Source organism: Capra hircus, chromosome 8 (genome assembly GCF_001704415.2).
Source record: "Capra hircus breed San Clemente chromosome 8, ASM170441v1, whole genome shotgun sequence".
Taxonomy (NCBI): Eukaryota; Metazoa; Chordata; class Mammalia; order Artiodactyla; family Bovidae; genus Capra; species Capra hircus.
This window is the reverse complement of record NC_030815.1, coordinates 8287532-8425906: the sequence shown is the minus strand read 5'-3', so window position 1 is coordinate 8425906 and position 138375 is coordinate 8287532. Positions and strand designations below refer to the sequence as shown.

Sequence of the window (138375 nt, the reverse complement as noted above, 5' to 3'; positions counted from 1 at the left end):
TGTTTGCGTCTGTGACCTTGTCCACGTCCTTTCTGTCTCTGAGCCCAGTGCTCCCTTCTGTCAAGTGGGAGACCTGCTGGCCTGTAGGCGCACTCCCACACTAACACCCACAGAGAGAGATGAATCACCCCCGAGAGCCCAAGAATAAAGTGCTCCAAAGGTGAGGTGACCATCCGCTCTGGTTGGTCTGGGACAGTCTTGGTTGACTTTAATTGCCCTGGAGTCCTGCCTGGTGGGTCATTGTTCAGTGGGGTGTTATTCAGAATCTCTATAAGAAGCCAGGACAAGACTGACACCCCTCCTCTTGGACTTCCAGCTCCTGCCAGCTTCCTGGTTTGTGAGTCACATGGGCAGTGAGTGAGTTTTCAGTAAACTTGAGGCTAAAACCGGAAGATGACAAGGCTTGACCTCTGTCTCCTTCCCAAGCTTTTCCTGCCTTGGTGTAACCCTCTCAAAGACAGTGTGTGCGGCTCTCCCTGGGATGCTGGAATTCTGGTGGGTACAAGCAACTCAGGAGAGCTGACTCCTGCTCTGGGGTGGGCAAAGGGATGGAATGTTGCTCTAGCTGGTGGTGTCTGGCCTGTAAGAGTCACGAGGCCACCTGGCCACCAGAAGGCCAGTGGGGAAGCGGGAGTGGCAGGCGAAGGGTATATTCGTGACGTGCAGGACCTCGAAGGCAGGAATCGTGTTGAAGGGCTCAGAGGCAGCCGTTGGAGCAGACTTGCTGCAGCAACTTTGCCACTTACTGGAGGGTGTAAACCTGCAACTGTTTATCTTGGTGTTTGCAACTGCATTTTCATTTTCCAACACAGCTATAGCAGCAATGAGTTCAACAAGAAAGTGCGTGAGTTAGGAAAATGTAAGGATCTAGACTTCCTCTTTTTCAAAAAGGTTAATGCAAATGATTCTCTGCATTTAGCAACCACCCTGAGAACCATACTGATGTTACTGAAAACAAGACAAAAATCTGCTCTAGCATCATCAGCATGTAACCCAAAAGACTGTCTAAAGTCCTGGCCAAACATTATCCTGCATGTTTCTGACAGGGTGTGTTTTGGATAAGATTAACATTTGAAGCTGCAGGTGGGGTAAAGCAGATTGCCTTCCCCAATGTGGGTGGGCCTTGTCCAATCAGTTGAAGGCTTAATAAACCAAAACCCTGACCTCTTGAGCAAGAGCAAAATGATTGGAGGGATATAGAGGCTGGAAGAGGGGAGACCAGGAAGGAAGCTATTAAAATAATCCAAGCCAAGTATAACATTAACTATCAGGTATGTAGTACACAAATATTTAGTAAGTACCTACTGTGTGCTAGCAACTATTCTGAGCCTGGAGAACACTGCACCAAACAGTAAAAAAAAAAGAGCCCCTGCTCATCACGTTTATAATCTGGTGGGACGAGAGAAAGTCAATGATTTAACAAGCAAATATTTGATGTGACGTGATGGCAAGTTACATGAGTTGAACATATAGTGTGTGCTAGGTTCTCTTGTAAGCACTTGATGTGTAACATTTTATTTTCATGACAGTCCTATGAAGTGGGTACTATTATTACCATCACCATTTTACAGATGAGAAGGCTGATGGGCAGGGGCTAAGAAACACCAGGGAGTCTAGACATAGATCGTATTCTTCGCCTCCTCATTTTACTGCCTTTCAAGTGTCGGTGGCCTGGCAGCGGCAGGGGGTGGGGGAAGTCCACAAGCAGGGGCCTTCCTCTCCCCAGCCCAGACATCCTGGGTCCCTCAGCCTCCCTGCTCTCCTCCACTCCAACAGCTCCTGAGCACCCATCGTTTTGCATCTTTTTGCACTCCTGGTCCTCATTTGCAACTCCTGCCAGCCTGCAGCTCCTTTGAGAGCCAGGAGCCATTGTACGTCTGTGATGCCTTCTTAGACTGTCACATGGTGTCGGGCACATTGTATGTCTGTAGACCTGAGAGCGTTGCCAAAAACCACCAGTTCAGCAAAACACGGATGTGTGGGTAGAGTAGAAAAAGAAACCATGATGGGAGAGGTCCTTTAAAGGCACTCACACAGTGTTCTCTGTTTTAAAAGGAGAGAACTGTTTTATCAATAAGACATGGAATTTTATCATGGAGGTGATAAATCAAGTCCTCAACCTTCTTGGCCAGGATACTCAGACTGGAGCAAGGTCTCAGGCCCTGGTCATCCTCACAGAAACTTAGGTACAGGGCTAACAGCAGAAATATTGGCATTACTTCACAGGGACTCGGCGCCTATTGGCTTCAAGGCAGCCCCACGCCTCAGTGCACACACACAGTTTTGACTGCCCAGATCAACAACTTCTTTGAAAAACTGGTCTCCACTGCCTGCACCAACCATAGGGTTCTGATGGAGGCTCTTAGCCTTAGTGCCTCCCTCCCCGGCCAAAGCAAGAGCACATTCCACACGTGGACCAGTACTAGTACACCATTGTGCTGGGCCATGGTGATTGGGCCAGGCAGGGGCACATGACCCAGGCTAGACCAATCAAAATGTGCTATAATCACCCCACCTACCACACCTCCAGCCCTGGTGTCGGTTCAGGTGTTTTTCCACTTAGAGCTGTCAGGGTTCCCTCCCTTTTGGTGGGAGGCTATAAGAATTCTAGGAGGCTGATATTCTAGCAGCTAAGATTTCAGGCTGTGAGAAGGAAGACACCACGCAAAGGGAAGCAGAAGAGACGGAAGAGAGGTTGCTCCTTAATCCAATTGCCTGGGAGGCAGCTCCACCCTGTCACTGAGCCAAGGAGCACACACCCATTACTTGATTGACGTCAGGAAGCTGGCAAGGCAGAGAATGCTTCTCCCATGACAGATGAAGAAACTGAGGCTCATACAGGTGAAATGATTACTTAAGGTCACTTGACTAATGAGGTGGGGGGGAGCTTGAAGTTCATGACAGACGCATCCAGAGCTCCAACCTCTAGAAGAGAGCTTTTGTCTTCTCTACTATCTCAAAAGGCAGGGTCCCTGTAGCCAAGACCACCACCCTGCCTGCATGTGTGATGGATCCTGGGTTTAAGCCGCACTTTTTGTTCTGGACTCTGAGCCAGACCACAGTATCCACTCTTGGATGGAAGACTATTCAGGGGCCAGGGGACAGAACCCGAATAGTCTCTTCTATGGGAACCTGGACTTTTAAAGTCACTCTGCTTATTTAACTTATATGCAGAGTACATCATGAGAAACGCTGGGCTGGAAGAAGCACAAGCTGGAATCAAGATTGCTGGGAGAAGTATCAGTATCCTCAGATATGCAGATGACACCACCCTTATGGCAGAAAGTGAAGAGGAACTAAAAAGCCTCTTGATGAAAGTGAAAGAGGAGAGTGAAAAAGTTGGCTTAAAGCTCAACATTCAGAAAACGAAGATCATGGCATCTGGTCCCATCACTTCATGGCAAATGGACAGGGAAACAGTGGAAACAGCATCAGACTTTATTTTTTGGGGCTCCAAAATCACTGCAGATGGTGATTGCAGCCATGAAATTAAAAGACGCTTACTCCTTGGAAGGAAAGTTATGACCAACCTAGATAGTATATTGAAAAGCAGAGACATTACTTTGCCAACAAAGGTCCATCTAGTCAAGGCTATGGTTTTTCCAGGAGTCATATATGGATGTGAGAGTTGGACTGTGAAGAAAGCTGAGTGCCGAAGAATTGATGCTTTTGAACTGTGGTGTTGGAGAAGACTCTTGAGAGTCCCTTGGACTGCAAGGAGATCCAACCAGTCCATCCTAAAGGAGATCAGTCCTGGGTGTTCATTGGAAGGACTGATGCTGAGGCCTAAACTCCAATATTTTGGCTACTTGATGTGAAGAGCTGACTCATTTGAAAGGACCCTGATGTTGGGAAAGGTTGAAGGCAGGAGGAGAAGGGGACAACAGAGGATGAGATGGCTGGATGGCATCACTGACTCGATGGACATGAGTTTGGGTAAACTCCGGGAGTTGGTGATGGACAGGGAGGCCTGGTGTGCTGCGATTCATGGGGTTGCAGAGAGTCAGACATGACTGAGCGACTGAACTGAACTGACCTGAGTTTATCCATCATTATCATCCCCTCTTCAGAAAACATTCACCCCAAGAGCAGTGCCATCATACCCTAGTCATTCAGTAATCTCCGCTATAAAATTCATTAAGTCCAAACTTCTGTCAACGATTCATGCTTTATTATTATAACTCCCTGTGATGGTACTTTTAAAATGTCCTCCAAAGGACCCCAGGACTTTCCGACACTCTCTGTAAAGTTCTTTCATACCAGCTCCAAAGGCTGAGGAAACAGAGACCATCCCCAGTACCCACATTTTTGAAACGAGGAGCAAGATAACCCTGGTAACCTTTCTGAAAGTGAAACTGTTAGTCCCTCAGTCGTGTCTGACTCTTTGTGACCCCATGCACTGTAGCCCGCCAGGCTCCTCTGTCCATGGGATTCTCCAGGCCAGAATACTGGAGAGGGTTGCCTGCCCTCCTCCAGGGGATCTTCCCTACCCAGGGATCAAACCCACGTCTCCTATATGTCCTGCATTGGCAGGCGGGTTCTTTATCATCTGAGGATCCCACCACTCCAATCTTCTGGGAACTTGGCCGTGTAGTTCCCAGCCTAGATTCCAAGGCAGAATGAGAGCAGAGACATAGTTTTCTGAACTTGCTACAATATTGACATGTGTACACTACCGTGTGTAACATAGATGGCTAGTGGGAAGCTGCTGTATGGTGCAGGAAGCTCAGCTGGGTGCTCTGTGATGACCTAGAGGGATGGGATGAGGGTGGGAGGGAGATCCAAGAGGGAGGGGACCTGCGTACACTTATGGCTAATTCACATTGTTGTACAGCAGAAACTAACACAACAGTGTAAAGCGATTATATTCCAATTGGGAAAGAAAAAAGATGATATTCTCCAGGCACCATCATCCCAGAAGGGTTTCTTGGGAGGCTGTTCTTCCTGTGGATTTCAGATTTCCAGCACAATCTGGAAATGCCACCTCCATGATCCCCGTGCAAGGGAAGTGGTACAGCCAGAAAGAGTCTCTTCTGTAAACCGGCCTTAGGCATTTTCTTCTGGAAGACTCCAAGTGCCTCTAACATTTTTGTGAATAATTTAGGCCAGATAGGTGAACAAAAGCTTTGGAACGCCCCTAGCAAAAAGATAGAGCTGTTGCTGAAAGGTGGGCAGCGCTGCTCAAGATTCTTTGCAAGAAGCACTAACGTGGGCCAGCAGCTGCTGCCTCTAGGACAAAGCCAGTGGGACGTCTTAGGATCCTGAGGAGACTCACTTTCAAACTCTGAACCAGGAGGTTGCTGGTGATCGGGACTCAAAGCCCAGAATTATCACCACCCTGCAGGTGCAACTGAGAGAAACTCACAGCTTCACGGAGTAGCCACAGCGCATGCGCTAAGAAGGTCCCCAGCTGTTCAGCTTCTTCAACAGCCGTGTCATCCCAGACGTTTCTTGTGGGGCCACCTCTCATTCTCAGGGCCTCACCTCAGATTCCAGCCAAGCCTAAGTAACTGCTCCATGCCAACCCTGTCCATTCCATACTGCCTGTCCTTATTCCAGTGTTTGCCGAATGTCCCCTGCTTCCTGCCCAGGACTTTGCTCCTGTCGCAGCCTGAGGCACTGTCGGGAACCATGCACATCCTGGAAGGGCGGGGGGCCTATCATAGAACACTCCAGCCAATGTGGGGAGGGGGCCTGTGGCTAAATGCTTCTTCCTGTCATCTCTCAGGCAGACCATTCTGAGACACCATCTATGGGGCTCCTCAGAAGGTCCCATGGGATCAAGCACTAGTTGCCCAGAGTAGCGGACAACTCAGAGACACAGCTAGATATTGGCTTTCCCTCCTCTGTCTTCCCTCTTTGGGCTTCATTTCTTCCTTCTGAGGTCACTTCTCAAAGAAACTCTACGCTACAATCAAGCCTTTGTCTTAGGTTCTGGTTTTAAAAGGAACATAGGCTAAGACATGAATTTATCTATCTTTGGGTTGCCACATACCAGCACTCCTGGAGAACGAAATGGCTACCGGCTCCTTTATTCTTGCCTGGAGAATTCCATGGACAGAGGAGCCTGGCAGGCTATAGTCCATGGGGTCACAAGAGTTGGACACGACTGAGAAACTGAACCACCACCTCCACCACCACCGTACCAGCACCACCACCGTACCAGCACTAGCTCTGAAGTTCCAGTGACTATTGCTGGGTAACAAACTATCTCCAGAATCAATAAAATAACAGCAATCAGGATCGTTCTACTTGGGCAGGGTTCACGTGGACTGCTTGTCTTTGCTCCACCTGGAATCAGCTCAAATAGCTCAACTTGAGCTGAAGGAGTCACTTCAAAGATGCTTTACTTGCGTGGCTGGCAGATCTGTTCATGCTGGTGGCTGGTTGGGAGCTCAGCTGAGACTGTTGACCCGGAGCCCTGACCTTCCACGTGAGTTCTCTGTAGGGTTGCTTGGGCTTCCTCACAACATGGCAACCAGGTTCCGAGCGGTAGGAAATAGAAGGTGGCAACCCTCTTAAAGCAGAGCATCACTTCAACCGCGCTCTATTGCTCTACTGGTCAAAGCGGTGCTAGACCCAGCTCAGAATCAAGGGGGTGGGAAAACAGACATGCCTTTCAGGGCAAGGAGTGACAAAGCATCCTTGACCGACTTTGATCTGCCACACCGACACAGAGCGTAGGGTAAATGCAGAGTTAAGTAAATTGCTAATTACAGAAGCAAATTCACTAATTAACACTACCCACCAGTACTCAACAACTACTATCCCTTGCAACCCGTATGGCTACTGTCATTCTATCTGAAATTTGAGAATAAACCACTACTTTTATTTGAGATAAGGAGGATTTTTTTTTTCCTCAGAGATGTAGAACAGCAGAGATGAAGGGATCCTAGGGGTACCCACTTTAGCCACCTTGCAGTACAGCTGAGGAGAATGAGTAACAGGGAGAGAAAGGGACTTGCCCAAGGTCAGTCACCATTGTGGTCTTTGGTGATGACCCCAACTCAGGGCTCAAATACCTGGAATGCTGGGTGGAAGGGTGCCAGAAGGGCTGCCTTCTCCCTGCCATCAAGTCTTTCTCCCCAGAAATCCCACACTCAGATCTATTGCGAACAGCTATTGAAAACTTTTCAAACGCGTAGCACAGGAGGGAGTCTGTGAAAGGGCTGAGGGTATCAACCCAGGGAAGGAGCTCAGACTGGAACCAAAAAGGCCTCCAGGAACAGCTCTGCTTGCTCCATGTTCGTGACCATCACTGGCACACAACCCAGTCAAGCATGCTGGCTGCTACTCCATTCAAGGAGCATTTGTGGAACCCCTGGAATGAATGAGACACAGAGAAGACCAAAAATTAGCACAGTGAAGGTCATCTCTAACTTAAGACCAAGTAACTACCGGGCGCCAGACACCTTATTTCAATACCCTCATTTTACACATGAGAACACTGAAGTTTAGAGGAGCCAGAAAACTCAGCTACTGCTTCCAAGCTAATAACTGACCTGCTGGGTTTTGAACCTAGGCCCCTCACACCTAACCCTAAGCGTCTACTCTTCTCCCTAAACCAGCCATCACAGCAATGCAACCCCTCCCCTCTAGGAGGCTGGAGTTAGAGGTGAGCCCCAAGGAGTTGGTACCCTGTCCATAGGGCGCTGTGTGACCATGAGTGACAGCCCACAGGCACACAGGTCAGGAGGGCACCAAAAGGGAGGCCTCAGCGACAGGTGGCACTTGAGTAAGGGCTCCTGCTGGGAGGAGGGTAATGGTTAAGGTGGGTGGCAGCATCAGAGGAAAGGCTGGCTGGTGGAATCTGGAGCTCAGAATGTCTGTGTGTAGAGGGTTGCTGGGGGCCTCCTGGAGTCCAAGTTTAAAGGGAAATAAGGGAGCCTGTCTTGAAGCTGCATTTGCACAGTGACCCTATTGTATTTTGATTGCTGTGCACCCAGGCGCCATCCACTAGGCCAGACTGGTGCAGACCAGGGTTGGGAGGGACTGTGGAAAAGGGCCCCCAGTGTGAGTCGTGTCCCCAGATGAGCAGTAACAGGATGAAACCAAAAGAAAAGCGCGTATTTATTAAGCACCAGCTTTGAGTCATTTGATGAGAACCTGGAATCTCGATCCACCCTCCCACCCAGTGAGGGAGGGGCTTCAGGATCCCTGTTCTTCCAGCTAAGGAAACTGAGGCTGGAGGAAGTGAGTGACTCACCCCAGGCTCCACAGGCAGCAAGAGGGGGAGCCCTGCCCTCTAGGCACACTCTTCCCCGACATCGGGGAGACAGGAAGACCATGTCCTGCACAGTCACAGCCAAGCTGGACCAAGGGGACATGCACAGGAAAAGGTCACCCCAAAGTCACTGGGCCGTTTCTAGCAGAGGACGCACCTCCAAGCCCAGGCACCCCTGGGCCTTTACCCTCCTTCCCAGGAAGAGAGGTTTCCGCCCTGAGCAAGACGGTGCACGTCAGAGGCCGGGCGGCCGTGCTGGGCCCCAGGCCGGTTCCCAGCACTCAGGGCTGCCGGGCCAAGCTGCTGACTCACTGCGCAGCCACGGACAAGTCACTTCCCTCTGGGTGCCCAGCCTGGCCTTGCAAGTGGGCATCCTTGCAGCCTGCACCTGGGCCCTAGGGGCCTTCCCTTGAGAGCCAGCTGGCAGATGACTCGGGGGAGCAGGGATCACGTCATTTGAGAATAGACGTTCAGTTGCAAACAAAACCTACATTTATTTATTTAGCTCCCCAGCATGTGGGATCTTAGTTCCTGGACCAGGGATCGAAACTGCACCCCCTGCATTGGAAGTGTAGAGTTTTAACCACTGGACCACCGGGGAAGTCCCAGAACCCACATTTAGAAAGTGAACATGTGCCTCCTTATCTCTGTGGCAAGAAAGCCCCCCACACTCTTTGGGCAATGGGAACATGCTCAGGAGAGAGTCCTGAGGTGCGATGGCTTCTGCAGAGGGGGCCCTGCTGAAGGCTGAGGTACCCCAAAGATTGGGGTTGTACACCTTTCCTCCTCAGTGTGACCGGCAGGTCAACTCTCTGGTCGAGGAAGTGGGTCCTCATACGCGGCAATTCAGGCTTCTTCAGCAAACTGTGGGGGCATTTGTGGGGTTCCGTAACATGGGGATCGGAAACGTGACTTCTAGAAGAGCCTACAACAGAGTTCATCGCCTGTTCAGAGGCCTGCGCTGCTGCAGAAATGTATTCAGGCTACGTTTTCACTTTTTACAAAAGCGAATTTACAAAACAATGTAATCCCAATATCCGAAAATAAGGTTTAAAAATACAGGGGTAAACACATACATAAACCTAGGGGGAGAAAAGTCTAGAAGGACTACAACAAAAAATAATAAAAGGTTTTTAAATTAGGCCTGGAAAAGATAACTTACCAAGGGGCTAAATTTACTTCCAAAGAGAACTTACATCCTTATTACTATAGAATTAGCAGCCAACTCCTTACTTTGAAGGCTGACCACCACAGAATTGATGCTTTTGAAGTGTGGTGTTGGAGAAGACTCTTGAGAGTCCCTTGGACTGCAAGGAGATCCAACCAGTCCATTCTGAAGGAGATCAGCCCTGAATATTCATTGGAAGGACTGACACTGAAGCTGAAGCTCCAATACTTTGGCCACCTGATGTGAAGAGCTGACTCATTGGAAAAGATCCTGATGGTGGGAAAGATTGAGGGCAGGACAAGACAGTGACAGAGGATGAGATGGTTGGATGGCATCATCGACTCAATGGACATGAGTTTGAACAAAATCTGGGACATAGTGAGGGATAGGGATGCCTAGAGTGCTGCAGTCCATGGGGTCACAAACAGTTGGACACGACTGAGCAACTGAACAACAACAGCAACGGGAATCATTAGAGTCAGCTGCTTGGATGGGCCCCATTGGGGTGGGAGGATAAGCAGTCCCCAAATCTTTTGTATCAGGCCCTGGAAAGTCATGATATGTGTGCATATGTGTGCAATATGTATTTATGTATAACTGATTATATGCAATAGATGTGTGTGCAGGTGTATATATATGTATATAATACATATGTGTGTGTAGTATACGTATATATATGAGTGTGTGTAACGTATATCTGTATGTATCATCTCCCCACATGCAGCACTGATTTTCTTCCTGACCTGCTCCTCTGGGGACATTACAAATAGCTTTCATTCCTGACAGATGGCCAAGGGTGGGGTACAGACAGACTAAAAGGTGGCAGACGGCCAGTGCAGAATTAAAATTTTCCAGTGATCATCAAAAGGTGATTGTGGGACTTCCCTGGTGGTACAGTGGATAGGAATCTGCCTGCCAATGCAGGGGACACAGGTTCGATCCCTGGATCAGGGTGATTCCACATCCTGAGGAGTAACAAAGCCCGTGCGCCACGATTACTGCAACCAGTGAAGCAGTAGTGAGCCTGCATGCTGCAACCAGTGAAGCCTGTGCTCCGCACCAAGAGGAGCCGCCACAGTGAGCAGCCCACTGCAGCCCAACTCCAGGAAGCCCCGCAGCCACGAAGACCCAGCGCAGAAATTCAAAAAGAAGAGAGAGAGAGATTGCATTATGAATGGAAACCTCACCATCGACCATCTCCTGAGTTTCTATTTTTAATTACTATGATCTGAAATCTCTCGACATAAGTGAGCACGGACCAATTTACAAGTAGAAAAGCCGAGTCCCAGAGAAAAATGAAGCAACTCGTCTAAGATGAAACACTGAGCAGAGGGCGGACCAGAAGTGTTTGAGCCCCGAGCAGCTTCTGTGATCCAGCAGATGCTGACGGGGCATCTACTGTGTGCCTGGCATGGATGGAGCAGGCCCCGTGGAATCAAAGATAAAGAAGATGGCTTTCCCAGATAAATCCATTCCTAGACTAGTGGGAGGACACAGGCTGGAAAACAGATTGCATTATCACATGCTCGGTGCTGCATGAGAGGCTGGTGGGAACATGCACACACTCTCTGGGGACGCGGGCTGGGGGAGGTGGGTCGGATGGGTGGAGAGTGCATGGAAGAGGCTTTCTGAGAGGAGAAACATCCGAGCTGTGTCCTGAGACATGAGTAGGAGTCCGCCAAGTGAAGATGCGGGGAAGGGCGTTTCAGCCTGAGGGAACAGCCTAAGCAAAGACATGGGGGAATGAGGAAACAAGCCCCATTTGGAAATCTGCTGTGCCCAGAACACAGAGTATGCTGTGGGCAGGAAGTCAGGGGAGAGGAGGCTGCCAGCTGGGTTGGAGCCTGAGCATCCCTCAGAGAGGTCTGGGCCTCACCTTGCTGGTAGTAGCAGGCAGGCAGAAGCTTGTCCCCAAGGGACATTTGCAGACGTTATGGGCCCCTCTGGCTGGCCTCAGGACCATACTCAAGCGACTGTGGGGAGGCCTGGGAGTGGACAGCACTTGTGGTCTTGGGAGGATGGAGTCCTGGAGTCCCCCTTGGCCATGGAGGGCCCAGCTGCAGCCTTCACTTGGTCCCGCCTGACGGGAGGGATGCTCCTGGGTATCAGGGTTACGTGAGGACCTACCAGGCTGGGCTCTGACAGCAGAGGCCTCTTGCCTCATTTTGTCAGGTCAAACACCCTCTGTGGATAGGTAGATGGATCAGGTGACTTGGGCAAGGTGAGGCAGAGTTCCAAGGAGGTGGTGCCAAGGCCTGGTGACACATAGAACTGGGGCCCAGCCAGGTGTCTGAGGGCCTTAGGCCGTGGCCTGGTGACAAGGCTTGGCGAGAGCCCAAGGCAGCTGAGGCAAGAAGGAATGATGAGGAAGGATGTGTCCAGGGCCTGAATGTGGGAGCCACATCCCCAGCACAGATGTGCGCAGCTCAGGGGGACCCCGTCCAGGGACCGCCCCCCCCATGACTGCCGCCTCCCTAGAGACCACTCTCAGGCTGAGGCCAGGAGTAGAGAGGAGGGGAACACCTCTGCTTCTTGCTCCTCTTCACAGGTTCAGAGAACCAGGGTATTCTAGCCTCTAGAAACGCTCAAGTCCAGATTCCTAATTTACAGGGGCCCAGAGAGGGAAAGTAACTTGCCCAAGGTCACACAGCAGACAAGTGGCTGAGCCAGCTCTGCAGAGCATAAAATGGAAAGGGTTAGAATACAGTTTTCCTTCCTTCACCCACCTCTCCTATCTACAGGCCTCCCATGACCAGGTAACCCCAGATCAGGGGACGGCACAACCCAGGCAGCTCACGTGGCCCTGCACCATCAGCCAGGCTGCGAGCCGACGAGCAGCCCAGAGAATTCCCCACCCTCCTCTCTGCCGCCCACCAGCTGTTCAGGGTCAGCTGCGGTGGGTGGACACTCACCACAGGCACAGCCGAGAGACAGTCCATCCTCTGAGGCAGGAACCGGGGAGGGCACGTTTGTCTCCTGCTCCATGGGCGGGATCCCCATCTCTGCTTATCAGTGACGGGACCTGACTCAGCCCTGCTTTGCCTCACCTGAGCATCAGCTCCACCTGTGAAAGGGTATAATCATATCTGCATCGGAAGGCTGCCATGGTTACGGGAGACACCAAACGCAGAAGCGCTTTGTAGACAGTGCCCCCGAGTGTGAAGGGCAGAGTGCCGCCCACGTGTCCTCGTGCACGTGCCCACTGGGGTGTCTGTCAATACCTATGTGCATGTTTTCTGCAAAGCAAGCACATCTTCACCTGCGCTGGGCATTAAATTCTCCCTTTGTGCACTTTAATGACCAAGAACTGGCTTCCTGATGAGGGTGGAGGGGGTGCCTTTATCAGGGGCCTGGGGAGCAGGTCTGGGCTTGAGTGAGGAGGTGCACCTCAGTTTGGGGGCAGAGTGCCCAGAGCAGGGGGCCTGTGAGAAAGCCAGCTGCTGGGTTGGTGGGGGGCATGCCTGGATGTCGGCAGCCTACAGTCCTGGTAGGGTCCCCATTGATGGCTGTGTGTCTGAGCAGCCCCCGACCCTCTCCATTACTGGTGTCTCTGGGAAGCCCCCTCTCGCCTGCCTTGGGGTCCTAGGCATAATCGTTGCCCCTAACCTGGAGTCCCAGGTATCCTGGCTCCCAGGGAGCAGACTGGGCCCAGGGACAGGATGGTGGGAGCGAGACCAGAGAGGACATTCTCTACAGGAGATGAAAGCAGAGCAGGGGCAAGTCAGCTCGAGGTGACATTCATGAGCAGGCGCTGCCCCTCCAGGCCCTCCTTCCCTCCCTCAGTGGGGATTGGCTGCTCTCTGAGAGCCAGCCCTTCTCAGGGGGGTGGTCACTGCCCACGTGGCTCCCCAAGTCCCTGGGAGGGAGACCCTCTGCTCCTGTGAGGCTACTGCCCCTCACCCTTCCAGTTAGAAGGGAGCAAGGCTCAGAGAGGGTCGAGATCTCCCTCCAGTCACACAGCCCATTAGGGCAGAGCAGGGCAGCAGCTGGGGCCCAGGGCAGCCCTGGCCCCTCCCTCTGCACCAGCCTGACGTCGGGCCTGCCAAGCCCACCGCTGTCCGCCCTCTGCCCTCAGATGGTGGCCAGGTAGGAGGGGGCTGGTGCATGGACTAACACTGAAGAAATGGACCAGCTTTGCAGTCTGAGAGATCTGACAAACACGTAAAAAGGTTTACACTCCCTGCCCTCCTTGGAGATGATTGACGTTGGAGCAGGAAGGCATCTGCTCTCGGGGGACGTGGCCTCTGAGGCCCCAAGACAGGCCGGAGTCCCTGGGCCTGGAGCCTGAGTGCTCTGAAGGTGGGGACCTCTGGGCGTGTTGGCCCCAGCCCCATTTCCTGTGGCTGCTTCGGGACGGGGCGGGGGAGGAAGGCTCGGCATGGGCTAGCTAATCTGGAGAAGTGATTTTCCTCCTCGGCCGGCCCCTCCCTGGGCAGGGCTCTGGGCGCGAAGGTAGCCTGGCCGTGGCTCCCAGGGAGGGGCTGGCTTATCAGGCAGGAAACACTGGGCTCAGGCCACATCCTCCTCCTCCTGGTCACAGCAGCTCCCAGGGGCAGGAAAACACTCGGCACCAGGCTGCTCCTCCGCCCTCTCCGGGCCCCTCCTGCAGCCCTTCGTCCTCCTCTCAGTCCCCCAACCACCAGGGAGGCAGACAATGCTGGGCTGTGATGGCCACTTCGGGGTTCTGTCCCGGCTTCCCAGCCCCTCTGCCAACGCTGAACCACCTACTGCCTTTTTGGGCACCTGCAGCCTGGTCACAGGGGGCAGGCGGGGGTGGCAGAAACACAACAAAGGGGCCCAGGCTCCCAGAGACGTCCGGGTCCCTCTGTGCCCCCTCCCCCATTCCCAGAAGGGACTGGGAGCCTAGGGCCTTGTGCCCACCTCCCACCAGAGCACACTGAAGCTCTCCCTTCCCAGGACACTCATCCCCAGCCCCCCTCTCCTGGGTCAGCACCCGGAGGATGCAGGAATCCAGGAATCCAGACTTCTTGGGAAGTCTCCTGGGCATGCCCACCCACAGGCTCCTGTATCCCCTACCGGCTGCATTCCGAGGAACACTTTGTCCCATCACCCGTGTCCTTGTTGTGCCACTAGCCAACCCCCCCCCAACCCCTGCTCAAGGGTGAGACCCCCCCCAGTCCAGCAGAGAGGCCACGGGAGGTGGAGTTCTCCCCTAGCCCTGTCCCAGCCAGCCTCCTGGGCCAGCACTGCTGAGGATGACCGACCAGGCTGGGTCCTGAGGGGCGGGGCCCCTCCTGGCCCCTCCCCTTCACAGCTCCGCACTCAAGGCCCTTCACCAGTTTCTGCTCCAAGCTGCTCCCTCTCAAGTGAATCCCTTGACCTCTCCTGGCCTCCAGTTCCTTTTTCATCAAATCTGGGGATTGACAACATGATAACAATTCCTGGGGTTCCCTGGTGGTCCAGTGGATAAGAATCTGCCTGCCGATGCAAGGAACACAGCTTCAATTCCTGGTCTAGGAAGATCCCACATGCCAAGGAGCCTATACGCCGCAGCTACTGAGCCTGTACTCTACAACAGGAGAAGCCACCTCGATGAGAAGCCTCTGCACCGTAAGAGAGCAGTCCCAACACGCTGCAACTAGAGAAAGCCTGTGTGCAGCAACACGACCCAGTGCAGCCAAAAGTAAAAAAATAATAAATAAAGCAAAAAAAAAAAATTCCCATTTTTTTCAAGGTCATAGAGCTAGGATGAGAATTCTTTCCAGTAAAATTGTAACTGCTTTGTTTACATGAGGACACCTAATTCGACTGATGGTCCACATTGGGACAAATCAATCTATCTTATCATACCCTGTCTTGCAGACCTTAAGGATGTTACTTACACATGCTTTCCTGGGCCTTCACAGCACCCTGAGATGTGGCAGCTGGTGCTTCTATTTTTCAGGAAAGGGGATAAAGAAAAAGGAAGTCGTAAGGCTTGTCAAAATTGGAGCGGAGGAGCTACACAGCCCTCTTGGGTTCTCTGATGTCATAAGGACAAGCCAGCATGCAGGGACACGTGTGGAGCTCGTGGACACCTTGGGGCACCCATCCTCGTGGTGGGTCCCCACCTGTGGAAGTCGACCTCATCTCTCAGGTCCCATCAACAGGACCTCTAAGACACAATGGCCCTGAGGCCCCTGCTGCAAAGATATTTCACTCATCAGAATCCACTGATTTTTCCAGAATCCAGGGGCTTATGTTCCTTGTTTAAAGGTTCCCCAATTTGTCCTAGAACTGTGCCTCCCCAAGGCCTCGTGGATGGATGGAAGGTGAGTGGCCAGTGAGAGGACAGTGAGCAGAGCTAGGGGACTCACATTCTGGCCCAGCTGTGGCCCTCTGAGAGATGGCTGCACTCCGTGCCTACACATAGAACATCCCAGAAGTGCCCATAATAGAGTCCTCTCCCAGTCTTGGGTGATCCCCCGCCTTCCTCGCTCATGGTTTGTATAACAGGGGGAACCTTCCTTGTCACCCCACCCTAATCCCATGTCCCTCCGGTTCAAGGGAAGGCAGGCCTGAGAGGATCTGGAGGGAATCCAGGCTGCACTGGGGTGTCTACATGGTCCCATGATGAAGAGGGGAAGAGCATGACCACCAGCCTCCGGGGGAGGACCACTTGGGGATAAGTCCTGTTAATTTCTGCAGATGACATCAAGCATACTTGGATTTAAACTGAGCAGGAGGGATTTAGGCGAGGTACAAAAAGGTACAAAATAGAACTTTTAAAAACCTTTCTGGCCGCACTGTGCAGCATATGGGATCTTGTTCCCTGTCCAGCGATCAAATCCGCGCCTCCTGGAGTGGAAGCTCAGAGTCTTATCAAGTCAAGGATCTTCCTGAATCGCCAAGTCCTGAGAAAGAACTTTTTGATGATGGAACTCATTAGACTCTCTTAAGAGAGAAAACTCCCTCTCCCCCTTTCTGTAGAGGACTCAAATCAATTAGAAACCCGTCTGAAGAAGAATGGCTAAGACTCAGTCCTCAGTAGAGACAAGGAAATGGACTCAATGACCCAGACTGTCTCTGTCAATCCCAGCTTGGTGCCAGACAAGGGAACGGAGGGTTCCTCTCTACAAGCCCCTCTCCCACATCGTGAGGTCTATTGTGCAATCGGTCTCAGTGTGATAAACTGACAAACACGTGGCTCCAGGCTTTTTAATCTAGTACCAGCCTCCAGCTCTAAAAGTAATAAAAACTGCTTAAAGAGATCTGAAGTAGACAACAGCTATTCTGTACATGTGTATAAAGCCTTGCAATTTCTCACGAGCCCAGAAATTCACTAACTATCTGTTCTGGATGAGAGAACAGGTCCAGAGATTAGCCCAAGTTCTAATCAAAATCCAGGGATGGGGGGAGGTCACTCCTTCCCTGGCTCCCAGCTCTTTCCAGACCCTCTCCTGCTCCCTGGAGCTCTGAACGCCCTGTGAATGCAGCCAGCTGCCCTGTGTCCTGGGAGACTCTGAGGACCAATTCGGTTCCCACACTGACAGAGGAAGACTTTCCTCCATAGAGTAAACTGATGCTTTGGGAAGGGTGTGCTGTCTACTGTGGTGACTGAGGAAAGGAATCCCTCCAATGTGTCGGTGAAGCCGGCGGTAAGCTCATCACTGGTCCTCAGGAAGATGAGCTGCCGTGACAGGGGGAGGCCACAGGGCATGGGCAGACTGGAATCCGGTAAAAACTGTCCTCAGGAGGCTGCCTTCTTCCTGGTAGGAGAGAGTTCATTCTGGGGACTGCGTGCATGGAGCTGTTTTGTGCCTCGATGAAAAGCTGTAAACTCATAGCTCAGACGTGCGATACCTGGACAGAAACAAGTCAATGTGCGCTGCCGTGCTATTTATAATGGCAAAAAATGAGAACGGAACAACTTAGTTATCTAGTACCAAGTCAATCAAGCCACATTCATACACTGAAGCACTGTGCTGTCATCAAAAGTGATAAACATGAGACAGCTGTCAGGGTGGCAAACTTTCTATAATAGGATGTTGAAAGGATAGAACCAAATACCAATGGTATCTATCTCTTGAACGCTTGAATACAGGACTGGGGAGTTGAGTATACAAAAGTGAACCAGTTGTATCAAGGTCATGGAATGTGTAATTTTTCTTTTTTTCTAATATTTTTTTCATGTTGATTTTTCAACTGCCTTTTTCAACACTCTTAGCAGAAACATAAAATTTAAGGATGTAAGAAAATGTCTATTTAATATTAATGACTAAAAATGCCTATCATAAAATACACATGTCTCTATAGAGCTAGACCAACAAAACAGGACTGGTCTGAGCAAACAAACAAAATACACTGATAGGTTTAAAAAAAATTACCAGTAATGTTGCTAAGTTGTTGACAATAGATGACTTTTTTTTTTTTTACCTATGATACTTTTTACTAAATTTTTTACAAAGACTATGTTTCTTTTGAAAATTAAAATATCAGTAGATTATGTGAAGAGTTGACTCACTGGAAAAGACTCTGATGCTGGGAGGGATTGGGGGCAGGAGGAGAAGGGGACGACCAAGGATGAGATGGCTGGATGGCATCACTGACTCGATGGACATGAGTTTGAGTGGACTCCAGGAGTTGGTGATGGACAGGGAGGCCTGGCGTGCTGCAATTCACGGGGTCACAAAGAGTTGGACACGCCTGAGTGACTGAGCTGAACTGATAGCTAGATAGGGGATAAATGGTTAAGTGGGTGGATGGATGGGTAGAAAGACGAAGTAAGTAAAGTAGGTGGATGGGTCCAATGGATGGATAGATGATACACAGATAAATATTTCGTTCCCTTCCTTCCTTCCTTCTGTCCAAATCCCTTTCACGGGGATGAAATCAACAGCAAAGCCTTTTCAAGAAGAAAGGTAGGAAGTTACAAATGCTACAAATCATCTGCCCTCAGCTCTACTTTGGTACTCTAGGATGAGAAGGGAGAGGGGATGCTTCGGTCCTCTGTGTCCACCTCCTGACTCATTTACTCCTGTAACAAGGGGGGCTATAAGGCCACGGCTGCTGCATCACATTCTGTCTCAGAGCCCTGAGAACTGCACACACTCGGGCTCCAGGGCCCGGGTTTCCAGAGAGACGAGTGAGGAGATTAGAGGCCCAGAAGATTTCAGGTCTTTAGCGCGAGGACTCACTGGAATACCTACAGGATTTCTCAGATGTTCACCTTTTTCATTTATTCATCCACTTAGTTGCTGAGCAGCTACTATTATCCGCCCTGCTAGGGAAGACTCACACAAACGGATGACATCAACGCCAGCTGTAAGAGCTAGATCCCATCAAGTCCCCGCTGGAGCTCAGAGAGGAGAGTGGCCTGCGCCCCCCGCCCCCGCCCCCGGCCAGCAAGAGTGGGAGTGTCTGAGCTGGATTTAGACAGTGGGTCGATGTCATCAGACAGGCCATGAAGGTGAGGGTCTCCCTCGTCGGGGAACAGTGCTGGGAAAAGCACAGAAGCGTGGGGAAAGAAAGCATTTTCAGAGAACAATAGGCTTTCCGGGCCGTGGGTACACTGTGGGGAAGGGGCAGGGGGTGGGGTGGACATAGTGCCAGGGCCCCTCCTCGGATCCATAAACCTCGCGGGGTCCCTGGGGACCCTGTGCGTCATGGGCAAGCACAGGCACTGAAGGGTCTTAAGGAAGTGTGACGTGGTAACATTCGTGTTTTAGGAAAACAACCCATAAAACGGTGCACGCGCATCAATTCTCATTGGCCAAAACCAAAAGTACGCTTGTCCCGGGAGGGGCAGGCAGGAGAGCTGGGGACCTGGGAGGGGCGGCTAAAACTCTACAATACCCCTGGCTTCCGGGCATGGCCGTTTTACTCATAGCTGAGCAAAAGCGAGAAAGCTCCCTGTCACAGGCCAGTGTCCTGCCCTCCCGGGGGCCGGGGCACCACCCTCGCCACACAGTATGGCCCGGAATGAAACACGCCCCTCTGGTCCCGTCCAGGGCCAGACACTGACGCATAGATACGGCCAGTGGACGTTGCAGGACAAGCTCTCCTGCCAGATGATGACGCTGCCGGCGGCCACTGTTGGCTGGCCACGGTGGCGGGCCTAGGCAGCAAGGAATTCGGGTGTCATCTAATGCTAGCCTTGTCATTTCCCCTTTGTCCATCCTTTTTCCCTGGGATGTGAGAGGTGAAAACAGGCCGGATGTAATCCTATGTCTGGTGAGTCTCTATAAAAGGCATGAGCCTTCTAACTGGGAGACTGTCAATGCCAGCGAATGTATTTGACAAAGTGCTGAAACCCCAGCCTCCACCAGTTGAGTAGGGTGACCCCAGGGTGCCACCTCCCTCCCTTGGCCTCAGTGTTCCTGACTGTGCAATGGGGTGGAGTGACGACGGGCCCCATCTGGGGCTGGGAATGAGAAACAGATCATAAAACTTGCTGTAAAACTCCCTACATCTATAAAGTGCTATTAAAGTAATGACGAGAGATTACGATCCAATTTGCAGAAAGAACATCTGCCCGATCGGACCCTCCCAAGACCCACTCCTTGGCCCAGAGGCCCTGGAAGAACACAGGGCTTCTATTGACTTGAACAAGTTACAACGGCTTTCCCACAGAGACGAGCCAGATGTAGTGAATGGCCTGGGGACTGAGGAATCATCGCTTTTTTCCGGACACTGTTTGGCTGGGATTTTCATCCTAAACCTTAACAAGATATTACATCCTTTAATTACCCACCCTTGTGTTGCCCTGCTTTCTCTGCAACATTCCAGGGAGCTTTGAGAGCACATGATTCTTGTAAGACCACATCCCTAGATGCATAGGAGAGGACAATCTAAATAGTCTTCAAAAGATGATTTCAAAAAGAAGGGGAAAATGGAGTTTCCCCTTAAGGAAGCCTTAAGGAAGCAAATACTTGGGCCCCACTTTCCATCTTGAGACAGTCTAAAAACCACTGCATTCCACCTTACAAGTGTGAAGTCATCCTTTCTGAGGAGAAAATTGTTTTGCAACTAGGCTGTGAATTTGTCTTTTCTTTCAATATCAAGAAGAATGACACTGTTTCTAAGGTGTAAAATTAGGGTTTATCTCTACCGTAATTCATAACATCAACCAATCAACCACTCCAACAAGACAAGTTTTTTAAAATGAAAAAGATGATGGAGAGAACATTTTGACCAACACGGGAAGGAGAACTGGCATAATACCTACGCCTCACTTGGAAACTTTTTTCTTCACCAAACTGTATTTCAAATGACAGAATGGTCGTGGTACAAAAATGTTTATTTAAATTAAATATTTTAGGCAAACCAATATCTACAACCATTCCAAAGCATATATAGTTCCTACAGAAAATGGAACAGTTTAGCTTAATGTCTGTGATACTGTTTTATAAGATTATTAATACACATTCTGGACTGCACCAGCCATATTGTCCATGGTTTATTATTTATTACCAAAAGTCACATACAGTAATAGCATAAAGATTAATCATATCTTATAAGTGATTTTACAAGAGAATTCCTTGGAAGGAAAAAAAAAAGGAGTTTCAACAATACAAAATATAAGGTGAAAATAATAGGAGAATATATAAAAACACTTACATATTTCATACAGGCAATAAAATGCTGAAATCATAAGACAACTGTCTTTTATGTCTGATAGGTATGTTCCTTCAGTGGAGACTTGGAGGAAGGATGGAAATGTTTTTGGGATGGGGTCAGGGCTCAGAAATATTTTCTGAATCACAGTGCATTTCTATTCTTTGGGAAGTAAGTATAATAAAGGGAAGTTTCTTTGATGTGTTGGCCGAAGATGTTACCTGAAGAACCAGAGGGCTGGTGAGGAGAACAAAATCTCATTTCTGCCATAGGAATCACGCCTGGAATTTTTAAGTCAAGGGATCTTTGAATCAGTGGCCAATTCAGGGGTGGAGAAAGAACAGAAACGAAGAGAAAAAGGAAAGTCCAGGAAAGGAAGATGGGAACAGAGCAAAGGAAGATCTTTTTGCATCTGCAGAAGGTAGAGCATGGTGAAATTTTGCTTAAGAAATCAGCACATTCAGATTGAAAGAAACTGATGCTATGGTGCTGAAACTCTTTCCAGCTCCCTGCTCTTTGGGTCATTAGGAACGGAAGGCTGACAAGAAGTTGCCAAGGTCAGCAACCGGCATCTGATTCAGGCTGAGCGTGAAGGTGTGTATGTTGCGTGTGCACACTGTAAATATTCAGGCATGTATTTTCTCTTGAAATGTATGAAAGTGAAAAGAAAGTGAAAGTCACTCAGTCCTGTCTGACTCTTTGCGACCCCATGGACTATACAGTCCATGAAATTCTCCAGGCCAGAAACTGGAGTGGGTAGCCTTTCCCTTCTCCAGGGTATCTTCCCAACCTGAGGATCAACCCAGGTCTCCCACGTTGCAGGTGGATTCTTTACCAACTGTCCAAAAACACTGGAGTGGGTAGTCTATCCCTTCTCCAGCAGATCTTCCTGACCCAGAAATCAAACCAGGGTCTCCTGCATTGCAGGCAGATTCTTTACCAACTGAGCTATCAAAGAACTTGTCTTTAAAAAAAAAAAAAAAGGTATGTTTTTAAAAAAAGCAGCTTGAATTCAGTTTCGTTGTCAGTGATGCAGTTAACCCCGGCGTTAATTCCCCAGATCACGATGAGTGTTTTTTTTCTCAAACTCTTAAAGGGTCCTTTCGGAAGACTAGGACCATTTATACTGGAAGATGGTGACCAAGTGCAGCAGCCTGGCGTCCTTGGGCCTTGGGCAGTGCGCGGAATCCTCACCAGGTTGCACATGAATGAGTTCACGGAGGCCAGCTTCAGCTTCCTTTGGAGAGAATCCTAAATCGGAAAACCCTGGAGCGGAGGGTACCTAAGATACGGACTCTGCCCCTCACTCCGCAGATGGGGGGATGGGCTGGAGGGGGAGGCGAGGGGAGTCAGGTCTCCCCAGCCCCTGGAGACAGAACGGGGATTGGCCCGCCAGTCCCCCGAATCTTAGCCCAGGGCTCTCCTCACCTGGAAGACCAAAGGTCAGGACGGCAGGAGCCCTGCGGCTGTGTCAGAAGCGGCAGGGATGCGAATGCTGCTGGGCTTTTCCCGACTTTGTTTCCGGATTGAAGACTGGGAGGAGAGGTCAGTGAAAACTCTACCGGGAAATAGCGTCCTCAGCAACGACCGCGCCTGATTCCCAGGGTGGAGCCAATGGAAACTCTTTTGAAGGAATATACTCAGAACGCCGGCGCGGCGGGGCGGGGCGGCGGGGAAGGGGCGGGGGAGGGACCCCGGAGCCGCGGAGCCGGCCGGCGCGCGGCTCGTGGACGTGCGCGCCCTCCCCGGGGCGCTGCGCTCGGCGCGGGAAGGGCCGGCGGCGCGAGGCCGGGCCGGACGGGCCGCCGGGCTCTATGACACGCTGTAGCTGTTGTAGTACGTGGCCGTGGCGTCAGCCAGCACGGAAATGAGGCTGGTTTCTGTGGGGCCCGTCGGTGTCACCTGAGAGACCGCGCCCTGCCCGCTGAGGGCCCCAGAGTCTGGGTGGCCCGGAGTGTTCAAGTACTGGTCGAACTCATTGCGATCCATGTCCCCCAGGAGTTCCACCTGGCTCAGCTGATCCAGGGCGTCGAAGCCGGGATGCTCGGGAGGCGGGGAGAGCTGGCCCAGGTGGGCGTGCAGGTTGGAGTGGAGAGGCGGGTAGGCGGCCTGGGAGTAGTAGGCCGGAGACGGGGGGCAGCCAGGCACGGTGGACATCATAGAGACGCCCGAGGACTGACCGAGGGCCAGGGAGCCCAGGGGGTGGCCGCAGTGGAGGGGGTTGGGGGCGTACTCCGGGGAGTAGGGGGGCCCGGGCAGGTGGGCGATGCGGCGGGAGTGCGCGTGGTCCTCCTGGCATGCGGAGGAGAAGAAGGTCTGCTCCGGCTCCAGCACGTCCAAGGGTGACATCTCCGGCGGGGTGGGCAGCCCGTAGGGGTACGCGTCCACGCTGCCCGGGGTGCCGCCGCCGCCGCTGCCGCCGGCCGGGCCGTCGTGGAAGCAGCCCCGCAGGCCGGGCAGCGCAGAGCCCGGAGAGTACTCACCCCGGTCCTCCTTCTCCCCCGGCGCCCCTCGGCCGCCGCCCCGCTTCTCGGGCAGGGAGTTCTGGTCGCGGGAGAGCGAGCTGAGCAGGAAGCCGGGGTCCACGCGCTTGCACAGGCGCTTGGCCTGCTTCTTCCTGCGCGGCCGGTACTTGTAGTTGGGGTAGTCCTGCATGTGCTGCAGCCGCAGCCGCTCCGCCTCGTCCACGTAGGGCCTCTTCTGGGACAGCGTCAGCGCCTTCCACGACTTTCCTGCTCGCACAAGTCAGACAAGGCCGAGTCAGCCTCTGCGCAGCTCAGCTCGGGCGCCCGGTGCGCCTGTCTCGACTGGGGCCGCCGAGCATCACACACGCCTGCTGCCTCGGGTCCCCTGTCCGCCCCCACCCCAGTGCCCCCTCTTCACACAAGGCGCCCCACCCTCCGCACCCTCTTCTCAGCCCACATCCTGCACGTGCAGTAAGGCCAAACCAACCTCTCCCACTTGCATGCTTCAAGGCACTCATGCAGAAGACACACACACGATCATGGCACCTCTCCTATCAAAGCCACCAGACAACAGGAATGTACGAACAGTGTGAGATTCTCAGTGAAGGGTCCACCTGACCCAGTGCCACCCACAGGACAAAAATATGTAGACTACAACACTGATTTGGGCTCCCTTTCACATTCTGAGGGCCAGTTCTTATCATTTGTGCATCCTAATGAAAACTCTGCCTTCCTAGATTATCGCTGCCCTTCAGGAAGTGACACTATGTTATTTATTTGTGGCACACATCTAGCACAGGCTTTCTTGTGAGGGTACTCAGGATCAGTCAACAGCTTCACAGATGGAGGTAGAATTACAAGATGCAAATTACAGGATCTCACTTATGGCAACAGAGGATTAGCCCTTACATCTGAAGGTCAAACAGAACCTTCATGCCACACGCACACACACACGTACACGCACACGCACGCACGCTGTGGCTTCTAACTGTCTGCTGTGACCATGGGAGAGGGCACCTTATCAGTCAGTGACCCTCCACACAGAAGTAACCCCCTTACCTTCCCTGGATCTTTGTTTTCCGTGCAGTAAAAAACATACTGTGATGCTCCCCAAAACGCTCTTCTGAAGAAGCATCCCACACTCGTGTGCACTGGCGCACAAATGCTGCTCTCGTGTGCATTTTCCATTCATCCTTTTCACTTGTGTGTTACTGCGTAATTAGTGTCTCTTTCTTTCTTAGGGCATATTGCCCATCCCGCTGCAGGTTTTCTAAAGGTCACTTCTGGACACCTTAGATGGTTACCTCCTAGGGTACGCTTGGGAACTTAAGTTCCCCTATGACTCTACTGTATCCTGAAGTTTGAGACAAACTAGCCCAGAGGGCAGCCCCCTGCCCCAAATCTTGGAAGGAAAGGGGCTGCATCTCCCACCCAGAGCCCTCAGCACAGGGCCAAGTCCAGAGCGATGTGTGTGGCTGCCCTTCATGGGGGTGCTGGCTGGCCCTGGGTGTCAGGTACACAGAGGGGGCTGGAGGAAGGTGATCATCCAGTACCGTTTGGATGAAAGTATATAACACTATTTCAGTGAAGCTGTCAATTAATACGGTTAGCTCTCCCTTGAAAAGACAACTTTAAAAGTGTCAGGAACTCCAGTTTTAGTATATGTGCTGCTGAAGCGAGCACTGTCAGGAACTCCAGGTTTGGAGTTGGCCATTAGTTTCCAGCCTGTGGTTAAGGCCACAAGTTGTGGCAAGAGGCCCAAGACCCAGACACACCCACACCCTGACTGTGGACTGAATATAAAATGTGACTCAAAGTTTCTGAGTGTACCGAGCGATTGTAGTATTCGTAAAATATAGGTTCATTTTAAAAACCACTAAATGTGTAACTGTCTTTACCTGCTTTCTCATTCATAACAGACATGAGTGCTGCTGTGTGAAGTTTTTAGAGTCCAAGACTGGAGAGCTAGAGCCAGAAAAGCCTGCGCTCTTGCATTCAGCCCTTTCCCTTTCCTAAGTCAGAAAGGAAAGGGCTGGGCAAGATCACGGGCTTGGGATGGAAACAGATCATCCTGCTGCCCCCTCCGCTCCAGCAGGTGTAGAAAATCCATATTTTTCAAAGCAACACTAGGTCAGTTTCCTTTGCCTAGTGACAGGGGCTGTGTGGCTAAGCAGGAAGGAATCCGTATCTTTCCTGCAAATTGCACTGTGACCTCTAGAAGCCTAAGTGCCAACTACCAATAGGAGTCAGCTCACAGGAGGCATCTGTCACCCAAGGCCCTTTGCCTGTCCTTTCCCTGGGAGCAGGCAGCCCCAATCCTGCCGAGGCTCTCCAAACTGAGCTCTCCCGCCTTTGGCTGGGCCTGCTCTATCCTCGTCACAAGAGCTGTGCTTGGGCAACAGGCATAGCACCTGGCTCACACCAAAAAATTACATTTAGGGGCGCACTGAAAAAAAGTGTTTTCATTGCTTTAGAAATCTCAAGAAAAATATAAACTTTCTGCTTGAAGAAACTGTTTTATTATTATATATCTTAATATATTTGTCTTTATGCCAACACATTATAAAGTATGATTTTAAGTATTTTTTATCTGAGACAGGGCTCGCTAAGACACACTGGCCCACTAACTCGTCAATGGGAACAGCTAGCCACGGGGCTGGGCAGAGGGTGGGAGGCTCTTTGAAACCAGCACTCTATCAACTGCTTTGAAAGGGCAATCAAACTGCAAGAGGACCCTTTCTGCCAGAGGGCCTGTGGCTTTAGCAGCACAAAGAGGGGTGTCAGGCCTCATTCTACCGATCTGGCGAAGAAGCCCCAAGCTCCAGCGGAAAAAGGAAAAAGAAAAGGCTCCAAGATGGGCCGGGTGGGGTTGCTGGGGGCAGGGCCAGCCTCGGGTGACCACACACTGTCCTTTTTTACAGGGCCTGGCGCCTGCTGGGCACACAAAGTGCTTTGAAAGGTTCCCATCTGTCAAAATGAATAAAAACTACCACGAAGGGCAAAGAGGTTAGGCGTTGGCTGGAGCTGATACAGTGCCCAGCTTCCGACAGTGGAGACGGAAGAAGCCCCCGACCTCCAGAACATCCTTTCTCTATTGGCCTGACTTGTCCCCAGCCCAGCGTCCCGGGCTGGGACCGCAGGGCAGCCCCGGAACTGGCCGGGTTCTCGGACATACCCGCACAGGCCGTCCTAAGCATCCGAATCAAATTTTCTAAACTCCTGCGACTGGGAGAGCGGCTTGAATCAAGCCCATTTTGCTGTTGGCTTGATAATTAAGTTAAAGCAGGAATGCGCCACCGCCAGGTCTCTCTTCAGGAATATTCGTTAATAAGAGGTACCAACTCCTGTGACTGTGCCCCTGGTGAAGTTCAGGTTTTCCTGCTCCCTTACACCCGACCTGTCCGTGCGCGCCAGGCCGCAGCTCAGACCCGCCCGTGCCCCAGGGCCCCTAACTTGGCTCCCGTCCCTTCCAGTGGGCCTCCCCGGCCACCCCGGCGGGCTGTGCCAGTTCACTGTGGGCCTGGTCCACGCGTCCCTGCTCGGAATCCCAGTTCCCGCGCGCACACCCACGCTCGCCCAGATGCCCAACCTCGAGGGCACGGTGCGTCCCCCACGCCGAGTCTGTCCCACCCTCGCCCCGCGCGCCCTCACTACACGCGGCCGGCCTCCAGCCGCCAGACCCCCGCCCGCCGACTTCGGGCGGCGCCCCGCCCGCTCACTCACCCAGCATCTTGCTGAGCTCGGCGTTGTGCAGGTCCGGGTTCTGCACCGCCAGACGTTTCCTCTCGTCCTTGGCCCACACCATGAAGGCGTTCATGGGCCGCCGGATACGGCTCTCCGAGCCCTTGTCCCCCGGCGGGCGGGGGGCGGCCGGCGGCGACAGCCCGTCCGACAGCTCGGCTTCCAGGGCAGGGCACTCGAGGCCCTCGGGCCACGGGTAAGTTCCTAGCAGCGAGGCCATGGCCGCACGGGGGTCGCCTCGCTTCGCGTCGTCGGGCCGGCGCTGACCTGGCCCTCGCACCGGTTGCGGCGTCCAACTTGGCCGGCAGCCGCGGCCCGGCCCCTTATTTATCAGCTTCGAGAGGCCTCGTCCTCCAATGACTCTCGAAGGCGGCGCGGCCCCTCCCTGCTTCACGGCGCGGGCCCCCCCTGCGTCCCGGGCCGCCGCGTCCCCGCTCCGACCTGCCGGGAGGAGAGGCGGGAGGCGGGCCGCTTGCCCAGCGTTCGCCCGCCCCTGGCCCGCCCCTGGCCCGCCCCTCCGCCTCCCAGGTGGCTCCCGGGGATCAGAGCCCCGGAGCCCCGAGGCCGCCCCTCGGCCCGCTAGCTCACAGCGCAGGTGCCTCCGGCCGGGAGGAGGGAGCCGCCGGGGATCGCGGGGCCCGGGAGCGGGAGCCGGACTCCAGCCCCTCGTCCCGCCTGGCCGCGGCCTCCCGGGGCCAGGTTCCGCCAGCTCCTCCCGTGCGTGGAATCCTACGAAGAATAGAGGCCAAACAGGTTTCGCTGGGAATGGCCGGGCACGGGTGACTTTTGGCCGTGACACCCGGCCTGTGCACTCTTCTTGATAGAACACACTTCGTGCTTTCGTAAATGACCTGGGCGGCGACAATCTCGCCCCCCACCCCCAGCCGTCTTGGGCAGCCAGAGAGACTGCAGGGGGGGGGGCTGGATGCCGTTTCGGGTTCTCCGTGGCCCCCACTGGCGGGTCCCCTCGACGCTCAGCAGTTCCCTGGCTCTTCAGAGAGCGCGCCTGCGGCCTCGGTTCTCTCCTTCACCCTGGCCACTGCTGTCTCTCTATACCTTTACCCCCACCCCACCCTGGTCTCTGGCGTCCCAGCCTCCAGCTCCCTCAGAGCAGAGTCCTTCTGTCCCTCCACCCCTGCTGTCTGACCATCCTAGACTTTGGCGCAACCCGGGCTCCCCGGTTCCCCTCCTCCTGATCCCCCACCCCTACCCCTTACCCCCCCCCCCCCCCAGACTGGACTGGGCCTGCCCTCCACTGGAAGGCTTGCCGGCTGGAAGCTCAGGGCTCTCTCCGCTGGGCATGGGAAGCCCTGCTCAGAGGACAGCTCCTCGTCCTGCTTTATCGTGTGAATAGGGCTGTTCCTCACTTGAGCAACGGCACACAGTAGGTGGTCAGGAAAGGCTGAATAAGTGGGTGAATAAATGGGTGAGCAGATAGGGCTCAGACACACACTACTGTATAAAACAGGGAATCACGAGGAATCCTATCCTGGAATCGGATCCACGGTGTATTTACTGAGCAGCCATCCTGCCAGGCTCCGCCGAGGTGACCCGGAAGGCACTGGCATTGGGAGAGGGGACCATGGGTTTGGGTCTGGAGGCAGGACCTGTCTTCAGTTCTGGGTTACTTAATGCATGACTCAGGGCTCTTCTCCTAGTCCCAAATGGGGAGGAGGATAAGACTGACCTCACAGGGCTGTGTGTGAAAGCTGAAACTCCATACATACATGTCGGCCGATGTTAATATAACTACTCACATGCAACCAGTAAATTCTAAGCCCGGACTTCAGGGTCCCTGCCTTCAGGGACTGAGTTCACAGGCGCCTCTGTGGGCAACATACTCTCCGGAAGGGGCGCCAGGGCTAACACTTGGTAAGTGGAAGGAAAAACGCAACTTCTCGTTTTCAAGTCCCAGTTTCAGTCTACAATGCCCCGGGTTTTACACGTAGAATAGATTGCCTAGTTTTCCTACCTCCTCCAGCCAGGACCCAGAGGCAGCACCCTAGGCTCGAGCTCTGTACGGGGCGGAGCCGGCGGAGCGGGCGGAGCGGGCTAGCACTGGGGACCGGGAGGGATGGGGGTGATTTGCATAGTGAATGTGTTGGTGGACTTCCCTATTTGGGGAAGCCTAGGCCGTTTCACTTTTCACTTTTATGCATTGGAAAAGGAAATGGCAACCCACTCCAGTGTTCTTGCCTGGAGAATCCCAGGGACAGGGAGCCTGGTGGGCTACCCTTTATGGGGTCGCACTGAGTCGGACACGACTGAAGCGACTTAGCAGCAGCAGCAGCAGGCCGTTTCCCCTGTTGAACTCCTCTGCCAGAAATCTCAATTAAAATCCCTAGACCGGAATGCTCTGGGAACTTCGGGGGGCTACGGCCGTACCTGGCCAAGGGTGGCCCTAGTTGTGGAGAGAGAGAAGGGATCCCCGCAGGGGTATTTGCGCGGCAGCCCAGGACCCCTGGAAGGACTCTGCCCTTTCTAACTGCACTGCCTCTCCCGGACAGGACGATGGTCCGCAGGATCAGAAGCCTCTAGGGGACAGCGCCCCCTTCCCGGCCGCGGGAGTCCCCTTCCCCGCCTGCAGCCTCAGGCGCTCTCAGTGCGCGGTTGCAGGAGGCAGAGTGCACGCCGTCAGGCACCAGGTGAGGAGGATGCTCGGGCGCCGGGGAGAGCAGAGCTGTCCAGAAGGATTCCAAAGTCCGACAGCAAAATGGAGAAAACGGCGAGGGCAGAGAGAACAGGTATTGCGGTTGTTGTCTACGGTAATAATTTCTGGCATTTCGTCCGCAGAGAGCGCGAGAGCCTGGATTGTGAAGGACGCGGGCGTTAAACGCCGTGTTGCCAGGAGGGCCTCCGCCCCGAGCGCGTGAGCTGTGAGCACGCAGGAACTCGGGCTCTCTCGCTCTCTCCCTTTCTTGATTTCTTCATTGACTTGCATCTACTCATTGATTCACCTGAGCAACTTTATGCAAACGCGCTCTCGTGCGGGTGGCGCTCAGGGGTGCTGAGTAGCTGTGACCCCGGCTGTCTCTCGGACCTTCAGTACCTGAGCTCCGCATGGACCTCAAGCGTCCCCAAAGCCCGGGGCTCAGAGGGCTGAGCGAGAGGGGCCAGGACTGGCGTCCTCCGAGGCATCCCCATACCTGTCTGGCCAGCGCTGGGCCCAGGACCTGTCTGGCCAGTTGTTGGCGAGGTGGATTCAGGGCAACTATGCCAAGAAGGACTGAGATGTGTAAGTCTGCGGTGCCAGGTCCTGCAGGTGCTTGGACCCGCTTTGGGATGGGATGGGGGTTCCCACAGCCATGGAGAGTAGAGCCGAGGGTTTGCCATGTGATGATTCAGGGGGGCAGTAGACCTGTCTGCTCACACACTGAGCCATACTCTTGCAGCATGTATTGTGCGAACTCTCCCCTCTCTCTCAAATGACTTTTTTCCTTCTTCCCTTTTCTATTTCCTCCTTCCCTGCTTCACTGCTCACCTCCTTCCCTTTCTAGCCTCCGCCCTCTCTCCTCCTTCCCCTCTCTCCTCCTTCCCCTCTCTCCTGCTTCCCCTCTCCTGCTCCCTCTCTCCTGCTTCCCCTCTCTCCTCCTTCCCCTCTCTCCTGCTTCCCCTCTCTCCTGCTTCCCCTCTCTCCTGCTTCCCCTCTCTCCTGCTTCCCCTCTCTCCTGCTTCCCCTCTCTCCCTCCTCTCTTTCCCATCTCCCCTCCCTCTCATCTTTCTTTAGGTTTGTAGTTCACTGAACAGCATTTACAGGAACACAGGACTTGAAGTCAGAAACGGTTGCTTCAAGTTACTAGTGGTGTGATCATAGTTCATTCACCCGATCTCAGCCCCAGTTTCTTCGCCAGTAAAATGGGGATAATACAGGATTCCTGACATGCTGTTTTTGAAAGAACCTCACGCATTCAGTCCCATCACATCATGGCAGATAGATGGGGAAACAGTGGAAACAGTGGCTGGCTTTGTTTTTCTGGGCTCCAAAATCACTGCAGATGGTGATTGCAGCCATGAAATTAAAAGACGCTTACTCCTTGGAAGGAAAGTTATGACCAACCTAGACGGCATATTAAAAAGCAGAGACATCACTTTGCCAACAAAGGTCCATCTAGTCAAGGCTATGGTTTTCCCAGTGGTCATGTGCGGGTGTGAGAGTTGGACTATAAAGAAAGCTGACCACCAAAGAATTGATGCTTTTGAACTGTGATGTTGGAGAAGACTCTTGAGAGTCCCTTGGACTGCAGGGAGATCCAACCAGTCCATCTTAAAGGAGATCAGTCCTGGGTGTTCATTGGAAGGACTGATGTTGAAGCTGACGCTCCAATACTTTGGCCACCTGATGCGAAGCGATGACTCACTGGAAAAGACCCTGATGAGGGCAGGAGGAGAAGGGGACGACAGAGGATGAGATAGCTGGATGGCATCACTGACTCAATGGACATGAGTCTGAGTGAACTCCAGGAGTTGGTGATGGACAGGGAGGCCTGGCGTGCTGCGGTTCATAGGGTCGCAAAGAGTCGGACACGACTGAGCGACTGAACTGAATTGAACGTGCACCTTAAATAACTGTGAAATGTTATACAATGATGAATGGATGGAACCTTAAATATAGAATTAATAGGGTTTAGCCCACAAAACTTTCCCCTTGAGGAGCTTTCCTGATTTTATTTGCAGCTGAAGAGTTTTGGTGATTCTAGAAGGAGAGAGAAGGGAGGGGGCACACATTCTTGCCTCGAGGCAGCAACCCTGGCTCCTGACCCTGGACTCTGCTCAGTACCACGTGCTGGTTGGCCACACTGAGCTGGGGCTGCCACAGCTCCCAACCCTACTCTCTGCGGTTTTGTGCACATGTCTTACCAGGGCTTTCTGTCCCTCACACCAGGCTGGAGGTCAAAAGCATCATCACCAGCATGATCACCTTTGCTCACACTGATTTATCTTTACTCCACTGACAGTCCTTGCAAAGGTCCTTCCCAGCTCATCCTTGCCTCCATACAACCCTCTGAATTAGGCAGCCCAGATGGTAGCATTAATTCCCAGATAAGGCAGGTGGCAGAGCAGAGACCTGAACACACATCCCATCCTCAGGTCTCTACTCCTCAGTTCTGGGGCTCCCCTGTGTCAGATTCTGACTCAGATCAGAGCCCCGCACCAGACAAGTGCTTCTCAGCAGCACTGATGGCTACTGCCAGTTCTGGTGTGTCTAATCAGAACACAAGTGCTTCTAACCTCTGCTTGTCCACCCCCTCCAGATGCATCCCTCAAGTTCCACTGGGCCTTTCCTCCTCCAAAGGGCACTTGAAATTCAAGGCAAGGTGAAAAGTAAATGGGCTACCCCTGTTGGCTACAGGGAAAGTGCATGCTGGAGAGGCTGGAGAGGGTCCAGGCCTGCTGGCTGCCTTCTCCTTCCTCCTGCCCCCCCGGCCCCAGGCCTGACTTCCCTCTAAGAAACGGAGTTCCTCTGTTTCAGCCAACAGAAATCTCTTCACAGTCAGAAGTTTAGGAGAAATTCATCATGTTCTTGGATTTAGAATAATTTGGGGGGATTAAACCAGACAGCAGAGATGTGTGATATATCTGGAGGGTTACCTGAGTGGACATAGGACACCTGGCCAGACTTCCACAGCATCCTAGATGTGACAGCTGCTCTACAGGGCATTTATGGGAGGTGCGAATAGGATTTTCAGATGACATTGCTCCTGACTGCGGGTAGCATAGACCCCTGGTAACATCAAACCCTTGATGTTTGGATTTGAGAGTAGAGAAATCCCACGGGTAGAGAAACTTGGGGTTTCCCAGATCAGACTCTCTGGTTACTACAGAATGCCCCTGTACATGTGTGTGTTCATCTCTGATGAGTCACGTCTCCCAGTGAATGGGGGACAGATCCTGACTTAGAGCCAGAAGTCCAGCCCCATCTGTGCGCATCTGAGCAAGTCTCTCAGCCAGCATACAGAGTAGAAGGCCCAGGGCAGCATACAGGTGGAGGCCCAGGGAGCCCCTGAGGGGCTGGCCTGTGCCGCGTGCGTGCCCAAGGCAGCGCCCAGGTAAGCGGTGCTCATCCTGGGATCTGTGTTTGCCCCCTCCCTAGCACTGAGGGCCAGGGGAGTTCCATGTCAAGAACAGACATTTTCTACGTTAATTTTCTCTTGCTCCACTCTGAACAATGATCAGGTTTCCTTCTGTAAGGCAGCGTGTGTGTAGAATGACTGCGCTGAAATGATCTTTATTTTTTTAACGTTTATGTATTTATGTGTGTGTGTGTGCTGGTTGTACCGAGTCTACGTTGCAGCAAGCAGGGACCTTTAGTTGCAGCAGGCGAGCTCGTAGTTGTGGCACGTGGGACCTAGTTCCCTGGCCAGGGATCGACTCCAGGCCCTCTGCATTGGGAGTGTGGAGTCTTGGCCACTGGACCACCAGGGGAGGTCCCTGAAATGATCTTTAATTGGTCAGAAGCTAAACTCTCAGACCAATTTAAATGGAGAACCAGCAAACGGCAAGGAAAACTAACAACTGGTTCGAGCAGGTATGTTTCCATCTCTGCAATCCTATTGTCTCTTCTTTCCAAATGTCTCAGAGGAAGAGAGGAACTGACTGGGGATCGCCTATAATTAATACAGAATGGGGAATATGTCTTTTCTGAGCCTATGTGTACACATGTCAGGATAATGAGTGACACGGTGAGGCAGGACTGATAGCGATCTCATTGCGGGGCACTCTGTCATCAGCCAGCAATGCTGGTGTGAGAAAACAAGGGTACTTCTTATTTGTTTGGCTCTAGGTGATTGCTTTACTGGGTGGGTTTCAAGCTACCATTATTTTATGTTTTGTTTTTTAATCAGATGCTCACTGAGGTGCAGTGTACCCACAGAGAAGTGCACAGACGTGCGTGCTGGCGGAGATTTCCCAGGGACCACACCTGCGTAAGCAGCACTCACATCCTGTAAGAGAATGCTGCTTCCACTGCCGCTAACTTTGAAACTCCTTAAGGACAGGGACTGGGTGAAAAAAAAAGTCAGTTAATCCAATTTATCCAAGACAGAGAAAGAGGAAAAAAGAAATAACAAACAAAAAACATATGGGACAAATAGAAAACACAGTAAGATGTTAGATTAAAACCCAACCATATCAATGATCACGTTAAGCATTTATGACCGAGCTACGACCGGTCGGCAATTGTCAGGTTAGATAAAAAGAAGCAAGACTCAACTGCATGGTGACTGTAAATAAATCCACTATAAAGAAATCCACAAAGATACAGATGAATTAAAAGTAAAAGAATGGGAATTCTGGTTTCTAGTTTGCCGTGCAAGGGTCTTAGAAGTTATCAGTCACATTCATGTTGTTCGCTCGCTAAGTTATGTCCGAATCTTTGCAACCTCGTGGACTGCAGTGTGCCCGGCTTACCTGTCCTTCACTATCTCCCAGAGTTTGCGCAAATCCATGTCCGCTGAGTCAGTAATGCCATCCAACCATCTGATCCTCTGCTGCCCACTTCTCCTTTTGCCTTCAGTCTTTCCCAGCATCAGGGTCTTTTTCAGTGAGTCAGCTCTCTGTATCAGGTGGCCGAAGTCCTTCCAATGAGTATTCAGGGCTGATTTCCTCTAGGATTGACTGGTTTGATCTCTTTGCAGTCCAGGGGACTCTCAAGAGTCTTCTCCAACACCACAGTTCAAAAGCATCAATTCTTTGGCACTCAGCTTTCTTTATGGTCCACGTCTTACATCCGCACATGACTACTGGAAAAACCATAGCTTTGACTATACAGATCTTTGTTGGCAAAGTGATATCACTGCTTTTTAATACACTGTCTAAATTTGTCATAGCTTTTCTTCCAAGGAGCAAGCATCTTTTAATTTCATAGCTACAGTCACCGTCTGCAGTGATTTGGGAGCCCAAGAGTGTAAAATCAGTCACTGTTGCCACTTTTTCCCCTTCTATTTGCCTGAAGTGATGGGACCAGATGCCATGATCTTAGTTTTTTGAATGTTGAGTTTTAAACCAGCCAAGTCATATTCTAACAATAAGAAAAAAAGATGAACAAACCAAAAATCAACAATCTTTTTAGATCCATCAGAGAATTAGGTCACAGGATGTGAGATAATAGAAAATATATATTGGTCTCTGCCTCTGGTTCCTGGCACAGAGTTCCCGAAGCCCTTGTAAATTCCTAAGTGATAAGAGCACTAGGAGCATCTTTTGTTCTATTGAGGTGACTCTGGGTGGGCATCTGGACAGGGGCTGGTCACCAGAAAGACCAAAGCATAATTAGCAGCTTGGAATTTTCAGCTCCACCCTCCATCCTCCTGAGAAGGGAAAGGGGCTGAAAATAGAGTTGACAATTGATCATGCCTACATGAAAAAACCTCCATAAAAATCCTAAAGTACAGTATTCAGAGAGCCTTCAAGATGGTGAACGCAGCCACATCAGGAGGGTGATGTGCCCCCAGCTTCAGGGGACAGAAGTTCCTGTGCTGGGGACCCTCCCACACCTATGTATCTCTTCATCTGGCTATTCATGTGTACCCTTTATCACATCCTTTAATAAACTGGTAAGCATAAGGAAGAGTTTCCCTGAGTTCTTGCAATTTGATCATACCCGAGGAGGGGGTTATTGGAACCTCTGATCTGTAGTTTGTTGGTCAGAAGCAGGTGATAACCTGGGCTTGCAGCTGGGGTCTGAAGTGGGGCAGGGGACCCCGGGGAGAGGGCCAGTCTTTTGAGACTGAATCCTTAACCTGTGGGGTTTGATGCTATCTCCGGGTAGACAGTCAGAAGTGAGTTAAATTGTAGAACACCCAGGTGGTATTGCAGAAAATTTCTTGGTGAAAAGCCACACATTTGGTGACCAGAAATGAAGTGTTTTCTGTGAGTTAGTAAAGCAGAGTCATCGGGAAGAAACATACAGTAGGGAAGAACTGGTCTGTTTGCGTCCCCCACCCCCTACTGCCCCGCCTCATTCAGGAGACAAAAACTGAGGTTTTATCCAAACACAGGAAAAACTGACGCCCCTGGGACTGGAGAGACATATAGATGGATATGGAAGAATGGTCCTTTGACCAGAGGACAAACCCTGAGGATAAACCGCCTCGGGAAGCAGCACCAGATTCCTTTTTACCCAGTACATCATGTCTGGCTTTCAACACAAAGTTTACAAATTATACTAAAGGGAAAACACACAGTTTGAAAAGAAGGAGCAAGTATCAGAGTAAATTCAGATATGACAGGGATGTTGTGGTTATCAGACTGGGAATTTTAACTGTGGTCAGTAATTCCCTGGTGGTCCAGCAGTTAGGGCTCCTCACTTCCACTGAAAGGGCATGGGTTCAGTCCCCTGATCGAGGAACTAAGGCCCCAGAAGCCTTGCAGTGTGGCCAAAAAACCAGAGAAAAATCTCTAGGATTAAATGTGCTGAAGGTCTAGTGGAAAAACTACACAACACGAAAGAACAGATGGGTAATATAAGTAGGGAGATGGGAATTCCAGGAAAGAGTGAAAACGAGATGCTCAAAATAAAAAACACAGTCACAGAAGTGAAGAATGCCTTATGGGTTCACAGACTGCACACAGCTGAGCAGAGTCAGTGAGCTTGAGGACGTGTCAATAAAAAGGCCCCAAACTGTAAAGCAAAGAGAAAAAAGAAAAAAAAAAAGAAACAGTATATTCAAGAACAGTGATTCAGCTACAAAAGCTGTGAAGTGTTAGTCACTCAGCCATGTCTGACTCTTTGCAACCCCGTGGACTGTAGCCCGCAGGCTCCTCTGTCCATGGGATTTCCCAGGCAAGAATACAACAGTGGGTTGCCATTTCTCTTTTCAAGGGATCTTCCCCACCAAGGCTTCCATGCCCAAATGGACTAAGTTATACCTTGAGCAAAATTAATTCAACTATTCAAAACAAAAATCAAATGTAGTACCCATCACCTTTCCAGGATCAAAAAAAGGGTTGGGCCTGGGGAGACACCATTCCAACGGCTAGTTTATGAATGAATGACCTTGGTCAAGGTACTTAGAAACTCTGAGCCTCTTTCTTCATCTTCAAGACGGGGAATGTAATGCGGTGGCTCTTATGGTGTTGAGGAGAGCAGAATCGCTGTTCTCAGGGATGGATATTTGGAAGGGTCCTCTGGTTTGGAAGCCCAAGTACACTTGTCGCCGCTCTGCTGGCACCAGCTCACACTGTGCGCTCATCTCAGGTTGGCAGCACCTCACCCCATCATGGCAGGATGTTGTAATCCCTCCAGGCTGAATTACAACAACTGGCTCGACTCAGCCCACCAAGGAGACCCAGGGAGGGCAGGATCCGGAGTCTGTCACCTGGGAAATCTGAGTCAGTGTGACCACACCCGGCCAGCCTCAGGGCCCAGCCCACAGCTCACCTCCCAGTGGGAGTGCTGAGCCTTCCTGGGACTCTTATGTCTTCAGCGTGATCTGGCCACCTTCCTCTGCTGCACCCAGAGCTGGTCGCCCACGAAGGGGTTCAGGAGCCCCGGTGACAGGGAGCTGTCTCTGCTGCCGGTACTTCCTCTTCTGAGGGGCCACCAGTGCCTTCCCATGACTGGGGTCCTTAATTCGTGTGGTGATTTAGTTGCTAAAGTGAAGTGAAAGTGATAAGTCACTCAATCGTGTCTGAATCTTTGCGACCTCACGGACTATACAGTCCATGGAATTCTCCAGGACAGGATACTGGAGTGGGTAGCCTTTGCCTTTCTCCAGGAGATCTTCCCAACCCAGGGAATGAACTCAGGTCTCTCACATTGCAGGCGGATTTTTTGCCAGCTGAGTCACCAGGGAAGCCCGATTTAGTTGCTAAATTGTGTCCAACTCTTGCGACCCCGTGGACTGTAATCCGGCAGGCTCCTCTGTCCATGGGGCTTCCTGTAGGCAGCTCTTACTCTCATTTCTCCTCTTGGGCTTGGAGGGAGAGAGGAACTGCAGTGGGGGTCTTCTCCAGGTGTTTCACTAAGTCCTTTTTCCGTTTAATCCTACAACCGCCACTGGAGAAAGGGATCCTTGAGAGTGGAGCCCTGAGCTCCCAGTGGCAAGGTGACAGGAAGGCATAGGGGTAAAGTGGAGAGAAGTCCGTGATCAAGCCCTCAGGCTGGGCGTGGAGGGCTCTCGTATCGAGAATTGGAAGGAACTACCAAGTTGTGGCTGTGGCTACGGCAGTGCTGCCCTGATCAAGCATCTTCATCTTGGGATACACTTCAGGCCTTCAGAGCGTGGTCCCTGCTGTGGTCTCTTCATTTGCTTCTTCATTTAAGGGTCCTCCTGAACCTGCTGTGCGCCAGGCACTGTCCTGGGCACTCCAGGAATACAAAGATTAACTCTGCGTCCAGAGGCCCTCGACCTGAATGGGGAAAACGATACATCCCAAAGTTGTAACACAGGGCTTCCCAGGCGGCTCTCGTGTAAAGAGTCTGCCTGCCAACGCAAGAGACACGGGTTCTGTGCCTGGGTCGGGAAGATCCCCTGGAGAAGGAAACGGCAACCCACTCCAGCACTCTCGCCTGGAGAATCCCATGGACAGAGCAGCCTGGCGGGCTACAGGCCATGGGGCTTCATGCAGCCCCTCACCAGGGAAAGCCGCAAGGATGAGGCAGAAGCGCACTCTTCTGCCAGCCAAGGTGCTGGGCATCGCCCCTGAGCTCCCACACCTTCATTTCCCCCGGTTCTGAAGGCTGGATGGAACTGGGATCTGCCTTCAGCTGTTTTCCCTTTTCTTAACAAATGTTTGCTGCTAGGATCTTTTCTTGTTTGTTTGTAATTGTCTATTTATTCTGTCTTTGACTGTGCTGGGTGTCCGTGGCTTCGTGGAGGCTTTCTCTGGGTTCCTTGAGCAGGGCTGCGCTCCCGTTGTGATGCTGACCTCTCACGTGGCGGCTTCTCTTGCTGCAGAGGACCGGCTACAGAGTGTGGGCTCAGGAGCTGCGGCTCACGGGTTTATTGCCCTGTGGCATGTGGCTCATGCAGTCTTCCCGAATCAGGGATCGAATCCATGTTCCCTGTGTTAGCAGGCGGATTCTTATCCGCTGCGCCACCAGGAAGTCCTGTTAATAGGCTTTTGTTCCATCTGGGTTCAAAGGGTGTCCCGGCTGTTAGGTGAAGTGGGGCTACCTGAAGGCCACCCCCTCTAGTTCTTCCACACCTGGCTCCCTCAGCTGATGCGCGGGTGACAGGAGGGACAAGGGGGAGGGGAGGCTGAGACAGAAGCGGGGGTCTTTCTCACACTCCCCACTTACACAAAACACACTTTTTAGATTACTCTATATGGAGGAATGTGGCTTCTCAGGTGGCATAGTGGTAAAGAATCCACCTGCCAATGCAGGAAATGCAGGTTTGATCCCTGGGTTGGGAAGATCCCCTGGAGGAGGAAATGGCGACCCACTCCAGTGTTCATGCCTGGGAAATCCCACAGACATAGCAGCCTGGTGGGCTACAGTCTCTGGGGTCACAAAGAGATACTACTGAGCACACACACAAACGGAGGAATGTGCATATAATTCTGCTTATTTATCACAGAGTTTAAAATGTTGTTAATAAGGGAGATTGTAGGAGAAAGTCACTCTTCAGGTTCAGGTCAAATGAGTCAGCAAAGAATTTCCCAAAGCTCACCACCCAACTTGATAACGCCCGCATGGAAGCTGAGGGAGGTGCAGCACCATCGAGCCTGTGTAAACACAGCCAGGTCTCAGGTATGGCCCACAGAGTGTGTCCCAGGGCATGGCAGCGCATTTTCAATGACGCAAGTTGGTACGTCTTGAGGGTGGGTGGACCCTGTAGTGAATTTCTTTCTCTGTTCTGAACTGGCCTGGGCTCAGCCTGAGGTTGGGGCTCAGTAGACATTTTCAGAACTAATAAATGTCTTTCAGCAACCATGTACTTTTCTCTGAGGAAATGTGACATGGGACATACTAACAGAAAATTTAAGATGAAACTGATTACGAAATTCTTCCTTTGGTCAACTCACTGTACTGTAGTTTCCCTTAAAAGTTGACTACTTATGCAGCAGCAAAGAAGCCCCCTGCAACGTAGGACACGTGGGTTTGATCCCTGGGTCTGGAAGATCTCCTGGAGAAGGAAATAGCAGCCCACTCCAGTATACTGGCCTGGAGAATCCCATGGACAGAGGAACCTGGCGAGCTCCAGTCCATGAGGTCACAGAGTCGGACACAATTTAGTGATTAGACAGCAACGCTTACACAAAAATTCAGCTCAGGTGGGAGGAAAGCACCCTGCAGCCACTCCTCGCTGGCAACCTAGATGCGCCCGTTCCTACCTACCCTTTCCTACGTACCGCCTCTATCTGCATCCCCTGCGCGGACCCCATCACGGCTTTGAGCATGACTTTTTAGTGTGTTCAGGATTTCCTAACTGAAGAGCATATTTTCCTCAAGGAGTCTAGTCATCCTCTTTATTAGGACACGATACTAATTTGCTCAGTAATAACTGAGCACTATAAAACCTGATATCGGAGCATCCAATCTGACCTGGCCAGCTCCACGAGCCAGTGCAACAGGCTCCAAACTGCAGTGGCTGCAGAACCTTCGAGACAAACTGGGTGACGGCAGGGAATTTCTTACTAAGGGAATTTCTTACTAGTAATTTCTTACTAAGCGTCTAAGAAAGGCGCTGCTGGCCGGACCAGAGGCTGCGATCGCTGGGGCAGACGGTGCTGACACATTTCTCTGATGTTGTTCCTAAAAAAGGCAGGTCCCGTCTTGTTCTGCCAGGGTCAGCCAGCAGGTGAGTAGAGAAGAGCTATGCACTGTGGTATGAAACAAATGCTCGTTTTGGTTTCATCTTTCAGTAGCGTGAGTATTTTCTACAAATTGGAAGGAATTCCATCTTTGTTTCATAGACTGGCAAATGGATCTTAGGAAGCTGAGTTACACACACAATATCCCATCAACCTCTTGACCACGCTGGAAAAGAAAACCTACTGAGAATTTCTAACGTGCCATGAACCCAAAAGTATTTTCTGCATTTTGTATTAACAATACTAACTCAAGTTAACTGTAAAACCCTTTGCAGTTGGCTAGCTGCTTTCACATACATTTTCATTTAAAAGTACCTAGGGCATGTGAAGAGCATCAGCCATAGAAAATCTTGCTAAGATCCCGCATGTCACACAGCCATGGCCACAAAAATAAAAAATAAAAAAATTTTTTTTTTTGCTAGGACAGGTGATGTCACAAGGGTGAGGACTAAATAAAAAATCGTGGGTGTGTGGCCAGGGAAGAGAAGAGACTAGAGCATCAGTGGTTCCCTGGGAGCAGCATCAACCTAGTGATAAAAGTTGAAAGAGGTCCTTTTATAAAATACAGTTTACCCATCAAAGCGGATAACAATAATAGTTAGCTTACTGGGTTGTTTGAAGACTAAATGAGTTGATTTATTTAAAGTGCTTGGAACAAGGCCGGGCACATAAGACCACATGTAGTAATGATTATTTTCTATTACAATTAACAGTAGAGGAAAGAAGGGCATTACTGACAATATTTAAGAACCCCTTAATGGCAGAAAGATTTTCCTGGGCACCTATGTTCCCCCTCTTAAAACTGAAGGATGCCAAAGAAAGCATTGACAGCTACAGCATTAATATATTTTCATCTAGTGAGGTAACCTAAGGCAAAATACATGGCTCATATATTAGCTGTTTTTAAAGTATCATGCCTATGAAATTCAAGTGTCCAGAGAGCATGCACTTCATTGTTCTAAATTCCACCTTAGATCCAGAAAACTAAGTGACCTGAGAAAGAGATACTTCAGAAAAATGAAAGCTGAGCATTTCTAGAGAAAATCAGAGATTCTGTGTCAAAGCAAACGGTCACGCTGTCTGCTCTTTGCTGTGTGTGTGCCTTTTTCTCAGGCTACCCTCTCGATTATTAAAATCATTTGGTTCTTTCCGTGGCCCGTTAAAATAATCATCAGTCTACAGGTGCTCTCTGTGAGAGTCACACTTCACTAGTCTCGCGATGTCACTGCCTCGGGTTTCCAACTCCGAGAGCTCCCTGCAGCCCCTCCCTCCTCTGGTCTTCCCACCACCCCCTGAACTCCAGATGACTGGTGTGCAGCTCCCTGCTCCCGCCCATTCACTTCCTCCTCCTGCACAATATTCAGCATATTCTTCTGACTCTTCATTTTTATTGGTAAAGGAAGTTAAAGTAAATAAAAGGCAAAAAAGAAACAAACCCACCCCAGTCTATAGACATATAAAGATAATTATCTTTAGGTTTTCTATGTGGCCACTCCCTTCTGAAACTCTAGTTTCACGACAAGACAGGACAAGCAGAGATAACTTGGGCATGGGCCTTCTGGGGAGAAAAGTGACTTTAAAAATCTTTGGTGCTTTATTATACTGGACCTTGCTTGGAATTCTGAATGCTGAGGGCCACAATAAACTCAGAAGCTAGACTTCATAAGAATTTTCCCCGTGGTATGTGTCTGTAAACTTTTAAGCAGTTAGCATCATTCGGAGCCTTAGGAGACTCAAATCAGACATACTTCATGCACTTTTTCTGTTTTAAGATTCTCAGGGCCATGCTTCTTCATATATAATGTGTGACCCCAGGGGTTCAAGTCAAGGGCACGAGCTCATCAGGCGGTGGTTGAGTTTCCATTCCTCTTATCCAGGAGCATATCTACAAATAGGTGGGAGGCAGCGCACTGCCAGCCTGCGTGCCACAGTCCCGCGGCTCCAGACAGGTCTGCAGGATGGGGAGCAGGCGTCCAGCAAGGGCTACGAGGAAAACCAGGAACTGAAAAGAAGAGGGGAGCAGGGAAGAGGGAGTGCAGCAAGGGTGAAAGGATGCAGAAGAGAAGAAAGCAGAGGTCAAGAGAACAGAGAGAGCGGAAGAGAGGAAACCACACGCTGCGCCTCAAAACCAGCTGCGCTTTTTTCATTCTGTGTCCCAAAGAGGGTGTGACAGTGTCTGCAGTTTTCTGGGGAAACCCGCGTGTAGAGTTGAACCATCACACAGGCAGACACGCCAGGGTGTGTCAGGGCGGGTATAAACACAGGAGGTGACACCAGTTGGTGTGAGCAAGGCTGAAGGTATCTTTTACACTTTATGTAATGTTCATTTATTTTATTAATATTACGGCAGTCTCAATCGTGATGAAATTGACTTCATAAACTTAAGAGTCTCATTCTTTTGTTTTGTTTAGCCTCCTGAGGATCTCCTGATGGTCAGAGGTGAAGAGGAGCCCTCTCTAGGGGTCTGTCCTCAGGGAGCCCACCTGGATGCGAGTCTGGCCACAGACTCCCGCTGAGGAGCTGCGAGAGGCCTCCTGTGAGAGCTGGGAAGTCAAACTGTGTCCACTGTCACCTCGCTGCTTCCAAGCTGTGGCTTTGGGGAAGAGGACCTCAAAATACACGGCTGTCATTGCTCAGTGGAAGAGAGACCATTACAGCAATTTCCCCATCACCACCACACCAGACCAAAACAACTCTCTGATTTGGGAATGTAATCATATAAAACCGACTTGGCAAAAATGCGGGGGCTGGCTATAGAACAAAAAGAACTCTCTGAATGCCTTTTAATCCTTTAATTAGACTGAGTCCTTCAGAAGTGAGCACAGTTCCTTGTTACTGAAGGAAACCAAGAGCAAATACAGACTGTAAGAGACACACACGTGTGTGTACATATAACGCTGTGCTCACATGAAGGTGAATGAATGTGCCAAAGGACTCAGAGTCCAGCAAGGAATTTATTTGTCTGTGACAGCCATGATTTGGAACATTGAAAAGTTCTGGGAGTAGGATTTTGGAAAACGTGGTGTGGGCGAGACGCGGCAGGGGCCAGGCATGTCGGAGGCGGCGCGCACACGGCTCCCTGGGTGAACCCGCCTGACGCCTGGCCAGGGGAGTCTGTCCCGGCAGCGCCCTGACAGCAGGGGAGCTGGGAGGCACTGCTCCAGAGAACTTATTTGGAACCTTTCTTCTTTTTCTTCTTCTTCACTGGTGTTTCATCTAGCGTACTATCCACTGCTGCCTCAACTTGCTCTGGTCCCTTTTGCTTTTCTTTCCTTTTTTGGGGCTTTGGCGGGGAGTCCTGGTCGTCGAGTGGCCCCACGTGACCCTCTCCAGCCTCAGCAGAAACCCCAGGATTCTCGTCCCAGCGAGGGTCCCCCAGCTCACACTCCACTTGGTTTCTCTTCTTCTTGGCCTTAGGTTGGACGTCGTTTTCCACATTTTTATCCTTTGCCTCTTTCTTTCTTTTCCTTCCCCTTTTCCTTTCCACTGGGGTCTCTGGAGCCTCCGGCCCTGCAGCCATGCCTTGCGCTTTGCTCTTCCGCTCCGCCAAGCGCCTGGCAAAGTACTCGCGGATGGTGAAGGCACTGGTGGTCGTGGTGGAGGTGTCGCTCTCCTCCGCGGCAGACGGGCTGGGGTGGTCCTGGGGTGGGGAAGAGTGAAAAACGGTTATCTATCAGCTAATTATGCTTCGCCACATCTAGGAGGCCTCCGCCCGGAGCCCCACACGCTTGTCCGCCCGGAGACCTGGCTAGGGGACGAGGTCTCCCCTTGTTTCCTCCTCCTTGCTGGGCAGAGCTGAGCTGCACAACACGGAACAAGGTGGCCAGATGCACGGGCTGAGGACTCTACAGGGTGGGAGGCCGGACCGGAAGACGCCCTTCACAAGGTAGACGGCAAGTCACTTGGACGGAATTCTGAGTGAACAGCTCCAGGGCCACAACGTGATAAATGGCAACAAAAGTCCTAGAGGCTCGGAAACAGAGACCCTGAAAGCCTGGAGCCTTGTGGTGCCATCAAGACACCTCTTGCCGCGCGCTGTGGATTCACAGGCTTTTGTGCCCTGACCCACAAGCTTAGAAACCGTGTGTATGTAAACCCCAGAAGCCACGTGCCAGCCTGGACCTTGGTGTGTCCAGGCACCTTCTTTTCCTGCTGGCAGCCGCTCCGGGGAAGAGGCGCCAGGGCTGGGAGACGGGAGACGTCCCCTCCTCCCCCTCGACTCTGCCATGACCTAGACACTCGTGGCTGTGTCCGTCCTGCTTCTAAATGGAGGAATTACTCACTCGTAACCACTGGGATTAACTGCGGTTTACATTTTAATTTTAAATAATATACTCCAGTTATAAAGCTTGAGAAGAGGGAAAAAAAAAACCCTAACTTAATAGGTTGGGAGAAAAAATGAAATGGCTGGTATCACACCATATAGGTTGTGGCTGGCTGGCAGTAAGGAGGTGAAAAAGTGTGTGTAAAAAAGGAGGCACCTTGGAGTGGAAGAAGATAAGGACTGTGTTTTAAGTAAAGTCAGTGTCTGGAATAATTCTGCCCACAGTCTTTTAAAGTAATCAAGCCATTAAGCAACTAAGCTAAACTTAGGTTTTCATAATTACCTGGGTTCTTCCTTCATATTCACTTATTCGCACAGGAAGAGATTGGTTGTCCGACCCTTTACAAGCTGGAAAACAGTTTTCTAAATAAATCCATTTCCGATTGGAGTCCACAAATTATTCTGAACTTGGTGGGCAAAATTGCTCATGCAGCTAACTTTATTACAACCAACACATATAACTGAACTACAGATTTTCTTGTTACAGCAGCACTCCAGACCCAGCCCAGTGGCCTCCAGCCTGAAGCTTTGACTGACTCAGTATTATTTCAGTGGGCAATGGGGCTTTGAATGGCCATTGCCCCAGATAGCTGTCACCAGAGATACCTTACCAACAAGATCAAACCTATCCGGTCAACACAAACCTAATTTTACTCCAGGGCTAAAACCACAAAATCATGTAGTCAGTTTTTTAAACTTCAAAAGGTAAAATGTAGAACACCTTTTACCAAGGTGGAATAAACCAACTGAGCGTTTTAAATGTTATCTATCAGTATTCGATTTTGCCTGGAAGCCCATGAAGTAATTTTGAGGAAAATTTAAAAATAGCTGCACAGAAGCCAAAACCAAGGTCACTTTGTCTTTTGGTTCCTCAAATATTGAAAAAGATCTGAAGTTTTGCAGAACAGGATGAAAAATCTTAAGATTCTCTTGATCCCAGCCAATCCAAGTCTCATGGACAAGAAAGGTCATGCCTTCCATGAAGTAAGGGCACACAGCCACACACAGCAAGTCTGTATGAAGGCGGCCTCTTTATATAAAACAGGGCTCATTTAGCTTCACAGTATTAAAGGAGTTTCTCTTATGTAGGCCAACTCCTCTGGAGCATCTCTGTGTCTTAGGAGCTCGAATTCAAGTCATATCCTATGGCTCCTTGCCTCATTCACCCATTTATTGCCTTCTGAATTCCTGCTTTTAACAGTTAAATCACAGGAACTAATTACTGGTATTAATCACACTTTTTTTAAGATCGTTTTTGAGTCACTTGCTGAATTCAGCGGGCCTTTCTAGGCCCAGAAAATAACTCTGCTCATAATCAACTCCTCTGATGATAAGGATTTTGATAATCACGGGCCACTGCACAGCAAGCTCAGCAGGGCATGGAGACAAGCCAGAGAGGTGCCAGCACCCAAATGCTATTGATCCCAAGGAGAGTACGGGCAAGACAATGACTTTCGGGGAGAGCTGGGGAATGCCAGGGGCAGCCTCCCACACTCCAAGAGTGCATGTGATTTAAAAGCCATGGAAACGAAGGAGGGACGGGTTGCAAATCTGAATGCTGTAGGAGCAAGGAAGGCCCTGGTCTCGTATCTTAGGCTTTTACAAATCCGACACCCAGTTTTACTGCAGTGATTACAATTCTTGTTTCCATATTCTCAGCCACAAATGTGAAAAATGCACACTTCTTCAAGAAAACTAATACTTTTCATATCTGGTCGCTTCTTCAGAGTAAATAAGTTCTGAGAAATTCACTAGAAACTTTTTAGTACTGAAATAGAATCCACTTGCTTCTTCCCAGGTTTCCACTAAACACATAATGCAACCTCAAAAAGTAAATTCTGTAATACCAAATGTAACTTACACTACTTCATAAACTTTGAAAATCCAAAATTTGCTAGCAGTGTTCTAAAAATGAGTAAAGTAAGTTTACAAATAACTGGAAAACTTCCCGTTCCATACAACATACTAGCAAGGGAGGTCTGGCTAACTAATGACTTTACCAAATATTTGACTTAACCTCAGGGATTTAGGAAACCTCTTCTTTTAAAATTCCCATTCCTGCTATTAACTAATGGAGAGCCTTAGATAAATCCCATAACTTCTCTGGGTCTCAGTTACTAAGCAAGTCAAATAAGCAGATTAGATTCAACTTGAAAGTCTAAAAGTCACTGAACTCTGAAATGGTCTTTGGGGCAGCCATCCCTCTGTGACACCGAGAGCAGAGGAGGAAGAGAGAGGCAGGACAAGCAAGCAGCAGGAAGGGCTCGGCTCAGAGAGGACTAGCACCCCAACTGCCGAATCGAGACGCAGAAGCGCGAGCAATACCCTTACAAGTCCGTGCACAGGAAAATATTTCATACTAACCACCTGTATGAAAGTATTTTATACCAACCATCTGCCAGAGAGCAGATCTAGTAACACCACTTAGGAGAGCAGAAGGGGCCAAATACTATTGCACTGAATAATTTGTAAGAATATATTTAAAAGAATTGACACTATATATTAGAAGCTAAAATCAATAAAAGCAAGACACTGGGGTTGACTATTAACTAGAATATGAATCTATTTTAAATTTACTTCCTGGAAATCACGTTAATGTTTCTAAAAAAGGTGGTAAGAAGCTGTAACTTTTAAAATAACAATCCTATTTTGTACTTAAGGTTTTTTTGTCTTTTCTAAAATTATTATTAGTAATTTATTTATTTGGCTGCATCTTGTCTTGGTTGTAGGCTTCCCAGGTGGCGCTAGTGGTAAAGAACCTACCTGCCAATGTAGGTAGACATAAGAGATGTGGGTTCAATCCCTGGGTCAGGAAGATCCCCTGGAAGAGGGCACGGCACCCACTCCAGGATTCTTGCCTGGAGAATCCCATGGACTGAGGAGCCTGGCAGGCTGTAGTCCATAGGGTCGCACAGAGTTGGACACGACTGAAGCAACTTAGCACGAAGTCTTAATAGAGGCATGCAAAGTGTTAGCTGCAGCACGTGGGATCTAGTTCTCTGACCAGGGATCAAACCTGGACCCCCTGCACTGGGAGCGTGAAATCCCGTGGACAGAGGAGACCTGCGGGCTACAGTCAGTGGGGTCACAAGGAGTCAGACATGACTGAGCAACTGAGCACACACACTTACCGCAGTCACCTCAGGTGCCTGAGAGATGCCTGTCTCCTTTTCTCAGAAGAGGCTATTCTTTACTTCTGTTAGGTACTCTCTCTAGAGGCTGGGCACCTCAATGAGCCTTGTGCTCAGGCTCTCCTGGGTTCCCTGTCCTCCGTGTCACTCAAACATATCTAATCAGATGGAATAACAATAAAAGGACCAAATAAAGAGGATTCTCTTTATTACTCTCAGATGACTGTTGTTAGTAACATTTGAGGCAGGGAAACATAGCAGTCTGGATGGAGAATTTAGAGAGATGTTTATGGCAGGTGTTTAGGTTTTTAAACCTAAAATCTTACCACTTGTGATAAGCTTACAGTCCAGGATGAAGTTTAAAGGCAAAACTTAGCAACCTAGCCTTTCTCATGTGTCACTGCTGATCTTAAGTTACAAGATGATTGAAGCCTTTTGATTTCCACGCCAAGACACAGAGATCAGGGTGCAACAGTAATCCTTCAGTGAGCTTTTCTCACTGAAAGGAAAATCAGACACCAGAGCCCCAGGGTGGTAGACTCGGCAGTGGGGGCGTGAGCTCTGAGTGCTGTGGCTGGTGATGAACAAAAGCTCACTTCCACCCTGGCCTGTCGTCAGCTTGCGCTGGATCAGTCTGGGAAGAGTTAAGAGAGCTTGGCAAGTGAGGAGTTCGAAAGAACACTTGGCATGTTTTCTAAGCTTTCCAGCGGGACAGTTCTGACAAACACAAATCAATTATGTCTTGATGTCATCGTGGGAGGTAGAAATTGCACCCATCCACTTAGGACAGTGATGAATTCAGGTCAGAAGTGATTTCATGTCCCATCAAGAGGAGGGCAGAGCTGAGGTGAGGGCAGTGCCTGACTGTAGGTGCACAAAACGCTTTGCCGACAGAGGGGGCAGAGGACGCTGCTGGGGTCATCCACTGTGTTTGCTTCAGTGCTCTTCAGACCCTCCATATGCAGCCGTGGGCATCACTTCCTTAAAGATCAAGTATAAAAGTGCCTCCCCCCAGAAGCTGGTCCCTTGGGCAACAACCTCTCTTCTTTACTATCTGTGACTAGCAATTCATTACTTTTACCTTCTGGTCTTACACAGTCTGTTTTCTAAGCATCTTCCCATGGAAACTGTAAGTTCCCTGAAGGCAGGAACCACTCCTCTTTCATTTGTAGCTCAGCCTCTCAAGAGCAAACACGTGGTGAGGATTCCAAGAAAGCACAACAGACACCAACCCCGGGCAGATCAAGGCTGGGAAGCACTCCCACCACCCCCACTGCACCAGAAGCTCCATGTTTGTTGGCTCAGATTCCCCTGCAAGCCAGGCAGGGCTGATGACTAGAAGGTGCATGGAACGGTGGGAAGGAAAGAGAGAGCTGGCATTTTGAGGTGGCTGTTCTTCTTACAGGGTGAAACCATGTTCCTCTAATCAGATGCCACCTTGCCTCTTGGGGCACTAGCACAGGTACATCCCAGCGCCTTTTTAGTGTGATCAGCCGATTATTCCCTGTGGTCCTGAGTGATGCCCAGCTCTGCCAAATGGTCCATTTGTGTCTCCTCTGGTCTGTTATCCCACTTGTTATCATACCACCTTCCAGAAGACTAGGTATTAACAAATCAGCAAAACGAGGTGGAGTGTTGCAGGGGAACTGTCACAGGCATGCTGTGTGGCGAGCTGAACACAAGCAATAAAATAACCTGTACGGGTTAACTGTTCTTGCCATCAAAAGAAGAGGCTGCAAAGCAAGAGAGTTCTAGGGTACATCAGAGGCAAAGGTAGCAGACATTCTGAGAAGACAGTCGGGTCAAGTTCCGCTAGAAGCCCCACCTTGACAGCAGGGTGTTAAGGTGTAGCCTGCAGGCTGTTTTGAGCTGATCACACAACTGGCGACGCTGCTGACTGCAGGCAGTCATCAAAATGGTTTGCCTCCAAAGGCTAAGCTCAGAAGTGACCAGCAACCTGCTTAGAAAGCACGGATGGTGCAACTCTGTCGATACCTCTTCTCTTGCCCTCTGTGGCATCTTTTTGGTTTCCACATGACTGAAAACAGTGTTTCACTGACAAAGAGCTATTTCTGCACTCACAAGAAGTTTACGCAAGTGTGAAATCTTGCGTGTTTTGTTTTTGTTTTCAAGATTATCATTTACTCACATCTGGAGTTAGGCTAAACATACAAAGTCTCAGGAAATAACCAGCCTTGTGGAATCTGCCTGGAAGACATAATCACTTTCAGGTGGGCAAGTATCCTAAGAGTTAAAGACAAATACCAGACTCGACTGACCAGAGGGGAGGTTTGATTTGAAGAGGGGTTAAAAATAAAAAAGCACAACAGGACTAGAATTACGCAGCACCTCTTAACTTTATGTGTGTGTGTAACGTGTATCTGCTCATTCATACAGGTTCTAGGAATCCAGGGTCTGTGCAGGGGTTCCAGGAGGGGCCGAGTTCTCTCTCTCTCTTTTTTTTTTTTTGCCACAGCACGCAACATGCAACATACGGACCTCAGTTCCCCAACCAGAGATCAAACCAGTCCCCTTCGCCCCTATGTTGGAAGTGCAGAGTCTTGAGCACTGGACTACCAGGGAAGTCTTCGGGAAGGCTCTGTCTAGAACAGGGCAAGCAGAGAACAGCCCAAGGGCCAAATCTGACCGCTGCAGATCTTTGCACACCTCACAAGCTAAGAACGCTTTTTACATTATAAATAGTTCGGGGGGAGGGGGAGGGGAATCAAAGGAAGACTATTTCATGACATGTGAAAATTATGTGAATTTCAAACTTAAATAAAGTTTTGAATTTCATCAGAAAAAAAAAATTGTGGAAATGTGTTTTTTTTCCAGTACATAAGCAAACTAAGTAACTAAGCTAAGTAAATACCCGCTGAATGAATGGATGAGCTGATTGTGAAACACAATCTGCTGTGTGGAAGCGTCGGATACATGTGAAGTACACACACCCCCCGAGTCCGAGGGCTTTGGGTTTTGATGAAGTTCAAATCTCAGCAAAGTAGTCTCTTGGTACTTTACTGAATTATACTGGTGAGTCCTAGAGAGGGCTGCTATTTGCCATTTGATTTCTGGCAGACAAGTAAGTTCGGTTATGAAGTGATCTGATGTTAAAGAGAACTCACAACCCCCTGTAGCCTCTCTAATGGTAAAACGCGGGAACACTGCCTGGAACCTACAGACTCAGAGAAATGAACTGGGCATCTCAGAGAAGATAATGGGAACGGAAAGGGACAAAATATCTTGCTTTTCCCTGGACAACAGCAGTGAAATACAAATGATGCCAAATTCCTCATAGGAAGACCAGTGCTAACAAAGCTGTTCATTTTGTTTTTCCACTTGCCTCATCAGCTGCTCAAATGACCACTCATTAAGAAAAGCCAACATAAACATACTTTAAAAGGCTGGTTCTCTATGACAACAACTCCTCTCAAGTAGCTGACATCAGAGCCCCTGGTAAGAGTCACGCAACCTCTGGGGAAAGAAGAAAGGAGCAGGTTTCCAGCCTCCCTGAAAGGTCTCAAGGCTTGCAAAGTTGCAGCGATCCGTGTGGCAACAGCTCACAACACACTGGCTGTTACAAGATAAACGAGGCTCCTCCAAAGCTAGAAATGATCAATGTGACATAGGTACCAACTGCTTTGAATGAAGCCTAAAAATAATCCAAGTTGACTGTATTTAATAATTCTAGGTCAACTGGTTCCATTCCCTGCTCTCTGGAGGCAGGACAAATAGCTTTGATAAGTGGTTGCAGGCTAGTGCCGGGACCTCCAAAAGCAGACGCAGCAGCTAACAAAGGGTCCGTCTCTTCCTTCTTTACTCCACTGCCTTGAAAACTGCTGAAGAATCATAATAACGCAAATGTAGGCCTCTTACTATAGAAAGCATAGCATCTTTTGAAGATGTTAGAGAATCTAGTATTTTGAAACAAGGAATAGAATATGAACAGTTATTTGGAAGAGTCACCATTGTTAAGAAGATACATTAATTTAGGTGAACAAAGTTATTATTAAGTCCTCTCCCTCTGTTCTTGTGTACTATATAAAATTAATTATTATATAGATGTCTTTTTAAATTTTTTATTGGAGGAGAGTTGATTTGCAATGTTATGTTAGTTTCTGGTGTACAGCAAAGTCAGTTTTATCTGTGTGTGTGCATCCACTGTTTTTTAGATTTTCTTCCCATATAGGTTATTACAGAGTACTGAATACAGTTTCCTGTGCTATACTATAGGTTATTATTATCTATTTAAAATATAGTAGATACGTCATTCCCAATCTCCCAATTCACCCCCTCCACCCCGTAACCACACATTTGTTTTCTACATCTGTGATTCAACTTCTGTTTTGTAAATAAGTTCATGTGTGCCATTTCTTTAGATTCTGCATATAGGTGATGTCATCCTTGTCTTTCTCTGATTTACTTCACTCAGTATGACAGTCTCTACTATAGACCTCTTTTTAATTGACCAGAAATTAAAATAGCAAATAAAAATATTTCTAAAATACTTCGAGGAGTAAATTTGGAAGGGCAAAATAATTCTGTGTTTAAAGGATATTTAAGGTGCCTCAGTGGTAAGGAATCTTCCTGCCAATGCAAGAGACACAGGAGATGTGGGTCTGATCCTTGGGTTGGGAAGATCCCCTGGAGGAGGAAATGGCAACCCACTCCTGTATTCTTGCCTGGGAAATCCCATGGACAGAGGAGCCTGGCGGGCTGCAGTCCACAGGGTTGCTAGGAGTCAGGCACGACAACACGCATGCACAAGTTAGTAAGAGTAAATCAGATAAAATTCTGAAGTCCCTGAGTCGTGCAATGAAAGTAAATGATACGAAAACAGAGAGACTGAGGACCCAAAATGTGGCCATCCAGCCCTTCATGGAGCTGCCAGAGTGGCTACTGTTGACCAGGCCTGGGGCCCAGAAAGGAGCTCCCACCTGGGGGAGACATACAGTTTAAAAAAAAGGGGGGCAGGATGGTCTGAGATCTCATGTAAGTGTTCTTACCACAATAATTGTTTTTTTTTAAATAACACATCAGGAGAATTTATTTTTTAGAATAGACAGAAACTAAACAAGAAAACTAACTACAACACAACTCCATTCAACAAAACCTCTAACCAATTAAACTGAGATTATAATTCCAGAGAGTTTATAAAAAATACATAAAATTATTACTGCTACTAAATATATAATCTCTTAGTTTCACGTAAGCTATAATTTTATTTTATAAGCAAAAAATTATTAGAGAAAGAACAAGTAATATACTACCTCCCTGTCTGCTCAGAACCCAAAAAGTTCCTAGAGCAAGAGCTGCCGCTTATTTGTAGCCCCCTGACTGGCTCAACTCAATGCCTACAGCACAGCGCTTCCCAAACTGTCAAAGAAGGACAATTTTTTACTTTTTTCTCTTTTTTAAAATCTCCAATCCGTTTCAGACCAAGATTTTGGTTTAAAAGAAAATTTAAAATTACTAGGGAAGACAAAATTTCAAAAAGACATATAAAACACAAGTTCCAATTTCTAAAAATTAATATCACACTATTATAAAAGTTTCTAAATGCTTACTCTCAATTTCTTGCCCTGTCACAGGCTGGCCATACTTTGAGTGGCACTGGTATTCAAAGGAAATATTCAAAGGAAAGAAAGAAAGGGGCTGAGCTTGGTACAACAGAAATGGCAATGACCTAGGTGTCAAGAAATCTGTCCTTTTGGACCTCAAAGCAAATCGCTTGCAAAACAAGGCAGGAGGGCTGCTCAGTGACTTTTTCAAACATGGTGTTAGCAGTGTGTGCCTTTCTCCAAGCAAAATCTTAAACAGAAGGTTAGTGTGTAACACCTGAGGGGGACTGTGGTCGAGGTGGCACTGGGGGAACCAGAGCTCAAATACCTCCTCTCCCCTTGTCAGGCCCCCGACAAACCCAGTGCTCAGTGGAATACAGTTTGAAAAGCAGCAGCTATTGCTAAGGTCCATGACAATTTTAATGTTCATTGTAGCCTAGATAATTTCACAGCACTCAGTAACCGGAGACTAAGAAGCTTTCAAGAATAAAATTGGGCATTTACCATTACCTAGTAAGTACAATTCTTAAGGTGTTATTAACTTTTGGAATTCCAACAATTGGCTCTTTGCGAGCACTGGCCCGTGACCAGTGTCTTCCAAAAGTGGTAGCAAAGTACCAAACCTGGTCTCTTCGATAGTGTAAAGTCTTAAGCTGCAAAGTAGACTCTGAGGGTCTAAGTGATTGAGGATGAAGTCAAGGCTGACTGACTCCTACCTAGTGTGGCTCCAAAGAGGACCCAGAGGAGAAATGGTTAACATGTAGACCTGCGCCACCAGTGTCCCGACAAGTCACTTCAGACTACAGCAACACAAGCAGAGGGCCACCTCGCTAGCCACTAGCTGTGCTCTAACCCAAAGGAAGGCACCCCTGCATCCTATTTTCCTTACAGCACAGGATGGAGACCTGGGAGAGAATGTTATTTCTGCTTTCCAGCCAGAGGGAGCAAAGGAAAAATGTATCAATATTTCACTCTTCTCCTCCAACACTGGGCCATCTATGTGTTGATTTCTTACTATCACAAAAGCTCTTAAACCTTTTGCTTGATCTGTCAACAAACAAAAAGCCAAATCTAATCCTTTCAGGCCAAACCTGGCAGAAGTCTAACCAAACAAAACCGCCCAGGGACTTGCAGCTCTGGCTGTTTCAGTAGCCCCTTCTTTCCCTCAGCCCTTGCTGCTTTTTCTTCCTTCTGTTTTTTTTTCATTCGTGTCTTACTATGAAGTTATGTTTGTTGATCTGGAAGATGACACACATATTTAGTGGTACTAAAACAACCTTCAAAAAAGTGATGACCCACTTTCTCCTTTCTGGCCTTACAGAAAGTAGAGGCAGGCCCCCGAGCCCTGTTTGAAGTCAGGGCTGCCAGGAGATGGTCGGTTTATGTCTCTTGTCCGAGGACAGGAAAAGGACGCACTCTCGGCACCGTGTGCTGGAGAGAGATAAGACCAGAGATTTCTGTCCTCGGCACCTTATCAGCTCTTCCTGCTACTTTCCAGAGCAGAGAGCACCATGACTGGCAGTAAACTAGCCTAAGCAGGGGCTGGGTGGCGGGCAGCTTGGGGACTGGAGGGAGGGAGGGAGGAAAGGGTGCAGAATGAAGAACAGATGTGAGGTTTTTAATATATCTCAAAATGGTTCGGTCCAAATAAAACTGTCTTTAAAAAAAGTTAAGAACACCCACATTTTACATCTCACTTTGCTAAGACTGCAGCCACAGGGGTAGACGTTTTTATAAGAGCTTCCTCTCTGGCTGGAATGCACTACCACCTTCCTTGCCCTGAGCCCTGCCCCTAACTGCTTTGTGCTACTGGCTTCCGGCACGTAGCAGGAGTCTGATCTGCCTGTCTGCCTGGCGGTGGGAGGGGCGCGATGAGGGGCACGCGGCGGGAGGCCTGTAAACTAGAGGCTGCAGACAGAATCGTTCCTGTAGGCACACGTGCCTCCACGTATTTGACTTTTAAGTTAATTTTTCTTGGAGTACAGCTGCTGTACACTGCTGTTTAAGTTTCTGCTGTACAGTAGGTGTGCCTTCATTTAGACAACCAGTGTTTTCTTTCGGGGATTATGTGCGAGCAGTAAGGGCTGCACGGCCTGACCAAAGGGTAACAAGGTAAAGAAGCAAGATCTTGGAATCAGGCTCCATGCAGAAAGTCTGTGCAGAATTTAAATTACAGAAGTGAATAATTTACAACAGAAGAGAATAAAAATGGAGAATATAATCAGGAATCAGTAGACATATAACAAAAGTAAAATTTAAGAATGCAATTTCTAAAAATAAAATGAAGGCTTCCCTGGTGGGTCAGCGGTAGAGAGCCTGCCTGCCAATGCAGGAGACACGGGTTCTATCCCTGGTCTGGGAGGATCCCATGCGTCGCGGAGTAATTAAGCCCACGCACCACAGCTGCTGAGCCTGAACCTGCGTCCAGGAGCCACAGCAAGCAACGCCACTGCGAGGAGAAGTCTACGCCCCCCACTAGAGAGAAGCCTCCATTCTCCACACCTAGAGAGAGTCTGTACACAGCAACGAAGACCAAGAGGGCCAAAAATAAACAAATAGAATTCTAAAAAAATGAAATGAACTGGATTTTGCAACCAGTCAGTTGAATCATTTTACAGAACAAAATTCCAAACGACTCTGAAACACTGTAATTTGACTGTACATAACCTAATAGATATACCATAAAGGACAAAAAGAATTGGCCAAAAAAATTTTTTTTAAAACACATCAACCTACTTTTTCTCTTTGATAATCAAGTTATTGATGTTATTCTGTGACTACTGTATATTCGATGGGAAATAAGCAAATGAATAATGTGGCATTTAAATGCTTTTTATTTCTAGAATTGAGAAATTCCTAGATTTCTTACTGTGGCTAAATAAAAACAAAAGGTTAATGACATTAAGTCTTGTGGTCCTGAATTTGAATGAGCAACGTGAATATAAACTCATGATATACTTTATCATTCAAAAAGGGTTGTGTCTTACTTGTTTAATCATCTGTCACTCAACAATGCTCTTGGATGGCAAGGAGAAACATCTGAGTTAAGAAGAAAAAGGAATTGGAAGGGTCTGGATCAAAGGAACTATAAAGGAAGAAAGCAATTAAAATAACGTTACTCAGAAGAAGAATGATGAAATAATGAGAGACTATACTGCATGGAGCTGTGACCATACCTGGAGCCTCTTTATACTTGGCCTGTTACACAGTACTGGCTAAACTATAAGATCCAGGCGGAGCCTAAATGATCAGAAAGTGGGCTCATAGCTATGGCCCCTGGGCTCCAGGGCACAGGCTCAGCAGCTGTGGCACACAGGCTTAGTTGCTCCGAGGCATGTGAGATCTTCCTGGACCAGGGATCGAACCTGTGTCTCCTGCACTGACAGGTGGATTTTTACTACTGAGGTTCCAGGGAGGCCTACAGGCTTCTTTTTAAAAAGAGCACCACAAGAATGTTCCAATTGTACTTAGGGAAAGCAGCTTCCTCAGGTCAGCTTCTCTGTTTGAAACCCCATCTAATCTAGGTTACAGAAATCCAGACATAAAATGCATTTAAGCGTTTAAATGCATTTAAGGCTATTTAAAGTTCAGGCCCACAAAATGTTTCAAAACTGGTCAAGTAAAACTGAGACCCTCCATATGATTTTAAGAGTTGGAGTGAGAATTACAAAAGGAGCCCTGGACGAATGTCAGGGGATGCGGGTGAGCAGGCTGGCTGTCACTACAGCTACTACATTGCTTAAAATGACTCTTTCTAATGCAGAAAACATTAGAAAGGCAACAGATGACAAAACAAAACCCAGCCGCTTTGGCCTTGTGCTGTTTGCAGAGATTGAGTGCTATCTGAAGAGAAAAAAAGGCTGAGTGAATTTCCTAGCACCTCACTGGGTTTCAGTTAAGAAGTAACAGAACCCTGACTAGCAGAAGGGCCCACCATCTTCGGGTGGGATGACAAGGGCGATTAGGCCTGGCGACAGCCACCGCCACGTGTAAAACAGATGGCCGGTGGGAGCCCGTGTAACGCACAGGGGGCTCAGCTCCGTGCTCCGTGCTGACCTCGAGGATGGGGCACGGGGGAGGGGTGGGAGGGCCACGGGGGAGGGGTGGGAGGGCCACAAGGGAGGAGGTATACGTGTATGTACAGCTAATTCACTTTGCTGTTCAGCAGAAACTATCACAAAATTGTAAGGCAATTACACTCCGATTAAAATAATAGAATACCATTATAATACCAAAAAAGAAAGAAAGACCTACCAGAACTCTGACTCCCAATAAACACAGAGAACTTATCATTTAAACCTTATGGAAGTAAACAATTATCCAGAAAATTCCTGTAAAGCTTTAGGTTAAAGATTCTCTGTTTTAAACAGAACTTTTTGGCTGTTAAGAAGTAGATCCAGTGGAATTACTTACGATTACGAGGTAATGATGATAAGCATTGAGAATTCTATTAAACTACACTAAGAGCTCCTCGTGAAATCCTACTAATTTAGGGCTGAGTTTAAGCTTCCCACATTATCTCTATGGCCTGGCAAATTAACAAATCAGAATCCTCCTTAATACTTTCCATCCAAAGTCTACAGAAGACAAGATTCTTACGCTTCATCCAACAGTGTTTCAATGATCAATTCTCCAAATGACTTAACCACAAAATAGTCCAAATTACAAAGAGTGCCTAAGAGAAATACTTATTTAAACAACACTGAACAAGCCAGTGTTGAAACAGCAATTTTTATGAATGCATGTTGTGGTATATGACTCTCTATAGCTCTCTCTATATCAATATGTGGGTATAGATTCTCCACGTGAGGATGGAGTCATGCAACCTAAAAGGAATACGGCAATGTACTGTGAATAGCTCTTTCCTCCTCAGCAAGACAAGGAGCGATTTGTTGCCAGGGAAATCTAATTAAACACGAAAGGACTGGTTACCTAAAAGACCCTGGGCTGGTGCTACGGCTAGGAGCTGAGGGGCTTTTGTGTGGCTAACCTCGGAGAACTAGGGCATGCTGTGTGGAAAGATGAGACTGTCCATTCTACCGCTGGAGATGCAGAGATTCCACGGGACACGCAACGTTCAGACTGTTCTTAGGCAAAGTAGCTTCCCTATTTATAGAAGCAGAAACCTCACCAAATCCAGGTTACTGAAGTCAGACACATAAAACATGTCTAAGCACGTGTTGAAAAGCTATTTGGAGTTCATGACACTGGTCATTTTTTTCACATTTTCATTAATCCAAAACGCCTTGCAATGCTATAGAATTAGCCCTTCACCACTTGTTTCTTTGAGAGGAATTAGCCAGCTGAGAGCTTTGATGACCAGAGAAACGACTCCTTTCTCAGTCCCTCTGCTGTTCTGGAGTAACTAACCAGGTAAGTCTGTGATGTGACATCTGGTGGTAGAGGACGCCTAAGTCAGGTACAACTGATCACGTGCCGCCATGGCAGGAGCCTTACACTTCAGGTGAGTTTTTCAGGGCCATTAAGCCTGATAATATCACCAGGACCAAGTCTGTGGATGGCGACACTTTCTCAAGTCAATGAAAAAGTGAAGAGGCCTTGGTATTATTCCTTTTCTCTTCTCTTGCCTAGCTTGTAGTGTGACAACAGCTGTATCTGTAACAACAAGCAGTTTGTCTGGCACAGGTAAACAGCCACAGTAAAGCATGGAAGCTGTGTGATCTTTCCTAGGCTAAAACCCCATGGACGGAGGAGCCTGGTGGGCTGCAGTCCACGGGGTCAGGAAGAGTCGGACACGACTGAGCGACTTCACTTTCACTTTTCACTTTCATGCACTGGAGAAGGAAATGACAACCCACTCCAGTGTTCTTGCCTGGAGAATCCCAGGGACGGGGGAGCCTGGTGGGCTGCCGTCTATGGGGTCCCACAGAGTCGGACACGACTGAAGCGACTTAGCAGCGGCAGTGGAGCCAGGACAGTGTGAGCAGACACATGCTCCCTGAAGGAAAGGAAAACACCCCCCAAACCTTTCAGTTTGGCTGTTGCTCAGGCAGAACCCTTTCGGCTCTCTTTTCAGAAAATTAAAATAAGCTCTGGCAGCAATGGCTGTGCTGCATCCCCAGACCTGCCCTTCAGGACTGAAGGGTTTGTTCCTGGGTCAGTCCTCCTGGGAGCAGCCACCTGACCTAAGGTCACACTCCCATTCCTGGGGAACAGGGGCCTGGCCCTAGTGACTGCTCACTGCAGGGCCATGAAGGCCCAGCTCCTGCAAAGATCTGGAGGGATTCTGAGGAGGTCCTGGGGAGCCAGCTGAAGACTTGACTACATCATGGAGGCCCAGCTGCTCTCCCCGCCCGATCCTGTTTCCTCCTCCTGAGCACCCCTCAAAGCTAAGTCTCCACGCAGCACCTCGAAACATATTTCCTTCATGCTAATTAATGTCCATTTGAGAGTCTGCTTCCCGGGGAACCAGGCTTAATGGTGTCCCCATAGTTCAGAGCTCCACTTCTGTCCTTAGTAACTTAGCAGCTACAAGCCAATATGTTCATGCTACTGTTTTTGAGTTTTAAAGATCCCCCTGAGTAGTCTCCTTGGTCTGAGTGAATTATTTCATGAGGCAACAGTGTGTGTGTGGGGGGTGGTATGGGATGGGGGGGAGGAAGGTGCTAAGGGGAGGCCAACGTGTGTGGTCTTGGATACAAAACTGCATAGATTTTGGCAGTTTACCTCTTACCTGAGGTTCCCCACAAACTCTATTATTTTTAACATGGAATTCTGCAAAATATAACATTTTTCAAGAACACACACATTGCGTTTTAACAGAAAGCCTATATTTGACATTATGCTTTGTAATATTTATTTCTGGACACTGGTACTTTGGAAGAACTTACGATATTAACTACTGTCTTTCAGAATACACCGAGTCACGTGAAGGCAAGGACCATTCACCTGGTAAAGAGCCAGGCAAGTTGCTCCGTTATGATACAAGATAGGTGTCAGCAGGCACAGTGATTTACGCTGGAAAAGGATTCACTGTAGGACTTAAAAAGTGAATGTAGTCAACATGTTAAAGGATGCTGGAGGTGAAGCCAACAAGATCCAGCAGACGGAAAAAGCTTGTAGGACACGGAACTCAAGGTTTCTTCAACAATAAAGTACAAGGAAAGAAGAGAGGAGGAATTAGGACCTATAGGTTATAAGAGTCTAAAGACATCATCATTTAACTGCAATATACAAGTCTTGCATAGGATTTGTATATAGGATCCTGATTCAAACACACACACTAACTAAAAAATTACAAGGCAACTGGGAACATTTTTGAATACTGACTGGATCTAATGCCATTTAGAAATTGTGGTTCAATATTTAGGTATGATAACGGTGCTGGGGTGGTGTGTTTAAGAGTCCTTATCTGTTAGAGAAGTATAGTGAAATGCTAAAATCCAATAATAAGATAAAGTGATATGATGTCTAGGAACTGCTTCAATAACTGGAGCGAAAAGTGGCTGGAGTACAGCTGACATGATATTGGCCATCGAACTGATCGCTGAGAATTGAGCTGGGAATGGATAGGTGGGGACTCTGATTAGTCTGCGTTTTTACATGTTAAGTTTTCCATAATAAAATGTTTTAAAAAGTGAATGCTGGTATATAAGGAGAATTGTCCCTGGAGTAGAGTGAGTAACCCAAGGCATCTACTGGTGAGTGAAAGTGATCACTAACCAAGTGGCCTAACTGAAGCTGGTGGTTCCATCATCCTAAGAGACATACTTAGGGCTCCAAGAAGGGATAAGGCATGGGGAACCCGACCGCGGCCGAGCGGTAATCCCACACGCGTGCTGACTCAGACGGGAACAGGGGCCAGCACGGCGGTGTGCATCCCATGTGAGATCATGGGTTGGCCACCGACAGCCACTACTAATGTTAGAACAGGGTTTTTCCCTGAAAGAGTCACAATTCCTCTTTGCTAGCAAAACAGGAACTGATTCTAACAGGAATATTATGTAATTCCAGGGAACTGAGGAGACTGGGAAAAGCAGGATGAGGGGGAGAGAAGAGCACAGGATGAAGGTGGAGGCGGGGAATGGAAACTGCCCGTGGGCTCGTGAAAGGGCCCCAGCCCAGGACAGCTTCCTGCCTGCCTCACCCCTTCCAGCCAGCTCCTTCAGTCCCTGGATTACCACGCAACTTTCAGGCCATCAAAACATGATAGGGGGTGGGGGGATTTTTTTGGTGGGGGGATTTGATGGGGGAGTGAAAAATCCTCTGTTCTCCATAGCTAACAAGCAGAACTGAAGGGATCCTAGGGAAAGAGAACAGTGGGCTAATGATGGGGAGGCAGGCCACTTTCACTGTAGAAAGAACAGTAGTCCAGTGGGGTGCCTTCAGGAATCGGCCAGGAAGTGTGGGGCCCGAAAGCAGCACGCTTCTCAGGCTCAGTGGCAGAGCTAAAATCGCAAGCTCCCAAAGAGACATGCGCACATTTTAAAAAAGCTGCACCAGGGGGTGTACACTGTGATCCTGCTTTTGAGACACCAGGAGGTGGTAGACACCATCTCCAGCATGCCTACACTCCTCAGCACTCTGAGGTTTAATTAGGGTTATCTCCGGGTGTTTGGATCATGGCTTTCTTCCTTTTTTCCTTACCCTCAATTTAACGAGAAAGTCTTTTTTTTTTGGCCACAGAGCATGGTGTATCTTAGTTCCCTGACCAGGGATCGAACCCACACCCTCTGCAGTGAAGGTGCAGAGTCTTAACTACCAGACCACCAGGGAAGTCCCTGGATCATGGCTCTTTTCTGCTTCTAAATGCATACCTATAGGCAGTAGTTTTTCTACAGTGAATATTTACTGCTTTTATAATAAAGAGATCATTTGAAATTTACACACACACAAACAGGAAAAAAAAAAAACACACAAGCTTAGGGCAGAGTGCTCTTTCCTCCAGGATAACCGCACTTAGCGCAGACTGCTGTTCTCCCAAGTGGCAGGTGTAACCTTGACTCTGAACTGATAACTGCAGGAGGCGTTTTCTTGGTTCCCCCTGCCCCCGCCCAGCCCCTTCCCGCACCCCTGCACCTCCAGGGGGAGTCCCTGTGCCTCTCTCAAGGCCCCTCCCCCTCAAACCCACCAGCCCGTGTCCACAGGGACTCTGGGGAGACCCAAGGGAGAACGCCTTCAATCACATGGAGTGACAGGAGAAAGGAGCCCAGTGACAAGCAAGGAGGATTAGTAAGTAGGAAGACATGGCTCAAGGGAAGAGAGGCTTTGGCAGATGGGTCCACAGAAAAAGGACATCATGGCATCAGGTGAAAGGTGAGAAAAAACAATAGCAACAGCAAGGAAATGAGAGGGAAGTGAATGCATAGTGAGCGGGAAGAGAGAAAAGAGTGTGACAGCAGGGAAGGCCCGGATCGACATGCACACGGGCTGAGCTAGCACTTCTCTGCTGCGCTGATCAGGAGCCCAGATCTGCTCCCAGCTTGGTACTCCCCATCCCTGGGAGCCGCACTGCCGTCCACTCGTGCAGCTGCCTAGCCAAGTCAGACCCCAAGTCCTGGGGCGTCCACCCTGCCCTCTGGCATCACTCAAACCTGCTCCTTTCTCTCCAGCATGGCCCAGGCTTTCCAGGCCCCTCTGGAACAACAGCCTCTCCACTGAGGGGTCTGTTTAGTCTTGCCCCTTCCCGCCTTCACTCTTCTTCCCATACCTCCTGCAGCCAAGCGATCTTTCTAAATTGCAGAAATGGTCATGCCCCTTCTGTGCTTCAGAGCCCTCAGCTGCTCCACGTGCATGCAGAGCTCCTGGCGCTGAGTTCCCAGTGAGTGTCTGCACAGGGTTCCCTGGATGCCTGTCTTTAGTATGCCTGCGCTGAAGAGCGCCCGGAACATGGCAGCCTCAGGAGTTGCTCATGATTAATGAAGGAAGTAAAGCAGATTCACAGTAAGACAGTCTTAGAATGGATTTACGAGGGATTTGCAAATGGCATGCCATATGCAGACAAGGGACTCATGTAAAGTTTCGTGATATTTTTAGGACCGTCAGACTAACAGTTTATCAACAGGTGAACGTAATAGGGAAAAAGCACTAACTAAGTGCTTCCAGGTGGGTTACCCAGGTGGCTCAATGGGTAAAGAACCTGCCTGAAATGCAGGAGACGCAGGAGATGTGGGTTCGATTCCTGTGTCAGGAAGATCCCCTGGAGGCAGGCATGGCAACCCACTCCAGTATTCTTGCCTGGAGAATACAATGGACAGGTGAGCCTGGTGGGCTATGGTCCATAGGTCACAAAGAGTCAGACACAACTGAAGCAACTCACCATGAACAGGGACAGGACAGGATCGCTCTAATGTGTGATGTGCAGCCCACGGTGTACATGACTCGGATCAGCAACAAACAGCATTCTGTGTTGTATGCACGTGTGTATACAGACATCACACACATATACGATATAGTCACAACCCGTGATAGTACTTATGTCGTGAGGTATATTCACTTCAGTCTAGTCGCTCAGTCGTGTCCAGCTCTTTGCGACCCCATGAACAGCAGCACCCCAGGCCTCCCTGTCCATCATCAACTTCTGGAGTCCACCCAAACCCATGTACACTGAGTCCGTGATGCCATCCAGCCATCTCATCCTCTGTCGTCCCCTTCTCCTCCTGCCCCCAATCCCTCCCAGCATCAGAGTATTTTCCAATGAGTCAGCTCTTCACATCAGGTGGCCAAAGTATTGGAGTTTCAGCTTCAACATCAGTCCTTCCAGTGAATACCCAGGACTGATCTCCTTTAGGATGGACTGGTTGGATCTCCTTGCGGTCCAAGGGACTCTCAATTACATATAGTTATAATATATCATATGTACAACTGAACAAAATAAACCCCTTTTCACTGGAGACTCCCACCTGACAGGCGACCCCAGGTCACTGCCCACCTCTTGCCCAGGCAGGCATCTGCCATGCCAGGCGGGCGCTCACCCTCCCCACGCACTCCCAGTCCAGTCCACACTGTCTCCTTCCCCAGCCATGCTGCCCTGGCTGTGGCCCTCAGTGCACGCGTGCACACACACCTCCAACCCTCGCACCATCTGCTGCGTGCCTACTGCATGCTAAGACTTTGCTGGAGGTGGAGATCTGCCTTGAGGAGTTTCTAGAAGCATAAGCTTGAGTAGTTCTGCCCTCAAATGTGTATCCACTCTTGCTTGCATTCCCTAAACTATTTTAACGAGCAAGTGTCTATATAATCCTCTATTAGCTGGTCTGTAAAAATTGTCAAGCCAAATGATTATTTATGACACAAGAGTTTTCTGAGCCAAGGCTTATGTTCCTGAGCCTGGTCTGTTCAAATGTCTTGCGCTAGACGATTATTTTCCCACTCAAGAGCTTCTAATGGGCTAACGCTAAGGAAGAACTCAGAGAGCCACTGGAACGTAGGCACTTGCTTCAACTTTTATGGTCATTAGTTTTAATAACCAAACATACAGGAGTCTATCTTCAAAAATAAAAGGAGAGTAAGTTTACAAGTCATTTAGCCTCGGGGACCTCTGTCAAAAAGCAGCAACATGAATACAGTTAATGAATGTTGTTATAACAAATCATGGTAACATGAGTCATTTCAGTGTGTTCCTTATTACCTGTGGAGATCTGACTTAAGATAAACTTAAAACAAATATTATTGCAATGAGTATCCATTAACATATTCAAACAAGAAGCAAGGTAACTCAAACAGGGTGTGTGAAAGCTACGCTGTCCAGCATAGCTTTTGTACAAGAAAAATACATCCAAAGATTCAGGAATTTGAAAAAATGTAAACTGTTAAAAAATGGATTTGCTAGTGGCCTAGTAGTTGTTCGTCAATTAATATAATAACTCTCCTCGTTGACTTTTCCGTTCAGAAACAGGAATGCGATGGAAGAACCATGAGGGGGTATTTCTAGGAATGGTCTCATAAGAACCAAAGTTACCAGTGCTCACTGACTGGCAATTTGTCACCAATTAAAATCTGTAATTACAAATATATAGCTTCGTAAACATTCACACAGACACCTCCTTTAGCCAAGAAGAAAAGGAACTTTTGTTTTCTCACAAGAAGTAGCTTTGTTATATATTTGCTGAAGGCTGAAGCAATACGGCGAAGTAAAAGGCATCAGACCTTTTGCCCATTAGTACTTTGGCTTTTGTTCAGCTGTGCTACATGTGGGATCTTAGTTCCTAACCAGGGATTGAAGGGAAACACAGAGTCGTAACAACTGGACCATCAGGGAAGTCCCTATTGCTAGTTTTAAAATGAGTGGGAAAATAATGTATGCCTTCAAATTAGACTTTTAGAATTTAAAACTAAAATCCAACTGTACCAGTATTTTTAAGATGGCATTTTTTTTGTTGTGACATCAAAAACAGAAAGTGCTCCGAATTCTTCCCAGGAAGAGAAAGACCATTTATTTACTGTATTTATTCAGGGCAAGCTTCCTCACGGGTGTCAGAATGGGAACTTTAACATCACTGTAGAAGAGAAACAGTGATAAGGGAGGTGGAAGTCAGAAAAAGCACATCACACATTTCCAAATATTTACAGAGGGTCAATGTTCTGCCCATTAGCAAGTGGGCATTCATTTAGAGAATCAGAAAATTCAAGTTTCTTGATTTTAAAAGTGAAAAAGTCTAAAATTAATGCACTCAACAGCAACAACAACCACCACTTGGACAGGGGTAAAGTGCTAACATCAAAAGAAAAAAATATCACCAGACCAACAGGGCTAAGGGTTATCAAGCTTCCTCCTCAGCCAAGCAAGCTCACAGAATTCCTCTGACCTGGTTACAAAGAACTTGGCTCACTCCCACATGCTGTCTTTCTTAGCTGCTATAATCAATGAGGTAGAAAGGGTCCTTTCTAAAGGTGCCAACAAAAATTTTCAACAATCAATGTCACCTTAAGTAAAAGAAAGTCTTTACCTTGTAACACTACTTATTTAAAAAAGAAAAAAAAAAAAAATCAAGACTCCCAAAGCATACCTAAATTGGTAAAGTTAAAATTAAGGTGATCCCACAGTTTTTAAAATTCGAGTCTATGATAGGGAGTTTCAAATATTATGACAGTCACAAAAAACAACCAAAAAGGGCCCTATCCACAAATATTACTTGAATCCTTTTCACACTGCCTACCATCCCTTCCTTTCCACTGAACATAGAATTTGTACGGGTGAATAAAATAAAGAGACTCCTTTAACTGCCAGCTGCAGTTTAAGCAAAACTATTGTCCCCACAGAAGAAAGGTAAAGACACTGCATAAAGAGAACTAGCTGATGACTTGGGATGCCAAGTGGTAAAAGAGCTCAGAGATCTGGAGAAACAGTGGGCTCAGAAAAGAATGAGATGGAAGGTTTCTAATGCTGCAAAGCATATCTAATAACCACTAAAGGCACGAAGCAGCTTGTTTGCACTGATAAGAAAGACTTCTACGGAACTGTATGCAAAAACTAGGTACTGGGCAGCCTGTGTAGGAGGGCTCCCATCTGAAGTCAGAGGACTCCAGGTAGGTGAGGGAAACAGATGTTGTCCCCCGGGCTAGACGGAGCTGCCGGCAATTCTGATTTGGTTAATTTCCACCAGAGTGAAGACAATCTGTAAGAAATCCGATGAGTCAGAACCTTTCAAACTTACATTACAGCCTCCATTCTGATATCCACTTGGCCATCAAATCTTACTCCAGAGAACAGAGCAGGAAAAGAAATGACTAATTCTCTCTTATACAGAAGAGCCAGTGAGCGAGGCATGCCTTGTCCACTGCTGTCCTATTTGTTTAGATTTATCCTGGTAATAAATTTTCCTCTAAGCATACAATGTTGAGGACATAGGAAAGTCCTAGAAAACTAACTTGTTAACTTCAGACAGATAATAAAAATCTGTGGCTCTGGCTACATTTCTTTATGGGTAATTTCTTCTTTTAGTAACCTCAACTTTCTGCAAGAGGCATAAACAGGTGGTTTTTCAAAAAGAGGTGTCCACAGTCAAATAAGTAATAGAAGCTTTGAAGATATACCATGTTCATAACCACATAAAGAATTTTAAGAATGCAGTCAAAAAAAAAAAAACTTATGTAATTACATGCTTCATCAGGTGTTTCCCAAATGTATTCAAATATGTGACATGACAATCACCAACTCCCACCCTCAAATATCTATTAACACAGTCTCGTGTTTTGAGGAACATCTTTGGGGGGAACCCTTACAGCAATGTTGAGAGTAAGAACCAACCACAAGAAACAGCACCACGGTGTGAACTGAAGCTGATCCAGTCTCTCTGACCCTCAGCACAGCTCCCCTAGGTCAATCTGCAGCACCGGGAGGCTGAACTACAGCACAGATGCTCCTGAGTTCAAATCAAAATCCCTGTTTTACGGCATAGGTGCTCACACTAGTTTGAATCCTCAACAAAGTAATAAAACCTCTGAATCTTCCTCAGATTCAACACCCACCCTGCCCACCTCTCAGAGTTGGTATCTCATGATGTAGAATGAAACAATACCGAGACTGTAAAAGCTAACCCTAAAAGCGCCATAAAAAATAAGGCGTTATTATTACTGTTGCTGTTGTAATGACCAGAATGACTCCTTGTCTAATAAAAAGGCTTCAGTTTAACAGCCTGGACCTTCTGTATTTAGCTCAGACCTGCCAGGGAGAGTCTGAACCGGTCAATGGTGGTTCTACTGATCTCAATGAAAGTTTTGAACCCGCGGTTGGTTATAGCAGGCAATATAATTGCGATCCAAGTGACAACAGTAAAACTCACAACAACAGCAGAAACTTTCTAAAGACAAAAACAAGTTTGGGTCATGTAGATTATTGCAGTCTGAGAGTATCAGCACACACATATTTTATTCAAAATAAAAAGAGAACCTCTGAGTCAGAGGTACAGGAAAGAAATCTAAATCATAGATGCCTGGGATCAAAGATGCCTGACTTACTTCACTCTGTATAATAGGCTCCAGTTTCATCCACCTCATTAGAACTGATTCAAATGCATTCTTTTTAATGGCTGAGTAATACTCCATTGTGTGTATGTACCACAGCTTTCCTATCCATTCATCTGCTGATGGACATCTAGGTTGCATCCATGTCCTGGCTATTATAAACAGTGCTCTGATGAACATTGGCGTACACGTGTCTCTTTCAATTCTGGTTTCCTCGGTGCGTATGCCCAGCAGTGGGATTGCTGGGTCATAAGGCAGTTCTATTTCCAGGTTTTTAAGGAATCTCCACACTGTTCTCCATAGTGACTGTACTAGTTTGCATTCCCACCAACAGTGTAAGAGGGTTCCCTTTTCTCCACACCCTCTCCAGCATTTATTGCTTATAGACTTTTGGATCGCAGCCATTCTGACTGGCGTGAAATGGTACCTCATAGGGATGAGTTGGGAGAAAGGCACTGAAACATGTATAATATCATATATGAAACAAGTCGCCAGTCCAGGTTCAAAGCATGATACTGGATGCTTGGGGCTGGTGCACTGGGATGACCCAGATGGATGGTACAGGGAGGGAGGAGGGTTCAGGATGGGGAACACGTGTATACCTGCGGTGGATACATGTTGATGTATGGCAAAACCAATACCATATTGTAAAGTAATTAACCTCCAATTAAAATAAATAAATTTATATTAAAAAAAAACAAAGATATCTGAAATTCACTTTTATTCCTAGTGCTTCATCATCACGATAAAAAGCTCCAAAGACATCTTTTGGTAATTTCTAACAATTTAAAGAAACAGTAAACTTGTAGCATACCTTCAGTCACAGAGAAATTCATAATTATTTGGTAATTATGAAATGGTACAATAGTGACTAATGTCCTTTCAGTTTCTGGTGGAGAGAAGAAATCTGCATTAACACATCAATGTCAGAAGAATCTCAGTCTTCCTAAAATGTGTAAAAACTATAAATGATGAATTAAGCCAAAACAACAACTGCTACTCTACTTAGTCTTTAGGTCTTACATGTAAGTCTTTAATCAATTTTGAGATTATTTTTGTATCTGGTGTAAGAAAGTAGTCCAGTTTGATTCTATTGCATACAGCTGATCAATTTTCCCAACACTACTGATGAGACTGTCTTTTCCTCAGTGTATAATATAATCTTGGCTCCTTTGTGATAAATTAATTGACCATATAAACACGGGCTTGCTTCTGGGCTCTCTATTCTATGTGTCTATGTTTGTGCCGATACCATACTGGTTTTGATGACTACAGTACTACAGTTTGTAGTATGGCTGAAATCAGCGAGAATGATACCTTCAGCTTTGTTCTTTTTTTTTTTTTTTTAAGATTGTTTTAGCCATTTGGGATCTTTTGTAGATACACAGAAATTTTAGGATTACTAGTTACAGTTCTGTATTTTGAGAGCAGTTGCATTCAGTCTATAGATTGCTTTGGGTGGTATGAAGACTCTACCAATATTAATTCTTCCAATTCATGAGCACAGGCTATCTTCCCATTTATTTGTATTGTCTTCAGCTTCTTTCAACAGTGTTTTATAGTTTTTAGACTATAGGTCTTTCACTTCCTTGGTTAAATTTGTTCTTGTTACAAAGTTCCTAGGTATTTTATTCTTATTCAGGCAATTATAGGTGGGACTGTTTCCTAATTTCTCTTTCTCATTGCTCATTACTAGTGTATAGAAATGTAGTTTCTGTATATTGATTAACTTCTCCCAGAGCATGTGTGATCTGGGTAAAGCTTTCAGAGCCCACTGAAGTGTGCGCATGTGCGTAGGACTGGAATACTGAGAGACGCGTAATGGTCAGCACCAAGGCCTTATTTAAAGATGGCTTTCAGGCCTCCCCACGTCCATTTGCCCCAAACATAACTGATGAATGAGGTAGTGTGGCTACAAAAAAAATTTTTTTTACCAGCTTTTAAATAGCAGGTGGTTCAAAAAGGAAAAGTCAATATGAAGGTATACTTCGAATTGATATATATTTATAAAAGAAAACCATAAAATCCAAATTATTAAAGAAGAGAAAAAATAAAATCTCTTATTATCACTCAAGCTTGCAGCTGGGACTGCTGATTATGAAAAGTCAAAAGCTGTGCTGGGTGGGTATTTAGGAGAAGTCCTTTGGCAGTAAGCTGCTGGAAGCTGGAACCCTTCCACATCATCATCAATTGCTTTTACAACTAATATGGTGCAGGTCTGGGGGCTGCAAATAAGTCACTGCTCAGTAGCTCCCTCTAGTGTCAGCTTTTTTCAGAAAATAATGGTTTCCCCAAATTATGCACAAGAAACAATTATTTGATATTAGTAAAACAATCATCACTCCCCCCAGCCCCCACAAAGGCTTGCCTCAGTGAGAAAGCCCTCCCTTCTCCTCGGCTGTTAGTCTGGTTAGGGATGATCCGTGCTGAGTTACACATGTTGCCTGTACCTCACTTTCTACTCTAAGAAGAGTTGCCCCTTCCATCACACATGCATTGTTAGACAGTGTTTTAAAACCTAAACACACTTTTACAGAAAAGAAATCAGAGATGGGGACTATTCCTATTTTCTTAGAAAAATAAGTGCTGCATGATGTTTAAGATTTAGCTGAATAAAACGACAGGATTTGAGAAAGGGTTTCTATTTGTCCATATTTTAAGTTTCAGTGCATTTGGAATCTATTCTACTATTTGGACAGAAGAAAAAAATTCAAAAGATGGTAGGCCTAGATAAATGTATGACAGGCCTGTATTTATGTTTTATACTATTAGCTATATTTGAATATGTTATCAATGTAAGATAGTCTCAGTAAAACTGACAGGACTTCAAAACGTGTGTTCACGCCTGAAGCATTTTAGCGTTGTTGCTTTTACGTCACAGGATAAACAGTTCCCTTCAGGCCCCAGAAGCCTGGCAGTTGCTGGGGAGATGAATGGGCCTGTCTGCTCTTGCTTTCCTTTTCTCCAGCCTGGCTCTGCTGCCCACCTTACTCTGTGTTCTACAGCTGCAGTGAAAGACTCCAGGTCATTGCCGCCACATCTGCCTGGCTTATGGAAGGCCACCTTTGGTGGGCTCTGAAATGCACAGGCGAGTGGCCAGGCCAGAGGAAGCACGCAGGAAGAAGCACAAACAGTTGAGCCAAAGGCAGACGGGCAAGCAGCCACAGTTGTCCGGGGTCCCCCTCTGCCGCTCTCAGCTTGGGTGCGGTGAACAGAACAAGATGTCTGCACGCACCTGAGCACGCACGGGGGCCGAGCGATGAGAGGTCAGCCGACAGGGGCCAGAGGACAATGTTCGAGGAGTATGGGCTTGAACATGGATCTTAGAAATGTCACTAGGAAAAGCAGCGTTGTTCCGCCCAAGCTAGGGTAACTTCCAACAAAGCTGAAGAGGGAACCTGTTCCAAACTGGAGTCTAGGTGGTCTTGGCTGGGCTACCTGTCACCACCTGCCTCCTGGAAAGCTAGCAAAACTCCTGCTGAGGGTCAGAGAACTCACAGGGCTGAGTGAAGACGGAGACCCAGGTCTGCAGCAAGCCTGCGCCTCATCCGCTAACCCACACCGTTCTTCCATCTGTCACCTCTGTTCTTTAAGACTTCTGTTCGTCTCAGTTTTAATTTAAAGTACATTTTCTACTGACACTGTCACTGCCACAAAGTACCTGGGCGCAGGTACATTACCTAGTAAGAGTCTGTTACTTGGCACGGGCCTTAGGGTTTCGTGGCTGCTTTGACGCTGGAAATGTGTGAAGACAGTGGCCAACGTAAGGGTGACCCTGTCACTAAACTGGGCTCCCTGGAGACTCAGACAGTAAAGAATCCGCCTGGAACGCAGGAGATCTGGGTTCAGTCCCTGGGTTGGGAAGACATCCTGGAGAAGGGCCTGGCAACCCACTCTAGTATTCTTGCCTGGAGAATCCCGTGGACAGAGGACCCCGGCGGGCTGCAGCGCGTGCGTTGCAAAGGCCAGACACGACTGAGCAACTGACAACACAACACTGCCACTAAACTACACTGATGCGATCGGATGTCACTGCCACTTCTGCACGGCGGCAACAGCCACACGGAGTCAACGGGATTGATCTTCTGGCTGTTTTGCTGTAAGCACTGTTGTGAGTGAACTGGATTTGGGTCACGGTTAACCGAAGCAATAGAATGGAGTTCATCTACACACGGTGGCTGGGAATAAAGCACACATTCTTAAGATGACACGAGCCTCAAGAGGGAAGGCCACCACTCTCTTGTCCTTGCGCCCCAGAGCCTCCAGTCACACACGCACTCAGCAGAACCCACGTAACAAAGCACGTGGACAGTAAATCTGCCCACCTCTCCGCTCTGCACTCTGCCTATGCTGACGTGGTGGCCCCGCTGGATCCGTGGCAGAGGTCTGCTACATTTTAGCATCACAAGCTCAGCAAAATAGAGACAAATACATTTCATGTACATACTGCTACTAAAAATAGAATTCCAGAACACACACAAACTTAAGTGAATTCTTCCTAATCTCATGGATTAATCTGGGCTCATCCATCTTACAGAGAGAGAAGTAAGGTAGGAGTAAAGACTGAAGACTCACACAGCTGCACCTCAAACTCAATTTCTCATGTGCTAAAGCAGAAGAAAATGAATATGATCCAGGTTATTTGTCTGTACTTACTGCCTATCATTTGAAAGATAATGACACTCTTTACATGTGCTTTTTGTCTGAATGAGTCTCAGAAATGCTCTTTCTCTCTCTCTCTCTGTCACACACACACACACACACACACAATCTTATCCATACTGTCCAGATGAGGAAGCAGAAGCATAGGGCAATTAAGTAGCCAGATAACAGTGTAGTCTCTCAACCACAAGTGAAGAATGGAATCCTCTCACCTAGCCTGTGCTTGAGCCCAACCTCTACAGACTTCAGTTTCCTTTTCTGAAAGTCAAGGGGAGAACTAGATGGTCCCTTTCTGTTCTAAAACGCTACAATTTGCTCAGTCACACAGAGGATTGAGTGACAGAACGGGGATTTGCATCTAAGTTTTCTGGCTTTTGAAACAATCAATACTCACTGAACTATGACAAGCCCCTTCTAATAAATAGAACATCCATTGTCCTTCTAATCTGATCCTGGATGTTCTAAGCCTGTGATCAGTAACTCAAGAATCCTAACTACCAGCCAAACAAGTTTGACTAAAAGATAAAAGCACTTCTATCATGGACCATGAAATCCACGGCTGGATTTCATCACAGCCCCACGAGAGACCCTGCTGGTCACAGATTAAGGGTGGTAAAGAAAACATGGCATCTTGCAAGGGAGCCATGGAAATGAAGCCAACTTACAGCACTGTCCCTCCAACATGAAAAGGAAGTAAGAGACGTATTAAATGCCTGACAAGCCATGACTCTGTCCTATGAATAAGCTGAAAATGCACAGTGAAGATAAGGAAAGGAAGCCAAAGATGTCAGAGAAATGAGCAAATAAAGAGCTTGAGGGATGGGGAAGCAGAGGAACAAGTCGTAAATCGGAGGAACTCCCTCCCCAGGAGCACACAGAACAGCTTCAGGAATAAGGTCAGGGAGCCAACGACACCTGAGTCTCCCGGGCTGGTGAGACCAACCTCTGAGACTTTACGCAGTGAGTAACTCACAAGACAAACACAATTCTCTCTGAAGTTTTCACTGCACATACAAGGGTAAACTTCACTATGAAAACAACTTTCACTCGTGGAAAATGAAACGTTGCTCAGTTGTGTCCGACTCCTTGTGACCCCATGTATACAGCCCATGGAATTTTCCAGACCAGAATACTGGAGTGGGTAGCCTTTCCTTAGCCAGGGGATCTTCCCAACCCAGGGATCAAATCCAGGTCTCCCGAATTCCAGGCGGAATCTTTACCAACTGAGCCACAAGTGAAGCCCAAGAATCTCGGAGTGGGTAGCCTATCCCTTCTCCAGCGGATTTTCCTGACCCAGGAATTGAGCCAGAGTCTCCTGCACTTGTGGATCACTAATCAAATCTGGATACTGTAGGCCTGGAAAACCTTTGCATTCCACTCCTAAGTCTGATGATATAACCACCATTTTTTGAACTTGTTCCCATTCTGGGACTAAAGTCTCTTTCCCAGAACCCAAATGATGACAAAAACCTAAGAGTTACCCTACACTCCAAGCAGGCACGAATAGACAGAGGAGGGTGGACCCAGGAGAAACCAAGGGCTCTGCTGTCTCTACACCTCATCTCTGTGCCTCGCCATCAGGATGATGAACTGTAAGGACCACGGCCGAACTCTAGGTACTGGGGGAGGAAGAGCTCAGAAAACAGACAAATTACGTTCTGTGAAAGAATCAAAACATCTGCTCTCTGGTGCCATGCATCCTTCATCCACCCCTATTCCCTCTCTCCTCTGGCTTCCGTCCTCGACGTCTATTAATATTAACATAGATGACAAGAAGACTTGGAAGGACTTGAGGGAGGAGCAAACTAGGACACATTATGCCAAAAATAAGCTGGGCGCTAACAACTTTGCACTTGAAGAACGACCATGACATTCTGACCTACCAGGAAAATGATCCAACCATTCTTTGCGCAGAGTGAAATAAACATTAAAGAATATTACAACGAGCGGGTTCTCTGGCAGATTTTATATTACGAAAACTTCCAGACATATGCAAAGTCGCTGCACTCCCGATATTTCTGTCAACGACTAGCTGGGTTTTGCCGCGCCACCACTTCATTCTTTTGTTCTCTGCTAATGTAATTTTTTTTTTTTTTTGCTAATGTAATTTTAAAAACAGTAACCAGAAGCTTAACAATTCTTAAGTACAGTTACCGATTAAGAAATAGGAAAATTAACCTGTGACTAAAACGATACATTTGGATTCCCATGAGTATTAACAAAAAGTTCAATCTATCTAAGCATTTAATTAAACCAACTAACTCACAGTTATCTAGTTTCTTAGTAGGCAACTATTATAGATAGTGGGCTAGGGCCTATGAATGAACAGAAGTCACGGCCACGGTCTAACGGGCAAATGAGTAAGACGGGGACTCCCCCGGTGGTCTAGTGGCTGAGATCACCTTCCAGTGCAAGGGAGCAGGTTCTATCCCTGGCTGAGGAGCTGATTCCACGGGACTCATGGCCAAGAAACCAAAATATTAAAAAAAAAACAACCCAGAAGCAATATTGTAACAAATTTAATGCAGACTTCAAAAATGGTCCGCGTGAAAAAAAAAAATCTTAAAGTTAAAAAACAATTAAAGAGAGAAGTGAGACAGACACGATGCAAAGGAAAATGAGGAGGTAACTCACTAAGGCAGCACACGGGGAGAGCAAATTCAAACGGCTGCGGAGGAGGGTGAAGAGAGGCCGCGGCGAGGAATCCCTTCCTGAAGGTGCAGCTGTGACGCAGGCCCCCGAGGGCAGGACTCCCTGTCTGCCCTGCCACGGCTGCATCACTGGTGCCCAGCAAAGAGGCATTTAGTCAAAATCTGCGGAACACACGAGCGAGCCAGGACTTCAAGTCCAGTGCTTGCTCACCTGAACAAGTGTGTGTCCCCTCCTCCCTCCTCGATGGCAGGAGCAGGGCTAGAGCTGCCCGGGAAGGACTCGGACAGGCGGAGCAGACCAGGCAAGGGCAATGAAAGTGGAGGCAGTGAAGCGGGGACACGAAGATGTGAGAGGGCAGGCGCTGCCCGGGGCTGCAGGGGACCGTCCTTGGTGCAGCTCGGAGAAGCAGGCATTTGCACCAGCAACGGAGAGCAGGGCGAGCTGGTGGAGGGTCTGGTGCGCTGGTCAAAGGGAGTGAGTGAGTGAGTGTGTGTGTGTGTCGGGGGGATGTAGGCGATGACTGAGAAGACACTAATACTACAAGAGAGAGACTTTGAGAGAACAGATGATAACAGGACACTCTGAAAAGAAGAAAAACTGGGGTCAGGGAGAGTTTCTCCAGTTCCAAGAGAAATTCGGGGCCAATAATGATCAGGACCTCAGTAAACATGGGAAACCAGTAAGAATGCAGTAGCTATGTTAAACATACAAAATCAGCAGAGTTGGTGATGTCTGACAGGATATGAACGTTAAAGGGAAGAAACAAATCAAATATTATCCTCAAGTTCACGATCCAACTACACAGGGTAAATAAGATCCACAATGATGAGAAAGACGCTTCGTGCTCTTAGGTTTCCCCCTATAACCTGGGGTAGTGCTTCCTCCACTCACAGTTGTTCTCACCTGGAGTGACCCCGCCGATGCCTCCATCTAAAACTCAGGCCCGGAGAAGTTAAAAGCTTGGCTTGGGGTCACAAGGGTGACCTGAGACTAAAGAGGAGACGCTCTTGTCCCTGAGTTCATGACCCTTTCCACTTCATCATCATGACTAGTGTCCACACAGCTTTCCCAACAGAGCGATTATAATTCTGAGAAAGGCAGGCCTGCAGCAGGCGAGGCCCCTGTCTTCCAGCAGAACGCCGTGCATTCTTTCTGCAGGAGAGGAAAACGGAGCCAGGGCCAGACACATGGCCCACGACCGCCTACGTGTGCACGGAGAACACACACAGAGGCGGCTGGCCGGCCACAGGAATCAGCCTAAGAGGCTTCCGCGCTGGGCTCACAGCAACAGCAGTGTACTTCTGGACGCTCAGAATACTTTCTGCAATCCACTCACACACTGCTACGGGCTGAGTTGGGAACTGCACATTTCCATGACACACCTAGGAGCTCGGCGAATGAGTTGTGCTAAAATTCATAACAAAGGTGAATATTAGAGCCGATTCTTTACCAGCTGAACCACGAGGGAAGCCCAAGAATACTGGAGTGGGTAGCCTATCCCTTCCTCAGTGGATCTTCCCAACCCAGGAATCGACCGGGGTCTCCTGCATTGCAGGCGGGTTCTTTACCAACTGAGTAATACAGGAGACCTCGGTTTGATCCCTGGGTTGGGAAGACCCCCTGGAGAAGGGGAAGGCTACCCACTCCAATATTCCGGATGAGAGAATTACAGTCCATGGGGTTGCAAAGGGTTGGACACAACTGAGCGACTTTCATTTTCACTTTTCATTAGAGCCGAGGGAAAGAAGACTAACAAAAAATACACAAACTCCTTCACTTTGAAGTGGGGGCTCTTCAGTCTTACCAGGTTCATGTTCTGAATGTGGGAGTGGGAGATACTCAAGAGGATGGGGGAGCAGGAAGAAGAAGTCCACAGGAGAGGCCAGGGACAACTTATAGTTTAGATTATTTCTAGACCAACCCTGTTTAAAGACACTTCATATGAGGAAGAAAATCTGAGTAGCAAATAAAGCAAGCTTTTGGTTTTTTGTTTTAGAATCGGAAAAATGCTGGGGCCAGGATACGAAAACACCTCTACCCAAGTCTTTTGAGATAGAACAGCTTACAATTTGGAACTGATAAATGAAGAAAAGGGTTGTTAAATTTTGAACAAAGGTTTTCTTTTGATGCAAAAGGGCTTTCTCTCAGTTTCTAACCTTCTTTCCTTAGTAACTATTAGCTGAATGTCCCAGTCCACTTACAGAATGAGGAACAGACATTTTTCCCCCCCTAAAATAAAAATGTGTGAGGAGACACCAGGCTTGCTCTTTCAGGGAGACTGAGCTTGGGTGGCTCAGCTACGCAGACGCTCCGCTAGACCGCAGCTGGAGGGCAGGCTGACAGCCACCCGAGCAGACAGAGCGTGCGCGCAGTGGCCTCCCGCCCCAGGCTTCCTCGGGGCAAGAGCGCCTTTCTGGAGAAGCTGAACCCACGGAAGACAAGGCCTGCAAGAATTCTGACCTCTGGGGGTTCCCTAAGGAAAAAGCCAACTCGCCATGACCACTCCACAGCACAACTCAGCCGCTGAGCAGTGCTGCCGAGGCAAACAGCTCTCAATCTGCTGCTCACTGACTTAGAGCACAGAGCAAAGGAACATCAGAGAGTGGGGAACTCCTCCGACACGAAAGAAACAAGTCAAAACTAAGAGAGAAAAGGAGCCCAAGGGACAAATACAGAAAAACAACCTGTACATCTCATATCAGCATGCATTCAGAGACAAGGGAATATGTATGGAATCCATGAAATAAGAACAAGATGCCATTTAAAGATAAGTAAATAAAAGGGGACAATCAGGTGATGAAAAATAGCTCAGGGAAATTAAAAATATGAGAGCAAAACTCAAAATTTTAATAGAAAAATTGGAAGATAAAAATCAAGAAAATCTCCCAAAAGAACAAAATAGGAGACAAAAGATAAGAAAAAATCTGAGGAATAACCCGATGTCCACCACTTACCTAATGATTCCAGATAAAACAAAAGAGAAAAAAAAAAAATCAAAGAATAAAAAGTAACTTTTCAGAACTGATAGAATAACATGAATCTTCACACTGGGAGGCCTAGCAAGAGTCTGATGAATAAAAATATGCAACAATTGACACTTCCACAAGATTTCAGAAATCCAAGGTTAAGAAGATTCTAAGAACTCTTGAAGACAAAATAAACAAAATAAATATGTGTCATGGAGAGAAATAAGAAGAGTGCCAATGGATATCAGAAGACACGAGAGCAATACCCTCTAAATTCTGAAAGCAAATAATGTTCATCCAGAATTCTATACCCACACAATCTGCCATGATATTCTGATAGAGATTTTCAGAACTGCAGGCCTTCTCAGAAAGCTGCTGGAAGACGAGTGAGGAGATAGGCGTGGGATGCAGGCCAGAGCAGGTAACAGGAGCCAGGTGGAGCAGACCATCTACAGGGATAGGAACAAGGCAAATCCAACGGCCAATCCAGAGTGAACAGGCCGAGAGGGTCTGAGGAGGGCGGCGTCCTGGGGAAAACACCGAGCTGACAGACCATCAGACATAAATGACACGGCAGAAAGTTTTGTACCCTGTGGCTAGCAGAGGGTATGGGGAAAATTACACAGTTGCACCCCACTCCGCACAGAGTCAGACACGACTGAAGCGACTTAGCCGCAGCAGCAGCAGCCCCCACCAGGAACCATCACAAACGTGTGAAAAGAAACGTCGTTAAGAGTACACTACTTGGCTTAGCAGGGAACACTATTTACAGTCATAAAAATATGAACACCAAACACTAAAATAACACTATAATAAATAATAAGAATAATGCATCAGTATTTTGAGCAGTAAAAGGCCTAAATTCTAACCTACCAAAAATGAAAGTCCAGGTAACATCAGGAACTAACACATGAAGAAAGTCAATGTAAGATCTGTGCTTTAGATGTAGAGATAAATACTGTATAAGATACCATGTAAAAAATGAAGGTGCTGTAAGAAACAGGCTTAGGAGATAAACAGGTGAGGTGTATAGCTGAGGAATGTTGTTTTTTGTGATGTTTCAGTTCAGTTCAGTTGCCCAGTCATGTCCGATTCTTTGCAACCCCATGAATTGCAGCATGCCAGGCCTCCCTGTCCATCACCAACATCCAGAGTTCACCCAAACTCATGTTCACCAAGTCAGTGATGCCATCCAGCCATCTCATCCTCTGTCATCCCCTTCTCCTCCTGCCCCCAATCCCTCCCAGCATCAGAGTCTTTTCCAATGAGTCAACTCTTCACATGAGATGGCGAAAGTATTGGAGTTTCAGCTTTAGCATCATTCCTTCCAAAGAACGCCCAGGACTGATCTCCTTTAGAATGGACTGGTTGGATCTCCTTGCAGTTTGAGAGACTCTCAAGAGTCTTTTCCAACACCACACTTCAAAAGCATCAATTCTTCGGTGCTCAGCCTTCTTCACAGTCCAACTCTCACATCCATACATGACCACAGGGAAAACCATAGCCTTGACTAGACAGACCTTAGTCGGCAAAGTAAAGTCTCTGCTTTTGAATATGCTATCTAGGTTGGTCATAACTTTCCTTCCAAGGAGTAAGTGTCTTTTAATTTCATGGCTGCAATCACCATCTGCAGTGATTCTGGAGCCCCCAAAAATAAAGTCTGACATTGTTTCCACTGTTTCCCCATCTATTTCCCATGAAGTGATGGGACCAGATGCCATGATCTTCGTTTTCTGAATGTTGAACTTTAAGCCAACTTTTTCACTCTCCTCTTTCACTTTCATCAAGAAGCTTTTTAGTTCCTCTTCACTTTCTGCCATAAGGGTGGTGTCATCAGCATATCTGAGGTTATTGATATTGTGATGTTTAGTGCAGCTTATGTGCATTACTTTGGAACCAAGATTCAAATTCAGATAGTATGGACCCAAATCTGGAGATCTTAACTTTGAAAGAAGGCAGGAAAATTTATAATCCATCAATTATTTTGGAGACAGCTATCTGATTTTCTTTCACCTCCTAATAAGCCTAGACAATCAAAAGCAATCAGACTAACAGACACGAGTAAGGAGAAAGCATTTATTTTCTCATATCTAAAATCCTATATTTTTCTATCAACAACAGAAAACACAGCCTAAACAGCAAGAGCAGCAGAAAAGGAAAAGTTGGAAAAAATTGCAGTCACACAAACTATAGTTAAAAAATGACTAAGTTTCCTTGATATATGAATTTGTTGGAAAACCATTTATCAACAGCCTGTTTCTCCCCAGCCGAGTCCCTCAAGCCGAGAGCCATGTCATTCCCCTTTGACTGATTAATTAGCCAATCAGGGGACATTTTTCATTGTGAGGCATGATGGTTTACTCCAGCTAATGTTTGGTCTCTAATGGCAACATATTAAAGCCAACTCGGCTATTTTAGCCCCGTGGAGTGACCAAAAGGAAAGGATAGAAGATAAATCAAAAGAGCTCCCTTCAGTTTCCCTTCAGTCCTTAACAAAACCCCCAAGGAGCAAACGGCTGGAGGAAAGATTCTCTACCAATAAAGAGAAAAAAACAAAGAAAAGAAGGGTGGAAATGCCTTCAAGCCAAGGGGGATCCTTTCCTGCTTCTGAAGAGCAATAATTTATCCTCTGTTGATTAACAGACCACTGATAAAACAGGCACCAAAAAGTCAATACCTATCTCTTCTTGCTTTTATCAAAAGCTGTGCTCAATAGAAAATCTCGCTCTGCAATGCTTCTTCCTCACTTGGAACGATTTCACCCGCACTCTGAATTACACGCGGCCAGCAAGGAACCTGGTTGAAGGCACTATTTATACACCTGCAGACAGGCAGCTGCCCTCGGTGCTACATGTTTTCTAAGCTTCTTACCCTTCTCTGTGCCCTTGCCAGGCAAGGCATGGAGAAGGAGAACTTGGAGTATCAGAGGAATACAAGCTCCTACAGAGGACAGATAAGAGTATTCACACAGCCAGGAGACAGGAAGCACATCTTAGACACGCTCAGTATACACTGCCAAACACACTCAACAAGACAGTGCAAGCAGCTAGTCTCCACTACGCAATTCCACTCTTGCGTACATAACACTGCCCAGCTTTCTCACTTGCTGGTAAGTGAAGGATTACAAACTAGCAGTGTGCGTCCTGTGAGATCACCAACACCATCATCATGGTTATTATTTTGTGAATCTTACACACTTTCAGACCAGGCTATGAGTTTCCCTGGTTCCCTGTCATCTTAAAAGTGAGACTACTCACATTTCCAGTCACATGCCTGGACCCACTGGCACTCGAGTTTGGGGCCTGGGAAGAGCTGTTACTCATGGTACATATTCTTTTTTGTGCGTTGTCTATTCAGAGACTTCTGCCCTTTGGGCCCAGGTAAGGGCCCACCAATTTTCTCTGTAGCTGTTTCTAACTTCTCCAGTAGTAGTGTTGCTGCTGCTGCTGCTGCTGCTGCTAAGTCCCTTCATTCATGTTCCACTCCGTGCGACCCCATTAGACGACAGCCCGCCAGGCTCCCCCGTCCCTGGGATTCTCCAGGCAAGAACACTGGAGTGGGGTGCCATTTCCTTCTCCAGTGCATGCAAATGAAAAGTGAAAGTGAAGTCGCTCAGTCGTGTCCGACTCCTAGTGACCCCATGGACTGCAGCCCACCAGGCTCCTCCGTCCATGGGATTTTCCAGGCAAGAGCACTGGAGTGGGGTGCCATTGCCTTCTCCCAGTAGTAGTGTTAATGCTGCCCTAGTCTGTGTTGTTCCCCCAAGGATTAAAGTATCCTTGATCAACAGCTGAATTCAATTCAACAAAAACTCCGTTCAGAACCTGCTCCATGGCGGGCCTGGCTCTAGATGGTATGGAGTACAAACCTCCTGCCCTCACGGAGGTTCCAGTCTACTAAGGAAAGACGGACGGTGCAAGCAAACTATTTAGTACCTCAGATGGTGATAACTGCTATGGAGAAAAATAAAGCAAAGGAGAGGGGACGAGAGCATCACGGATTTTTGTTGTTATTGTTTGTACTTTCTGCTATAAATTAGGGTGTCAGGGAAGGCCAGCTGAGGCGACATTTGCACAAAACTGTGAGCTGGGGACAAGCACTCCACGCAGCGCAGGCACCGAGTGCCCAGAGTCAAGGCGGGGGCCTCCTGAGGACTGGAGGGGCTGGAGGCCAGAGCGACCAGCGCAGAGCCGCAGGCAGAACCAGCGGGGACAGCAGTGGCCGCGAGCGCGCGTGAGAGCCGGGAGGCGCGGTCACGCGGGACTTCCGGCCCCTCTGAGGACAGCCTGCTATTTCACCTCAACATTATTTCATTTCTTATTTAAACACATCAAACAATTCAGACCCATCTCCTGGAAAAAGGAGGTAAGTAGATAAAGTCAAAATTGCCCACATACCTGAAGATAAGGAAGAGCAATCGGAGTAATGGTCTCTCCTTTGTAGTCTAGGAAAACGTAAACCTTCAAGTCAAGTACCACTTCAAATGTGAGTATTTCGTGTTCGCTTTCCTCCAGAATCAGAGAACTTTACACCCGGAAGTGCTCACAGGCACACAGTTCACGCTCACCTATTACAAGGCTCCCTCCAGGAAGCTAGCCACGCGGCGCATCCTGCACGGCTGGCCCGCTCTGCCAGCCATGCTGTTTGCTTTCTCTGAGGAGGAATCTTCCTATGAATTTCACCCACCAGTTCTAGTCTGTCCTCTGAAGTTTACCAAACCAATCTGTTCCTTTCCTAGAGGACCCCTGAAACCATTCACACGTTCACAGTCAGGGTCTCTCTCTGTAGCCCAGGCAGAATTTCCTAACTGCTCATCTGCTAAGTCCTGTGGAAAACTTGCTTTCCAGATCGCTTCGGCCCAACTGCCATGCTCTGAACACATTCTTATAAAATACAGCACCCCATTCAAATACAGTCACCAGTGCAGAAAACACCCCCAACACCTGTTGCTTCCAGCTGCTCTTAAAGCACCCCAAGCCTGAACTCAGGACAGTTACCATACTGCATTTCTTATTTTGATTCAGGTCAGACTTGCGGTCCGTTTACATGTTCCCAGCCTCTAAGTTAATTCTCATTCAGATGAGTTCTTTTCAAAGATTCAATGAGATTTTACACATCTTCACAAAATTTGATCTATCTGACTTTGGTCAAATGTCCCAGCTCAGAGATTATTGTGAATCTTGATTCAAAATCAATGGTCAACACGCTGATAAACATTACTGAAGTCATCACTGCTGGCCAAAAAATACACACCTAAAATGTGTTGATGAGCTTGTTTGTGGGCTTAGCTTAATTTTACTGCTAACCAAAAGGTGCTTCCTTGTAAAACGACCTTAGCAAACTCTAGGCTGGGAAAGCAGTTCAGCTCATGAATGGTGATGCCAGGTCCGGGTGAGGAGGGGGAGACAGAGTGACAGAGACTTGTAGGAGGAAGGGAAATTCAAATTCAAGAGTCCACATCTAGCAAACCACTGATAAAACTCAGCCCAATTCACAAAAAAGAACATGAAAATTCAGAACTAATGAGAAACAACCAACCAACCAATCACTTCCGTGATTGTCCAGTGGCCAAGACTCGAGGCTTCCAATGCAGGGGCCCGGGTTTCCATACCTGGTCAGGGAACTAGATCCCACATGCTGCAACTAAAGATCTCATGTGAAAGCAATCAATAATTTTTTTTTTTTAATTTAACCAACCAAAAAAGAAAAGTCTGCTTAGAAGTTAGTTTTCAGATTTGACAATCAGCAAGAAATGGGAGACACTAAAAAACTATTTCCATTAGTTCCTATCTGGTTGAACTTCCTGATACTCCTTTTTTTTTCCTTCTCTCAGTTTTTCCCTCCCCCACGTTCCCAGTTTCCTTCCGCCATCCAGCTTGTTTCCTGTTTCAGCCTTATCACTAGAGAAAATACTCCTAAACCACAAAGAGGATCGAGAGTCTGCCCCCAGCATTCCTGCTCTTTCTCTAAACACGCCTCTGGCTCAGGCTTTTGGCAAAAGGTGTTCCCCGAGGTTAGTCTAGTCCACACATCAGGAGGAAAAACAACCCAGATAATACACATTCTTTTTAAGGCTCCTTGCAATCTATCAACTGTTATTATCATCTATCAGTTATTATTAAGAGCCTTTGTATGAAGCCTCTAAAAGTTTTTTTTGGTAACTTTGTCTGGAAAGTAGTATTAGTAATAAACATATATAGCTCTATACACAGTTGAAAATCAGTGTTGAGACACAATGTATCAATCGTAGGTGGTTTAATACCTCAGGGGTCCTCTTCTGTCTTTTTCCAAAAATGCAGTCAAGATCTGTTTGGCTCCGAGATGAGAGATCCTTCCCTAGAAATACATGATGCCTTCAGTAATACATTCTAGAATAAGGAGCGCAAATATAAACTATGAAACTGGGTTTTGGAAATAAATAAACAATTTTGTAAACGACCAACTTTCTCTTTCCCTTTCACAGACTTTTGTGTTGTTCAGTTGCTAAGTCTTGTCTGACTTCTTGCAACTCCATGGACTGCAGCAGGCTGGGCTTCCCTGTCCCTCACTGTCTCCCAGAGTTTGCTCAGATTCATGTCCATTGAGTCAGTGATGCCATCCAACCATCTCATCCTCTGCTGCCCCCTTCTCCTTTTGCCTTCAATCTTTTCCAGCATCAGAGTCACACTGTTTAATTACTAAATACAATTAATTAAACTTAAAAATCAAACACATGAACCAGAACCTCTGACTTCCTCTTAATGGTGCAAACAAACCTGAGCATGCAGGTGGAGAGGAAAACTAAATTCTCAAGCTAGCTCTACTGCTGGTACACTTTCAAGGTATAATTTCTGGGCCTCTGGGTTCCCTTAGTAAACAGTAAAATTCCATTACTTCAAGGAGACAGGAGTTATACTCAATGAGGGTTACAAAATGCAGAATAAAAATATGCTGCTAAGATACATAGCTCCAAAACCCCATCTGTGCACAGGAATGAGAAAGTCCTGTATTGACACATACAAGCTCAATAATTAATTGAATGTATGAACTTTTTTTATAAATGCAAATCAAAATGCTGCATTAGGGTGAAAAGATTTCAGACTTTTTCTGTTTGTTTTTTTCACTGTAATAGTGCATCATTTTAAATAAAAGGATAAGTAATGAGTAGGAAATTAAATGGCTTCTGGCAAAAATGGTATCCAAAGGATCCTTGATTCTTATTAAAAACACTAAACTCTTTAGCTTAATTTCAAACCCACAAACCAACTAATTTAAAATTCACTTCTGTGGAATTTCCACTTCTACCGACAATACTGTGTGAGCAGCCAACCAAATCTATTCCCATTTGTCAACTTCATGTATATATAAAGTCTGGAAGCTCTGGGGGAGTGAGGCTCTGGGTTAGACACAGGAATCTGTGTTTTGAGTTGGAAGCCTGGGTTCCACTGTCACGGACTCAGTTATCTTCTTGGCTTCCTGCAGCAACCTGACTTGGCACAGCACTGTCGTGACCCAGAAGGGTTCCAGTTCACTGGCTACCGCTGGGGCATTCAAATATGATACTGCTCAGTGACTCCATGAAATTAAAAAAAAAAAAAAAAAACCACCCTGCAATGTAATACAAAACCAGGTGCCAAAACCAGTCTCTGAGGCTGCCGTACCAGACTCATAAGTCCCGTCGGCATGACCTGTTCCCACCTGGAGGGCAGGCTCTGCACTGCTCTCACCTCTGCCTGAGCTGGAAATGAAGGAAGCTTCCTGGCTCTAGCTGGTTAGTCCATAGAGTCCAGACAGATGATCCCAGAGGAAGCCTACTCATGAGCAAAATGAAGCCTCCCTCATAAGCAAAATGAAGCCTCCCTCGTGAGCAAAATGAAGCCTCCCGGACGGGAACACAGACAATGTACAGGAATAGTGGAGGATAAAGCTGGCCACCGAGGGGAGACATGGGCAACCTCAGGAGGCCTGAGGTCTGTTCTGAGCTTAGTCCTCAGTGTAACCCATTCCACACTGCAGAGAACATTCAGGGCGGCAGCTTCTATTTCAGAAAAAGGAGTTGTACTGGGATCAAAATACATAGTGGCCACCCACCCCTAAGCTAGCTTCTGAAACGGAACAGACACCCTAAAAGAAATGCAAATGACAATCACTTTTACAACAACTCAACTAAAAAGAATGCTGGAGGGATTAGAAAGGCGGGGAACGAACATGCAAGATCACAATTCTAAAACAGGATATCAAAACACGAACACGCAGAGATAAAAAATGAAGCTAAAAATCAAAGGGAAAGCTGTCAAGCTAATAAGAGAATGTACCAATGAAAGTGCAAGTGTTTCTAAAGTTTTGGTGACGGGTTCTGGTATCAGAAATGCTTATCCTTTAGCAAAGTTCACTTAAGCAAATGTGGAAACCAGGACTGTTACAGGCCTTGCTCTGGATTTGATCTGGAAAACAAAACACAGAGAAGAATTAAGAGTCAGAGACCAAAGGAAAGGAACTTAAAGGTAGATGAAAATGTGAAGATGGAAGTGATACTGAAATAGTTATTAGTTAATGGTCCTGGTTGAAGAGCTTATACATGTTATAAAATTTTGGCCAGTTTTGAATACAATGTGTATATTAAAAATGAGTTTGAAAGTTACTGGTTTCCATTCTCAATCATGGTCAAATCACAGCAAATACTGTTGATGAACTTCTCTCTTAAAGAAAAGGACATCAAAAAACTGAACAGAATAGGAAATATATGACATCTGCCTGGATTTGGTTTCTGTACCCACTAGTCTTCAACTGGCCACAATACTCCAAGAACCAAGGATAAAAGAGATTCCAGTAGCCAAGCTGATGTAACAAAGTCATGAAAGGATGATCTGATTCTTTCAGAGAACAGCACTTTACTTATGATCATTTTAGCTGTTTTTCTAATAATGAGGACTTTCAGGTGTTCCCGTCTATCAGTGTAGCAATTTGGAGAGAAGAACATGACCGCTACAGCCAGACTCACTTATAATAGCAAGAAGTCCACATGGGAAGCAAGTAAAACTGTAAAAAACCAACACAAGAACTTAAGAATCATGGAGATGTAGAGCCTCTTAGTTTAAGGGCAAAAGTCATACCGAGCCCAACAAGTGAGCACTGTGTTATAACCAGAGCTCAAAAAGCTGAGTTTTTCAACTCACAGGAAAGGCAAAAGGGAAAGAAATGCTGGTTGAAAAATACACCAGTTAAACGAAAAACACTGAAGTGTTACAGAGGTAGCTAGCTTCACTTGTTTCAAAAATTTATTTGCATTCCCCAATCAAGAAGGATAAAACAGATAATACTATATTTTGACTTTGTTTTTTTAATGAAAACATATAGAACTGATAATAAGCCAAGGAATGGAAGATTAGGAAACTTCTCTGAAAGGGTAATAATGTGAGAAAATCAGGAACCCTGGGAGAATCGAAACAGGGGGTGAAATGAGATCCTCACACCTGATAATAAGACAGTTGGAATATTTTTTTAAAGCCTGCAGTGGTGCTCCTTTACACTTAAATGTCAGAAGAGCCAGAAGCAGCAGAACCCCCACCTTGAGCAGAGTCTGGCTGTCAGGACACTAAAGCCAGAGTCAGACGAGCAGCTGACCATCGGGACAAGCAAGAGGCGCACGAGTACTTTCCTTATTTAAGGAGTGAAGTATCACAGACTGTTACAGGAAAAAGAAGTCTAAATACAATGAAGCTGCACAAGTACTGTCTATACAACCTTCCATCCACTCAGCCACCACACGACTGGGAGCAAAAAGCCAGGCTCTCTGGACAACCTCTCCCTGTTAAATATTTAAAACATCAAAAGCGGCTTCGGAGAAATTGCCATCTTCCCTAATTTTCTTTTCTCTGCAGATACAGCCTCACCAAATGTTTTATAGGTTAAAAGAAACTACCACTGAGTTTAGGCCCTTAAATGAATATGGATGAAATTAACATCTTGAAATTAAAATGCTACCTTCTCGTGTTTGGGGCTTCTGGATCACTGACGGGGCTACAATATGAACCCTCCTCATCCAGTGAGTGAGTTACTGTAACTAAGAGCAGATCCCTGAGCTAAAATCCTTATCATCCATTATGCTGAACACCTATGATTTCCATATAATGGCATCATTTCTGATAAATTCTAAAAAAGAACCTATTTTAGAACTCAACAATGACTGAAAAAGATCTTTCATTTCACAAAAAAGGAAACTGAGGCTGACAGAAGGCAAGAGGTTAAGTGATTTGTCTGAGAGTCACAGCCAGAACCCAGGTTCCTGTGACCTAAGATAGCCTGCTGTGGAGGAAGCACCCTTTATCATTCGCATTCAGCGACAACAGCTGCTCTACAAGGGAGACTTCTTTCAATAAATTAAAGAACTTTAAAATAAACTTACACTGAGGACTGTTACAATAGATGGCAACTGATTATTTCCTCACTCCCTGGATTTCTGCCTCCTTCTGTGCTTTCTACTGATTTCCACTCTGCTTCTCCCCTGTTTGCCCACTCAATCTTCTCTGTTACCTTTAAAATATATCTTGAATTATCTTCCCTGCTTACCAATGCCTCCCTTCTCCCCAAAGGTAATAAATAAGCAAACCTCATATTATTTTATTTTTAGGATTTTTTTTTTTAAGTCTTCAATTGAATTTGTTACAATGTTGCTTCTGTTCTATGTGTTTTGGTCCTGAGGCACGTGGGATCCTAACTCCCTGACCAGGGAATGAATCTGCACTCCTGCACTGGTGAAGCGAAGTCTGAACCCCTGGACCACCAGGGAAGTCCCACAAACTTCATTTCAAAAGAGAGAAAAAGAAGGACGAACACACCAAGCAGGCTGACAGGGTGAACTGGCAAGGGGATGGCCTAACTAGAAACAGAAAGAAGACGCTCCTGGCAGCCACAGATTAAAGCAGATCGAAGAGGTTTATTCCAGCTTCAGCAAATGCTTCAGGTGAAATCACGCGTGCAGGCTGCCATAAGAAGAAGATTCTATTTGCAAAAGTGAAAGCTTAAAAGGTGGCCGTGCTATCCAAAAGTCACAGGGCACTTTCAATTTCGTTAGTTTGCTCAGCACCCTTCTGCTGTATCTATTTTTTTTTCCTATAGGCCTAATGAAAAGGAAATATATTTCAGGGATGGGGATGAAGTGGCCATTTAGCCCTTCCTGAAAAGGACTGAGGGGCCACCAAGGACTGTTTTCGATCCTGCAGCAGGTCAGGAGTGGAGAGGACCCTTGCTCAGAAGCCATACAGGAGAATGACAGAGAAGGTTCTATCCTGGGAGAAAGAGGAGGGGCTCACATGATGAGCCAGATGACCATGCCTGCCAGGAGACGAAGGGGGAAGCCCCAGTCTCTCTCTGCACATGTCCCCAAAACTAACCAGCTCCGCCATGAGCCATCCCTCACACCGAGCCCAGTCTACCTTGTGGGGTCCTGCTCCAAATGAGAACCACCATGAACCGTTTAGAGCAGTGGGAACTCCAGCTCCTACTGCCGTTCAGGGGGTTCTAGGAGTCAGGGAATTCCTAGTCACGTCAACAAGACTACAGCAAAGCGATGTGCTCTTCCTGCCATACAGAGGTAGAAATATACATCCAGTCTTCCATAGATGAACCATCGCAAGGTGACTAGATAACATAATTCTCATCATACTTATACTTTAAGTATATTAATATAATAAACAGGGGTTTGTACCTGAGAAGTATGCTTAATACGTAACAATGGGAAAATATCTGGGGAGTTGATGAAGCCCAGTTAAATGGTTTCTTTCCAATACAAGACTGCCACCTCCTGGTTAAAGAGGACAGCTGCACTCACGACTGACCATGTACAGCCCTGGAACCGGAGTAGGGAGGTGGTGATGGAGGAAGACAAGGTTTCTAACACTAACTTTGCCACGACCATGAACAGTTAAGTTTGCACTATATGAAACAGAGAAACGGTGCGGAACAATAGAAGAGTCAGCTCGGCAGTGAGAGCTTTCATACTGGAGAACTCAATATGGAGACCACTTCATGAATGTTTATGAATCTCATATAGATTCTACATGATCCTCTAAATGGGTCCATTTTAAAAGCTGTTCAACACCAAAATTAAATTCTAAAAATAGCTTAATGCAACTAAGAGAAATGTAACTAAAAGTACTGAGCGATAAATTTAGCCACATAAAAGCCTGTCTTCTCCTCTAAATATTAATAGCAAGTTAACGTCCGCGCTCAGCTTTGCCAGAGGGCTTGCACGCAGTCTAAGGGCAAAGCTGGGGCCCACCTCGGCATGAGTGAGGCTGCGTCTGCACTCTAACAAGACCCCCGGTGACTCGCAACAGTGCGGACACCTCAGCACTGCTCTGGATCAAGCCGGCCAGTGAGTCCCTCCTTCTTCATCTTGTACGCGAGACAAGTGATGCTGGTGAAGAGCTAAAAATGTTCTAAGAAACCCAGATGTGAACACAGAGATTTAAAACAAATAAAGAAAGGTGGAATTTTACCTTTTGTGAATTTCATATAGTGAACACGGTTTTTGGAGATTTTGGACTTCTCTTCGAGACTGAAAGACTTCTTTTCCTTGTTGTCTGGGGAGTCTTTAAAAAAAAAAAAGGATGAAAAGCATTTCATTAAACTCTCCGCATTCCATTCTCAATCCCCTATGGTGACACAGTCTTGTCTAAATAAAATCCTGAGGAGCTTTATCATTTATTACTGAACTGTACCCAAAGATTAGAAATATTCTTAAACTGTGTACTACCCATCAGGCAAGGCTATTCTCCAGAAATTTATAACATCCTGGAGGAAGAGAAATGAAAATTTGTGTTCACACAAAACCCCCCGATGAATGTTCATGACAGTCTTATTTGTGATAATAAGATACTGGAAATAAACCAAAAGTCCTTCAGTGGGTGAATGGCTAAGCAAATTCTGGCACTCCCTTACGTGGCAACAGTACTCCACCATAAAGAGGAGGGAGATACTGATACTGTGTGCCAACCTGGAGGGACTTCACTGGCGGGCGACTGGCGGGCATTATGCTTCAGTGAGAAAAGTCAGTCTACATACTAAATGATCCGCTCGGACATTCTGGAAAGGAAAAACTACAGAGATGGAGAACAGTGAAAGGCTTAAAGGGGACAAAGACAAAACTGGAGTTTGGGAGCTGGAGGGGTAAGGTGGGTACAAAGACAGAAAGGAAGCATGAGGCAGCTCTTTCGTGGTGACAAAGCAACTCCATACCTTGAATGGGGTGGTAGCTACATGAATCTATACATGTGATAAAACTGCATTGGAACTACATACACACAATTAAATGAAGGCTAAAAAAAGCCCAAAAAACTGGTGAAAGCTGAGTAAGAACTGTGGTCTAGTTAACAGTCAACACCAGGGTCAATTTCCTAGTTTTGATATCATGCTATGGCTCTGTTAGATCTCATCGTTGGAGAAACTGGATGAAAGGTATTCAGGACTCTTTCTACAAATATTTCTGCAATTTCCTGTAAACCTAAAATTGTTTCAAAATAAAGGTTTCTTTAGAAAGTGAGTAAAGGTAAGACAGACTAATGATAATCCAAAAACAGGTCAGAGATGAGATGAGAAGCAGAGCTGGCACTCTGCTGAGTCTGAGCCACCGCCTCAAACTCCAGATTTAGCTGGAGGCCCACCTTTCAGGGTAAAAACAACAATAAAAACAAATCGCTGAGGAATGAAGCCATGTGGTTATATTCCCTTGACGAAAGAGGAAAATGTGGGGGAGAATGTAGTCCCTCACCTGAAACATCAAAGCAAGTAGATGTGGGGTAAGAGTCAGTGACAGGATTCTAACAAGCTGCCTGTATGCCCTCATCTCTATCTATTTGTCAAATTCAAGTAGCAGAAAGAGAACGTCATAAGTAGAAAAGACACTGAATTTTCCTATAGTTTCGTCATAAGGAAACATATAAACATGAGATTAGAGAAAGGAGAAAAAAAGAAAGTTTCACCTTAATACTGAAGCAACACAAGCGCATGCTTGTTTAACATGATTAAACATGCTAACTAACTGTAATTCTTCCTAGGAAATTGCACAGTAAGTCTCCGGACAACATACAGGTAGATGCTTCAACCTTTAGATTAAGCACGGCTTAATCACATCAAAAGAGTCAAAATGCAGTACTTGGATGCAATCTCAAAAACGACAGAATGATCTCTACTCGTTTCCAAGGCAAACCATTCAATATCACCGTAATCCAAGTCTATGCCCCAACCAGTAACGCTGAAGGAGCTGAAGTTGAACGGTTCTATGAAGACCTACAAGACCTTTTAGAACTAACACCCAAAAAAGATGTTCTTTTCATTATAGGGGACTGGAATGCAAAAGTAGGAAGTCAAGAAACACCTGGAGTAACAGGCAAACTTGGCCTTGGAATACGGAATGAAGCAGGGCAAAGACTAATAGAGTTTTGCCAAGAAAATGCACTGGTCGTAGCAAACACCCTCTTCCAACAACACAAGAGAAGACTCTACACATGGACATCACCAGATGGCCAACACCGAAATCAGATTGATTATATTCTTTGCAGCCAAAGATGGAGAAGCTCTATACAGTCAACAAAAACAAGACCAGGAGCTGACTGTGGCTCAGATCATGAACTCCTTATTACCAAATTCAGACTCAAATTGAAGAAAGTAGGGAAAACCGCTAGACCATTCAGGTATGACCTAAATCAAATCCCTTATGATTATACAGTGGAAGTGAGAAATAGATTTAAGGGCCTAGATCTGATAGATAGAGTGCCTGATGAACTATGGAATGACGTTCGTGACATTGTATCAAGACCATCCCCATGGAAAAGAAATGCAAGAAAGCAAAATGGCTGTCTGGGGAGGCCTTACAAATAGATGTGAAAAGAAGAGAGGCGAAAAGCAAAGGAGAAAAGGAAAGATATAAGCATCTGAATGCAGAGTTCCAAAGAATAGCAAGAAGAAATAAGAAAGCCTTCTTCAGCAATCAATGCAAAGAAATAGAGGAAAACAACAGAATGGGTAAGACTAGAGATCTCTTCAAGAAAATTAGAGATACCAAGGGAACATTTCATGCAAAGATGGGCTCGATAAAGGACATAAATGATATGGACCTAACAGAAGCAGAAGATATTAAGAAGAGGTGGCAAGAATACACAGAAGAACAGCACAAAAAAGATCTTCAAGACCCGGATAATCACGATGGTGTGATCACACATCTAGAGCCAGACATCCTGGAATGTGAAGTCAAGTGGGCCTTAGAAAGCATCACTACAAACAAAGCTAGTGGAGGTGATGGCATTCCAGTTGAGCTGTTTCAAATCCTGGAAGATGATGCTGTGAAAGTGTTGCACTTAATATGCCAGCAAATTTGGAAAACTCAGCAGTGGCCACAGGACTGGAAAAGGTCAGTTTTCATCCCAATCCCAAAGAAAGGCAATGCCAAACAATGTTCAAACTACCACACAATTGCACTCATCTCACATGCTAGTCAAGTAATGCTCAAAATTCTCCAAGCCAGGCTTCAGCAATACGTGAACCGTGAACTTCCTAATGTTCAAGCTGGTTTTAGAAAAGGCAGAGGAACCAGAGATCAAATTGCCAACATCTGCTGGATCATGGAAAAAGCAAGAGAGTTCCAGAAAAACATCTATTTCTGCTTTATTGACTATGCCAAAGCCTTTAACTGTGTGGATCACAATAAACTGTGGAAAATTCTGAAAGAGATGGGAATACGAGACCACCTGACCTGCCTCTTGAGAAATCTGTATGCAGGTCAGGAAGCAACAGTTAGAACTGGACATGGAACAACAGACTGGTTCCAAATAAGAAAAGGAGTACGTCAAGGCTGTATATTGTCACCCTGCTTATTTAACTTCTATGCGGAGTACATCATGAGAAATGCTGGACTGGAAGAAACATAAGCTGGAATCAAGATTGCCGGGAGAAATATCAATAACCTCAGACATGCAGATGACACCACCCTTATGGCAGAAAGTGAAGAAGAACTAAAAAGCCTCTTGATGAAACTGAAAGAGGAGAGCGAAAAAGTTGGCTTAAAGCTAAACATTCAGAAAACGAAGATCATGGCATCCTGTCCCATCACTTCATGGGAAATAGATGGGGAAACAGTGGAAACAGTGCCAGACTTTATTTTGGGGGGCTCCAAAATCACTGCAGATGGTGATTGCAGCCATGAAATTAAAAGACACTTACTCCTTGGAAGAAAAGTTATGACCAACCTAGATAGTATATTCAAAAGCAGAGACATTACTTTGCCAACAAAGGTCCGTCTAGTCAAGGCTATGGTTTTTCCTGTGGTCATGTATGGATATGAGAGTTAGACTGTGAGGAAGGCTGAGCACCGAAGAATTGATGCTTTTGAACTGTGGTGTTGGGGAAGACTCTTGAGAGTCCCTTGGACTGCAAGGAGATCCAACCAGTCCATTCTGAAGGAGATGAGCCCTGGGATTTCTTTGGAAGGAATGATGCTAAAGCTGAAACTCCAGTATTTTGGGCACCTGATGCGAAGAGTTGACTCATTGGAAAAGACTCTGATGCTGGGAAGGATTGGGGGCAGGAGGAGAAGGGGACGACAGAGGATGAGATGGCTGGATGGCATCACGGACTCGACGGCCGTGAGTCTGAGTGAACTCCGGGAGGTGGTGATCGACAGGGAGGCCTGGCATGCTGTGACTCATGGGGTCGCAAGGAGCTGGACATGACTGAGCGACTGAAGTGAACTGAATCACATCAACAGCCTGAAACATTCTCCGTGATCACTTCCCAAGAACAACTTGCACCTCCTTTCAAAGACATCCTACTTGTAAATTTCTCCTGCTCTTTTTGCAGGCAAAAAACTTCATATAGCACATGACATTCTCAATTTTGATGTTCCAAACACAAATCACCAAGCATCGTACCAGACTGAAGTAGTTTTTACCAATGGAAGGCTCATTAAGTACTAGGTGTTGGGCTAAGCTTTCTATGCATTCCTGCATTTCGTCTCACAGCCACCCTAGAAGATAGCTGCTACGATTATTAAACCAACCTCACAGGACACTGAAGCATGGACGGTAGAGTAAGACCCACTGAGGAGGTGGCTATGGGGCTGGGAGCCAGGCAGATACATGCGAGTGCACATCCTTAACTTGTGCACTGTGACCCCGCAGAGCTGTGCTCACACTCAGGGCAGGTGAGAACCGCCTGGGAGCCTCACCACCTTCCCAGAGCAAACCTGAGCCCTGACGCGTCCTAGGGCACCAGTTTCTACCTGCCTGCCCACACGCACGCTTCCCTAAAGCTGCTCTGTCCTGTGCAGATACATCACTCTGGTCCTCCTCCCACTTGACACCAGAGGAGCACAGGTCTCCTTGCACCAGGATCAGTGAGGAACAAGCCACAGTGCTGGTGTCAGGGAGGGGTCCTTTCATCAAAGCCAGTCCCCTCCCCACCCTATCTATCTCATCAAGAGAGGCAGTTCCAGAAAGGTTTTACCATTCTATCAACTATTTATCAAAGCTTGCCTTTCCTGGTTTTAACTGTTGTTCAGTTACCCAGTCATGTCCAGCTCTTTGTGATCCCATGGACTACAGCACACCGGGCCTCTCTCCCCCTCACCATCTCCCGGAGTTTACCCAAGTTCAAATGCATTGCATCGATGATACTGTCCAGCTGTCTCATCCTCTGCTGCCTTCTTTTCCTTCTGCCCTCAATCTTTCCCAGCATCAGGGGCTTTTCCAATGAGGTGTCCGTTTGCATCAGATGACCAAAATATTAGTTTGCTAGTTATAACCCACTAATTAGTAACGACAACTGAATCCAAAGGAAAAATATTTACATGTAGGCCTTGAGGTTACTAGAAATAAACCAAAAATTTACATGTATTTGTTTTGTAGCAGAAAAACATGACAAGGTGATGAGTTTTTAAAAATTCAAGCAAAAAATATATTAATACAAAATATCATGGGGTATATGCAATGGAATTATTTCAGAGGAAAAGAAACTAGAAAATACAGCATTGCTGAGTATTAAAGGACTTGCTTTTCTATTTATAAACAGAAGACCATGGATATCAAATTGTTCTAGTATTAAATACCTACTGAACACATTTGGGACTGATGAAAAGCTCTTATTTTCAAAAGTCGATATTTCCCAAATAGGCCAGATACACATTCTTTGCAACTATTTAAAACTATGATTAAAAACATTATAGACGTCAATCTAAAAATGCGAGACAGTATCAGTGCAGTTCAGTTCAGTTGCTCAGTCGTGTCCAACTCTTGGCGACCCCATGGACTGTAGCACACCAGGCCTCCCTGTCCATCACCAACTCCCAGAGTTCACTCAAACTCACAATCATTGAGTCAGTGGTGCCATCCAACCATCTCATCCTCTGTCGTCCCCTTCTCCTCCTGCCCCCAATCTTTTCCAACATCAGGGTCTTTTCAAATGAGTCAGCTCTTTGCATCAGGTGGCCAATGTGTTGGAGTTTCAGCTTCAACATCAGTCCTTCCAATGAACACCCAGGACTGATCTCCTTTAGGATGGACTGATTGGATCTCCTTGCAATCCAAGGGACTCTCAAGAGTCTTCTCCAACACTGCAGTTCAAAAGCATCAATTCTTTGGTGGTCAGCTTTCTTCACTGTCCAACTCTCACATCCATACATGACCACTGGAAAAACCATAGCCTTGACTAGACGGACCTTTGTTGGCAAAGTAATGCCTCTGCTTTTTAACATGCTGTCTAGGTTAGCAGCATATTAACTTTCCCTCCAAGGAGTAAGTGTCTTTTACTGTTTTTCAAATTGCCTCAGAGGCTCTGGGAGCAAAAAAATTTGAAGATTCTTGTCCTTTGTGGGTGACAGGATATCAGCATCCCAATTTATTTCCAAAAATATTTAAAATCACAAGGAACAAAATATCTGTTAGAAGTAAAAAGTGTTTCTTAAAACCATGAGGTAAGCCCACCAAAAAGCCAAGCAGAGTCATAGTTAACTACTTGAGATAGGATAATTTTAAAAAACAAAAATCTAAAGACTATGGAGTTTTCTTGTGTCCCACTAAGAAATAAGGGTTATTTCTAAAATTTTTGTAAGATTCTATGAAGAAAATAGTTTGGAATCTGTTTAGTTGAAAGGCAAACTGTGTAATTAGGTAAGCAATCTTAAAGAACTTAAAAATATTATAGCAGAAAAATAGGTTACTAGGTTATCCTGTCAGCTTTAATTCAAGCAATATGACCAAAAATTCATCTGGATGAAGATATTGTATTTACCAAAGATGATTTGGCAGAAAAATGATCTCAGCTCTCCAGGCCCCTGGCCAGGTTTTCCCTTAAAGGAATATTCTAAAGGCTTTTCAGTACTGGAACTGGCAATTAGCAAGGCCTGGTTTGAATTGTACTGAGCTAAGGCTAAATGGCAACCCACTCCAGTGTTCTTGCCTGGAGAATCCCAGGGATGGGGGAGCCTGGTGGGCTGCTCTCTCTGGGGTCACACAGAGCTGGACACGACTGAAGCGACTTAGCAGCAGCAGCAAGGCTAATAATAGCACCGTACCTATCACAGGAAGACAGCACCCTCTAGTGGTCTTGAGGTAAGTCCATGGGTGGACGGAGTTTAGAGTTGGGGCATTGTGCCCAGGGGACATTTGGCGATATCAGGAGATATTTTTGTCACAACTAGGGAGAGGGTGCAAATGGTGTCCAGTGGATAGCGGTCAAGGATGCTGCTAATCATCCTAAATGCAGAGGACGTGCCTCACAGCAAAGAATGATCTGGCCCAAAACATCAGCAGTGCCTTGGCTGAGAAAGGCTTTACAGGCTCTTGCAATAATCCACAGGAAATGCCAGCTGCTCAGACCACACTGGTTGCAGTGTAGGTGACAAGAGGAAGTCAGGGTCTGCATACATTTTAGAGGCAGAACCGACAACAGTTCTTTCGCTGGAACAACTAGAAGGATGAAGCTGACATCAACTGAAATGGGGGAGATGGTGGATAAAACAGGTTGTGGGGTATGCAGGTCCAAGAGTTTACAGGGTGGGAGTCCGGGAGTGCAGAATTGAAGTTTGGACATGTTGAGCTCCAGAAGTCAAGGAAGCCCTGATGAAGATACTGAGCAGGGGGCTCAATACCAGTCTGGGGTTCAGGAGAGAGGGTGAAGCAACAGAGAGAAGTGTGGCAATGGTCACCACACTCCCCTGGAAACCGGATGGCATAACAAGAGCATGCAGATGAAAGATGAGCAAGGCCCGAACTGCAGGACCCCGGACATTGTAAGGCCGGGATAAGGGAACTGCAGTGGAGAATGGAAACTAAGTAAACTGATCTTGTCATTCTCGAACTCTTAACGGGGAGAAAAAGCCTCTGCTTACGACTAATGTTAATTCAATGCGAGTACCTGGAAATGTAAACAGAAATGACTGGTTGTGACAGCTACAATCAGTTAACTTTCAGATAAGATACTAACAGTAAAAAAAAAAAAAGTTGATAAAAATATTTTATATTGAGATTCAGTTCAGTTCAGTCACTCAGTTGCATCTAATGGATAAAAAGCAAAGGTTTCCCCACCTGCTGTTTCCTGCCCATGGCAAGTGTTCAGCTGGGCCAGAAGCTGGTTAAAATCATCTTGATGAGCAATCCAGTTGTCCTGAAAAATACCAAAAAATCAATTAGAGGCAAACCTGTTATCTACCTATGCTAAGATAAGATATAATTGGAATCAAGGAAATCTCTGAATTTTTAAATGTTTCACCAAAATATTACTTTATAAATTTGAAAGAAGAAGAAGAAATAGTAAAAATTTGAACTGTAATTTATGTATTTGTTGTTGTGTCCGACTCTTTTGCAACCCCATGGACTACAGACCACCAGGCTCCTCTGTCCATGGGGTTTCCCAGGCTAGCATACTGAAGTGGGTTGCCATCTCCTTCTCCAGGCGATCTTCTCGACCCAGGGATCAAATCTCAGTCTCCTGCCCTTGCAGGCAAATTCTTTACTACTGAGCCACTGAGCATCTTGGAAGCTTAAGCCCTGATTTCAAATGTGGGTAACTTATCAAGTCAACTTATAGTCAAATAAACAGCAGGCAACCTTTGTGTTAAATATTAAAATAAAGCAAAACAAAAAAATTTTTTTTCACACTAAGGGAAAATTATGTAGGTTAAAGGAAAAAATACAGGGATAGATTTGAGGGCTCTCTGCTTTGCTTTTTTGAGCCTATATGCCAATCCTATTTGCTTACATCCATCCCAATTTGAGAAAACATCACTGGGGAAGGGTGGGGGAAGGGCTCTAAGTCCCCCAAATCAATTAGCACCCACTGATAAGGTGCTCAGTTAGTAACTTCTTCATAATAAAGAGAATCTGACTTTAAAACAGAATGAGCATCTCCAAAATAATATCAACTTGTTTTGATATCAAACAGCAGGGTTTCCCTTTAGGAATTTGCCTCATAGGTACTTTTCAAAGAATGCTTAAGTATGTTACCTTTGAAAATGTTCAAGCCTATTGAATAGGCAATGCTTCTCCTAAAAAATTAAGTATACCTATATATCCACCTCTAAAAAGCTACCTGCAAAAATCAACCTTATGTAAACTCTTTAAAAAACTGTCCACGGTGTGTTTATTAATTGATGAAAATACAGAAGATATTGCTACGCACTCCATCTACTAATGTGTGCACTGTGAACCTTCTGAAGTACTGGTCTTGGATTTTGTCAGATAGTCACAGCATTTGTTTCAGTTTTATTGAGACATAACTGACATAAAACATTGTATTAGTTTTAGGTGTACAACATGATGGTTTGACAAAGCTATAAACTCTTCCTCTAGTGGTTTAAGCTTTCAGCTGTTAGCCCAAACAGTCTTAGCTGCTCCAGTCCACCCCTCAGAGCAACTGAACAAAGCACGGTAATCTAGTTCACCTAAAGTAATGCTTCAGATTTTCTACCGGATTCTGTTGGCTGCAAAAATGTAAGAACAAAGCTTTCAGTTTAGATGCTTTCTAAAGTGAGCAACGATACCAAAAATGAAAGGCGGGGCAAGCCATGAACTTTTAATTACAGAGTCATATTTTCAGTGTTAGTGTTTACTAGGAAATGTGAATTATCTCAACTGCTATACACCAACAGTCAGAAACAGACAATGGGACAAGAAAAGAACGGTACTCTCTTGCAGTATTTCTGAAACAAAATGCCACCAAGTTTAGCAATATAAGCTAATATTCCAACAGAGGTCAAGATGAAAATTCCTCTCTGTCCTGAAGTGCAAAAAAAAAAACCCACTTTTTACAAAGTTCAGCAATAAGGATACCTGGACTCTTTTATGCATAAGCAATAAGGCAAAATGACTGCATGTCACATGATGCACAGAAGCTTAGTCACTGGCTTGTAATCCAAAACATGGACTGTCCATTCTTGAACAGCTTAAAACTGATCAGTCAATTTGACTGGATTAATTTTTTTTTTTACACTGACAAAAATAACAACGATGCAAGGAAACCCCCCAGCAGACACACTGTTGCTTACTTCGTTATTGATAGTAGCTCCTAATCCCAGGTGGTTATTTTTGACTTGAACTTTAATATGATCAGTGGCTCCTTGCTCCTGAGCCCCCAAACCCTGTGGAGATTAAACATAAAGAGAGTTAGCATTTTCATCAGGGAGAAAAAGAAATTACCTCTCTCTTCCTTCATTAATGGATTCATCACTCACATTAGGAGGCTCTACCCTTGTCCTCAAAGAGGACAGTCTAGTGGAGTCTTTCAAGATGTGTCTGTAACACCAAAGATGCACTTACAGAGCCGTGCTGGGCTAAGTCACTTCAGTAGCGTCCAACTCTTGGAGAACCTGTGGACTATAGCCCCCAGGCTCCTGTCTGTGGGATTCTCCAGGCGAGAATCCTGGAGTGGGTTGCCATGACCTCCTCCAGGGGATCTTTCAACCAGATATCAGACCTGTGTCTCTTATGTCACCGGCATGGGCAGGCGAGTTCTTTACCACTAGCGCCACCTGGGAAGCCCTGCACTCACAGTGAAAGTGAAGTCGCTTCAGTCGTGCCCGACTCTGTGCGACCCCATGGACTGTAGCCTACCAGGCTCCTCTGTCCATGGGATTCTCCAGGCAAGAGTACTGGAGTGGGTTGCCATTTCCTTCTCCAGGCGATCTTCCCAATCCAGGGATCGAACGTGGGTCTCCTGCACTGTAAGCAGACACTTTACCATCTGAGCCACCAGGGAATGCCAATTCTTCACCATGAGGCTAGCTTTAAAAACCATGGAAACACTGAAAGGAACATGCCTTTTCTTGATGCGCAAAAGCAGAACACTACTACCAAACCAACAGAGGCCCATCAGAGGCACTACAAGTCCGTGACGCTTTCCATTCGATAATTCTACAAAATAGCCCTGAGGAAGGGGATCCCAAGTCCCCCTGCCTCATTAACACTCATTTGTCCCCGAGCACCTAGTGTACTAAAAGTCACCCAAGGTGGCTCTAGTAGAGTGGATGGAGAAAACAAATAAGAGATATAAAGGGACCAGATCTCAAGGACCTTGGGCACTATGGGAGGAATTTGGATTCTGCTGTTGTTTTGGTTTGGCCATGCCCCACGGCTGGCAGGATCTCAGTTCCCCGACGGGGACTGAACCCGTGCCCTTGACAGTGGAAGTGCAGAGTCTTCATCAATGACTGCCATGGAATTTCCAGACTTTATTTCTTTAAAACAATGGGAAACCACTGAGCTTTCGAGCAAAGGAATGACATGATCTAATTTCTCTATTTTAAAAGCTCACAATGGCTGCTGTAAGGCAAATGGCCCAGAGAAGGAAAAGAAGGGAGGCAGGGAATCAGCTGAGAGGCTGCTGTGCTGATCAGGACAGGCAGTGGTGGTGGTCGGTCCAGGACAAGGCCCGCAGAGAGGAATGATGACCGGAGGGGCAGGAAGTGAGCAAGGTGGTGGAACCAAGCACCACTGCGGGTTTCTGGCTTAAGTAAACAAACCCTTGACAGGGTATATTTGCAAAATGAGGAAAACTTGAGAAGAGAAAGATTTGGGAGGGATCAAAAAGTTTTATAATAAAAATAATCAACTTAAGATGCTAACTCAAGTGAAAATGCCAAGCAGGCTGATGAATTTATAACCTTGGAGCTCAAAGGACAGACTTGAATCTGGACTAGATATAGAAAAGTGACAACTCTCAGAATTTAGGTAATTCAAAGCATGGCGTGGAATGAATGAGCTCACCCAAGCAGAGGACAGAAAAGGGCCTGGGGCTGAACCCCAAGGAATTCCAAAGCTCAAGAGTCTAGAGGAGGAAGAGCCAGCAACACCTTTTGGGGTGGTTGGTAAAGCAGAGGGGAAAACCAGGCCAGAGGGCAGTACTGTGGAAGCCAAGCAGGGGCAGTCAGTGACGTCCAGTGCCGCTAAGGGACAAAGTGATATGGGAACCAAAAAGGATCCACTGGGTTTGGAAACAAGATCTTTAAAGACCTTGGCAAGAACCGTTTAAGTACAGAGATGTCAGCAGAAGCCCTATTTGAGTAAGGAATAAATGAAATGTGAGGAAAAGGAGAAAATGTGTAGTCTAGTTATAAGGGTGAATAAAACTTTACTCTAAGCAACATAAAACTCTGATGGTTAAGTGTGATTCCAAATGCAACCAACTAAAAGGCACTATCTACGAAAATCAGAGCAGGTTAAACGACAAACAGAGACAGCTGGCCTTTATGTTCAATCCTAATTTTACTGTCACGACGTCTTTAAAATTTAGTTATTTTTCCAAAATCACTTATTGATCCAAAATAAATTTCTCCCAGTCTCCTAAGAAAGATATGATCTCCTGGCCTGTAATCTGTCTGCGTGGCTCCAGTTCCTTGGCTCTTCTTCAGGATACCTTTCCTTTAGACCACCCCATCTTCTCCAGCATCCTCTGGCCAAACTTGGAGTCATCATTACTCCACGCAGTGTTTCTTGGGTCCGCAGCCCACTTCTGCTTCCGCCGACCTGTCAACGACAAAGTATTGCGTCAGCAGCTTATCTTTCAAACCAGGAAAATACCTCACAAACACACACATACCTATGGCATATATACGATACTTCTATAAATGCAACATACACTGTTTTATTACATACAGATATCAGATTCGGCATCCACTGGGACACAGCATCAGCTTGGATCGTTTATCCTGGTTTCCCCAAAAACTCTGTAATCTGGACATACGAACTGATCTTGGAAAAGTGAAATAAAAATGTTTCCTCCAAATGTGACAAATCGAAATACATGATGTACCGTCAATCGGGCCTTCCATTCAGCGACTGGCAGCGACCTAAGGCACCTGTGACACCAAGGTCGCCATCACCAGTCAATACACACACGGCAAGTGCCAAATGCATCCATATCCTCTCAGTTTCCACAGTAACCCAATGAGGGGAGGCAGTCTGATCTCTACTTTTCAGATGAGAAAATCTGAGGCCTTCAGGAGGCATGTGCCTAATACCCCCAAGCAAGGACCAGAGTCTTTATACAAACCAAGGTCCTACCAACTCCAAAGCTTACATTCTTAATCCATAGCACACAAAACTGTCATGAACTTGGGGAGAAACAACCTACAGGTACTAATCGCGACCTGCAGATAACTAATTTCACTGAAACAGCCTACAGCCATATGTGACCCCTTCTCTGAACTCACACGATAAATGCCCTGTTTCTCTTCTTTGGCATTTATTTAACACTCCTCTGTATTACGGTTGTTTATATCCATCTCTCATGTTTGTTATTCTGCCATAAGCTCTTTAAGGCTCACATCTATGTGCTTATTTGTCCTTATGCTTCACTGCATTTGTCCATAGCAGGCATTCAGGAAAAACATGATTGAATATATAAACAACCGAGAAACAAAAAAAAGCAGGGAAGGAAGAAGAAAGGCAACAAGAAAAGGAGAAAAGGGAAAAAAGGAAGATAACGGAATTGAGGAAACTGCTTTGAGTCCCTACAGTTGTTTTTGTTTTTTAATGTATATAACTAACTGACCACTAGAAACTCAAACTTATCACTACACTTTTAAGGAAAATGACAGCAGAAAAAAGGGACTCCAGAAGTTTACTACACAAGCATATGAAACCCAAAAGTAAATGGTGGCCAAGGGGGAAATCTGGAGGTCAAATGTCGTCATCATTTACCTGTTGCACCTATGGAAGCAGAGTACCAACGGCGGCTCATGCCTCAGCAGTGTCCTAATTGATTTACCTCACGTAAAACCAATACAGAGATTCTTAACCATCCACACTGTAGCAAAAATAGGTAAACCTTTACAGGTTTGCAGGCAGAAGAAGACTACTTAAAAAGGAAAATGAGCTGGCCTCAGATGTATCGTGTTTTGCAGGGAAAGGGGGAGACCAAAATGCTACTAAGGCGACTAAGTTACCACTTTACTTATCTTAGTAAATACACAGCCTCACTTCGCCTCTGCTAACGAACAGCATATGAGAGGAGCCTGGCTAACTAGGGCTCTCTCTGCAAGGCTGCTTCCGGGTGCGTGTTGGAGTGCATTGTCTCCAAACTAGCGTCAGCCAGGGGTCTCTGACTGGGGCACGTGTGAAAGAGACATTTTTGAGAATGACTGTGCCCATCTTCTGCAATAAAGACGGCATACAGTTTATGTCACAAACGCATACACTATAACGCTGGCGCAAGAGACTGGAGAGTCAGCTGAGGTCAGCTTTTCTTCCCCAGGGAAACGGCAGGTATCTCCAACCAACAGAGTGCACACATATGCGCTCAGTCATGTCTGACTCTTTGCGACCCCATGGACTGTAGCCTGCCAGGCTCCTCTGTCCAATGGATTTCCCAGGCAAGAATACTGGGGTAGCTTGCCATTTCCCTCTCCGCGTGATCTTCCCAACCCAAGGATCAAACCTGCATCTCTGTGTCTCCTGCACTGCAGGCAGATTCTTTACCAGTGTACTACCGGGGAAGCAATGGAGTAGGGTAGTGTTTCCCAAGTAAGGATGTTAAATGCAGGGGAGGACTCAGGATACAGTGTCTTGAATCTGCAGAATCACTCTTTGGGATGAAAGGGGTAACCATCCTCTAGCAGGGACTCCTCCTATATGGAGATCTAGCCAGACGTTTTCAGGGTAACCCCAACAAACAACCCTGCACACAAGAGGTGCCAGGTCTGATCACTCCACGCCCAGTACCACAAAGTTTATGCCAGGATTCAGCTTACCCTGAGAAGAGTTTTGAGTGCCAAGAGCCAGGGGCAGTTTTATCTTTTTTTCTTTTAGCCCAAAGACACTTTCAGATATTCAAGACCTCAAAAAATATATCCTCCACCCATGTATTCTTATTAAAACATTTTTTGAGACATAGATTAAAGCATAGATTAATCTTGAAATAGAGTCAAGATTAAGGAAACAGCAGCATAAAATTGTAATGTAATGACCATTAAAATCCGTTAATGAAAAAAAATAAAATAAAATAAAATCCGTTAATGATAGCACTGTCATTTGATTAGAGAATGTAATAATTGCAAGTGTCGAAAACTGGTCCTAATAAAATGTGGGCCTGAGACTCCAAATTAAATAAGGACTGAGAAGTGAGAGTGATAAATGAAATTTTTCTCTTATGTTTTGGTAGGCTAGATTTCTTACCTTAAATAGGGGGAAATCAATAAAATATATTTGACAATTAGAGAAATGCAGGATAAAGGATATTTTTGAGAAACATAAAGAAAACTGCTAGATTTTTAGAACAGGAATAGATGCCTGGGAAGATAAAAGAGAACACAATCTAGTCCACATGGCAAGGGAAAACAAAGGAAACAGCATACTTACTGAAGTGAAAATATTAACTTAAGGTGAATCAGCGGAAAAAAGTAGGTTACAAAACTGTATCTACAGAATTATTACAATTGTATAAACTATCAGAGAAAATAATTGCTGGGTAGTGAAACGGTGGGCTGGGATTTCGCTAATTTTCTATTTTCTCACTTCTAAAACAAGACCACCAGTCCTAAGTGTCTAATCACAGGGGATGCCTCTAATTTAGTAAATCATACTAAAAGGCAACACAAAATATTGGGTTGGCCAAAGTATAGGGTATGGAAAAAACTTGAGTGAACTTTTTGGCCAACCCAATGGTATCTATTACTATGCCAAAGATATGAAAATCTGGAGACATGGGGTTGGCGGGAGAACTGAAAATACTCTCTTGAAATCCTGCAGTCTGAATTACTGATGTCCACAGATGGCACCGCGCATCCGTATTTTGAACTATTTTCACATTCACCATCTCACTGACTTTTTTAAGACAACCTAGTGATGACCGTAATCGAAGATGTTTTTAATAGCCCCAGAGAAACTGATCATGGAAAGAGACATAAATGAACAGCAGAACTAGGGCTAATGTTTCCACGTACATGCTGAACTAAGCGTACATCAGAGAATATTAAAACCAGGAGAGATTTAGCCACGCTGGTTATACAGATGAAGAAACAGAGCCCACGGGGTCACACGAACACATACATACGCCGTTCTGTAAGTCCGTATTTAAAAAACAATAGTAGTCTGCTGACCCTAGTGACAAGAATGTAAAGAAACAGCGACAACTAGACCGATTTTGTCACTTTCTACCTCAGTGACTTGGGGTGAATTATTTTCCTCTGAATCTCAACTTCTGTCCCTGTAGAGCCTGAATGGTGTCTTACCCACTTAGTTTCCCGCTCCCATGCCTCCACCTCTTTAGATGAGAGGATGCCGACAGCATTTATTTCATGGAGTCCCTGTGTAGTTGCTGTTGGTCTGTTAAAGACACTGTTTCTGGTTCTCGTTCACTAAACACTTTCAAAGGGACAGGCCGGCTTTTCAGTTCCAAAGCACGACTGCTCTCTGGTGGCCGGGAGCCTTAACTACAGGTGCCATTCAAAAGTTAAAAAGCCGCTCCAAAGGAAGGAAATTGACGAACTTCACAAAATAATAGAGAATGTCAAAGGCAAACCCAAGCACTGCGGGCGTTCCGGCCAACACTCCTCTCAAATAAGACTGTTACTAATTCCAACTACCAAAGTCACAACCACCACGATTTTATTTAGAATCACTCATTAGTCCTGCCTCCCCTAAAAAATACTAACTTCCAGTGTTTACTGCTTCTAAGCTCTTGGCTTTTCTTTTTCTTGATTCAATACATCTTCAAGGACGGGCTTTCACTGCTGGCCCAACAACTTCCTTTTAGCCAGAGGACGCTGAGGCCTGGGGAAGTAAGAGTTCAGGTCCCCAAAACCAGAGTCCTGACCCCCCACTGGAACCCACCGCCCACGTGTCCAGGTTTGAGAGCGAGGACAAGCGTCCCAAGCGGACACTCGGTCTCATCAGCAGACCTGTAGCTAACTTTCGAGGAAGGCTGAGCTGGGAAACCTCCGTGGCAGCCAGGGAGAGCCGAATGGGCTTCCAGGACGCCGGCCCCCGGCCCCCTCCGGCCCACTGAGCGCCGCCGGCCACCGTGTCACCCGGAAACTTCACCCTCGGGCCCGATCAAACCTCCGCGCCCAACACTCACGCTCAGCCAGCATCGACATGTCGCCGAGCCTGTGACGCTGCGGATCTCGGGATCTGAACGACCGCAATTACCGCAGGGCAGACAAGAGGAGAAGCTGAAACTGCCGGACTCGCACGCCGGGGAAAAGGCAGCGGCGGCGGCGGGAGGCGCACTCTAATGACGTCAGCGAGGCGCGACTCGCTCCTGAAGCGCGCCGCGGCGAGTGGGCGGGGTGCGGGCAGCGTAGCACTCTCTGGTAGGATACTGGGTGGACTAATGGTTTCCAAGGCTTGTTTCAACTTCAGCGTTCCGTGTGTCTGTGAAATAACTGTGAGGAACAGCCACTAAAAAGAACCGTTATTAAGTTTGGGTGTTTTTTTTTTAATTACAGAATCTTGATATTTTTAAATTGTCAGCTGGAAGTTCTGGTGGTTCAGACGGTAAAGAAAATGCCTGCAAGGCAGAGGACCGACTTCCATACCTCGGTGGGGAAGATCCTCTGGAGAAGGGAACGGCTATCCACTCCAATATTCTTGCCTGGAGAATTCCATGAACAGAGCGGGGCTAGTCAGGGCATGGAGTCGCGAGGAGTTGGACTCGACTGAGCGACTAACACTTTAACTATTTTTCAGTAGATACTGCACTTTTAAAAAGAGGGTGACCACTCTATTTCCAGTTTTTTAAGGAATCTCCACATGCTAGTAAAGTAATGCTCAAAATTCTCCAAGCCAGGCTTCAGCAATACGTGAACCGTGAACTTCCTGATGTTCAAGCTGGTTTCAGAAAAGGCAGAGGAACCAGAGGTCAAATTGCCAACATCCACTGGATTATGGAAAAAGCAAGAGGGTTCCAGAAAAAAACACATCTATTTCTGCTTTCTTGACTATACCAAAGCCTTTGACTATGTGGATCACAGTAAACTGTGGAAAATTCTGAAAGAGATGGCAATACCAGACCACCTGACCTGCCTCTTGAGAAATCTGTATGCAGGTCAGGAAGCAACAGTTAGAACTGGACATGGAACAACAGACTGGTTTCAAATAGGAAAAGGAGTACGTCAAGGCTGTATATTGTCACTCTGCTTATTTAACTTTTATGCAGAGTACATCATGAGAAACGCTGGACTGGAAGAAACATAAGCTGGAATCAAGACGGCCGGGAGAAATATCAATAACCTCAGATATGCAGATGACACCACCCTTATGGCAGAAAGTGAAGAGGAACTAAAAAGCCTCTTGATGAAAGTGAAAGAGGAGAGTGAAAAAGTTGGCTTAAAGCTCAACATTCAGAAAACGAAGATCATGGCATCCAGTTCCATCACTTCATGGGAAATAGATGGGGAAACAGTGGAAACAGTGTCAGACTTTATTTGGTGGGGGGGGTGGGCTCCAAAATCACTGCAGATGGTGATTGCAGCCATGAAATTAAAAGACGCTTACTCCTTGGAAGAAAACTTATGACCAAGCTAGATAGCATATTGAAAAGCAGAGACATTACTTTGCCAACTAAGATCCGTCTAGTCAAGGCTATGGTTTTTCCAGTGGTCATGTATGGATGTGAGAGTTGGACTGTGAAGAAGGCTGAGCGCTGAAGAATTGATGCTTTTGAACTGTGGTGATGGGGAAGACTCTTGAGAGTCCCTTGGAACGCAAGGAGATCAGCCCTGGGATTTCTTTGGAAGGAATGATGCTAAAGCTGAAACTCCAATACTTTGGCCACCTCATGCGAAGAATTGACTCATTGGAAAAGACTCTGATGCTGGGAGGGATTAGGGGCAGGAGAAGAAGGGGACGACAGAGGATGAGATGGCTGGATGGCATCACTGACTCGATGGATGTGAGTCTGAGTGAACTCCGGGAGTTGGTGATGGACAGGGAGGCCTGGCGTGTTGCAATTCATGGGGTCGCAAAGAGTCGGACACAACTGAGCAACTGAACTGAACTGAAGGAGTCTCCACACTGTTCTCCATAGTGGCTATACTAGTTTGCATTCCCACCAACAATGTAAGAGGGTTCCCTTTTCTCCACACCCTCTCCAGCATTTATTGCTTGTAGACTTTTGGATCGCAGCCATTCTGACTGGCGTGTAATGGTACCACAATGTGGTTTTGATTTGCATTTCTCTGATAGTGAGTGATGTTGACCGTCTTTTCATGTGTTTGTTAGCCATCTGTATGTCTTCTTTGGAGAAATGTCTGTTTAGTTCTTTGGCCCATTTTTTGATTGGGTCATTTGTTTTTCTGGAATTGAGCTGCAGGAGTTGCTTGTCTATTTTTGAGATTAATTCTTTGTCTGTTGCTTCATTTGCTATTATTTTCTCCCATTCTGAAGGCTGTCTTTTCACCTTGCTTATAGTTTCCTTTGTTGTGCAGAAGCTTTTAATTTTAATTAGGTCCCATTTGTTTATTTTTGCTTTTATTTCCAATATTCTGGAAGATGGGTCATAGAGGATCCTGCTGTGATGTATGTTGGAGAGTGCTTTGCCAATGTTCTCCTCTAGGAGTTTTATAGTTTCTGGTCTTATGTTTAGATCTTTAATCCATTTTGAGTTTATTTTTGTGTATGGTGTTAGAAAGTGTTCTAGTTTCATTCTTTTACAAATGGTTGATCAGTTTTCCCAGCACCACTTGTTGCTGGGCATACACACTGAGGAAACCAGAATTGAAAGAGACACATATACCCCAATGTTCATCGCAGCACTGTTTATAATAGCCAGGACATGGACGCAACCTAGATGTCCATCAGCAGATGAATGGATAAGAAAGCTGTGGTACGTATACACAATGGAGTGTTACTCAGCCAATAAAAAGAATATATCTGAATCAGTTCTAATGAGGTGGAGGAAACGGGAGCCTATTATACAGAGTGAAGTAAGCCAGAAAGAAAAACACCAATACAGTATACTAATGCATATATATGGAATTTAGAAAGATGGTAACGATAACCCTGTATGTGAGACAGAAAAAGAGACACAGATGTATAGAACCGTGTTTTGGACCCTGTGGGAGAGGGCGAGGGTGGGATGATTTGGGAGAATAGCATTGAAACATGTATATTGTCATATGTGAAACAAATCACCAGTCCAGTTTCGATGCATGATACAGGATGCTCAGGGCTAATGCACTGGGATGACCCAGTGGGATGGGATGGGGAGGGAGGTGGGAGGGGGGTTCAGGATGGGGAATGCATGTACACCCATGGCTGATTCGTGTCAAAGTATCGCAAAACCAATACAATATTGTAAAGTAATTAACCTCCAATTAAAATAAATTTATACTAAAAATATATAAATAAATAAATAAAAAGTAGGTGGCAGTGTGAGACAGTCCATTCTATTCTTTAGTCTTATGGCAGACCCACATAGAGCAGGGCTTCCCAAACTTTAAATTGCGAGTAAATCAACTGGGAATCTTGTCGAAATGCAGTTTCTGGCTCAGCAGGTCTGGAATGGTGCCAGAGATTCTGTATTTCTAACAAGCTTCCAAGGATGTGGCTGATGATGGCCTTACTTTGTATAGCAGGCCATCGAACAACCAAAGTCAGGAAGGAACTCAGGGTTAAGATATACTCTTTTCTTTTTTCCTGTTCAAGAAATATTTTATGAAGAGCACTTTAGATGATGGTGATAAAGACTTTCAAAACACTGCAAAGAACTGGACCCAGATGATTTAGGTAAGTCGTCTGTGCTATTCCCCTACCTTCAGGCAAGTAAAGACCAGTATCAGGGACTGAAGGTCACAGCTTCTTTTCCACACCTCTGCTAAGTCTCATATCCATTCTTGCCCCCCGCACCCCACCGTCCCACCCCATTACACACTTCAGTGCAGTTCAGTTCAGTTCAGTTCAGTCACTCAGTCGTGTCCAACTCTTTGTGACCCCATGAATTGCAGCCCGCCAGTCCTCGTGTCCAACACCAACTCCTGGAGTTCACCCAAACTCACGTCCATCGAGTCGGTGATGCCATCCAGCCATCTCATCCTGTGTCGTCCCCTTTTCCTCCTGCCCCCAATCCCTCCCAGCATCAGAGTCTTTTCCAATGAGTCAGCTGTTCGCATGTGGTGGCCAAAGTATTGGAGTTTCAGCTTTAGCATCAGTACTTCCAATGAACACCCAGGTCTGATCTCCTTTAGAATGGACTGGTTGGATCTCCTTGCAGTCCAAGGGACTCTCAAGAGTCTTCTCCAACACCACCCTTCAAAAGCATCAATTCTTCAGCACTCAGCTTTCTTCACAGTCCAACTCTCACATCGATACATGACCACTGGAAAAATCATAGCCTTGACTAGGCGGACCTTAGTCGGCAAAGTAATGTCTCTGCTTTTCAATATGCTATGTAGGTTGGTCATAACTTTTCTTCCAAGGAGTAAGTGTCTTTTAATTTCATGGCTGCAATCACCATCTGCAGTGATTTTGGAGCCCCCAAAAATAAAGTCTGACACTGTTTCCACTGTTTCCCCATCTATTTCCCATGAAGTGATGGGACCAGATGCCACGATCTTAGTTGTAAAAACTAGCTACGCATTTCTGTACAATCACAAAAAAGAATTCTTATGTGTTGCGTTACATCCTTATTTTCTATCCCAGATATATCACTAACATTGTATCTATAAAGGAAATAAAGCTGAATCTTGCCAGTTTAATTTAGCTCATTTCTAAGCAGCACTAGAGGGATACAAGGCAGGGCTGGGGAATGCAGAGCAGTTAGAGAACACGGACAAAGCCTAAGTTCTGCTGCCATCTTGGGATGAGCCCTTGGGCAAGTCAATTCAACTCTTTTGATATCTCCTTCCAATCTATGAAAAAAGGATGATCTCTGGGATCATTTCCAAAATCTGAAAGATTTTCAGAGAATTGCTTTAATCAGATCTAGTTGCTGTTACCCAAAGAAGGAAAGGCTCATTGCTCCTGGAGGATTTCTTCTGCAATCCTGGCCGTGTCTTCCTCAGTCCCCACGAGGAACACAAGTTGAGAAGCATCTACCCACCCTGAGATGCAATACACTGGAAATAGTTGCTTGATGAGATTTATTTACCCATTGTGGGAGATGGGAAGTGTCTGGTTTTGCTGGATTCTTCCGCCTTCAATCTGCTTTAAATTCCATCCCATTTCAGTTGCTTATACTTCCTCTGAGTAGGAGAATGTGTCAGTCATACTGGGTTGTTTGTTTTTTTTTTTAATTTTCTTTGCTTTTGATGTGGACAATGTTTAAGTCTTTGGTGAATTTGTTACAATATTGCTTCTTCTTCTTTTTTTTTTAACCTTTTAGTTTTGTTTTATTTTTTGACCTGGGGGCATGTAGGATCTCAGCTCCCCAACCACAGTTCGAACCTACTGCCCTGCATTGGAAGGGGAAGTTCTCACCACTGGATGCCAGGAAAGTCCCTGATAGTGTTTTTTGTTTTTTTTGTTTTTTTTTTTTCAAATCGACAAGCCCAGTAAATACCACCTTGCAGCCCTCATGTTCCAGGCCACCTGAGTAGTTTATCTTGTCCTCTCTTGCAGTCTTTATCTGTTGTGGAAGCTCAAATAGGAAGACAGTTCAGTTCAGTTCAGTTCAGTTCAGTCGCTCAGTCGTGTCCGACTCTGCGACCCCATGAATTGCAGCACGCCAGGCCTCCCTGTCCATCACCAAATCCCAGAGTTCACTCAAACTCATGTCCATCGAGTCGGTGATGCCATCCAGCCATCTCATCCTCTGTCGTCCCCTTCTCCTCCTGCCCCCAATCCCTCCCAGCATCAGAGTCGTTGCCAATGAGTCAACTCTTCGCATGAGGTGGCCAAAGTACTGGCGTTTCAGCTGGAGCATCATTCCTTCCAAAGAACACCCAGGACTGATCTCCTTCAGAATGGACTGGTTGGATCTCCTTGAAGTCCAAGGGACTCTCAAGAGTCTTCTCCAACACCACACTTCAAAAGCATCAATTCTTCAGCACTCGGCTTTCTTCATAGTCCAAATCTCACATCCATACATGACCACAGGAAAAATCATAGTCTTGACTAGACGGACCTTTGTTGGCAAAGTAATGTCTCTCCTTTTGAATATGCTATCTAGGTTGGTCATAACTTTCCTTCCGAGCCCTAGCCAACTGTTGTGGGCAGAGTACCCTCTTTCTTGGTCCCAGTCCAGAAATGACTTCTGGCTCCCCAGCAGCAGTTCTGGCCTGCCATCCCTCCTCTGTTAATCCTGCCTATTAAAATGTTGTGACTTCAAGCTTTAGCCTCCACTAAATCTGTGAATCTCAACAATGGAAAATTGTGTCCAGAGATCAAATCTGATTTGTTTGACTGCCTTATGATCATTTTCTTTACTGTCTTAGGCGAGCCTTCTCTGGCCTTTGAGCAAAGCGATAACACTTTAGTTTCTTTATCTTGGGATAGTTTTAGGACTATAGGTGGTGAGGAGGAAAGGTGTAGGAGTGGGGTCAGGGAGATGCCTGCAAAGGGAACCAGGAGACACAGAGTGGGAGTTGGATGATGAAGGAGGAAGGGCTGACTTGGTTATCAAAGGCTGACATAGTCTGGAGGCTATGCTAGTCCACTGGGACCAGAGCTGAAATAGCTCAGGTCATTTGTAGAATGTGGTGAGGAGTCCAGAGTGTGGGAGCCTGGCTGTTTGCAAAGGTATTCGTTGCCCTTTCACTCTTACCTGATATTTAGAAAGGACATTTGGAAAGCTCCGACAGTGAAGGGAGTTGGGGCTGGTGCAGCGGCAGGCACAGAGATATCCCATGGAGAGTCACTTTCTAGGGCTAAACCTAGCAGAGCCTGAAGTTGTTTTATTTTTTTTTTTTCCAAACGTATTTGTTTTTAATTGAAAGAAAGTTGCCTCAGAATATTGTGTTGGCCTCTGCCATACATCAACGTGAGTCAGCCGTAGGTATACATGTGTCCCCTCCCTCGTGAACCTCCCTCTCACCTCCCACCCCTTCCCACTCCTCTGGGTTGTTGCAGAGCCCTGGTTTGCATTCCCTGAGTCTTACGGCAACTTCCCATTGGTTGTCTGTTTCACACATTGTAGGTAGTGTATATGCTTCCATGTTACTCTCTCCATTCATCCCATTTGTTTGTATGTTTTACTTTATCTTTTTTGGAAATCATAATTGGACCACAAACAATTAACAGCAAACCTGGGAAACCTCCCTCCCAAGGAGAAGCAGCAGGTGGAAAAACAAAACAAAACCAATTCTAGGAGTCTAGGCTCTAGGCCGAGCTTATTTTCTGGAGGCGTATCAATGTTTTCTTGAAGTCGTCTGACATCGTTTTATGATTCTAGGCTCTTGATTCAAGGTCTATAAGGGATCAGCTGCTCCCACAAAACAAACAGCAAATGAAAAAATTTCCAAGTGTTTTCTTTCCTTCTCTTTGTTCATGTTTATGTGGTATTTCCAGATACAGGGCCAGACATAGCAGAGTTTCTATCTTCCTGGTACAGCTTCTAAAATTCCTCCCCAGATGCCTAAGGTTCTTCCTCTTCAGCAGATAGATGAGGAGAGCTTGCATAACAGGATGAGCGTACCATCCAAATAAAGTTGCGGGGGGTGGAGAGGAGGGCTCCATGTACCCTTGAAAGTTCTTGACAATTCCTTTGTGTTCTGTCATAGTCTGTGCATGGGTTGGAAAAGAATTTCCAAATATGAGGCAAAATGAGAGAAGAATAAAGTTTATTAGAGTGGGAGACACTGTTAGAACAGTGAGCTGGCTCAAGGGAGAGCTGACCCCTTTCGCGGGCTGGTACCCAATTTTTATGACCCCAAAACAGAGAAGATTCGTACTGGAACACCTAGGTAGCATTAGGTGATTGGTTAGGATGATATACGGTGGGTATTTTATCTAATATGAGGTCAGGAAACTGGCCGATTTCGATCCAGAGGCTCATGGCAACAGTTACAAACTAGGTTGTGTCTGATTCATTGTGACCCCATGGACTGCCATACGCTATGCGTCCCTGTCCTCTCGGAGTTTGCTCAGACTCGTGTCCATTGGGTCGGTGATGCCATCCAACCATCTCGTCCCCTGTTACTGTGGGACTTGGTTAATTCTGGAGATTTTCATCCTGTGACCTTGGTATAGGGCTGCTCAGTGCCTTAGCTGATACACTGCCTCATTTCCACATTCTTCTGGAGTTGCCTTCAGAATGAGGCATTGCCTTTATTTGACTTTGTCTTAAGTATGTCTTTTTATTCTGATGCTTTAACATCTGGGGCCTTGCTGACCTAGTTCATGGATGGAGAAAACTGTTAATACGAGCTCATGTGACTGATGCACAGTGAGGCCAAACAGACTGAAATGTTAGGGTTTGGTGTAGAGGAAGGTTTATTGCAGGGCCATGCAAAGTGGCCCTAAAAGAGCCCCAAGTTCCCTGAAGTTTTGGCAAAGCACTTTTAAAGCCAGGTGTGGGGATTGGGGGGCGGTATTGCAGGGTCTGCGATCAGCTTATGCACAATTTTCTGATTGGCTGATGGTGAGGTAACAGGTCAGTGTCCCAGGGTTGGACAGTATCAATCCTTAGGCTCCAGAAAGCCTGGGGCTTTGTCCTGGTCACCAGGTAGTTAATGTCCTCTTTTTGTTGGCTAGGGAGAGGTTTTTTTTTTTTTTTTTGTCTTTTTTTTATGTCTGCCAAACAGCTCAGGAAGTGTGCATCAAATACTGTTATCTAGGTACTTCAGTTCAGTTCAGTCGCGCAGTCGTGTCCCACTCTTTGTGACTCCATGAACTGCAGCACGCCAGGCCTCCTTGTCCATTACCAACTCCTGGAGTTTACCCAAACTCATGCCCATTGAGTCGGTGATGCCATCCAACCATCTCATCCTCTGTCGTCCCCTTCTCCTCCTGCCCTCAATCTTTCTGAGCATCAGGGTCTTTTCCAATGAGTGAGCTCTTCACATCAGGTGGCCAAAGTATTGGAGTTTCAGCTTCAACATCAGTCCTTCCAATGAACACCCAGGACTGATCTCTTTAGGATGGACTGGTTGGATCTCCTTGCAGTACAAGAGACTCCAACACCACAGCTCAAAAGCATCAATTCTTTGGCGCTCAGCTTTCTTCATAGTCCAGCTCTCACATCTATACATGACCACTGGAAAAACCATAGCCTGGACTAGATGGACCTTTGTTGGCAAAGTAATATCTCTGCTTTTTAATATGCTGTCTAGGTTGGTCAGAGAGGAGCTAAAGCGGAGGATGTGGGGGAAGTTCCCACACACCCCCAATCTGCCAAGGCCCCATGGGAACATGCTCCAAGTGGGTTACAGAACCACTTGGCTAGGCACTTTCCTTTCCTATGCAAACCAACCCGTCCAGCCCACTTCCCAGACCACCTCCTTTATTGGGCTCTGACACTCTGGACCACTGTCTCCTTGTCCTAATCACCCCAGACCCAGGTACCAGACAACTAGGGACAGCCCTGTGACCCCCCAAATTATTCAGACTAGCCCACCCCAGCCTGCTTCTCCTCGTGTAAACCACAGCTTCCCCTTTCTCCAGCTGCATCCCTACCAACCCTAGTGCTTCCCCATGCGGCTCCCCTTAGCTTCATGTGCTCCCTCCTCTTGAGAACTGTGAGTCATAAACTATTATCTCAGTGTGAGTCTTCTCTTGACCTCTTAGCCTTACCATGCCTAAATCATAATAAAAGCCCACAGTTTAAAAACAGACACATTGTGAAGTTGCAAGATGTCAGACCCATGTACATTCAAGTGTAGGTTCCAGGGCAGTTTCCACTATCTAGGAGTGTCTGGCCTATTGAGCACAGCACTTTAACAGCATCGACTTTTAGGAGTTGAAGTAGCTCAGTTGGAATCCCATCACCTCCACTAGCTTTGTATGTACTAGTGCTTCCTGAGACCCACTAGACTTCACATTCCAGGATGTCTGGCTCTAGGTGAGTGACCACACCATCTTGGTTATCTGGGTCATTAAGACCTTTTTTTTTTGTACAATTTTTCTGTGTATTCTTGCCTCCTCTTCTTAATCTCTTCTGCTTCTGTGAGGCCCTTACCATTTCTGTCCTTTATTGTGCCCATCTTTGCATGAAATATTCCCCTGGTATCTCTAATATTCTGGAAGAGATTGTTTTCCTCTATTTCTCTGCATTGTTCACTTAAGAAAGAGTATCTACTGTGGTTCAGAAATAGTGCTGCTAACAGAAGCTGTGTAGGTGTCAGGCCCAGGCAGGGCTGGATCAGTGGGGCAGATCCACTGGAGTCTATATGACATGGTGTGTCCTACCAAGGTGCTGGTATGGCGAACTGCCTGCAGAGACAGGGGTGTGGTCCTTTGCAGCCAAGGCCAGGTGTTTGCTATCTAATGTGAGAGAGATGACGCCTCCCCGTGGAGCAAAATTCACACCAGCCTCCAGGCCACTGGAAACAGCTGGGTTCACAAAGCTTCTTCCCTGTGAAGCCAGCTGTGCCTGTGCAGACAGCTGGTTCCTGTCACATCATCTGCTCGGAACTGGGGTCCGGGGGCAGGCTGGTACCCTGGGTACCGCTGTTGCTCCAAGTAATAGCATCCTTTGACTCTGACCCAGAAGTCTCGTGTCTTCTGCCAGCAAGCCGGAAACTGACACGCTAACTCCCTGGCTTGTTAGTAGGGTTAATCTTAGCTCCTCCCCCCTCAGTTGTTGGCCCTCTCTATCCAATGCCAGTCTGCTGGGGGGAGGTTGGGGTGGGTCTTGGCCTTCGCTCTATCACTATCAGTGAGGATGGTCTCCTTGAGGAATGGCTCCGTGTCCACCTCTGGAGGGACAGGCATCAGGAGGTAGAGCCAGGCTGGCTGTGCTTACCCAAATGAGGGGCACTGACCACTGGGTCACAGAGGCCCCGCCAACTGCCAAGCCAAGCAACAGAAAGAACTCCCTTTGGGAAAGCCCCTCTATTAGTCTACTCAACTTTCCATCACAAAATGTCACAGACTGTGGGATTTAAACTGCAGAGATATATTTTCTCAGTTCTGGAGCCTGGAAGCCCCTGGTCAAGATGTTGGCCACTTCAGGTCTGCATGAGAACACTCTTCCTGGCTTGCAGATGGCCACCTTCCTAATCCATCCTCGTATGGGGCTGCTCCAAACACAACCCCCCGCAGAGTAGGGATGTGCGTCTGTCCTTTTTCTTCCTTTTCCCCTGGAGGGAGAGGTGCCGTCCACTTGTCAAAGGGAAGGGGGATCAGGTGGTATAGTCAGCTTGACCAGCTTCCCTGCTGGCTCAGTGGTAAAGAATCTGTCTGCCAGTGTAGGAGATTCAGGAGATATGGGTTCGATCCCTGGCTTGGGGAGATCCCCTCAAGGAGGAAACGGCAGCCTTCTCCATTATTCTTGCCTGGGGAATTCCACGGACAAAGGAACCTAGCAGGCTACAGTCCATGGGGCTGCAAGAACGGGACACCATCACCATCATCATGGGGGAAGGAGCTTGATAGACAAGGAGAGGTGACAGGTAACTGCCACAAAAGAGAGGGAGTCTAGGAGGACAGGCATCCAGGATATAGGACTAATACCAGGAAAGCTCATGAGACTTGTCGAGGGCTCCAGAAGCTGCACAGGGATCCTTTGTTAGCTGGCTTCAGTCTTGCTCAGAGGTGACCAAATAGGTGGAGTTAGCTAAGACCCTCCCAAGTGCCAGTGAACAGCCACTCACCTGGGCTCATCTTCTGCAGAAGAGAAGTCAGGGAGGAGAGGCATAGAGCCCTCTTGTTGAATGTCTAGAATATTTCCTGCAGGACAACAGCATTGAGCTGGCACAAGTGTGCTCCCAACATGCATATCTGACTTTGGGTGCTTCAGGAAGACATCGACTCAACCGTCTCAAGCACCTGCCAGCCATGGAGAGTCAGAGATATTTTTTCAATAAGCAGAGGGTGTGTTTTTTTTTTTTTCCTTTTTACAAATTCCTGAGTGACCAAAGCACAGATTCTTGCTGGGACTGCAGAAAGCTGGCAGTGTTAGCCCGAGGCTGCTATCTAAGGAAAACATTCTGCTGAGGCCTTGTGGACAACATGGTCTCATGCGCTCATTTATTTCACACCCGTGTTTTAAAATAATTCCTTTCAGCTGAAAATGTATTTTCACGTAACATAATAGAAGGAAGTTGTGAGCTGGTTCCATTTCCCCAGTGACATTAGCATATGGGCTACCTTTCCTTCCAGAATCCCACCCCCTCTTTCTCTTTTTGCTTTTCTGTCTTTTTCTGGCACCAAGAAAGAAAATTTGAAAAGAGAATATTACTTGTATAACATAGCTCTTACTCATCTTTCTTTCCCCAACCATTTCACAGGAGACAGAGGGGAATCTTCCTACTCTGGTCCTTACCGAGTCTTGCCTCTCCGTCCCCATGATCTTTGTCCTAGTCAAGCCCTTGCCTTCTCCTGCCTGGATCATTACAGTACCCTCACCCTCTCCTGGGCTTCCCTGGTGGCTCAGATGGTAAAGAGAATCTTCCTGCAGTTCAGGAGACCTGGGTTTGACCCCTGAGTCGGGGAGAACCCCTCGGGAAAGGAATGGCTACCCCCTCCAGTATTCTTGCCTGGAGAATTCCAAAATGGGCTAGAGTCCATGGGGTTGCAAAAAGTTGAACATGACTGAGTGACTAAGATTTTCACTTTTCACTTTCACCCTCTGCTGGTGGGCCTGTGATCCTCCATTTTGCCTGCTAATGCATTGCCCCCATTGCAAAGAGGGTAATCTCTCTGAAACTGCACACTGGGTCCTGCGGGCCTCCTGTTTCACCCTTTACTGCCTTTCCATTGGTGGCAGGATGCACCTAGCCTCCATACCAAGCCATTCACCGCTCAGTCTGCACCCACCTCCATCACTGCACGTGGTGTCAAGCTCTTCTACTCAGGTTCACGGCTTTTCTATCTTCCCGAAATGCCTTTGCTCTCCTCGCACACCTGGCAAACTCCTAGTCGCTCAGGCATCACTTACTCTTGGAAATGTCTCAAGTCCGCTCAAGTTGAGCTGATCACTGCTTCTGAGGCTCTTCCATCAAGCCTGGCATATGGTCCCAGGGGGTTTTCCCTGCCTGACTGAGTACCTACCTATGAGGACTGATCTTCCTCTTCTTTGCAACTTCAGCACTAGTCCAGTGTTTGACTTAAAGTAGACTCTTTAAAAATGTGTGTAGAATTGAGAAGCTATATTGAAGAAGTTTGACTGGCTGGTGGCAATGGTAAATTCTACCCTTTGTGATTACTAGAAGGGTCACTCCAGTTCAACAAATATGTATGGACTCTTTCAGTCTATGCTGGGTGTTCTGGGCAATGAAGACACCCAGAGAAACAGAACATCCTTTCTTCAATTAATGACCCCAGATGAAAGGCTTCCCTGGTGGCTCAGACGTTAAAGAATCTGCCTGCAAGGCGGTAGACCTGGGTTCAGTCTCTGGGTTGGCTTCCCCTGGAGGAGAGTATGGCAACCCATGCCAGTATTTTGGACAGAGGAGCATGGTAGGCTACAGTCCATGGGGTCACAAAGGGTTGGACATGACTAGGTGGCTAAGCACAGCACACACTAGTTGATGAAGGAAGACTAGCAGGGAATACTTCTGATGCTAAATGATTGTTACTTCAATGGCAGCCACTCCAGCACTCTTGCCTGGAAAATCCCATGGATGGAGGAGCCTGGAAGGCTGCAGTCAAAGAGGTCGCTGAGGGTCAGACACGACTGAGCGACTTCACTTTCTCTTTTCACTTTGATGCATTGGAGAAGGAAATGGCAGTCTACTCCAGTGTTCTTGCCTGGAGAATCCCAGGGACGGCGGAGCCTGGTGGGCTGCCGTCTATGGGGTCGCACAGAGTCGGACACGACTGAAGCAACTTAGCAGCAGCATACTGTGGGTAGGAGCAAAGTACTGTGCCAGATGTCCTCAACATGACTATACAGCCAGCTCTAGGGATTTTAAAAAATATACAGAATTCCATTTATATTAAGTTTCTGAAATAGTCAAACTGGGGAATTCCCTGGTGGTCCACTGGTTGGAGCTCCGAGCTCTCACTGCTGAGGGCCTGGGTTTGATCCCTGGTCAGGGAACTAAGATCCCATAAACCAAGCGGTGTGGCCAAATGAATAAATACAAATAAAACAGTCAAACACATAGAAGCAGAAAATATAAAGGTAGATGCCTGGGGGAAGAGGAAATAAGTTGTTAATTAACATGTATAAAATTTTAATTATGCAAGATAAGTTAGCTCTAGAGATCGGATATACATTGCTCCTATAATTGAAATCATACAATATGTACTCATTTATGTGTGGCTTCTTTTTACTCAACTGTACGCTCTAGAGAGTTCCTAGCGTTATGTGGCTGTATTTGTTCATTCTCATCATCATAAAGTAGTCCCTAGAGTAAAATACCCATTCTACTGGTTCCAGTGTTTGGCTACTATGACTTGTGCTCTTAGGAACATTCTTGTGCCCCGCCCTTATGGCAGAAAGTGAAGAGGAGCTAAAAAGCCTCTTGATGAAAGTGAAAGTGGAGAGTGAAAAAGTTGGCTTAAAGCTCAACATTCAGAAAATGAAGATCATGGCATCTGGTCCCATTACTTCATGGGAAATAGATGGGGAAACAGTGGAAACAGTGTCAGACTTTATTTTTGGGGGCTCCAAAATCACTGCAGATGGTAACTGCAGCCATGAAATTAAAAGACGCTTACTCCTTGGAAGAAAAGTTATGACCAACCTAGATAGCGTATTCAAAAGCAGAGACATTACTTTGCCGACTAAGGTCCGTCTAGTCAAGGCTATGGTTTTCCCTGTGGTCATGTATGGATGTGAGAGCTGGACTGTGAAGAAGGCTGAGCACCGAAGAATTGATGCTTTTGAACTGTGGTGTTGGAGGAGACTCTTGAGAGTCCCTTGGACTGCAAGGAGATCCAACCAGTCCATTCTGAAGGAGATCAGCCCTGGGTGTTCTTTGGAAGAAATGATCCTAAAGCTGAAACTCCAGTACTTTGGGCACCTCATGCGAAGAGTTGACTCATTGGGAAAGACTCTGATGCTGGGAGGGATTGGGGGCAGGAGGAGAAGGGGACGGCAGAGGATGAGATGGCTGGATGGCACCACTGACTCAATGGACGTGACTCTGAGTGAACTCCGGGAGTTGGTGCTGGACAGGGAGGCCTGGTGTGCTGCAATTCATGGGGTCGCAAAGAGTTGGACACGACTGAGTGACTGAACTGAACTGAACTGATGTACATTTTTATGTGGAGCTTACACCGAGGAGTAGAAATGCTGGACCATCGATTATATACACATTCAGCTTTATAGATACTGTGAAGCAGTTTTGAAAGTGGTTGTACAAATACATATTCCTGTCGACAGTCTGAGCGTTTCGGTTCTACATCTACTTAATATGTCCTGTCTTTTTCATTTTTGCCATTCTGGTTGGGATGGGATGGCATCTCATTTTGGTTTTCATTTGTATTTCCCTGATGACGAATGAAGTGTAGCCTCTTCTCATGGGCTTATAGGTCATTTAGATGTCCTTTTGAAGTGACTGTTCATGTCTTTTGTCCATTTTTCTATTGAGTGGTATTCCTTTTCCTTGCAGGTTTGTAGGATTTTTTTCTATATATTCTAGATAAGAATTTGTTTGGCATATATCACAAATGTCTTCCCTCATTCTGTGGGTCACGTTTGACTCTCAATGGTGATGTTTAATGAACAGTTCTTAATTTTAATATAATCTAATTTATCTATTTTTTTCCCTTCATGGCTATTGTTTTTTGCATCTTGTTTTTAAAATCTTTATCTCCTTCAAAGTCATGAAAATGTTCTGCCTCCCTAAACTCTGTGCTGTTTTACTTTTCATGTTTGGGTATGTGATCCATTGGAGATGGTTGTTTCATTTGGTGTAAAAGTCATGATTAATTTTCTCCCATGTGAATATCGAGTTGATCCAGCACAATCTATTGAAGAGTTTCCCAGTGGGAAAGAACTTGCCTGCCAATGCAGAAGGTGTAAGAGCCGTAGGTTCCATCCCTGGGTCAGGAAGATCTTGCCTGGATCTAGTATTCTTGCCTGGAGAATTCCATGGACAGAGGAGCCTGGTCAGATACAATCCATAGGGTCGGAAAGAGTTGGACACGACTGAAGCGGCACACACACTTGCTTTCAGTTATATGAGCTATATATAACCGGATCACTGTGTTGTATACCTTAAACTAATGCAACTTTGTAAGTCAGCTATACCAATCAATCAATCAAAATAAAATTTTAAAAAGGAAAAAGATCATTTTTCTCCAGTCCGCTTCAATATCCGCTAAAATGCCTTTATTGTAGTCCAGGTAACCATACATAAATGAGATTATCTCTGGACACTCTAATCTGTTCCAGTGGTCTTCTTGTCTGTGCTTGAATGAATATCATATGTGTCTTAACTATTACATATTTCAATAGGTCTTAATACTGACAGTGTAAGTCCCCCAGTTTTTTGGAAACTACCCCCTACAAATGAGGAACCAGGTGAGATTATCCACTATCATCCCTTCCACTCAACATTGTCCTGGCAGCTGTAGGCCATGCAATAAGGCAAGAGGGAAGCAGGCATAGGGACTGGAAAGGAAGAAAGACCACTGGTATTATCTTCAGATAACATGATAGGTAAATTTATCTTATATTCCTGGTGGTCCAGTGGTTAAGAGTTCACCTTCTAATACTCAGGGTACGGGTTCTATCCCTGGTTGGGGAGCTAAGATCCACAGGCCTTGTGGCCAAAAAACCAAAACATAAGACAGAAGCAATATTATAACAAACTCAATAAAGACTGTAAAAATGCCCCACGTTAAAAAATCTAGAAAAAAATGTCTATCAACCAGATATAGGGTTCTACGTTAAAAACTACCCATTCTTTGCGACCCTATGCACTATAGCCAGCCAGCCTTCTCTGTCCATGGAATTCTCCAGGCAGAAATACTGCAGTGGGCAGCCATTCTTTCTCAGGGCATCTTCCCCACCCAGGGATCGAACCTGAGTCTCCTGCATGGCAGGCAGATTCTTTACCGTCTGAGCCACCAGGAATACTCCTTTGACAAGATCTGGTGGTTCATTCGAGTCGAGAGACAGGCGAGAGGAGGAGGAGGAAAGGGCAGCCAATGGCCACGGCAACCCACTCCAGTATTCTTGCCTGGAAAATTCCATGGACAGATGAGCTTGGGGGGGCTACAGTCCAGGGGGTCACAAGGAGTCAGACGTGACTGAGTGACTCCCACATACATGCACGGTGACCAAACCCTGCGTAAAGGTTGTCCTATTTTTCTGACACAGTGCTTTGCTGGGGAAAGGACACAGATGTACCTGCGCTTTAGCTTTTTAGGTGTGGGAGCCCTTGCCGTGCGTTTGGGAAGACAGGGGTTTTAAGTTAAAACAATGTAAACAGTTTGAAATTCAAGTTTACGTAGCCCAGTTCTTCTGAGTTGTTTCTCAGCCACGGCTTAGCCTCCGTCCTCGTTTCTCTGCAGCCCTGCCTTCCATTCCTCCTTGCTGTCTGTCTCCCTTATCTGTTTTAAATGCAGAACAGTTTTAGCGATTGCTTTTCTGTTCTGTTTTCTGGGTTTTGTTTATGTTTTTGATGCCCCCTGGATGTAAGTGTTCAGGGCCAACAGGCTTATCAAAGGGTTTCCTCTCAGAGAGGAACTCTGGTGCCAGGTGTTAGGAGCCCGTGATTATTACTCCATTAGAGAACTTCCGGTCTTTCATTATATATAAATTCGACTCTAGAGAGGTCCACCCTGTGGCCTGATGTCCTCAGCTATGAATGGTTATATTCATGTGTTGACTCTGTATTTTAATTTATAAAAGGAAACCTGAATACAGAGCTCTTAAAACATTACCGTGAGTTGACTGACAATCACTTGGAGAGCTCGTGGAAATACAGGGTTTAAGGCTTCACTTTTAAAGAATCCTTTAGTAGGTTTGGAATAAAGCCAAAAAATCTCCCTTTCTGCCATGTTACACTCAGCCCTTCTCCCAGATGATTTTGAAAAAGGTGGTTCCAGCACTGTGCTGAGAAGCAATGCCGTAGTGGCTGTGGAAATGCTACGGGACTCCTCCCCCTCACGCAACCAGCCTGTTTCCACTGCCCAAGAGCAACTGGTCTTATACATAGCGGTTCACTATCCCAGCAACCCTATGTAATAAGTAGTATTATTATCCCCATTTCACAGGTGGGAAAACTGAGGCTCAGAATCATTCACTTGCTCCAGATGTCACAGCTAGTACTCGGCCATTCACTGACTCATTCATTCCTGCACCACCGTATGATCGGCACTGTTCCAGGGGCCAGCAGGTGGCAGAGCAAGCATAAGAGCTCAACTCCGAGCCCATGTTCTTCACCAGGATGACATTATTCTTCCTAAAGACTGCTCAGGCAGCTTATAGACCATGGAGGCTGTGTACTGGGTTGGGCAAAAGTTCGTTCCAGTTTTTCCCTTCCGTCTTACGGAAAACCCAAATGAACTTTTTGACCAACTCACGACAATGATAGGCCAGAGGGTGCAGGTGGGAAGGGGGCTTCATTGTGCAGCGCTGGTGCTGGCTTCCCAGAGGATGCAGACAGGGCCTTGTGGGCCTGCAGGGGGCATCCTGTGGGTGTTCAGGTGTGACCAGGGGCCCCTCTACCCCAGGATGGCAAGACCAGGGGCAGCAGGAGCAACTCCCTGCAGAGCTGGAAGTCCTGGGATTCAGGAGAGAACGGAGTTCGTTTTCAAATCCATCCACCCTCCCTAAACTCCTCTTTTTCTTCCTTCCTCTCTTCTCCCCTCCTGGCTCTTCCCTGACCCCCTCCATTTCCTCTCTCTTCTTCCTTCTTCAGCCCCTGCCTTCCCCTTTCCCACTTTCCTTTGATCTCCTCTCCTCTAACTCTTTGTCTGGGTGTCCTTGGAGGTCTGGATTCCTGGGATCATGCCTCCCTAGCTCCCTCCCCTGGGAGGACTCCTCACAGTTTCACCCCCACCCCTGGGCCCCAGGACTGGTTTTGAGGGAGACAGTGTGAAATTACTCAGCCATCCCTCACCTGAGCTCCATCTGGGTTCAGGGACCGTGCAAGAGCCTGAGGCGAAATGAGATCTCTGCCCCTAAGACATCAGGGACACAACTCAGGAAGGGGATGAGACATTTTCAAAAGTGGGAAAACATTACGAAATAGGTACAGAGCAATTTCACCCAGATGCTTTCTTCGTCTGTTGCCTTTTCTACATTCTTACCACCACTGCCTTGGTCTCTGGTTCACCTGGATCCTGTTTACCTGGTTCATACTGCAAGGCGCCTCCTGCACCTCAGCAGCATTACCTGGTGCATTCTAAGTTGTGTTCAACTCTTTGCCACCCCATGGACTGTAGCCCACCAGGCTCCTCTGTCCATGAGACTTTTCCAGGCAAGAATACTGGAGCGGGTTGCCATTTCCTTCTCTAGGGGATCTTCCCTACTCGGGGATCGAACCTGCGTCTTTTTTGTGCTGCACTGGAATCTTGTGCTTGCCTTTCTGTCTGCCTCTCCCGCTTGATGCTCCAAGGACAGGGATGAGCCCTAGAGTCTTCTTCTTGCAGTGGGCACTTCATACATGTGCCCAGATTAGCCCGTTTCTGTCCCGTCTTTCTCTCCAGGCTCCCACGATGCAGCTACACTTGTGTTTATCTGTTTCTCCAGGGCATCAAGTATTGGTAACCTACACAGATGTGCTCCACTCTTCTTCTTAAGTATAAGCCTCGAGACATTTTTGGTCTAGTCTCATCAAGACATGGGACTTCCCAGGTGGCACTAATGGTACAGAACCCGCCTGCCAATGCAGGAGACATGAGAAGCGGGTTCAATCCCTGGGTCAGTAAGATCCCCTGGAAGAGGGCATGGCAACCCACTCCAGTATTCTCGCCTGGAGAATCGCGTGGATGGAGGAGCCTGGTGGGCTACAGTCCATAGGGTTGCAAAGAGTCGGACACAAACAAACCCACTCAGTATGCACGCACACCAAGACACGGGCCACATGTGAGCCTCTGCCTTTGTGTGAATTCCCCTCCATCCTCCTGTTAGTCCCCCTGCCTGGCACTGCAGGTGAGTTCCAGAAGGGGCCGCAGCATATATCTTAGAATGTGCCCCTGTTCTTCTGATGTGGCAGCATTTCCACAAGCAAAGCATTTCAGCTTAGCGAGCCCTCTGCCTCAGGCCTGCTAAACTCAGTCCAATAGCCCTAATGAGAACGAGAATTTCAAAGAAGAGGGAGGAGAGGTGAGCTGCATATTTTTTTTCTTAAGGCAGAGATCTTTTCTTTAACATTTTCAGCAGCACAATAGCAGCAGGCACTATTTTAAAGCCTTGGATAATTCAATCTTAATTATATGGTATGTAGAGGCAGTAATAAGTTTACAAATCTGCCAGCAACACTAAACACATATGTCTTAGAAAATGCTACCCTCTTCCTTGCTTATTATAAGACTAGGAACTTGAGTAATTGTGAGCAATTAAGAGGGAGTGACCAAATGGTGACTCACAGGAATCCTCCAGAGACAAGGACGCCCATGGAAGCAGCAAGTCTGGCCGGGTCGGAGAGGGGAACCTGGGGGCTGGAGAGGCAGCCTGGGGCTCAAAACTGTGGATTGATCCATCACAGCTGAATAATTCGGAAAAGCATGTCAGGAGATCCAAGGGGTGTTACGTGGATGCCAAGAGGCCTGGGGCAGCTTTGAGGAGAAAAACGCTGTGGAAGAAACACAAGTGCCTCCCAGTGCCTCAAGTCTTGGTGGGTAAAGCTGGCGTGGACCTTGGTCTCCCAACCTGGATCTTCACTCACCAGCCAGACTGGGCAAGTTACCGTGGGTGTCCCTTAGTGTCTTCATTGCAGAACAGGGAAAATGCCTCCCTCATGGGAATCATGTTGGGAGTCACTGACAACATGTGTGCAACCTCAAGCGGATGTAGCTATGCAATTAACACCTATTCCGTTCCCTCCTGCCTCCTTTCTTCAGAAAAAGACAGAACGCTCTTACTAAGGCCACCTGTACATTTCCTGGCCTGTGGAAGGTGCTTCATCCATATTGGTTCCAGGAAGCAGCAAATAATTGTCCCTTCTGTGTGTGTGTTAGTCATTCAGTCGTGTGCAACCCTTTGCCACCCCAGGGACTCTAGACCACCATGTCTCTGTCCATGGGATTATCCAGTCAAGAATATTGGAGCGGGTTCCCAGCTCCTTCCCCAGGGGATCTTCCCGACCCAGAGACTGAACTCAGGTCTCCCACATTGCAGGCAGATTATTTACCATCTGAACCACCAGGGAAGCCCCGATTATTTCCTACCTCGTCAAAAAAACCAAAACCCCAGAGAGGCTAAGTAACCTGGCAAAAGCATACAGCAAATAGATGGTGAGCTGGACTTTAGACCTAACGGGGGTCCAAACTCAGCACAGCTGAATTCAACAGAGAGAACCAGACTACAGTGTGAGGCTCAATCCTTTAATCTTTATTCTGAGGTTGCACTATTTTTTTTAAAAAATTTTGGCTGCATTCCACAGCATATGGGACAGTAATTTCTGGACCAGGGATGGAATCCACGCCCCCTGCATTAGAAGGCGAAATCTTAACCACTGGACCTCCAGGGAAATCCCTGAGGTTGCACTAGTTTACAAGAATGTTTATTTCAAAGAGGATAAAAAGAATCACCCAAAGAGCTAAAGGAGTATGAATGCCTGATTACAGTCTTCTTTGAATAAAATGGAAACTTTGCTTCTGTGGTATGTGTGTTTAGGCAGATTAAATTCATGTTTGATTATAAACCCCAGGGTAGAAGGAAAATATGTTCATGGAGACTAGGAGGTCCCAAAGGGAGGAAGAGGAAAAAAATCATTAGTTTATACCCTGGTGGCGGCTGTCTCTAGGAGCATCTCGATGAATCTCACCATGACACCCCCGTGCTCAGAGACCCTCTGTGGATGGTTCCCTCCTCTCCCCAAAATGCCTATGCTCCTGAGCATGGGTCTCATGGCCCTCTTGTCTGAATCCAAAATATTTTCTGGCTCCAGCCCTTCCGCCTTCTCCTCTGGTGTGTGTGCTAAGTCTCTTCAGTCACGCCCAACTCTTTGTGACGCCATGGACTGTAACCCACCAGGCTCCTCAGTCCGGGGGATTCTCCAGGCAAGAATACTGGGGTGGGTTGCCATGCCCTCCTCCAGGGGATCTTCCCAACCCAGGGATCAAATGCCCGTCTCCTACGTCTCCTGCATTGGCAGGCGGGTTCTTTACCACTGCTACACAGGAGAACCCTCTCCTAAGTCACACGGCAGAGGACTGGTTGTGCTTCTACCACCTTCTGAGCTTTGCTGCCAGAAGGCCTTGGCCCCTCCTCTTCCTTACCTGTTGGGAAATGCTAACCAGCCTTTAAAAAGTTCCATTGAAATGGCTAAATCCCCTCTAAGTCCTTTCCTAGCACCTTGGCAGGAAGTGATTGCTTCCTCTGCAGGCCCCAAAGCACTTGGTAGCTTTCTTGTTCCATTCATCAAAATCTGCCTTTTTATTAAAAGGACATTTTTTTGTGAACATGTCTGTCTTTCCCTCTGAATCTGTAAACATCCTCTTGGTCCCCCACCTACAAGGCCCTGCATGCAAGAAGTGTTCAAAGAATGTTAATTGATGGAAAATAATTTCAGTAGAGGCCCAGATGACTCGGGTATGGAACAGCCTTGCAGTGGGATCATGCATTTAAAAGATACAGAAGTATAGCTTTTGGCATTTGTGTTTGTGCTACCCTGGCGTGACCACAGCTACTCACAGAACATTCCATCTGCTTTCACGCATCTCCCTGCCTGGTTGCCTGAGTTAGGTGGGGCCGTGGGAGTAATTAACCAATGGGATAGAACCACAAGTGATTCTACCAAAGCAATGACAAGCCCACGTGACCCTCCCAGGCTTTCCTATGCTGCCTTGGTGACTGAATTGGCCAAAGATTCAGACAGTGCAGCTACCAAATGTCAGTGCCTCCATTACCTGGATACCTGAGGGATCGTGTGCTGCAGAGGTCTGACGGACAGGTTTCAGAAATGAGAGCTAAATCTTTGTTGTGTCAAGCCCCTGGGATTTTGCACGAAATACGAAACAAAGGAGTCAGTACCTCCTGTCGAGGCTACCACAACCATGCATTGTGAGTACAAAACCTACCACGGGCTTGGCATGCATCACTAGTGAATGCGTGCCCAGTACTAGCTCTGTCTCCGCGTCTGTTCTCCCGTGTGGTGACCTTTAAACTTTCCATTGGTAGACCCAGTTATGTAGCAGAGGGGAAGCTGTCGTGGAGCCTGGAGCATATGGTGTAGCGCCTGCTCCGAGTGTGACCCAGATGGGTGTCTTGGGAGCAGCGATCCCCAGCCTTTTTGGTGCCAGGTACTGTTTTTGTGGGTGACAGTTTTTCCACGGACGGAAGTGGGGGATGGTTTAAGGATAATTCACATGCATCACACTTATTGTGCAGTTTATTTCCACTATTATTACACCAGCTCCACCTCAGATCATCAGGCGTTAGATCCTGGAAGTCGGGGACCCCTGACCCTGAGGAAACTCTGAGACGACCAGTGTGATGGCTCTGAGCCTGCAGCATGGAGTCAGAAATGAGGAGCCCAGGGATGCCCAGAGTTTGGTAGTTTTGACTTCTGGCTTGTTTGCCCTCTCTTATTTCATGGGAGAAATTAATCCTTGCCTGAGTAGGGCAAGAGGGCGAGGCACACAGAGACATTTCTGGGTGTCCGGCATGATGGACAGAGCAGAGAGCTAGGGGGCTGTGTCAGGGGATAAGAGGTTGTGAAAAGGGGTGAGACTTAGGAGGCTTCCTGAGAAAGAAAAGTGTCATGTTTGATCCTATTTATCCTGTGGGAGTTTTCCAAAGCCAGACAAAGGACATGGTGTCTAATGCCCAGTCACACACAGACGCCCAGCACAGGCTTCATGTTCTTTTTATACTCGGCCACACACTTGGCTGCACAGATTTGAAGACGGACAAAGGTTGTTTTAATAGCGTTAATGGGGGGTGATGGGCGGATCATAATCTTATAACCAAAATGGTTCACTCATTCGTGTCAGCTATTGAAAGCAAAGACTCTTTGGTAGGTAAAGAAGAAAAGGATTTGAAATTGCTCGCCACCCACCTCCTCCACAGGAGAGCTGTGAGCATTAATGAGGGAACGTCTTAGTGCTGTGATCGCCCCGGAAAGAAGTTGCTTTGCCAATTTCAAATATTACTGTGACTCACTTAGGCAGAGCTGAAGGAATGATGGAGGTGGGAGGCTGGCTACTCCATGTGGTGTTTTTCTTTGGGGGCTCCCGAGTTGTTTCAGAAGCAGAGCGACCGCTGAGAAAGAGCCAAGGAGAGCAGAGTACCTATTCTGGATTCTTTGTCCCCCAGTGCACTTGTCTTCCTGGGGGACCCTGGTCTCCATATGGTGCCTTGCTGTGGTTTCACGTGGCTTCAGCAGCTAGCTTTTAAACTTAGTTTTGAAGGGGCACATTCAGAACTTGTGAAAGCTTGTTGGAAACATGGAACTAAACAAATAACATTAGCGTAATAAAGCCATGAAGATAAACCTTAGAAATGTTCTGGGATCTTCTTTGCCAAACAACTTAAAATGCTTCCAAGGGAGTAGTTCACTGGTGGAGGGCTGTGTGTTTAACTACTAGCATGAAGTTGGGTCGCAGAAAATCATCACAGTAATAATAACTATTATGTATTTGTAAAGCAGTTTAGAGCTCACAAAGCACTTTCGATGCATTTATCTTCTGTGATCCTACAACACTGAATTCAGGTAAGCAGATAAACCTGATCACAATCGCCTCTGTGTCATAGGTAAGAGCAACCAGGTTGTCTGAGCTGAAAAGTCTGAGCAAAACAGCTAGTACAGTCTTCTGGTTTCAAGTCCCTTTTTTGTTTTTGTTTTTGTTCTACCAAGCAAACAAACAAAAAACAAAATATACCAAAATAAAAAGCAAAACACACCAAGAAAAATGATTAAGACACATACCCAGTGATTTTTTTGAAGTAATAGAAGTGATGAGGAGAGACTTTATAGACGTTTAAGTAGTGATTTTTAAACAAATTTTGTTTTGTTTCGTTTTTTGCATAAGGAAACTGTGGTATATGTTGGTGGAAGGGAGCAGAACCTTTTTGTCTTGTGGAAGAAGGGAATATGGTGGGTTCCAGAGGCACGTGGGAAGATAGTACTTTGCTAATGGGCTTCCCTGGTGGCTCAGATGGTAAAGAAACTGCCTGCAATGCAGGAGACCCAGGTTCGATCCCTGGGTTGGGAAGATCCTCTGGAAAAGGAAATGGCAACCCACTCCAGTATTCTTTCCTGGGAAATCCCATGGACAGAGGGGGCTTGCGGGCTACAGTCCATGGGGTCACAAAGAGGTGGACACGACTGACTGACTGACTGAGTGACCAACATTTTCACTACTTTCCATTCTGAAGATACGATGAAATTCAGGGTGGTGCAAAGAGAGGGCACTTGGATAAATTAGTGGAAAAACCTCAAAGTCCATGATGAGTTTAGATTTGACTCAAGGAATCATTAGAAACCTGAGTCGGTTTCGAAGAAAGGATGCGACAGAAGAAAAATGCTTGCGGGAGACGATTCTGAAGACTTATGAAGCCAGACAGAAGGGGGAGATAGGTGTGCATTGGGCGGTGTCCGGGAGGGAGAGGTGTGAGGCTTTGTGACAGAATGCAGGAGTCACCCGGGTCTTTAGGGCAGTGCCTGGAGTGCAGGAAACCACATTGGAGGCCGACAGTCAGTTACCTAAACAGCCACTGAAATGACAGAACCCGCGTTCTGTACACCCACCCCGCTCTCATATGTATCTCTCAAGATGCCCAGTAGACTTCCCGGGAGTTGGGTGTGTGATCAGGAAAGGCTCTCCAGGTGGGACACAAAAAGGATGAGAATGAGACCCCAGTCTCAGGAGAACTGAGGTCTAACAATTGAGTGCCCAGGTGGTGAACCAGAACGGCACTACCCTGTGCTGTGTGATATGATGGAGGTGCCTAGAGAAAGCTCTGGAAATGTGAGTGAAGGAATGATTCATCCCGCATAGAGAAGAGGAGGGTCACACAAAGTGAAGGATGAGATATTTTCATCCCTGACTGCACATTTTAAAAAAACAGTAAATTCAGACTCTGCAGGGTGGGACATGGGCATTGCGTGTTCAGTTGCCTCTGACTCTTTGCGACCCTATGGACCATAGCCCAGCAGGCTCCTCTGTCCATGGGATTCTCCAGGCAAGAATACTGGGGTGGGTTGCCATGCCCTGCTCCAGGGGATCTTCCCAACGCAGGAATCCTTCACCACTAGCACCATCTGAGAAGCCTAGTAGGATTTCTTAAAAGCTCCTCCGGTGATTCTAGTGCATCTGGGGCTAAGAATGGCCAGTGGAGCTGAAGGTTACCTCAGCCTTCGAGGAAGGAGCAGATGTTTTCTAGCAAGATCATCCCGAAAGTACTAAGAGAGAATATTTTTTAGAAGAATGATAACAGAGACCTGTTTTGTAACAATTACAGAGGGTGAGAACCGAAGGATTTCTAACTTTGTCTTAATTTCTTTGGACTATGACACCCATTTCTGCAGTTGCCCAGTCATGTCCAACTCTTGGCAACCCCATGAACTATAGCATGCCAGGCTTCCCTGTCCAACACCAATTCCTGAAGCTTACTCAAACTCATATCCTTTGAGTCAGTGATGCCCTCTAACCATCTCATCCACTATCATCCCCTTCTCCTTCTGCCTTAACTCTTTCCCAGCATCAGGGTCTTTTCAGTGAGTCAGTTCTTCACATCAGGTGGCCAAAGTACTGAAGTTTCAGCTTCAGCATCAGTCCTTCCAATGAATATTCAGGACTGGTTTCCTTCAGGATTGACTGGATTAATCTCCTTGCAGTTCAAGGGACTCTCAAGAGTCTTCTACAACACCACAGTTCAAAAGCATCAATTCTTTGGTGCTGTTAGGTAGGTAGAAGAGGGAAAAGGAGTCCAAAATGGCGGTGGCTAAAACACAAGGACGGTCAAAGGAAGGACTGAGGACCAGAGTGAAGACTTCAGGCAGAACAGACAGCACTCCTGGCTAAGCCCAGTTTGCACAGGGCAGGCCCAGGGGGAGGAAAACATAAAAGGGGGAGCGAAGAGCTTTCTCTCTCTTTCTCCCCGTGCGCACGGGCTCTTTCTCTCCCTCTCCCCACCTCTCTCTCCCCCTCTCTCTCTCTCCCTCTCTCTCTCCCTCTCTCTCTCCCTCTCCCTCTCTCTCTCCCCCCCTCTCTCTCCCTCTCTCTCCCCCCTCTCTCTCCCCTCCTCCCTCTCTCTCTCTCCCTCTCTCTCTCCCCCTCTCTCTCTCTCCCTCTCTCTCTCCCCCTCTCTCTCTCCCCCCCTCTCTCTCTCCCTCTCTCTCTCTCTCCTCCCCCCTCCCTCTCTCTCTCTCCCCCCCTCTCCCCCCTCTCTCTCTCCCTCTCTCTCTCCCTCTCTCTCTCCCCCCCTCTCTCCCCCTCTCTCTCTCTCCCTCTCTCTCTCTCCCTCTCTCTCTCTCTCTCCCCTCCCCTCTCTCTCCCTCTCTCTCTCTTTCCCTCTCTCCCTCTCTCTCTATCCCCCTCTCTCTCTCCCCCTCTCTCCCCCCCCTCTATCCCTCTCCCCCCCTCTCTCCCCCTCTCTCCCTCTCTGTCTCCCCCCCTCTCTCTCTCCCTCTCTCCCTCTCTCTCTCTCTCTCTCCCCCATGCACTCCTTCACTCTCTTCTCTTCAAGTCTATGGGTTGGCATGCCCTCACGCTTCGAGGATGGATTCTCCTGCCATCTTCTAAATAAAATAGAGCTGTAACACTGATTTGCCTAAGAGCTATAACACTGTTTGTCCAAGACCCGAGAGCTGTGACGCGCCGAGGGCTTTAATGTCCGTCTCTCCAAATCTTTGTTGTGACGAGACAAAGAACCCAGGAACACACACTCGCGTGACAGCGCTCAGCTTTCTTTATGGTCCAACTCTCGCATCCGTACATGACCACTGGAAAAGCCATAGCTTTGACTAGACGGACCTTTGTTGCCAAAGTAATGTCTCTGCTTTTTGATATGCTGTCTAGGTTGGTCATAGCTTTTCTTCCAAGGAGCAACTGTCTTTTGATTTCATGGCTGCAATCACCATCTGCAGTGATTTTGGAGCCCCCCAAAATAAAGTCTGACACTGTTTCCACTGTTTCCCCATCTATTTGCCATGAAGTGATGGGACCAGATGCCATGATCTCAGTTTTCTGAATGTTGAGTTTTAAGTCAGCTTTTTCACTCTCCTCTTTCACTTTCATCAAGAAGCTCTTTAGTTCCTCTTCACTTTCTGCCATAAGGGTGATGTCATCTGCATATCTGAGGTTATTGATATTTCTCCCAGCAATCTCGATTCCAGCATGTGCTTCATCCAGCTCGGCATTTCACATGATGTACTCTGCATATAAGTTAAATAAGCAGGGTGACAGTATACAGCCTTGATGTACTCCTTTCCTGATTTGGAACCAGTCTGTTGTTCCACGTCCAGTTCTAACTGTTGCTTCTTTACCTGCATACAGGTTTCTCAGGAGGCAGGTCAGGTGGTCTGGTAGTCCCATCTCTCAGAATTTTCCACAGTTTATTGTGATCAACACAGTCAAAGGCTTTGGTATAGTCAATAAAACAGAAGTAGATGTTTTTCTGGAGCTGTCTTGCTTTTTTGATGATCAGGTGGATGTTGGCAAGTTGATCTCTGTTTCCTCTGCCTTTTCTAAATCCAGCTTGAACATCTGGAAGTTCTTCGTTCACGTACTGTTGAAGCCTGGCTTGGAGAATTTTGAGTATTACTTTGCTAGTGTGTGAGATGAGTGCAATGGTGCGGTAGCTTGAGCATTCTTTGGCATTGCCTTTCTTCGGGATTGGAATGAAGACTGACCTTTTCCAGTCCTGTGGCCACAGGTGGGTTTTCCAAATTCTCTGGCATATTGAGTGCAGCACTTTCATAGCATCATCTTTAGGGTTTGAAATAGCTCAACTGGAATTCCATAACCTCCACTAACTTTGTTCCTAGTAATGCTTTCTAAGGCCCACTTGACTTCACATTCCAGGATGTCTGGCTCTAGATGAGTGATCACACCATTGTGATTATCTGGATCATGAAGATCTTTTTTGTATTTTCTGTGTATTCTTGCCATCTCTTTTTAATATCTTCTGCTTCTGTTAGGTCCATACCGTTTCTGTCCATTATTGTGCCCATCTGTGCATGAAATATTCCCTTGGTATCTCTAATTTTCTTGAAGAGATCTCTAGTCTTTCCCATTCTATTGTTTTCCTCTATTTCTTTGGATTGATTGCTGAGGAAGGCTTTCTTATCTCTCCTTGCTATTCTTTGGAACTCTGCATTCAGATGGGTGTATCTTTCCTTTTCTCCTTTGCCTTTAGCTTCTCTTTTCTCAGCCATTTGTAAGGCCTCCTCAGACAACCATTCTGCCTTTTTGCACTTCTTTTTCTTGGGGATGGTCTTAATCACTGCCTCTTGTACAGTGTCACGAACCTCTGTCCATAGTTCTTCAGGCACTCTGTCTGCCAGATCTAATCCCTCGAATGTATTTGTCACTTCCACTGTATAATCATAGGGGATTTGATTCAGGTTGTATCTGAAGAACTAGTGGTTTTTCCTACTTTCTTCAATTTGAGTCTGAATTTGGCAATGAGGAGTTCATGATCTGAGCCACAGTCAGCTCCCATTCTT

At 46.9% G+C, this 138375-nt stretch overlaps 1 protein-coding gene and 2 long non-coding RNA genes across 4 annotated transcripts; 1 reads left to right on the top strand and 2 right to left on the bottom strand.

Moving 5' to 3' along the window:
* SOX7 lies at positions 20776–27569 on the bottom strand. 2 transcript variants are annotated; one of them, XR_001918415.1, is made up of 3 exons: positions 27137–27569; positions 22377–23680; positions 20776–22214 (listed from the first exon to the last, which is right to left on the bottom strand). It is a non-coding gene; the product is annotated as an SRY-box 7 (long non-coding RNA). The 2 variants fall into 2 exon arrangements; XR_001918414.1 differs by having other exon boundaries at positions 20776–23680.
* On the top strand, positions 28403–30670 carry LOC108636535. Its single transcript, XR_001918413.1, has 3 exons — positions 28403–29026; positions 29662–29799; positions 29948–30670. It is a non-coding gene; the product is annotated as an uncharacterized LOC108636535 (long non-coding RNA).
* On the bottom strand, positions 43690–108829 carry PINX1 (PIN2/TERF1 interacting, telomerase inhibitor 1). Its single transcript, XM_005683534.3, has 7 exons — positions 108675–108829; positions 104013–104122; positions 101647–101739; positions 99689–99767; positions 91613–91705; positions 85396–85469; positions 43690–44552 (listed from the first exon to the last, which is right to left on the bottom strand). The coding sequence occupies exons 1-7, from the start codon at positions 108691–108693 to the stop codon at positions 44082–44084; spliced, it is 939 nt and encodes a 312-aa protein (XP_005683591.2). The 5' UTR covers positions 108694–108829; the 3' UTR covers positions 43690–44081.

Excerpts from the sequence above, each read along its gene's own strand:
- PINX1 (XM_005683534.3), bottom strand. Across the intron at positions 101,740-104,012 it reads TGGGGTGGTCTAAAGGAAAG|GGTTTGGGGGCTCAGGAGCA; the intron begins GTATCCTGAAGA and ends TAATCTCCACAG. Across the intron at positions 44,553-85,395 it reads GACAGAAGAGGACCCCTGAG|GACCACCCCAGCCCGTCTGC; the intron begins GTATTAAACCAC and ends TCCCCACCCCAG.